The sequence below is a fragment of the Aphelocoma coerulescens genome, chromosome 5, assembly GCF_041296385.1.
Source record: "Aphelocoma coerulescens isolate FSJ_1873_10779 chromosome 5, UR_Acoe_1.0, whole genome shotgun sequence".
NCBI classification, from domain to species: domain Eukaryota; kingdom Metazoa; phylum Chordata; class Aves; order Passeriformes; family Corvidae; genus Aphelocoma; species Aphelocoma coerulescens.
In genome coordinates this window covers 12316707-12460885 of record NC_091019.1, presented here as the reverse complement: position 1 = coordinate 12460885, position 144179 = coordinate 12316707, and the positions used below count along the sequence as shown (strand labels likewise).

Genomic DNA, 144179 nt, shown 5'->3' with positions numbered 1-144179 from the left:
AGATAAAAAAATGTTCAAGATCTCCCGGTTCCAATACTTTTCTGTTTTGTTGTTCAAGGATCCCTTTTACTTCTAGATACATTTTTTTCTGTGGCTCAGAGAGCCCCATTTCCCACGATTCTTCCATAGTCCAGATATGGAATAGCGAAACAAAACCAAGAAGAGGAATCCAAAGTTTCCAGGGTTTACTCACACAAAGTCGCTTAGGGATCGGGGATCGTTCCGCCCGCATTCTCCACCATTATGTTGCAGTGGGGATACTGCAACACGCCTATATCAAACCAGGAGTCCCGTGGAAAAGAAACAAATATACGGACGGATTCTTGCTAGATGTTTCAGAGATGTTTATTTCCCCAGCCGCATGGCCGGGCTCTGCCGAGAGACTCTGCCACAGTCACAGGAGCCGAGCTGCTTTGCCCGTGCCGGGGAACACAAACCAACCAATGGGGAACGAGGCTGACCAGGGGCAGGGAAACCCCGTGCCTCCCTCAGGGCTCCCGGGGCGGGGGGAGGAGACCCCAACAAATAAGTTTCACTTAAGCCATATGACTTCGGTGTATTTAACAAGAGCCACGTGACTTTAGTGCTGGTTGAATTCAGTGCCCTTTGGTAGTAGCCAAGAATTCTTTGGGAAGTGTTGTGTCAGGTAAGCACTGTTATTATCTAGTCAAAGTGCAGCACAATTTAGAGGTTCCAATTAAGAAGGAATGAAAGGACAATGAAATAGCACTCGGGATTTTCAGTTAATACTACATGTTAAATACCACAGGGGGAAATTTAAAGCTGCTTGCTGGAGGCACTTGAAAGGGCCATAGAGATTGGCACTGCAGATGCCATACAGTCAGCAGTGCAAGCAAATAGGAGATGGTAAGGTGCGGTCTAGAATGTTAAAGAAAATAATCCACAGTACAAGAGAGGGAACAATGGAACACCAGCATAACAAGATGAAAAATATTTTCAAAGATACATATGTTGCAAGCCAGTATTTGTTGAGACTAGAAGGAAGATGACTGGAGCTGTCAAGACATGAAATGATAAGGGCCTGAGTGAGAGTTCTGGTCATGTGAAGGGAAAACAAAGGCTGAATCAGACTGAGATTGAGCAGGAAGGAGCAAATGTACCATGTTAGCAACAGCAGAAAGAGAAAGAAAAATTAAAAGGCAGTGAAGTCTAGTGTGGGATAACGTGTATGGATATGTATGTACTGCCCTGATACCGTGGCATTTGAGGTAACAACATTTTAGATCGAGTTCTCATTGGACTGGTAGTTTCAGCTTCCTAACCAGATACCCTTGGCAAAGCCAGGCTGAGAAGACAAATGAGGTGCTGGAAGGAGGCTGTGCAGCTGGTGCTGCAGGCACAAGATATCTCCTCAAGTGTTGTGAGTTGGGTTATTTTTTCTTCAGCAAATAATTTCATATTTTATGCAACTAAACAAAATTTAATACTTTTATTTAAAAAATATTAGTAGAAGACAATTAGCCTGCATTTAATTTTCTGACTAGAAAGCTGTGTGCAGTTCAAAATAGTACTTTAGTTCTTGACCCACTCTTTAAGATTCAGTGTTATCCCACTGATCAACTGTTTCATAACAATATGTTAAAACTTGGAGGAATGAAAACCTTATTGTTAAAAAACACTCACTCCAAAGGCTGTCTGGTCATTAAAGACTATCCTTCTGAAAGGAGAGGTCTTTGGCATTTTTCATTAAAAAAACCCCAAACATAAAATCAGTTCAGGGTTATCTGTAAATTCTGACTGGGGCTGAATGCATTAGGATCAACTTTTCCCCAGAGGCTCCTGCATCAAGAAATGTGAAGGTACATCCATGTTTTCTTTGCATCTTTACTGATGATGACCCTAAACTCAAGTTTTGAGATGACTTTCAGATGTAACATCTTTACAGAATCTGTGCAAGGATTATATTGACTAATGTGACAACGTGCTGGTCTTTGAAAGATTGGTGGGATAACTCTGGCAACCAGGAAGCTTGTTGTTAATGAGAAATTAGAGGTTGTGAAATTTTAAAAGGGATGGTGAGCCCCAAACTGTTATTCATCAGCTACACCAGCTGGACAGGCAGTGGTGAGATAAATTTTTTAAGCAAAAAGCAAGCTGCAGCACATTCTGAGTCAAGAATTCATGGAGCAGTTGCACAATTCAGTTATACAGTATACAGTCAAGAGAAAATAAAAACAGAAGAAAGAAATATATAAATCCACCCCAGCAGAAACTGACTGGCTCTTTAATTGTGTTATGTTTAAATGTTTTCTTCCTGAAATTAATAGCTTCATGCTCTCCACTTGTAAAAATATAATGCATAAAAGTGAAAGGAAAAGGGCATGTCTTAAACTAGCCAGGATTATTCTACACAAATGTAACTAATCAAAAAAAAAATCTGAGCGTTGTTCATTGATCAAAATTTTGAACAAAAATAAAATGAAAATTTCAACCTCCCAAACACTATGACAGTGGGAATTTAGAAGTCACAGCATAAAGTAGAGCTAGTGGCAGTAGCTGCCACCACTAAGAAACTTCGGTGTTTTCCTAGCGGGCTAAGCTATTTTTTTTCATTATGAAACACAATAGAATTGACATCATGTTGAACACACAGAACCCCCAGCACTTTCATCGAATCACTGACGGACAGGCTTCCAAGGACTGCAACATTTTCCAGCAGCCTCCTCTTACTGACAGAACAAGTGTGTAAACCGAGGAGCGGGTCTGATACAATTCAGATACACTGTATGAGAACAGGCATTTAATTTAATCTGCAGACAATTGCTGGCAAAGCTGCTTTTGTGCGTTGGGTTTAATTCCTGGGCTGTGAAGTCATGAAATGGTGCTCAGCAGAGCAGAAAGGTGAACACCATCCTGTTAAGTGAAAGCAAAGAGGCCATTTTACGGATGGCTCCATAAGCTGGCTAAAGCAGCGCCTGTGTCCCGAACAAAGGACACTGATTCCCAGCCACATTCCCTCCCAAACAACCCCAATCTCCAGCTGAAAAGTAACTTCACACAAACAATGGTTAAGCCTCTGACTTGTGGCTTGAAGCAATTTCTTTGTCAGACTTTGTCTGTGGACATAATTAGTTGTTTGCCAGGGAATTTCTTGGCACAGCCCATAGCCTAACCCTTTTAAAACCAGAATGGATTTCTACTCATTGGGAAAGGGGGTCCAAAATATTTTATTGTCAGAAGCCATTAATTTAAGGATATAATTAATTGGAGAGAAAGTGCTCCTTGAAGGTACCGGGAACCAACTGGATATGTGCCATTTCTGGGATGCTCACCAAGGGTTTCTATAAAAACAGAAAGAGGAAGTAGAAATGTTAGCTATTTACTTGTACATTACACACCATTTATCAAGGTTGCTCTAAGCCCTAGATTTGCATAATGATGTGTGGCACTGGGCCATGCCTGCTACCTGTCACCTTGGTGACTTTCCTTAGCTTGCAGAAACAGGAAAAGGGGCCCCTTGATTGCAGCGAGTATGTCTGGATCTGAAGCACACGTCGAGCAGCTCTTTTTTATTTTGGGCTTGTGCAGGTATAACCTGAGAACGTGGCAAAACATATGGCAGAAATATCAGGGACATTTGTGGCTGAAATTTGGAGCAGGGCAGAGGGGAGTTTTGGAGTTTTGCCCCAGGGGATGCTGCTGCCGTCCCTGTGCTGGTCTCAGGGGCAGGATGCAGACCTGGGCTGCTGTCAGGGCTGTGACTGTTCACCTGCCGGCACAAACTTCCCAGAGCAGTCACCTGAAAAGCCACCGGTTCTTGTGGAATAAGAGCGCACCACAAACTCCAGACTAGCAGCAGAGCCTGCGCTTGTCTTCAGGATCTCGTCCTTGGCAATCACACCTGCAAACGACTGTGAAACTGAAGATACTGCCCAGGTGGTCTGCTGGGTTAATGGACACAGAATCCCAGAATCCCAGAATCCCAGAATCACAGAATGCATTGGGTTGGAAGAGACATTGAAGGGCCCATGGGCACGGACACTTCCCACCATCCCAGGTTGCTCCAAGCCCCATCCAACTGGCCTTGAACACTTCCAGGGATGGAGCATCCACAGCATCTCTGGAGAAACTCTTCCAGGGCCTCACCACTCTCACAGGGAAGAATTTCTTCCTAATATCTCATCTGAATCTACTCTCTTTCAGTTTAAAGCCATTCCCCCATGTCCTGTCACCACAGTTCCTGATACCTATGTGTGGTGCCAGCTATACCCATTGACACTATATTAGTAGCTGATAAATATATTCAAATGAAGAGGGAAAAAAATTGAAAATACAGAAAATAATAAAACCAGGAACATAAGTTATGAACAGATTTCAAGCATAAGACATAGAGATAATTATTATGGCAAAACATAAATAATTTTATTATGACTCATATTTTTAACTTTCTGTAAAAAAAAAAAAGCTGGAGAATTACCCTTTTAGCTAAATGTTTTAAAATAATTCCATATAATTATTTTTCAGTAAATGTTACTAATCAGGAATGTGTGTGCCAATATTCAAGGTCTGCATCTGGCAGTAAAATCAGATGTAAAGGTTGAGTACAAAACTCCTGATTTCACAAATCCAGTGAAGAAGTTGCTTTCTGCATTTCTCAAGTAAAATCAAAAAAATTGTACATGCAAGCATAGAGCCTTCAACATAACACAGTTTCATACAGAATGCTTACATTCACTAAGCATTAAAAGCAATTTAATACTTCCCTCCAATCACTAGACCAGATAGAACTGAACATTCCCAAAGAGTTAAAGAAATATCACGTTATTCTGATTATGACAGATACAATTTTTAAAGATCAAATATAAAAATTACAATGTAAATCATACTTAATCAACTTTTAAAATAAAAATCATCAAAAAGCAAAAGCAAGGTCATTAATTTTGAAATCATATTTGAATAAGTAAAACCAGAGACAAGGCAACATCTTCAGCAGTTTGGAATCCAGCATCCATAAAATACACAATCCATACTTACAGCAATGATTACATTTGGCTTTTATTAAAGTAAGTAATACTTGGTATAAAAATGCTAGAGAATCCAGATGAAAAATTTATTATAAAAAATTAATGGAATTATTTAGGTTTGTAAAAGCATCAAACTCAGAAAAGCTATTTACTGTTCATAGCATAAATGTTTTATATATTATGTAGTGCACATACTATATAACTGAGTTTCAGTTTTTTATTTTATTCATAGCCTTTAAAAATATGCTTAAACATTACAGTAAATATGAACTGTATGATTCATTGAGAATCCTCTAAATAACTAAAAAATATTGCATAACTATTTCTAAGATTTGGCCATCCCCAATCAGATGACAACACAATTTGGTTCTATCATTTTACCCTTAGTTTGAATGCCTGTACTTTCAAAGACAAAGAATTGACTCAAGGAAGTTACCCCAAAATACAGAGAAGAACAACTTGAAGGCAGTTATATGAAACTATTAATTCTTCAAATACTGGTACATAGGATTTTCAGAACAAATTGAGTGACTTGGAGCAAAAATCTCCACAATTACCAAGGTAAGTTAGATTTGAAAGGTAGAAACTTTCTACACGATTTCATACGACTCCACAATACTATTTCATGCAGCTTAGATGGGAAGTTAAATTCTAACCTTCTGTCTCTGTGTAAAATATAAAGATCACATTTTATTCCAGTTTATCAGTCTGAAAATGGACTCTACCATCGAGACAGTGAAGCTGGAAAAGTTTCTAAGTGCTACCACTTTTCCCCAGTAAAGACAGTGTAAAATTATTCAGTATTCAGCAGTGGAGAAATTAATGTACAATGCTCCAGTACCAATTCCAGATAGATTTCAGCATTCCTACTCAGTGCTTGAGTACAAAAGTAGCTCCCCAGTATTCAGGCAGGCAGAGGCCAAAATAAGACATACTGCTGGTAAACAGCTAGCAAAAATATTAATCACAGAAACAACAAGATTAAAACCAAAAAGATTTAGCATCTGTCTGTTGCTGACAAAAAGAACAACAGCTCATGGCTTTTAAAAATTGAAAGCAACATTTCATTTACAAGTACTAACATAGAGCTCTAAATTGAGCACATTAACCAGATTGCAAAGTGCTAACTTACTTCTCCAGTGAATAAACAATGGAGTTAGTCAAGCTGCCAATCCTTTTCCCTAAAACAGGAATATCATATATGAGGCACCACACTCCTTGCAAGCTTTCATTTCTCTCCTGCCAGGTTCATTTTGTCATTATCTATTGTGTTAACTGGCTTCATGCAGTGTCCTGGATGGAGCAGCAGCAGAAGAGAGAATGTCAAAGTAGAATTGACCAACCTAAGTTTCCAACAAACAACAGAAAGTGCAGCTTAACAGAATTGGTCCATTTTAGGTTCACATCTCATCCCATCCATAAGCTCCAGCCCAGCAGAAACTGGTGGATCTGCCCCAAAATGGACAAACACTGCAGAGCAGAGGAGTGTGAACACACAAACAATGAGAGAGGGGGAGTCAACAAGACTGGAGAAAGTGGAAACAAAGGCTAAGTGAAGAAGGAAACAGAATGATCTACCTTCCTCTACCACTGCAGACCAACAGAATTCTCCATTCACCCACTCCATGCAAATTAACCTGGGAACTCCAAAAACCTTTTTTTTTTATTTTTTTTTTTTTTATTTTTTTTTTTTTTTTTTTGTAGCTGGTAAGGCATTGCCAATTGGGTACAATAATTTCCTTTTGTTTCATAACAAACATCACACTATCAGCACCCTTCAAAAGCTTTATATTTTTACCTTAACTTCCATGAAACCAGAGCTGTCCTAAACCAGCAAACCTCTAAGCAGCTTACCCCTCAAAAATGAATGCATGAATACTGTCTCAAGCAGGAAACAATGCCAGCTTGGAAATCAGAACACCTGATCTCCACTGGAGAGATGGTGTGGATGAGTATAAATTGTGAGAGGTGATACTTCAGCAGGCAGAATTACAGATAGTCATGAGCAAATGATGACAGAAGGTGCAGCACCCAAGGGTTTTCGAGCTCCTTTAAACTCTTAGAAAATTTTCATCCTTGCAACTCTTAATGAATTGGGAACTGAACGGGGCATCTTGCCTTTGAAAATGCAAGGCTAAGAACTGTCCACAAAATTAAGATAAAAATAATTTCCCACTTCATGTCAAAAATGTAGCGCTTCAAGAAGCAACATATCAAGTTACACATAATCCACAGCTTCAGAAATCTAACTCAAGTAAAACTCAGTAAGCCAAAAAAAGGAAGCTCTTAAAGGAAAGTTTTCTAGATACAGTAGATAATGGATTCTTTGTTTAGCTACAGAATAATACAGAAATTTCCTAGAACTCCAGGGGAACAAACTATTGTTTTTAGAAGTAGCAGAAATATGTAAGTAGAATTCTGATCTGTCTTAAACATGCTAGAAGTTCATAAACAGGGAGATGCAAACATTGATCTCTAGCAGGAGTACATCTGTTTTCAAGATTCAAGAATAAAAGGTCCTATTACAGAAGTACTCTTTTCCTCCCAAAGAAGAAAATAATTCATATTTTCCTGTGACAACAGACAACACCAGCTACTGTCTATTGTCCACTTATTTGAATCAGTTCTTGAGAGTCCCTGATGGAAATTCAGGAAGAAAAATCCACTCTAAATATAACCTGCATTAGGTTTGCAGCAGTATTGAATGTGGTCCCTGTATTTGAGAATAAACCCTGCAGTTTCCATTCAGTCAAGAAGCCTTTCCAGGCTATTTTGCAGAAGTGACTGAAAATTGGCAAGGGAATTGATAGTGACTAGTAATGAAGTTTTTACCCTAGTGGAGAGACCAGAGAGTTTTATAATTCATTGGAGTACAAATCTTGAGAATTGTGAAAGAAACAAGGTCTCAGCAAGTTAATTTCTCTAAACTTTATTAGTTTATATGGCAATTTACCTGACAAAGGAGAACATGAGAAGAAATGCTTGAGGCAGTTCATATGATTGTAAAATTCAAAATAGGTAATATAAAATATTCCAGATTACAGGCAAAAGTAAATTGAATAAACCTACCATAATTCTTCATAGCTTCAAACATTATTCATTCATTAACCATTTATATTAGAAGAGCATTTTGAATTAGAAGTCATGAACAAAAGGATTTACATAGGGATATCTTTACTTGTATATTACTAACATTATATTCAGACTGAAGGAAACTAAAAAGCCAAGAGAAACTTGTATCTTTTGGTTTTTTTCACTAAGAAAAGTGAAGCAGTATGTAGAAGATAAGGCTCTAAAACATTAATCAGATTCAATTCTCAAAATAATATTTTCAGGGAATTACTGCCTTGGCTTCATCAGTTGATCCAAATCATCCAGCAAGTTCATACTGACAAGTAAAGCTTGTGTTTATTTCCATTTCAAACAGCTAAAAATTAGCTCAAGATGCTATATTTATCTGGATCCTTACATACAGATTTTAGTACAGGGCTATTTTGGCCTTCAGAACACAACTCCCTGTTGTAAATGTTAAACAGGAAGTTGGAAGTTTCGTCAGATGAAATTGCCAAAGAACAGAGTTAATATTAGAAGCACTTTTAAACTCTAGTTTGATGCTTTTGTTAAAGTGAGTTAAGTGAAAATGAATGTGGGCATAGGAATAGTCAGGTTTGGGTTGCCAAGTTCTCATGCTGAGAACCAGGGGAGGATGTCCTTTCAAAATATTTGGCTTCCAGACACAGAAACATAAATTGCATCAATTTACACTCAGTGCAGGTTTTCAAGATTTGTCTCTCACACAATAACGCTGTTGGAATGAGCAGCTGGATCCTGAGGCATGGCTCTATAGGAAAATGGGCATTCTGTGCCTGCAATATATGAAAGATCCAGATTGTTTCACATCAGACAGGTGCTGGGCTTGTGTCTCACAGCCACAGATGTTCTGTAATGGGGTTGGTATAGAAATACTGTACAACTATATGAGTTAGTCACATGAACTTCAACACCAGAGGTCACATAACTCATAAAAAGTCAATTTCTATTAGAAGGATGTAAGTCACAATGCCTCCAATATTTTTATAGGTGGGAATTATGGCACTTGTCTAACTCCAAATTAATAGATGATATCTAGTAAAACAGCAAGGCAGTCAGAATTGCTCATACAGATGACATAATACCAGTCCAATAAGCCCAGATGAGAGGATCTGAACTGACAACACTTTGGGGACAGAGATTCTGGGAGATCAAACTATCTTCCAGCTTGATGCAGAGACAGCTGTTGGGCTGAGACAGCCCCATATGATCTGCAAAGTGTGTTTCATATCAGAGATTGCATTCCTGATCCACAGTTTTACACAAAACCCCCAATCCTCTCTAGTTCAACAGAAGTCAATATTGATCATAGTTCCTAAAACAGCACTTCTGCAATAATATTGGTATTTTTTGCCTGCAAAGGACTATTTTGCTTTTACTGTGAGTGATTTAAATATCCCCCAAACCCTTCTGCCTACTTACCTTCAGACTACCATGACACCATTTTAGCCATTTAATTTTGATGATATATTGAGCCAACTATACTTTATAGCTCTCAAGAACTTGCTTAAGCACACTCCTGTGATTTTTTAAATAAACAAAAAAAGGCTCAATCCCAATACTTGTAGATTCATTGTAAAATAAAGTTTATTACACCTACTTACCATTAGCATGAGTAATTTTATTACAGCATAAATATTAGGATTCTTTGATTATATTTTTCTATCTAATTCCCAGAGGAAAAAAAAACCAGTTGAGCTTTTGCTAGAAGGACCCTACAATAATAAGGCAAAAACTGTACCAAAACAAACAGTGAAGGTCACTGTCAACTCATTTGTCCTTCGCCCACTCATTCTTCTCTTTCCCAAGTCCTGCTCTGGGACTGTCACCACTTCTCTTTACTCAAGCTGCAAACCACTGGGGAAGAAGCTTGGCTTTTGTTCTGAAAAAACCTCACTTTATCAACAGCCCAGTTTACCCAAAGTACCTTGATGGATTTAAATCACTCTGAGTGAGTGGCCTTTAAATCAGGTTCTCTACAGAAAATAAAAATAAATGTCACATTCCACTCCATGCAGGTTTTCAAGAGAAACACTGATTTTAATCTGGTTTACAGCTCATGTGGCTAATATCTTACAATATATATTGAAAACAGGCACTTTGGTTTAGAACCTTTTATTCTAAACCTGAAGAAAGGAAAAAATAACACCTTGCAAAATAATTAAATGAGAAACCGGACTATAGTTAGAAAAAAAAGAGAAGGGGGGGAAGCAAAATAAACTAGATTTACAGTAACCCTCAATAGTGAAAATGGTAACTCTGTTGCAAGTGGACACTGAATAATCCAGTTAAACACTGGGCCTCCCCTCACAGTGCTATTAAAACCCAGAAATGTTTTCTTTCAGAAGAGTTTCCTGGTAGCAGAGCAGCAACGAAACACTTACGCAGAAAATACATAATTTCTGAATATCCGAGGAACTGATTTTAGGTGAACATTAAATGACAGCTGCCAGCAAACCTTTTCATAGAGGAGTTTTCCACTTTCCACACAGAGCTCAGAGCCCGGGTAAGTGACTACACCTGTGTAGTTCTGCCCTCTCCTGGTGCATCCAACACATGCAGGAGACACTGCAAACACACCGAACAAATAAATTCTTGTGCAGCAACAACAAAGCTGCCAGACTGACCACAGCCTAATTTGCTGGAGGTTACATGCTCTGCACTGTCTTACAATCACTTCTCTGGGTTCTGATCTGTGTTAAGTGTTTATGGATAAAAAAGGATCTTTTCAAACACAAGATAAATTTAATCATATATTTACACAATAAAATGCAATTCTGTTTTTGCTATTTCTTTATTTGTAGAAAGATCTTAAATAATGCTTTATTTTATAATTGCTAAATATTTTTATCTTACTCTAAGTTTCTCTGTGTAAACTCAATAAATACTTCAACAATGAGAGAGTTTTGAGAGATAACCACATGCTCAGATATCTGAGTGGCAACTCCTGGTTAGGTGAGTTAAAAATCTGAAGTTCCATTTCATTTTATATTTTCTTTTATCCCAGCACTATGATACCACTTTCCCATGTCCTTTCCTTTAACATACTTCTTGTACATATTTGACAAATGCCAGGCTTGCTACCCAAAAGTGCAAACAGATAAATAAACATATAAAATGTTCCTCATGAGTCAAAAAACCTTAACAAAATTTGATAAAACCCTCCCTCGTGGCTTCTGTGATAGCCTTTCCACCTTCATCACCAGAACCAGAGTGCATGGAAAAGGAAGAATTGCAAATTGTTTTGCACAACTGGGTCCTGGGAAGCTCAGAATCTGCTTTAGCAAACAAGGTGAAACTCTTGGATAAGCACTGCTAAGATGCAACCTGCTTTAAGTGTTTTTAGGACATGAACAATGATAATGGAAACTTGTAAAAATATTGCAGAATAACAAGAAAGCTCCTACTTTTTAATTTTTTTTTTCTATAAGGAAAAGAATTCCTTATTTTCTGCTCCTGCTCCCCTGAAAGCAACACAACAAAGGGATCATCCTTGGGCCTTGGCCTCTCACAATGATCCGAGGGTTGCAGCTGAGTTTAGAACCTTAACAAGACTTTATGATAAAATAAACATCTGACACCCCCCCCACCCCCCAAAGTTTGCTTTCCAAACAGTAACAGCTGGACTAGTGAAGACAGATGTTCTTGTAGGCACCAAAGAACAAATTTCTTCCAGTTTGTAATGAAGGTACTCTAGTAAAAGGCTTATAAACAACTAAACAGCTGTTCATAGAGGGACTTACCCCAAAGTGTTGGTGGAATTAGAAACTCCAAGACTGAAGAACCCAGGAAAGGATCAGCTCTAATCTCCCATCCCTAATAGGAGTATCTTTGTTTTTCTATAAGGCAGTTTTTGTCTCATCCTTGGCAGAAAATTTTTCTAGAAAATGATTTTTGTCATATAGAGAGGTCAAAGATCTTTTCCAGGCAAATAGCAAAACTATTGCTCTGAGAGGAAAATGTATATTTATACAGAGTTCCACAAGTTCTACTGCAGTCAATGATAGTTTTAGAAGCACTGATGTAACAATATGTTATAAAATAGTAGAACCAAATATTAGGATATTCTAGTTTCCTGATAGTAAGTTTATAATGAATTCATTTCCCATTGAAATTCCAAAGGAGTGATTTTCTTACTCTGGAGACAGAAGAATTGGTTTGACATATAATTTGAATTTATCATGCCAATTTCCAGGATTCCAGAACGATTTCCCACTAATTATGCACCTACCAAATATTTTCCTTTTCTAACTTTGTTACCTTGGCAATTACTGCCTGGAACATTCTGAGTATCCTGCACTGTTGTTCCTACAGACACACTCACAAAGAGTTTGAACCAAACTGCTCTGTTCCAATAAAAACACAGTCACAGAAAAAGTGAGAAAACATTCTCGTCTCTTTGTAACTGCACTACCAGGAGAAAACTTAGTGATGAAGGGAGCTTAAAACATGTAACCCTTACTTGAAAAAGGCCCAAACATTCATTGGGAGCAAGCAAGGTCATACATTCACAGTTCTAAGAACTTCAAACCTGGCAGAGAGAAAATCCCGAGAGCTGAGAGATGCCATTTCTTGGCACCTGATTCACCTGGGAAAGTCACAGCTGGGTCTGAAATGGGCTGTCAAAATTCTCATCAGCAAACCCAGTTCTTTGTGCTGTCCTGCTCCTTTCTGGATGTTTGGTGGCACTCATGGCATCCTGCCACAGCCTTGTCAGGCAGGCTCAGATCCACAAACCCTGCTCCCTGGGCTCACAGCTGGCCTGACTGTCAGATTGGAAGCATGATGTTGGTGTTTGCTCTGCAAACACGTGTATGAAATGGCCATTGGCACCTGAAACACCCCAGCCATGCACACTTGCCTCACAATCTGACACCTGAAACACCCCAGCCATGCACACTTGCCTCACAATCTGACACCTGAAGACTACAACAGTTAGGTACCAATGGGGAGAAGCCAGCTCCATCACCACTCCAGAGGTTTTTTTATTCCATTTCTCTTGTTCATACCATGGACTGGGACTATGTTTCTGCTTGCAAGTGTTTAGATACATTGTATAATAAAACATTTAGCATCTCTCATGCATTATGTCTGAATATAACCAGTGTGCCCAGGCACTCCACTGGGATTCTAAACAGTCATTAACATAATTCATTTTGAGCATGAAGACTGTTGTGTTTTGCTATTAGCTGTCTTTCAGGTGAATATCTAGAATATGATAGGTGCTTTCTGGTCCATTTCCCACATTAATATACTTTCCCCTATGGCTGTATTATTCAAAAAACTTGTTGTTTGACAGTATTACTTGCTACTTCACCATAAAATCAGCTTATGCCTCTACTGGCTTGGAGACTCAGCAAATGTAATACCTCCAGCTAAAAAGAAAACTGCCAGAAAGAAAGGAAAAGGAGGCATTTTCTCCTCTACAATTAGGCAGATTCTGGTGCTTTTGCTGTATGCACTGAAGCAGTAACACTGTATAGGTGGTAACAGATTCTCAGTCTCCTTCCCTGGCAGAGCTTTTTTTCACCCTTTCTGCAGGTCCAGCCAATGCTTCTATCACTGTACAAAACCTTTTCAGCAGACAAGATAGTCTCTTCCTATTAGACACTTTTCTCCAGCTTTCATTTATCACTCCCTCTCACTTCTCTGTCCTCAGCAAGAGCTCACTACCTGTTCTGTCCAGGGAAGATCCAGAAACCTCTCTTTGATTCAGAGTGCTTCATCACAGGATCCTGTAATGAGTCACAGCTACCTAAGTCTATTCTACAAAAAAAACCTGCTACTGCTCCAGTCTGAGAAAGCCTCTCAGAAAAAACACTGTTCCTTCCAGCAGCCTTCTCCTATTAAAGTTCTCTAATATCTCTTATCCACTCACAGAAGATGCAACTCTCTGCACTTAATTCATGGGGAAGAATCTAGGCTTTGACAAGAGGTGAGATCTGAAAGTCAGAAGGGACTTTCTTTCAGTCTCTTTTTAGAAAGAAATACAGCAATTTGAGATCTGAAATCCTGATGTGGATGTGTCTACACCTGTGCTCTTCAGCAAGTTAATGTTCTTTTTACCTCCATTTGTTCTATCTCTGACAATAAGCAATAGTGCACATAGTAATGCACTGTTGATTATTTAATCACAGGATAGTGCTGAACCTGCACTGTTTGCTCTAAATCCACTGCCTACAAAACCGATTGTAAATCTCAATCAAAATTAAAAGGGAAAGAAAAACGATCCTTCAGGTTTTTGGGTAAAAGTTCATCTTTACAAAAAGTGTGACGTAGCCATAATTGTGGCAAAAAACTCCAACACTTCTTGAGTGAGTGAAAATTAGAAGTTTGAGTTCAAATGCTTTAAACAATCTTTTCACATCTATAGTCTAGTTTGTTCATTTTATGCTTCTTATAACAAAAAAAGAGAGACATAATCACTTTACCTTTGGGGGTTAACAGAACCCTTGTGACTACTTGTAACCATGGAAATATGAAGAGCTACTCAGAGCCCAACATCAAACTAACAGAGGTGCCAGGAGACAGAAAATAGATATATGATGAATTTGCTTCATATGAAAACCCATTGAATCTGTACCAAGTGCATTAACAACATAAAAAACCAAAGTCACAAAGCCTTTTAATTGCTTAAAAGTGCATGGCATTTACCATGGCTTCCCACAGAAAATAAAGGGAAATGCCTTTAAAGGCTTGTTTTTAAAGCACTGAGTGCATCAGAACCAGTTTAAAAGCAGAGACAAATAGGAGGTAAAAATGGTTACTACGTGAATAGGAAGAGTAACAATATGCATTTGAAGACTAAAAAAGGCCCCTTTGAAGAAGAAGGGTTTTCATGGACTAGGATTGTAGTTATGGAGATTATGCAACCAATGGCCAGTGACATCTGAGTTAGTCTGCACCAAGCACCATTAGGAATGTTTTCTCATCCTCTGCTGGCAGCCCTGAGTTTAACAGACACAGAAATACCTAAGACAAGCAAACACTCGTGTGATGATTTGTTGACATATCTGCCTTATAATAATAAGGCATGTGCACATTTAGCTGCCTTTCCTGTGACAGTCCAAGCCACAAAACACTGTTTAACCAACCTCAACTTCAATCCTCAAACACCATCATCCTCAAAAAGAGATACCTCTGGAAAAAAAGGAAAACACATGCATTCCTTGCTCTGCTAAGAAAGAAATGACCAACAACAGAAGAAAAACCTTTGAAATAATACATCTCAGCAAATTATATCTACTTGGAAGATAAAATAATGAATATAATAGAAAAAATCCTACAATGTATGTGCACACCATACATTACACAGGTGCAGGACGACTCAAAAGAGGCAAAATGTGCCAGCACAATCTAACTGATGCTCTCTCACTCTTGTACCTTTGGTACCATCAGACAAACTGTGTGACCACCTTCTTTTCTTTAGCCCACTGCTAACTACAGAATCAGAACTGTCTTCCAGGACTAATTGCAGGTCAAGAGTGAGACCTTCTGGGCCTATGTTAGCTGAAGGAAATACACATTTACTGCCTCTCACAGGTATGATTTGCTGGTTCATCATGCCACCATCTATTTTCCCCGTTTGCCAGAATTGTTTTTCAGGTCTTCATTAAATTTTAAGCTCAGGGTCAGGTTAATGCCATGAAAAATGAAGATACCATCTGGACAACATTTTCTTGCAATTTCTCATCTTATTTTTACTTCCAGTTTCAGGGCTACCTTGCATACCTTTGCAGGTATGCTGAGTTAGGGTACATTCATTACACAAACCCACAGATTATTACAAAATCCAAATGGATTCCATAGGGTTGCATGAGGCATACAAAATGCATTTCTAGTGTGCCAAGACAATCTTGGCTTCCCTTCTTATTTACAATAAGTGTACGATTTCTCTTTTTAGTCATATTTGGGGATTTAATACTCATGAGAAATACCAAATGCAAGAGGTAGAAATGTCTGAATACAGGCCAAGTAATAGAAGTCTGAGGTTTTTATTAGTGGCAAAATCTTCATATAGACCAATTAATATAATTATTGATTAACTTACATTATTGTGGCATTTGAGCCTTTTACCCTCTGAACCTCAAGCTAGTACCTAAAATCACAAACAAAAAGATAACATGAAAAAAGAATTAGGTGTACCACAACAGAACACCAGCAAAAAAGAGCAATGATTTTCATTTTTATCTTGTATTTCAGTGGAGAATCTTGAAAGACTTAAAAAATATTTAAAAGAATGCTTTGAAACTTTATGCTGTTTTATGCCATCAACATAATTAAGTATGACAACAGCATAAGGATTATGGAAGCAAACCTAAGGAAATTCAAAATAATTGGCTACCCCAAGCTGCTACTTCCACCTTGGAATCTGAATTAATTAAAAGATCAAGTGTAAAACAACAGTAGGAAACCACATACCTAAAAGGACTACCCTCCTAAGAAGGCAGGAAAGACTTTTAGCATAGATTTTCTTTCCATAGAAGGAAGGGAGTTGTAGGTATCCCACCAAGGCTGGGCTCTCTGGCATAGGAGCCTGCAGGAGGAGTATGTGAGGAAGCACTGACCAGGATTTTATTTTGTTGGGTGTTGCTGGTTTGTCTGTCATTAAGACTCCCCTGTAATCTCATGCATCGCTTCTTGATCTGTGTTGCAAACACTGGTTCACAGACACCTGAAGATGACACAAAGCTTATAAATAGGCAACTTCCTGGAAGCACATTCAAGGAAGCAAAGAAATGGACAGGGAAATAAACACGGCAAGGGCACACACAGAGTATCTTAAATTTCATTAGCATTATGTGAAAATCATTGAAGTAACACTGGACAAGAAGTGCAAGTGCCCACTGGCATTTTTTATTAAAAAACTGCATTGCTTTGGTGGTTAAAATGTGTTGATTAACATGTCCTAAAGAAATATGTAGCACTCAGAGCAAGCCATAACCATCTGCTTAGATTGTACCACCTGCCCTGCCCTGGGCTCCTGGGGCAGCCTTATGGCCCCTCATTTATCTGGCAACAATCAACGTTTTAGTCATGCTCCCTCCTCTCCCTCTGACTCCATGGTCAAGCTGCTGTATCACACTTTGAAGAAACACCAGCAGGACTGACTCAAGAACAGTATGGCTGTTATCCAGACTAGTCCTTCTATGCCCTTCTTGTCTCCAAACACATGTTCACAGTGAGTGGATAGGTCAGCATTATGTTTAAGATAAACAGTGTAACAGGTCACTTTGATGATCATCTTTTTGCTCATCACACTGAGAACTACTGGGGCTTTTTTCAGAAGAAAAAAGCAAAACTAATTGCTCACCAAGCATAGAATAATAAATTATATGATTGTATGATTATATGAGTCTAAATCATTCTATAAAGGCCCTAATTTTCATATGTGGTCACATATGGAAATACAAACATCACATTGATATCAAAGAAGTGCAATATACAAGAACAGGTAAAATTTATGCCACTCCCAGTGACATGCACATAATTAATAAGCAGATACATGAAGTCATGGAGTGGGTGTGGAGAGGGTGGGGCCTGTATCAGATGTAGGAGGGAGCCTTGTGGCTTTGCTTCAAGTTCAAACTGTTCGGGCAACTGCAGGAGAAAAGAGTGGTGGATACAAGTACAGCAAGAAAGTGGAGCTGAAGGACTGTGAGTCACATGGTGCAGAACCTCCTGGCCACCAGTCATGGGGAACAAGTGGAGGGTAAAGTCCCCTTGTTTTCCTTTGTTAAATCCCTCCCTTCAAACCCAAGGGATTGTAGCAGCAGTCTGGGTGAGAATACATTTAGTATGACATTGCTGCTTAAGATTCCAACAAGCAAGGCCAGCTAAACACACGAAACACAGTGGATGCCAGGTCACTCACGTGGGAAATAAAATGTGCAAAGAAAAGTAGCTTTCCACCTTTCCTAGGCAGGTTTTGCCGCTGAGAAAAGAGTCAAATTACCCTTACAGCACCTGGGCTCATCAGTGGGACATCCTGACACCTCCCAGCTTCAGTTTCCAGTTCACATCCCCCAAAGCACAGCTCCTGAGCATGCAGGTCCTGCAACTACATCAGGGCCCAAGGACTGGTGAGGCCAAAGGAGGGTCTAAAAATGTGGGATTCAGGGAAAACATTGCAAGGGAGCTCCACTGCACACTGTGCTCGAGGGCCCAATGCATGCCATCCCTCAACAGTGCCTTATTTTGTCATCAGTCTTTTTCCTAAGCATCTCCAGGAACGGGTAACTTTAGCTTCTGTCAGGACTATTTTGTCATTTGTTTAGAGCTGAGTGGGATTTAAAATCCACAAAGATGGAAAAGACTTTTCTTTTTGCATGAACAAACAGGTGAAGTCCTAGGACTTTATGGCAAGAAGCAAACTACTTGATAATTGCTGGATTTTGGAATTAGTTTGCAACTTGGTGTCCATTTCATCCTTCCACGACGTAAACATTTCCAAGTGAAACTAAATCATGCAAGTAGCTCATCTTTGTATAAAATTATTAATACATACCATCTTTTCTATTATTTGTGCTAGTTGCTGGAATTTACCCTGAACATATGTTACTATGGATTCCTTTTGATTGCCTTTTGCAGTCACTGAAACGGCACATCCATTTTATGACATATGCTGTATATACATTTTTTGATCACATCACCACAAACCATCACTTTAATGCTGTTGATACATTGACCATTTTTTAACATGAACTAGACAGAAAATCTACAAGGGGAATGACAAGACACTGAGATGGCATATGAGTGACTGAGCACAAATATGAGAATAGGTTTTTCAGGATTATGTTAAGTATCCTTTAGATTGTAAAGATGTCAGCTAACGTAAAACTCTAATGTACCAGCTGCTGTCCAAATAGATCACAAAATGAAAGTCCTCATGCTGAGCAGGGCTTAAAATAGAGCAGCTGATGAGTAAGACACTCTCTCTTATATAAACTTCACATTTCATGCACTAAGACATTTCATTGTCAGATATCTGTGGGGTTGCTATTTTCCATGAGAAATCTGCAGCAGAACAAAAGCATCAAACAGTTTCACTTCCCAGGCTCTAAGATTGTTATTTTCATGCCACACAGAAACTCCCTTCTAGTCTGCTTTGTGATTCATGTGTTTGGCTGAATAACTTTCCTGGAACTCAGAACAAGAGGGAAACCTTCCCTAAGTACTTCCTGTCTTTCTAGATGTACTAATAACATGACGGAGTCCTCCCACCTTTCCCATTTACAACACTCCAGGCACACCTACTGGTTGATATACTCATAAGCCTCAGAATTAGTCTGCTTTTGCTCTGGTTTTTAAATAGCAGCTTTTTCTCTAGCAACAAAACTGTTTTTTTGTCTAACATTAGTATGTACCAAAGCAGTATTAATAGACTGCTTAATTAATAGACAACGGAGATGTTGTAGCTTAGCATACAACATGAAGGATGCATTGCTCTTTCCCTTTTTCCTGTCTGCAGCCACTCACAGCTTTGAAAGCATCTTAATCTTAAAACCCTGCCCAGAAAGATGTAATGTTGAGGGGAAGAACAACCTATGTCATGTGTTTAACCCTGAGAGCTTGCAGGCCTCACTCCAGAGGCCTAATGGAACAAGTATGAAACCAATGCTGAATTTTGACTGTGTAAGAATTAAGTCAAAACTCCAGAATAAGGTCTAGTATATTTACAAGATGAAACACCAAAAAAAATAGAGTCTCTGCCCCACTGTCCTGTTAAAGCCTGTCAAACTGGAAATCCTTCCTCCCACCATGGATTGTTAAACTCCTACTAGAGTTATCAGCACTAACTAAAAAGAGAATCAAGCCCCCAACTTTTATAGATTGCAAAACTTCTTTTCAAATTATGTGTCTGAAGAATCCTGATTTCCTTGTATTTGGAAAGCAAGTAAAATATTTTGTGTAATTGATATGAAAAACCAACTGCAGGTGCTGAGTGACTCCCCAAACTCTTTAGAAGGGCTGCCATGAGTTGCTCCAGTTCTTACTGTGGCTTTGCATCTGACTTAATATGTGGGTGTAATCCTGACCAACTCATTAATCTCCAGGCCTGTTTTTCCAAACTGCAAAAGGGAGGATATTACACTTATTTAATTAATGCAGTCTGTGGCTGTTCATTAGTTAAAAAAACCCACTATTTAAATGACATTTACAATTCCAGCTATACTTTTCTGTTCAACTGTTTCTGCTTCTCATTTACCCTTTTGAACAAGCAAATCAAGGCTGGTTGAAATTCATTCTCTGTTCATTTCAGTCCCAAAAGGAGAAGTTTTGGTGCTTAATGGGATATAGAAAATTGTAAGACCTCTACCAAGAAAAGGCAGCAAAACTCCACCCTGAATCTTAGTGTCCTCAGTAAATCTTGAAGAAATACTGTCAGCAATTTCAAGAGTGTCTTTGGCCCAATTCTCTTCTAACAAAACAGCTTCTAGAAGTCTTTATTATTTTTTGTGGAGGGAGGCAAGAATCTCACACTAGCTAACTCTAGGTTTACACATGATGTGTAAAAAAAAGTAAGTACTAAATAAAGTGTTGACTCAAAATTACTCCAAGAATGAATACTGATTTCTTATAAAAAAAAGGATAAATAAAACTCTAGGAAACATTTTAATAAAATCCTAGGAAAAAAGAAAAAAAGAAATGCTGTTATTTGACAAGGCTGTAGCCTTTTAGAATTTTCAGCTTAAAATATTTTACTCACTAAAATTTTCTTAACATATTTATAGTATACCATGTCTCCTCCAAGTTCAGACTTCCAGTCTCTGAAATACAAGCTCAATTCCACATATTTTAATGAAGTAAAAGCTCTGATGTGCTTTAACCTTCATTAAGGTCAAATTCAAATAAAAGATAGAAATTCTTTGTCCTAAACCTTCTGTAAAGATTGAAAATATATTGCAAAAAAGTATTTAGAATTCCTTAATTCCCTGGCTTTAGCCTGATTTTCCTCCTCAGATTCTTCTTCCTGTTCCTATTAAGCTGCCAGACAGTGGATTGCCAACTCTTGGGAGTTCCTATTGAGTCTCAAAAAAAAAAAAAAATCAATTGGTGTTCTCAGAGACCACAGTGTTGAAATCAATGGATTGTATAAGAATCTTCTATTTTTGCCTGAAACAAGCTTTTAGCCCTTGAAATTATGATAAAGGCTGGGAGGAAGAAGAATGGGTTTAAAAAAGCTCAGAAAGAAGAAGGCACATGAAAAAGTCAACATTTCTTGCTTTATATTTATGGGTTTTGATGCTCAAATCTGGAAACATCGTGGTAGGAGGTGCAGCCTTTAAAGCAGTAAGTGTTTATACAACCAAAACCAGAAAAACCTAATATTTCCCTGGCTTAGGTGTTGTAATAACTCAAGAATTTGACGAACTGGGAAAAGAATGAGTCTGCAATAGCTTATTATGATAAAACCTTCATTTTGAAGAGGTCTGAGCCAGCCACACATGAGTTGTGACAGACTACAGTAAACAGGTCACCACTGTGAGATTTTTTCCATCAGAAAAAATCTATCAGAATCTAAGCCATAGGCTGCTGTTTCTTCTGCCCTCATAACTGGGTTGAACCAAGGCACCAACTCTGTGTAACAGGGTCAGAAATATGGCTCAGTAATCTCTGGAGCTTTTAGTGTATAGACAGAACAAGAAACCCAGACAGTCAAATTATTAAATCTCGATAATTTTCTGTGAGCTTTGACTTCTCCTGCTGTAGGTTAGATCATAGCTTGTATGTCTACAGACAAATGGAGGAAGAGATTGCATAAAAGGGTAAGATGTTAATTAATATTGCATGGCTGAAAACCTATAAACAAACAGCAGCTGTTTAAAATGCTCTAAAGCAGTTGGATCCACAGCTAGGTGCTAAAACAGATATCACATCTTGGGCATATTTTGGAAGACATTAAAAAATAAATGCATAAAATTCTATCTCCAAACTATTGCATAAAAATTCACCCTCCAAAGACTCAAGAAATCTGGGTCCTCTGTATCTCTATCTGGGGTCATGAATCATGTTTCAGAGAAAACACAACTAAAAAATCAAAGGACTAATTTGGCTGGTTACTTCTGAACATCTGTGGGTGTTCCAGAGATGTCTCAAGTCTGCTTGAAGGCAACCCCTGCCCAAAAAAACCAAACAAAAAAAACCCACTATCAGTTTTTGGGTTATCAGTTGAGAAACGAGATTCCTTTCTTCTGCATGGAAAGAGTTGTCTAGATTTAAAAACTTGCAGATTCTAAAGTGAAACCACTGCCATGGCCTTATCACACCTTAGGGAGGCTGCATTTAATGGAGGTCATATTGGCCACCCTTCTTGACACAAAGTCCAAACTCTAAGACCAGGGAAGTTTTTACTGTAGCATTCAAATGTGAATACAGAAAAGAAAATCAGCTGGAACATGGGCTACTTGTTCCAATATTCTATTAATAAAACACAATTTTCAGTACAAATGCCACATAGCACACCCTCTTCCTGTTTTTAAATTGTAACTCTAAGCCAAGAATGAGTCTAAATTTCAGTGTTTAAACATGGTGTAACCATTAACATATTAACATAGCTGAGGAGGCAAAAAAATTCTGCTTAAGATCTAGTTTACTACATTCTTATAAAGAAAAAGCTTAAATTCTGAAAATTAATCAGGTGGGAGTTGTCTGGATGAGGAAATGCTTTTACTTTTTATCAGACACACCAGTGCACAGTGCCCTGAGCCAAGCACACAACTGAGCTGCTCTGCCCAGCAGTTCCCATGATTTGTGGGGTGCTCTGCTTCAAGGGCTCCCTCAAGTACCCTGCAAGGAGAAAATGATCTACCTCTGGTCAAGCCTCACCTCTCCTGTTTGCCTTCTGTCTGTAGAAGTGCGTAGCAGAAGGGTGGTGTAAACTTTTTGGGCGTCAGGAGCTGAACTCAGGCCTTGTCAAATTTAAAATTGTCATTTCTTAGCTCTTCACCTTTAAAATTTTAAGGTGTAAGATCTCTGACTCACCTACAGATAGAAATTCCCTGCACTGACCTGACAATCTATTTCAAGGGAAGTCACAGAATAGGACTGATATATATCATCATATGGTGAAATCTGGAATTTGATTAACCAGATGCTGTTATTTTCTTTAATATCTCATGAATAGAAACTATGGTATAAAAACAATTCAAAACAATCGTTCACTGGGAAATCTGACATACGGCCTGCTAAGCTGCTCTCCTACAGAAATAGCTAAAGATCATTACTCTTGGCATCATTCCCTACAACAGGCACTGCGCTCATTAAAACAGACAGGATGTGATTGAGTCCATAAGGAAGATTATTTCTACAGATGGGTAGAAACAATGAGCAAAACTACAAAGACTTCGTTGAAAGAAGTAGTCAAGGAGACTTCTCCACCTCCAGAACTTCTGTGCACTAAAGCAAATCAAAGCAGCACCATTTTGCTGGAAATAAAAGGACGCATTTTCTCCTCTTCCTTCATGGTATACATTTCCATTCTGCTAATGCAGGGTACTTCATTTAACTTGTTCTGCTGGAGGCTTTCTCCCGACTAGGAATATCCTGATGTGAGCAGAGTTTGTATCCAGCAGGGGCCACTTGTTGCCTGTGTTTAGTCCCCATTCAATTAGGTGGAAACGAGCTGTTAATGCTGTCCCGGGCTGAGCCCACGTCCTGCAATAGTGGATTGGGATAACCACAACCACGCCGTGACGCAATCCAGCTGCAATCCACATTTCCCTGGTGATGTTACACTAGGAAACGTAAACCAAACCTCTGGCATGTGGCATCACGGGACAGGAAATGTTAAGACAATTAGGATGTGGCAATGATAATCTGATGCAGCTATCACGCAATCACGATTAGCAAATGTTTGCATTTGAAAGGAGCTACGCTGTGATTATGTTCTTGCAACACATCCCCTTTACACTGCTGTGTGGATTGTCTAAATTTAGACTAGAAAATGGTGCAGTAGACGGCTTTACCACATTCCATCGCTGGCCTTTTGCAGATGCTGAACACAACTGCTGCCGTGAGCAGCTCCGGCATCGTGTGACCGCGCTGGGAGGCGATGGAGCATCAGCGACAGAGACGCTAAGCCAGCATCGCACACGTCCCTCCGAGACAAGCTGGAGGCCGAGGGCTCAGAGATGCGGTGTGTGACACAACACAGACTCCGTGACAGGCTACTGTGACCCACGCACACACCTGGCGGGGTGACGTGGGGCTGCCACGGGGCTCCAGAGCACCGGGAACCTGCGGATGGATGCAGCCGAGGCGGCGGTGCGCTGAAGGACACGATGGCGACCCTCTGGCAGGGTGGGTCGAGGGCAAAGCGCCCATGCGCTGAGGCCCACAGAAGGTGACCCTAAAGGTGGATGGGTCGTCACACCACGACACCGGTTCCGTGAGGCACAGGGGGGGGTTTCCAGGGCCAGGCCGAGGCCTCGCCGCCGGGGGAAGGAAGGAGAGAAGGCCCAGGCACAGCGGCCACGCTGGGGCAGCGCCGCCATGACCTTCGCACCTCGGCGCGTGACGTCACGGCCGCGGCTGACGTCACAGGGCAGTGACGCAGCGGCACGGGCGAGCCCCAGAGGCGGGGCGGGGAGCGGGCGGGAGCCGCGGGCGGCACCGCTCGGGAAGAAGCGTGGGCGAGGCAAAGCCCTCCCCGCCACCCCGGGCACACTCGCCACGAACCCTCGCCGACCCCGCCGCCATCACCACATCCGGGTCCCCGCGGCACCTCCCCGCCGTCCCTCAGCCCCGCCCCTGACCGGGGGGCGGGACCGAGGCCCGCAGCCGCGCTTCCGATTGGCCGACGCCGCGGGGCCGCCCGGGGATTTGCCGGCGCTCGGGAGGGCGGGCGCTGCCCGCTCGCCGGCCGCCCATTGGGCGAGGCCGCCGCGGAGCCGCTCTCCCGTTGGCGGGCGGGCGCGTCCGGTGCGGGGCCGGGGGAGGGTGCCATTGGCTGGAAAGTAGGTTAGTGGTGCGCCGTCGGGTGGCAAGCCAGGCGGAAAGTAGGTCAGGGACGGGGGCTGCCTGCGCCGGGCGTGCGGCGCTGCCGGGGGGCCGCGACCCCCGCCCGCCCTCCCTTCGGCCGGGCGCGGCGCGGCGAGGGGCGCGCGGAGCCGCGGTGAGCGCGAGGGGCGGCGGGCGGGGGGCGCCGAGGGGCGGGGGGGGGGCCGGGGAGGGAGCGCGGCCCCGGCGGAGCCGCCGCCCCCGGGGGCCGCGGGAGCCCCGGGAGAGGCCGGGGGGCGGCGGGGCGGCCCGGGCCGGGAGATGGCGGCGGTGGGACCCCCCGGCGGCGGTGCCGGGCTGTGTGCTCCGGGAGCCGGCACCGCGGCGGGGGCCCCGTTACGGAGCGGCCCCGGGGCGGGCTGGCCCGGCCGTGGGGCAGCTCCGTGGGGCACGGGGCTGACAGACGGGCCCGGAGCCGGACCCCGCGGGCAGAGCCGGGCCGGGGTCCCGCGAAGGGCATGGGCGGCCCCGGGGCTCCGGGGGGGCGTGCCGGGCTGTGCCCCCTCCCCGGTGTGAGTCTCCCCAAGGGACGAGGAGGCTCGGGTGGGTCTCACAGAGGGTCGGTGCCCCTTCCCCCGCCACGGGAGCGGCCCTGTCCGAGCGGGTCCCCGGGATCTCCGCCGGTCACTCCAGGATCGGGGAGGCCCCGTGTGGAAGCCCAGAAGGATGGCGGTACTTGGGAATTCCCTGTTTGTGTCGCACGGCGGCCTGTCCCACCTGCGGGCAGGTGCCAGCCCCACGGCCGGGGGCTCCTCGCGTCCGCCCGGAGCATCCCGGGCACCCGCCGGGGCTTTTTCCGTGGGGATCCCCCTCGTCCCGAGCAGCTTTCCCGGTGCCCTGTCGGACACCTGTGTGCGCCTTTCCTGTCGCAAGGAGAGGAAGCTTTCCCTTCAGCAGTGAACGTAACACACCGGGAGCACGAAGGTGGCTTCCCAAGATCAGGATTTTGCGCTTGGGGAGGCAAGGGAATCACTTTGCATTTTTAATTGCTGAGGTTTCTGTTACTCCAATGCCTCGATTATAACAGTTTTGGGAAGATTTTCGTACTTGAAAAATAACGGTGAAGAACAAGTGGGTGTGTTTTCTTGCCTTGGAAGCAAATATGCCTACTGGAATTTTAAAGTATTTCCTTAGTATGTGAGGTAGAAAGGGTCAGCTGCAGAGCGTGATCGTCTGCTTGAATAATTTTGAATCGAATCTCTTTTCAAAATTCAATCTCTTAAGTAGATTTTTTTTTTTAAATTCTGGAACTTCAACATTCAAAATACTAGATTTCTTTTTTTAACATGCTCGTATTAAAAGTACCTGTCCTGCCTGTTTATCTTTTCTTTTATCAAAAGGACTTTTAAAATGTGAATGACTGATAATACACCGGCTGCAGCTAAGTCTGTAAGGGAGAAAAGAAAGGATGTTTGTTCCAATTAAGTATTAATTCTGGCTAACTGTCTCTGTAAATGGTCTTGCAGAAGGCTGAGGTTAAACTCTGCCCTCTTCAGAAGGTATGTTTTGTATCCTCCAGGAATATGCAAATGTAAATAGCTCTTTGAAACATCAGGAACTACAGACCTCTCTCTGGTTACTCTAAACCACAGCTGCTTATTAAGGGAAAGGCTTTACTCCTCCTGACTTCTGTGGGTTTGTGCTTCTCGTGACCATTCTTGGGTTTTTATGCCTGCTTGTAGAAATTGAGTATGTAAAATACTCTACAGCCACAGCATTTCACTAGGGTTTTATGCTGTTTTATCCCATATTCTCTTCCATGCTGTGCATTTGCATTGTCTGCTTGGATGCCAGCTGTGGTGTGTGGGCCTGTGTAGGCTCAAGCTCTGTAAAAGAAGTTCCTTGGGAGAGTAGACAAGAGAGAAGCACCACAGAGAATGTGAGGAAAGCTGTTTGGTTTGGGTGTCAGGAAGCTTGGGTGGCTGGAGCTGGGATTCCACAGAGCCAGAGCTGGAATTAGGGCCTGCTGCCATGTCACTGTCACCACGTGCTCCCAAGAGACCTGCTGTGTTTGGGGACCCTTGCTAGGGATGTATTAGGAAGGTGATGTTTGTAGGGGGACTTCATGGGAGATTTGTTTTTTTTCCTTTAAATACCTGCTCTCAAGGATTCTTTTGGGAAACCAGGAATACGAACAGAGAGCATTGATTGGATTTATTTGGTGGAGCTTAAAGTTGCACACAGTTCTTTGATGCAGTGCAAGACTGATGGCAAAGCTGAGACCTGTGAGAGCTGCAGCCTGTGAGCTGCAGGTGAGGAAGGCAGGTTTTTCCAAGGGAATTGATATCAAGCACGCTGGAAATACCAGGAGGTACACAGGTTAATTTGTTTACAGGAGTACAGAATCACGCTCAAATACAGTATTTTAGGCTGTTTTCAGCATGGGGCCCATTGCCTGTGTTGTTACACTTTGACAGGAGCTACAGGAATCCTGAAGGAATCCATTATTGTTAAGTAAAACAAAGTAAATTTGCTGCATCCTGTAGTGACTTTGTTTCAGTTCTGTAACCTGCATGCTTCTCATTTTTAACCTTTATCATCACTTTTGTCCATAGTTCTCTTTCTAAGAAAGGGCAGAAAAGTAGTAAAAAGCAGCTGCCTGTATTCCCAAGTGTTAGGAAGTTCTCTGGAGTTAGTTGTCTTCAACAAAAGCTGTATAAAGGCATATCATGCACAAATGACTGCAAAGAGAAGCCCAGAATAAATACATATTGTTAATCTTGTGTAGCCTTTTGGTTCTCACAAAGTTTGCAGAATGCAATATTTAAGCTTTCTCTGTTTACTTTGATACATTAAACATGTTTTGAAACTTTAATTTTTGGCTGTCATCATATTTTGAGAGCTTCAGCCTGCAATAATTGATTTTGATAAATGCAGTAGCTGACTGGATGATGCTGACTGGAACTCAGTTACCAACTTTTGAAATTTGGTTATTGAAAGTTCTGCTTGATCAACCCACAGAAATTACAGTTTATGTTTTGGAGGTGCTTGAAGATGCAAATGAGGTGGTTTATGGCATTTTCAAACCTGGTGAAAGAGCTTTTAGTCTGGGTCTTTCAGTCTCTTTAAGAGTGGCTGTAGATGGAATTTAGGTGGTAAATTGATAATGGATGAAGCAAAGGTGTGCTCTGCCTGTGGGGTGTGTGTGTATATCTATATGTATGTGCTGGTCTTGCATTGCAGTAGGAAATACGTTCCAGGTTTAGTCAGATCAAATCCCAACTGATGCTCAGGTGTTACACAGTTGGAACTCAAGACATTGAAGGAGAAAAATTTTGCACTTAAAAAATCAGGCTTTTCTTTCTAGGAGTTGGTGTATTGAGTTATTCAGAAAGCCTGTTTAAGTTTTGAGGATTTTTTTGTGTGAGGAAGAAATCTCAGTTGTGATTATCCATTTGGTTTTACCTGTGTTTAATCACTTTGAACATTGTCAGATAACCTGTGATGTCTATTTAATTGAGCTGCACATTGAATAGGGTGGATATTGAGGTAACTCACTGCCATTAACTGCACATTGCACCTGCCTTTTTTACCTCAATTTGTTGGAAAAATGCAGTAAGGCTACTTATCCAAGGCCCAGGCTTCATCTCCTTGGAAACCTGATCTTTCACCAGATGTTGAGAAATGTAATTTCTTTTTTAATCCATTCCACAGAAGAACACAGATCAAAACAGCATCTTCAGGCTTTGTTAGTCTAGAATATTCATCAACTAAAAAAATAGTCTGACATTTCAGTCTTTGCCCCAAAGAAGATTGATAGTTTCTGTTGTGTTCGGTATTATTTCAAATTTATTTTAGCTGATGCTTAAGTTCCTGGTTTATAGTTTAATTCAATTCAGGAACTGGCTGATAATAGGTTCTTCATGTGTAAGGTACAGGATTGTTTGAGGACCCAGCTCCTTCCATGCCTGCAAGGATTCATCTTTCTTTTCTCTGTTCAGGTCACGCTTTCTCCTTTGCAGCTGCAAAAAGATATTTCTTAGGCAGCACATTGAGAATTTGTAACCTTTTCAGTCTGCTGCCATTTGAGAAGCTGTTATTCAATGTCTGCTGTGTCAGATGCACTTCTGGGTCAGCTGCTGATGTGAGAACAGCTTGTGACCCCACGATGAAGCTGTGCTGGAGTTTAGTAGGTTGGTCTTGAGTAGGAATGGTGGCAGTAGGCTACTTAGAGAGCAGGAGATCTCCTTGGCAGGAGTTGAGAGGGGAGAACTAACAAGCCATTTTTCTTGGGGCCCAAGGTGTTGACGTTCTCTGCTGACTTTCAAGAGGCTTGTTCATGAGTCCAAGCAGCTGAGGCAGATGGTTATAGTTTTTGGGGTTGTTTTGGCAGGGTTTTCCTTGCAGATGTTGGTGGGCTCTGTTTTCCAGAGGTACAAAGCAGTTTAGGGGCACCTGGGAAGGGCAGCAAACACATTGCTAAATCCTTAACAGTTCCTCCCTGTGTGGCTGGGATGGAAATCCATCTTCCCATGGGCAGTTGCTGTAGCTCCGGGAAGGATGTTTGGTGATTCCTAGGCAGCATCTTTTGGCACCATGTCTCTGAAATCACCTTCTTAGGAAGGCACTTTATAGTAATTCTTAGGTGCTCATGAAGTTGCAGCCTTTTGCCTTAATTCCTTTCTGTGTCAGCTAAAAATAAGTTAATTGAATCCATGTCTTTTTAAAAGATTGGATGTATTCTTGATACAGGACTACTCAGAAAACTGAAGTTTTTATAATCCATTTGGGATTGATGTAGGTTTTGAAGGGTGAACGGAATAAGACTACCAGAGAACTCAGAAATTACTATTATTCTTGATCTCAAGTTAGTTTTATGATGAAAACTTCCCTAAAGTGCCTTTTCCTTTTATAATTTGCCTAACCAAAAAGAAAAAAATCAGAAAGACTGGTAGATATTGCTAAATAGTGCTGTACTGCAGAATATTTGTCACGTGAAGTGAGAAGGAAAAGTTACTTCCCAGAAAAAACAGGAGAAAATAAACCTAATAAACTTTGATTTTAACTTTTCTCCTTTTTTTTTTTTGTAAGAATATTTTTTTCTGTCTTTAAAGCAGTTAGTTTTATAGTTTCCTTGAACTGGTTTGGTTGGGTTTGCTTTTCCTTAACTTGTTCTGAATGGATTTCTTTGTTGTCTGTGGATTTTTCTTGGAGTGTTATGAAATTTAGGACTTCTGTTCCAATTTGAAGCAAAATGATCTATTAAAATATCAAAACTTTTATCCTTTATGTTGTGTATATGCATTACAGTCATTAAGAGTGGCAGCAAGTTGGCTTTGGTTTGAGTTCTACTGATATTTTTATCTTTCACTCAAGGACCTCTGATAATTGTATTTTCAATCTCCTTGAGTTTTGGGCCTTCTGCTGTACTTTGGCTACTGGCTTATTAGTTTTCATATAACCTTGTAAAATAATATTTATTTTGCCCATAGGTTTGAATGGCCTGCTCATTTTTCGGGGATAGAATCTGTGGTCCAGAATAGATTGCAAAAAAATCAGATGTTTGTTTTGGAGGTTTGTTTTTTTAACCTTGTCTTGACCATGTTGAGGTTCTAGAATTGTTGACTAAGAAACAGGATGTCTTTTTATTCCTGTGTTGCCTTTCCCAATGTGCTTTGTTGCCAAGGCATTTCATGTAATCTTGCCATTTGCATTTGCAAATTGGTTTGTTAGTGACGAAATTAATTCAATAGGTTGATGGAAAAAAGTCAGTATCAATGCTGTGCCCTCAACATACTTAAGAATATTTTTGTGTTATACTCAGGATGTGGCCCAAATTAATAAATCCAGAAATTTACTTATGTGGTCTTAGAGGGCTCTGATACCTGGAATTGCTTTTTTTTCCTTATCAATCTGATAAAACCCCAGAATATTAGGCAAATTTTGCTGCCCTAGAATAACATTTTACTGTGGCTTTAATCTATACCCAGTTTACTATGGCTTGGAAGTTTCTATTACAAATAGTGTTGTTTTCTTCCTATTTGTAGAGTTTCTTCTTTTTTTTCTTACTTTAAAATATATTTTTGCTGCAATGACCAAACCAGCCTCTGAACGTTGTAGTTTATTTTAGAAACCTGTCAAGTCAGGTTCAGTGACTTCTTAGAGGGACTTGTCATATAAAAACATTAGAATTGCCGTAAGTGTGCTGTAATTAAAGAACAATCTGTTCAAAATGTTGTCAAATGCTTGCTATGCAGTTTGGGTCCAAATTCTAGAAGTACTAGAAGTAATCATATTTTGGAAATACAAGGCCAGCGATTGGATATTCCTATTTTAAATAGAAAGACAGATATAAGAATTGATGCTAGTTTGGATTTGTGTTGGGATTTTCTGTTTCACTTCTGTTAGAAATTTTAGGCCTTTTATATAAATACATTTTTCTCTATCTGAGACATGTGCAACTTGGTCAGCTTGTCTGGCCAGGAAATAATCTGAAGAAGGATGGGTATTTCCCTATTAGAGCATTTTAAAATCTAGTTCAGTCTGTTTAAGATATCCCAGCTGGCAATAACGAGATCTCAATTACTGTACTTGGCATTATTTGTTGGATGAGGTAATTCCTGTCCTCATTTATCTGACTTGACTATGAGACTCTTCCATAGCAAATGCCTGCTTTATTTTCTTAGCTGGAGTGGCTCTTTATTTGGCTTACTCTAATGCTTTTGTCATTATCAAGAATCAGATGATGAGGGGAAAAAAAAACCAACAGAGGAGAAGGTGACTGCAGTCAGCTGTTGGAGAAACTGTTTGTATATTCCTATTTCTGGTGGAGATTATCAACTCGCCATCTTAGAGCAAATTTTAACAGTTGGGTACAGCTGATGCCATTGTGCAAGTTTTCTGACTGTGTCCTTTCTCTGTGTGTTCCTCACAAGAATTCTGGCCTGACTGATGGATTTTTGCAGATTTTCAAAGAACATGTGGGAAATTCCAGTGTTCAGGGCAGGATCATCAGGACTCTGCTCGGCTACTTTGACAGGACAAAATCCTATGGCCAAAAAGAATTACCTGGTTTCAGTGCCCAGCAGTATGGTTTATAATGACACATGAATCCTTTGCATCATCCATGGGCAGCTGGTTGAGTTGGGACAACAGTTTTGATGATCATTTGAACTGGGTTGCCATGGACAATGTAGCCTCCACCAATGCTCCAACTCCTTCCTGGCTAAGAATTTCCATCCGTGTATCCAGTTCCTCTGCTCCATGGTGGCATTTGTGTTCAGGCAAAGATCCAGGCCTGGGGAATCTGCTGGGTCTCAATGCTAAGTACTTGCTCCAGAAGAGTGTTTTAAGATTACTGATCCCATACAACTTGTGGCTTCGTAAACATTTCTGCTTTTGTAGGTTAGGAAACAGCACAGCTCACGAACTGAGTAGTGCTGAAGGAGAGGTGGGAGAGGCAGAAGTGTGAAGAGTGCTGTTTTAAATGTGTTACACTGCAACCTTCATGTGGAAGAAGAGGCTTTGTGACAGAATATTTTTAGATTAAACTGTGTTGGGTCATTTCTTTCATAAATCTACATAAAAATTTGTTGAAAAAATCTGGCTTAGACACTGAAACGCAGAAGCCAGAAAAATAAGCAACTTTTTACTCTCATCTCTGAAGCTATACAGTGGAGCTTTTCAGTATTTATTGTGCCATTTTTAAAAAATTCTCTTTTCTAACAAGGAATAGTAACTCAGGCAGACCTCTGACTCTTTTCCCTTTCCCCTCACTGGCCCATGTGCCTCTGGGTTTCCAGATGAACAAATATAGAAGTGTTTCAGATACTCAAATCTCTCAGGAGCTCATTCACCACCATCACCTGACAGAGTTTGCCAGAGCTGAACGCTTATGTGTCCAACTTGTTGTCAAACTGATAATTTATGTAAAATTGGCGGAGACCCAGCAATGTCTCCAGTTAAACTTGCCAGGAAGTCTGGAGGAAATAGAATATAGGAAGGAGACTGGGTGGAAGAAGATTTTTTTTTTTTAATTCCCAAGATAATACGTGGTTTGAACTTCACTAATTGTTCACACCTCTGCTGCCTTTGAGGAGGGGACATGTCTGTTAAAAAAAAAAAAAACAAGAAAAAAAAACCAAAAAAAAAAAAAGAAAATCTTGAATTGCTGCTTAAGAATGATTCCCAAACTTGGCATAGATCCCATCTTGCTGCCAGTTCATTTAAATATTCTGTTTTCTAGAAGCAAAGCTCTCTAAAATCTATCCAGGCTTCCATTTAGAGAAATATTGGCACCATAGTTTGTTCTTGATGTTCCTATCAAATAGCTATTCAAGAGAATTGTTCTTGTGTTCAGTGGCATGAAAAACTTTGTAAGACTAATGCACCCTTATTATTTACTAAAAATGTTCAACTTTATGGGGAATATAAATGGAATGTAAGACAAAGTTTAACTCAGCAGATAACAGGTGAATCAATGCCTTCTGCTTAAAGTGAATTGGCTTATTTTTTTCCTAGAGCATATGAACACTAATAAGGACCAAATAGTTGCACATCTTGGGTAGAAGCAGAACAAAAAAAACAAACAAACCCTCTTCCATGTAACAAAACAGTGAGCAAAAAGTACCTATTGGTATCTCATCAGAGAGCCAGGTAGTGCTGTAGCGTATTGATGATCATTATTCAACATTTTATGATTTTTAAAGTTCCTTTAAGTGCTTGAATTAGTGTTGGGGAGTTATGGGTGCTTTTTAGACAAAATGAGCATTCCTTTTAGAACAGGATTTGCTCAGGCAAGTGCCTAAGCCTCCATGGATTCATTCATGGTGTGCTGTAACACTTGTGTAATCTACTTTCTTTGGCACACGTTTCAGATGCATGCTTCTTATTTTTTAAAACAAATATTTGGTCACTCATCCGATTCATCCTCTAGTTTTAGGATATTTCTGTGGTTTGCTAGTTTCCTGTAGCCCCAAACATACTGGAATGATGGTGTCCCTTGACAAGGCTGGAAAAGTACTGGTTTCTGTTATTTGTCAATGAAACCTGTTTTTCCATTTTTCTGTTGGATTTTGTGTGGCGACTTTGGAAAGCCTGGTAGCTGGTGTCTTAGCTGGCCTCTGACTTTATTTACAGACACCCACACTCAAGAATTCACCCTTAGAATTGCCTGTGTGTAGCTTTCTGTCCTTTAGTCTCAGTTCTGTGAGTGCTTTGTTTGCTCTTCTGTCCGTGTGTGTTGTGTGGCAGTGACGATGTTTTGGAGCGATGCTGTGTTGGCAACCAGGTCACAGAATAATATTGGTGCAAGTTCTCAGGCTTGCCTGGAGGAGTGGCTGGCAAGTGGATTTCAAAGACTTTCAGGAAGCAGAAAAAGAAACTCCCCTGCCCTTCAAACACCTGGAAGAGTCTTGATGCACTAGCTTAAAGGAGAAATGTTAGGGATAAGTACAGCTAACTTTGATTGCCCTTTCTAGCAAACCTCATTGCACGCTGTAGTGAAGGATTACAGTTTTTCACCTCCAAATAGAACCCAGCACATCCCCTTTAACTCCTCCCTATGACGGAATTTGACTGAGTCTTTGTTTGGCAGCAGCGAGTGAGGTTCTCTTCAATCATGGAGTTCTGTATTTTCCACACATCCTTCCAGAAGTGTACTCATCACAATGATTTCCACATGTGAGCTTGTCCTTGTTTTCCACCCTTCAAAGGGCTGGTCACTCAGTTCCTGGTGGCTCCCTGTGTTGTTGTGTTCTGCTTTTACCTTCATAGTTTTCACATTCCCACTGCTCAGCTGTAGGCATCAGTCGTCTCAGTGCAGTAAGATTTGATGGTTTCATGTCCCATCCCCACACAGAGCAATGTTTCTCAAACCTAACCTGAGTAACATTCATCCAGGAGTAACATTCATCCAGGTGCTGTCTTGGCTGTGCTCCTGTGGTTTGGAGATGGATTTCACTTGGATGTTGATAAAACAGCCTTCTAGAAAAGGAGCAAATTTATCCAAAGCAGCAGCTCACAAACAAAATAAATAGATTTCAGATTGTTTCTTAAATGCTTCTATTACTCTGGAGGCTTTGTAGGGTTACTTTGCTGTAATCTCACTGTAGGAGTTTACCTGTGTGCTCCCACATTCAGGTGTGTGTTGGCAAGGGAAGTTATATGGACACTCACTGGTGAGCTGATCATCTCTCCCCTCCATTTCACCTGCCTGACTTCCTGAACCACCTTACTGTGATCTACTCAGACTTGGAGTTTTTTAAAAAATTACTTCTTTACAGGATTAGTTTTAATCTATTTTGGATCTTTGAACAGTTCACTGTGGGGTTAGGTAAGCACCAGTGCTGTATGGAAGGACCCAGCTGAATGCTGAAGCCAGGAGGTTAAAAACTCTTGCAGTTACAAAGGGTTAAAAGGTTAGATTTTCAGCTTCTCAACTAATGAAATAGTGTGAATTCTGTCACCTGCATCTCCCAAGGAGGAGTCTGTGCTGCACGGTAAAAATCCACCTAGCCCTGTGTTAAATAAACTATCAAACTGATTCATAGTTACTGTGTGTGAGCTGAGCAAGGATTAGTCAGTAGCATTGGTTCTGGCAATTTCCACTTGGCTTGCTTGAGAAATACATGTGCCCTTTCTAACTAGCAGCCGAGAGTCCTGTTTCTGTATGTCACACTTCCAAGAGGAAGTGACTGAGGGTGGAAGGACTTTATTGACTGGCAGTTCCCAGGGCAGCGTTAGAGAGGTGCACAAAAGAATCTGTGCCTTGGTAAACAAGGATATCAAGCTGAACTCAAAGGTAGGTTGATCTATGGAGGATGTTAAATATGTCATAATTTTAATGCTTTCTCGGACTTGATAAAGTGTGAGTAGAAAACTGAAAAGAGTTCAAGGAATGAACTGGTTTGCAAACATAAATTTACAGTGTCAGATGAAAGGAACACAACTAAACTTACTTAAAGGAGGAAAAAGCAATTCACTGGATTAGTCCTTCAGTTAATGAGCTGATAATGTTATCTGGTAGGAGAAAATGAAATGAGGTTTAATAGCATATAGGTGACTTAGTGAACTTCAGGCTAGAAAAGTTGGAAGTTAGGAACAAGAAGAACTAAGCTTTGGAACAGAAAAGGTGGGAGGCAAGTAATGGATTCTTACAACACATTGGTTCTTGCAGGATATCTTTGTAAAGTAAACTTTGGCCTGAGTTACAGCATATCAGTGTGTCCTATAAAATAGTAGATGAGGTTGCCTCCTGTTGCAGCAGAGGAGAGCAGAACACATGATTGTACAAGGGAACAGATATGAATGAAGCTGGTATCAGTGTTAAGATAAAACTTGCCTGCTTATCTGTATGATACTCTGTGTTTGAGTAGAAGGAAGTGAAAGGACATACAGCTTTTACCAGGCTGAGAAGGAGAGGGATGGCCAGAGAGACTTGGAGCAGAGAGGAGGGAATTACAGAGACTTGCAGCAAAACAACTTAAGGTTAAAAATACTGCAGGGGGTTCTCATGTTGTTATTCTCTAAAGCATAGATAAAATGTAATATCCACGAGTTTTGGTCAGCAAAACTAAAAAGTGAAGCAAACGTCACTTTTGATGTGTAATCTTAATAATTAAAGGGAGAAAAATATAACACTTCTTTATTTTGAAATAAGAATATGAAGTTTTAATACCTGTGATTAGGTGAAAATTTTGAGCACTGATACTTGAGGGAGAGAAGAGTGGGAGAGAAACCTGGGGAGCTATACTCATATTTAGGAAAACAAAGATGGAGTGATTTAACATGAATATAATGAAAGTGCCTTTACATTTGTCAGTTAAGTTACTCACAGTAAATATTTTGTGTTTAGTCAGTTACTTCAGAATTTATAGAATATAAATGTAAGCTTGTACCTTTAGGGACAACAAGTAAGCTCAATGCATGTGGAAGAGGAGACAGAGCCTTTGAAGACAGCTGAAGGGACTTTAGCAGATATCTTTAAAAAGCATTGCAGTTGAGCCTCAGATGAGTGACTGAAGAAAACACACGTACAGAAAGGGAATGCATTTCTCTGTTAAAGTCAGGGCACAATAGTGCATGAGACTGAAGTGAACACTGCAGAAAAATAAGACTCTGAAAAAAGCCAGAACTCTTTCTATCTATTGTTTAGTACATGATCCTCTGAAATATGTGATTCTTTTCTGTTCTAAGCATGTTTGTCTGGTTGCGTTTTCCCCCTTGTGTAATCAAAGCTCAAAGGTTGGACTTGATGATCTTGGAGGCCTTTTCCAACCTTAATGATTCTATGATGAGTAACAGTTTGCCTGCTTTAGTGGCTCCTTTTGGCCTCTTTTAAAAAGTGAATTGAGAGCTCTACTTAATGATAGGAAAGATCTGATACTGTAGGAAAGACTTGAGGTGAGTGGGGAAGTGTGTATGGACTGAAGTGCTTGGCAAGGTGAGGCTCGGGACTGCCATTCTGAGTGTTTGTTTAGGGTGGTTTCTGCCTGCTGACTTTTACGTGGCTCCTTGCTCAGTGCAGTTGTTTCTGGGTGCTGCAGAGAAGTTCAGCTGTTCAAACTGGGTATGAAATTCCACTTACGAAAGCAGACACTGAGCATATAAACCTGGCTTCCTGTATTAGACTGTTTTTTTCTGATAAGCTAAGCTTTTGCAAACTGCTTTACTAAACTCGTAATGTGTATTGATTCAGTTCAAATGTTCCACCTGGTGCCGAGTGATGGTGTGGTGGTAATTGTGAGTGAGTTAACTTAAAACAAAGTTGACCGGGAAAGGTTTTTTGAGGATGTTGTATATTTCACAATTTCCCTATGAGTATTCCATGTACTTGTAAATAGAAGCTTCTCTGAATACTTAGACATGGAGATAATGTCCTTTTGCTGATACCAAAAGAAGGCAAGAGAGACCATTGTGTGCCATAATGAAGACCCAGTTCCTGTAGAGTCCTGTCTCCTGCAGGGCTGTGAGTTGCTCCTGATGAAGAGTAGGATGAGGGCCCACAGTTATTTTCAGCTCAGGGACTTCACAGGCCACATGTGATGGTAACCCTCAGCAGAATTCCTTTCCAGGAACTGGTCCTACCTCTCTGTGCAAACCACATGAGCTTCTAGCCCTCCTGTTATCTGGCAGAGAGCTTCCACAGCCTTCCACCTTGTGTGAAGAACTGTGTTGTTTTTGGCCTTTCAGCCAAGCTTTGTTTGATGTCCCCATGACATTTGATGATTTTGTAGACCTTGGTCCTGCCAGTTTTCTAAGATGAAGAGGACCAGTTTATTTCATTGTTCCTTAAGCAGAACTCATTGCCTCTCTTGTTCTACTGAGTGAAAGTAGAAAGTTCTCTATTTTCTAATAAATTTAATTGCTGTGGACTTGTTGGATGATATCCAAGCCATCCTCTGTTCAGGAGCTGTAAATAATTATGAGCATTTGTAAGTGTTAACTAAGGGACTGCATTATTAATATTTGGCACAAGTCTGCTACTTGCAGAAATAAAATCATCTAAACCTACTTAAGCTTTTTTGAGGAGGAATGTGAACTGTCTAGTGATCCTTCCTAGGTCCACTGGGATCAGACTGTGTAGGTCGTGGAATGTTGTCTTTTGGAATAAAACAATGGGTTGGAAAAACTTCTGGTTGCAACTGTTAGTCAGATGTCCCTTTGCTCTGTGTTGCATCCGTTCTTGATTAGGAGAGGAAAGGAGGGTGTTGCGTGGATGGATCTTTGAGTCAAAGACAAGAAATCATTAAAAAATCAAGCACGCAGCCTTCAGTTTTATGAAGAGTCCTTTTTTGGGGTGGGTGGCTGTGGTTTGTTGTGTTGGGTTTTTTTCTGAACAGGCTTTCTTCCTCAGTTGCCCATGTTTGGTCTTGGCAGGATTTTTTTATCTCATTTTTTTTTGTATGTGTTTGTATTACACACTGTTCTTCCCCACTTGCATTTCCATTATTTTTAATTTTTGTAATGGTTGAGATGTCTACATAGCATAAGGATTTCATTAAGTGAACTGCTGGTGTTCCCTGATCGTTCCTCTGCCTTTATAAAGGCTGTCATGATTTGGGAACATGAGTCTTTGTTCCAAATACAGCAGCAATTTTCAAATGTCTTCGATTTCAGTTGTAATGTAAAAGTATGCATTCAAACTTGACTGATGATTTAAATTAGAAATCATAGATTTAAAAGCCTGTCTGGAAAATGCAGGTCTGAGGCTTCTATCCAGCTGTATCTCTGGCTGCTGAGTGTCACAGGTTTGGCAGTTTGGTGGTTCTCAGCATCAGCATGAATGTACAGAGGCACAAAAAAGGATTCTGTTGTATCAGCCATTTCTCTAAAGGGCTGTCCTGTTGCTGAAGGCCTTTCTCAAGAAAATAAAGCTCATGCTCCCACTGCAGCAGTGACTGCAGAGTGGATAGAAATACTCCTCTACAGTGCCTGTATATTTATAATTTGTCATTCACAAAAGAGCAAGGAAAATGTCACAGTGCAGATGTGAATCAGTAGAAAGGTTTCAGCACACCTTGTCTTGCTCAAACCAAGGAGTTATTTACGTGTTGAAAACAAGTCCTGTGGGAGTGCTGTAAATATCTTGAAAGTGCAGAAAGGCCATAACAGGGATATTTTAACCACTTACTGTAGTTGAATGGGACATTTCTTCCTTTCCCCTTTTCTGACACCTCTCCTCCCCTTGCTTTGAGCTGCTTCTGGTTATCATCTGACCTTTCAGCAAGACAGCTGAGATTTCTAACTCCCCAGAAGACTGTGCTTTCCCTTTAAGTTGTTATTCAGTCTGATGAATTCAACACACTCCACAGGCTCTGGGGACTTTATAAAAGTCTCTGCTGGAGTACTGGAAGGGAAATCTGGGGGAAGAGTGACAGGAGAATAAAAAGGAAGTAAAGCCATCCCTTTGGCACTAAGATGTTCTATCAGCTGTTCTGTGAAACTTTGCTGTGAGGTTTTCATCAGTATGTCATGCTTATCCTGAACTAGACAAATACAGCTTTCTCCAAGCCATACTCTGATATTTTTCCCTAAACTGTCACTTAATTTGCTCCATCAAGCCTTGCTTTGAATGCTATAATTCAAAAACAAAGCCTCAAAACCAAAGCTGTTCAAAATGCTGGTGTTAGCGATGTGCACACTGTAGGGTGTTTGAGACTCACCTTGAACATGTGTCACATTGCACAGAAATTCTAGTTTATCCAAGGAAGAGAGAAGGAAGCATAAAAAGTAGCTAGTGCTGTAGTAGAAGCCAAGAGCATTCACTTAAGTGTTCAGTATATGGTACAATGAGACATCTAACTTTACTTTTAATGTCCTGCTAAAGGACTTCTTTGGGTTGTCATTGTGGTTTCACTGTCCCTCAGAACTGGAGGACGCTGTGCTGCCCTCCTGCCTTGTTCTGTCGCAGTCCTTAGCACTGCTTTGGCTGGACAGGGAGTTGTCAGCTACAGCAATTCTGCTCCTAATGTGCTGTGTCAATATTAGTGCTGGCCCGGGGGGCCTTGGGAGCTTGCCCTACTTCTCAGTGTTCTCTGTGGCTGTGCTTCCAACTGCTTTATGTGGCTCTCTCCGAAGGGCAGAGTGTGGGATAATGCCCCAGTGTGAGCTGTCGTAGCTCGGAGAGACTGCCTTTCTCAGCCTTAGCAGCAAATGCCTCCTTTAAAAACCTGGATTTCAGGAATAGGTGGTGTTGTTACCTTTGAAGCATTGACTGAGGCTGCAAATGACATGTGTATCTTTTTTTTATGTTTGTTTCTTTATGTGTTTTCCATAAAACAATTTAGCAAGTGCTAAATTGTTGCAGTGTCAGGGTTTCACTAGTTTGATTTGGATTTAATGGGCAAATAGTGTTACTTCAGGAAAGGAACCTGCTGGAGCTTATTTATGTCAGTGTTTATTGTTGCTCCACCAACAGAGGGACTCCAGGGTGCACAGGGAGGTAGCTGCAGCTATTTATCAGGTCCATGTGTGGGAAGAGATTTTCTTACAACTGGAAACTTGTCAATAATTTTAAGTTGTAAATTTTTGTTTCCACACAAACTTCATTCATGTATACAGTAGCTATACCATCATTGTATGTTCTCTGGAAATTTTTTTTAGCAGATTCCTGCTTGTATGCTTAACAAAAAGCTGTGATGCCCTCCTATCCAAAAACCGCTGGTATTGCAGGAGAACAAAAATTAAGTTGAGCCTCTAAGATAGTCTGAAGGAAGAAATATGTATGTTCATATGGATGTGATGCATTTGTGTTTGACAGCTGATTTTGTGTGAAGTCAAGAAGAGATTTTAAGAAAGCAGTGGGGGAAAATGAACCTGTTGAGGATATGTGAGGTAGAGGAAATGGTAGAGAGGCAGTCAGAGTGAGGAGTACCCCAGCTTGGTTCCAGGCAGGGTGAGAGTTTCTTCCTTTTCCCAGGGCTTACTTTAGGATGGAAGGGAAAGTGACAGCCTGTTGGCTTTGCTTTGTCAGGCTGGCAGAGTGCTGAGAGCAGGGATGGCTTCTTCCAGCCAGGGAGGAAATCCAGCAGGACCAGAGGGAAAATGCAAAAACTGGAAATGAAAGTATCAGCTATAAATAGAGCCACCTGTCTTTGCTCCTTCTTGTGATATTTTTGCTCTCTTGTTCCAATGCTTTGTTCCCTGAAGATATAAAGTATTTAGCTGTAGTTTGGCAATAGATCTCTGAATGAAAGGTCTCGCACATGCCAAATGTGTTTGGGTTTGTCGTAGTAATAATGTGACTGGAAAACAGAATCAGCTCTGTGCAATATCTCTAAAAGTATTTGGACCAGGTGATTCAACTCAAAAGAAAATACAGGAAACTAGGATTTTCACCTTAATAGATGCACTTCAGAGGCTGAAAGAAGTATGTAGTGGTTCAGTCTATTCAGCTGAAAAATGGTTAACTTTCCATAATGCATGAACTTTAAAAGTCAAGTGAGAAAATATTACTTGGGTAGTAGTCTTATGCCATGGCTTGAATGTATTGTCTGGTTTGGATGCCTACAATGCTGCAGTAAGAGGAGGGAAGAAAATCAGAACCTGACAAAAGCCCAGAAGGATTTGGTGGCTGGAAGCTGGAGTAACTAATGGAGTACTAAGGTAGTGCTGTGCCAGTGAGAAGAGTGAATTAAGTTAAAGTTTGTGCTCACTTGAAATGTTAGTCAGGTGATCCTATGACAAGAGGTATTAAAGTACAAGCAGTAGTTCTGAGCTTGAGGAAGAAGCCCTGGAAGGGGTTCCATGGTGTGCCAAGTCACTCATCAGACAGGGTGGATATTAGAGTGGGAGCTGACACAGCTTCTACTTTTGACATAAATGAGGAAGTGTTTTGCTAGGCTGCTGTTTCGTTTAAAAGACACATTTGTTAGAACTTCCGTGAGGATTTTGCCTTCCTGCCACTGAAAGACAACTTTTGAGATTATGAACTACAAGAAGAATATTTGCTGCGTTCCAGGAGCTTCATTGAGCTGCAGTAAGGAAATTAAAGTTGCCCAGATCATATCATAGTCATAATAATACTTACTGTGTACAGCTGGGCTTTATTCATCATCTCTAGATTAGAAGATGTGCATTTAACAATATGAAACTTATTTGTTCTGTTTGGCTAATTGAAGTCTTTAAGACCTGTATCTGAAACATCTGTCTACTGTAAACTGGTGCTCATATTTAGGAGCTGGATGAAATCTTGAAACAAGAAGCGGCATCTTTTGGACTGCAAGTGCAAAAAGGAGGCATTCCCAGCTGTGAGTTACAGAGGCACTGATTGCAAATTCCCCATTTGTATAACATGGGGAGTGAGTTAAGTAGCTTACCTACTTGTTATCTTGTGTGCTTTTCCTGCTCCAGAAATGTCAGTCCAGGTTGTGTACAGTCCTCTTACAGACTAATTTCTAATCTTCTAAAAATTTTGTCTTTGAAGTTGACTCTACAGAGCATCTTACGTTGTTGACAGATCAGAAGTAATGTGTACAACTTGGGAGACTTCACAGAACCACTGCCTCCTCAGTTGAGAAGGTTTTTGTTGTTTTGTGGGTTTGGGTGTGTATTTCTGATCAAAGCATGCTGGAAGTACATAAGCTATTAAAGAAATCAACTTCAATTAGGTTTTTCCTTGAAGCCCATTAATGTTGGATAATTGATTTACCCACATGGTAGGATGGATTTTCCTGTCTTTCACAGACCCTGCTCTGCCCCCCACCCCCTCCAAATCCCTTGGCTGGCTTAGGGTTGGTGGGCAAGGATTGCACTCAGTGTTTGTGAAGCAGTATGTCCCTCACACATTGGAGGCTGGACCAGGCTTGGAAACTCAGGACTTCAGCTAAGTTTATATTGCAGTAATTGAGGGAGTAGATTTCTTCTGTTGTGTCTGGGTTTGTTTCTTTTAACTCTGTCATTACTAAAAGAGCAATTGATGTTGATGTCAAATGAGTAGATTGAAATAACTGGCCCAAAGGACTTAGTTGTCTATTAATTTTAAGTCTTCTTATCCTCCCCAGTCTTGAAAATACACCTTGTTTCTTCTCACACATATGCAAAATCTTCTGAAGGATTGGAATAAATGGATATTAAATATCACATCCTAGCATAAGTTTTGTGGACTTACTTTTCCAACACTTAACACTAATGGACCTTATTTTTAATGCTATTTCGTTCTGTATTTTATATTACAGAAATTCTGGGGTGCTGTGCTGAGCAACATTTCTGAAGCATTGTTTTAAATTAGGTTGGCTTGGGTTTCTTTGGTTTAAATAATGAAAACATTTCTGACATTGAGCTCACTCATTTTTCTACAAGCAGCTGGATTTCTCAGGACGGCTGATTTTTATTCCATTTTACGGAATAATGGCAGTATCCATTTCCAGTGAAATCAATCTGAATGTCTTTGATCAGCAGGATCTGTTGAAATCCAAAGACATCCAAAGGCATGAAGGAGTGTGCTGATTGAGAGTGGATGTTTCATTTACAGTTAGACCTGGGTATAATTCTTAGTGTTACTTTTCTTATTCTTTGTAGGAGATCCTTACAGATGTTGTGTGGCAGCTACACTTTTTTGGTAAAACCCTCCTTAATGTATTCATGTTGACATTTGAGATGAAATATGAACAGGTGTTCCTAGAATATCTGTGGTGATCTCAATGTGTCTATAGAATGTCATAAGGCACCCAGTAAAACACAGAGTTTGTAGAGCTCTGAGGCAGAAGTCGATGGTTCCTGCTCTAAGTGGAGACAGCTGAAGTGCTGGTTCAGTCTCATTCTGTGTGCTGGGGCTGGGTTTAGGAATTACTGCAGCACTGAGAGCTATACCCAGTATCTGGTGATGTGAGGACTTGTTGGTTGCAGTAGCCTGTAGAGGCTACAGTTTGTTTCATGTGTAGAGGTTTCATAAACCCCTTGAAATGTGGCCTTCCAAGAAAGGCAGGTCCCTTTCTGTTTTCCCTGTGGAAGCAGTTTCTTGAAACCTGAGGAGTGCATGTGCTGGCAGATTGATTATCGAAGCAGGCCAAATTCCTTTGGTAGCAGCAGCATGTTAGTACTGATTTCCAAGAGTGTGCATCACCACCTTTTCACAAGGGCTTGATTTGTTCCCTTGTGATGTTTCCTTTTGATGGCTGCCCAGAATGAAATATGCAAACAGGCCATAAGCTCACTTCAAAGAATAAGAGCTCAAAGAGTCTAATCTTGGCTGACGAGAAGCTTATACTAGATCAAGCTTTCAGTAATGGTTGCAAACCAGCAAGCTTTGTTGAAACACTCTTGCAGCTGGGATCCAGTGGGTAGGCAGGGAGGCAGGAACTCTTGAGATGTGAGGGGAAATGGAATCTCCTGTGGCTGAGGGTCAGCTGGATAATCAGGATGCTGGTTCTGATGATGTCTCCAGTGGCTGTTCTGTAGAATTGTAAGCTAGACCTTGAGCTCTCCTATCACTACAGGTATATCCCAGTCCCCTGCTAAGGAGGGAAATACTTAACCTGTAGCACAGCTGGTCTGAACAGGTTTGATTCCTGGATGTGCCATGGGTTGGCTTTGGTTTTGATCCATTTTTCCTTTTCTACTGTGAAGGTGATCCATACTTCTATCCATAAGGCCTTCCTGTGTGACTACACACCCTTGAAACACATATTTATCTGCTTCACTGAGAGAAGAGCACGAGCTAGGATTTTTGGAGGTTGTTTAATTCTGTTGGGCTCTCTTTCCAGAGTTAGCCTGTTTTCCTTTCCTTCCATGCTGTCTGAATCTTTATACTTAGAGCTGCAGTCAAATCCAAACCTGGAAGGAGTGTCTGAGATACCACATGAGTCTGCAACCAAGCAGGGGGTTCTCTACAGACCAGAGAAAAGGGTCACCAAGAACCTTATGAAGAACCCTAGGAAGTTAGCAAAGGGAAATGCCAAGTCCTACACCTGGAGAGGAAAAGCCCCATGTCTGAGTACAGATTAGGGACTGAGCAGCTGGAAAACAGCCTGGCAGAAAAGATAATTGATGGTTCATGAGCCAGCAGTGGTGCCCTTGCAGCAAAGACGGCCAAGAGCCTCCTGGATTGCGTTAGGAGTTGTGCTGCCAGCAGGCTGAGGGAAGTGATCCTTCCCATTTATTGAGCACTGCTGAGACACTTCTGTGTTCTGGGTCTAGTTTTGAGCTCCTCCGTGCAAGAGAACGTTATTTTAGTTACCACTGACTCTTTGAGGCAACAGAGAAGTCCTTTGTTAAAGTAGCTGGAATTAAAGACTGTAGGTGCTTTCCCTCATCAACAAGGAGAGATAGGAACCAACACCTCTCTTGATCTCAGTGTTGTGTGAACAAGATAAAATGCATTGTTCTGTGTCTCCATCACCACTATGAGAGTCTGCAAAGCTGTGAGGTGATGCCATGATCTGACCTGTTCTGCTCTCAGAGGCTCTACTGATGAACAGATGGTTTTGGTGTGGGAGTGTATGGAGTTTTTCTTCTGTTTATTGGAGACTTTTTTCCCTACATGTCAAAATTGTTTATCTTGTAGCTTTGTGGCTGGTTAAAATCCATGGGCTGCTTCCCTCCAGCCTGCTCCTTTTTCCTTAGGAAAGATGGGGAGCAGCTGTTGGAAGAGGGGGTCTCTTGGGCAGCTGAGGGCTGTGCCTTTGCCTTCCACAGAGCAGAGCATCCCTGTGCCCTGTTGTGAGGGGCTGGAGGAGCTGCAGGAGGCTGGAGCAGCTCTGGGTGTGTAGTCAGGGTCAAAACATGAACCAGTGATGTCATGAGGAGTTCCAAAACTCAGATGAGAATCATAGGCTGCCAGGGGCTGGTGGACATGCTGAGGACTCGGTGGTAAGAGGGTGACCTCAACAAACAAACCAGGGTAAAAATCCCTTCTTTGCACCAGAGAGTGTGGTGAGATGAATCTGCATGTGAGCGAAAGCCACACAGCTTTTTGTCTTCTGGGAGATTAGAGTACTTGCAAATAGTGTTAGGGAGCCATTAAAACCAAACAGTATCAATATATTGGGAAGGTATGAAGTATTCTGACAGCTGCTCCTTAAGTACTGAGGGCAAAGGAAACTACCCTGCTTTAGTTCAAAGATCTTCCTGCGATTCCTATGGAGTATTCCATAATAAAGGTTCTGATGTAGGAACTGCTTGTTACTTGCAGCACTGTGCCCATGGATGCTGGTCTGCATGTTGAAATCATCCCAGGGACACTTGGAGTCCTCGTGCTGCTGAGCTGAGCTCTCCCCATGACCAAGTGCATGTGCATCAGGAGCCTCCAGCAGCAGCACACTGCTGCTAGGGAAGATAAAGAACCTCTTTTTCTGTTTTGTACCAGTTTGTACTGTGACACTTAACTCCAGCAATGGAATACTGCTGCGAAGGGAAGTAGATGATTTCCTTTTTGGAGCTGTTTTTGGTTCAGTCATTACCCATAGGGACAATGAGTATCTTTTCAATGGCTTCTTCAGGAAACCACACCACAGTTTTCCTCTGTCATTGCGAAACTGCTTTTGAGATACGAGACACTCGTGATTCATAAAGTTATGAATTGCATTTCTTTCAGAATAAATCCATGTGTGCATTGGACATCGCTGCCTCTTGCCTGGGGGTAGCCAGAACTGATGGGGTTTGTGTAAAGAGGTCCTGACTCCCGGGTGGGTGCTTGGCTCATGGAGCTGACCTACTTTAGCTGTGACCTTGATTTGCTCAGAGGTGTTTGTGTACTCGTGATCAGCTTTGCTGCATGATTAAGCTGGTCACGTGTCATCTCACTTTTTTTTAAGGGATAAACAATAAGATTTCTTTTTACTGTCTCATTAGCCTTGTTTCAGGAGATCAGAGGAAGATGGAATGCAAGGAGGGGGAATCCTGAAGGAAGTAGTCCTGAACAGGCTGTAAAGACAAACTGTCATGGATACAGTGACAAAATATCATTTGATTCTCCTCTGCAGGAGAATCCTATCAGGAAGTAGACTCCATGGCATTTTTTTCAAGTAGGTCCTTAGAGTACTTTGGCAACAGGTTTGGCATCATAAATGGAAGATTTGAACTTTGCTTATTATATACATGGGTAACTTTTGTGTTCCTTTTCAGTGAGAATTTTTTTTAGGCACTGAACATCCAGCAGATGGAGGCTTAAAAGACAGTAAAATATTCAATTTCCCAGAATTTTAAGAAAACCTTGTGAAAAAAACATTTCTCTGAACTGTTCACTATTTAGTGGGGCATGCTGATTTTTGTTCTGATCATTGAGTTGACATTTTCTTAACTTTAAAACTCATTTCAAGAGACATGCATGGTTCTTAACTCCTGTAATGTTAAAATGTAGGACTGTGATTGTTAGAACTGGATGAGCATTTGGGACATGGTAGAGAAAGGGCTGACTGGAAAAGAAATTGAGAATAATGCTCTTATGTGTTTTTTTCTGCTTAAATGGTCAAGACACTTAAAATAGCTGCTTTGAAACTATCAAATATAGGCAGGTATAAAATGGCACAGCTGAATGGATACTTGATTTCAGTAGTTTTTTTTCTATAAAACTGATATGAAATTTTTGCTTGAGATGAGCAACAATATGTTTTTTGCATTACTGAACAGTGACTTGTGCAGTGTTCTGATTCTGAAGCTAAAATGTTGACTATTGCAGGCATTCTTAAAGGGAAAGGACAGTGGTAAACTTACAAACCCTTTTTCTTCCACCCCCTGTTTTCTTTATTCATTCCAGCTCATCTCAGCCTTCTGTCTGAGGTCATCATAGATGGTCAATGAAATTATCTAATGCAGTAAAATATGAGTTCAGCAAGCACCCTCACATAGAGACATGTTCAGAAACACACTAAGTTTAGCTATAACTAATTTCTGCACATCCAGTGGGACTGAAGATAATGGGCTTGGGTCTGAACCAAGCACGGAGAAATGGCCAGTGACTGGTTTGACTGGTAAATTGAGATGCAGTAGTCTCATACACCACAGTAACACAATCGAGTCTGTAGCTGTTGGACTGCTTGGGGTAAGAGAGACAAAGCAGACAACTGGGAAAAGGCTGGCATAGGGAGACAGTAGGGCCTGACCTACAAAGAGCTATGGGTGTGAATGAAACCCTTGCAAAACAAATGTGGTTGTGGATTCAATGGCATTTCATAATTTGACTTAAATTTGTACTGATTTAGCTTTGGTCAGTTTTTGTGCCAGCTGGCTTCTTAATGTGCCTGTACCAGTATGTCACACATTCTCAAAAATGGAAAAGGGGTCAGGTTATTTGGGAAAGGACCACAGAGAAGCTGGGTAAGATGGGCAATGAGCCCTCAGCAAAAGTTTGGATGCTCTGCTTCAGGAGCAGCACTGATCCACTGTTCTGAAGTTGGTGGTACTGAGGCAATGACTTGCCTGACCTTACACTGCAGAGCTGCAATCCTGACTGTTATTACCATAACAGGACCAGAAAATTAGATAATTTAAGCATGTAAAATTCTGAATTTGCTATTCTGGCAGAGCTGAAGAAAATGATAACAAATAACTTTGGATTTTTTTTGTCTAATAACTCAAAACATGTCTACATATGTGCTTCAGCAGAATTGGTTACAGTATGATCATGTTGACAGGATATTGGTTGTTTTAGTTGTAAACTTCTGAGTGTCACGGGAGCTGCTTGTTCTGTGTACTTGGGAAGCTCTGCTGTCACAGGTTAGAAGGGCAGTCAGGACATTCACAGGTGCATCAACCAGAAAATTGCATCCAATAGAATTTGGAAGTTTTCTTGCAGGAGGAAAATGTAGAATGGTTTCTAAATCTTCCATAGTAAGTTTTGCTGAAAAAATTGTTTTGTGACAGCAGTGTGGAAGCAAAGGGCATCTGCATGTTTATAGTATGGTTGGGAGACACATTTGAGGGTGTGAGTTGTAGTATGGGGATGTGGATTTTATATCAAACTTGAAGCTTGCAGAATAAAACCCATGTTTAACCCCTGTCCTTCAAAGATGCCAACTGCTGTTACAGTGGGAAACAGAACAGTAAGCCAAGCCCAAACTTATGACCATCCTTAGAGGAAAGCAGTCAGGAGTGAAGGGTAAGTCTGTCTTTTGCACTGTGACAGCAATTTCACTCATTCTGGCAGCATCTGACAGCAAATGGCTCATGATTGTCATTGTGTGATCATTATGAGCAGAGGGGCTTATGTATAAGACCAGAGAATGGTAAAAAGGGCCCATAAGGAAGTGGTGGCAAAGAGATTCCTTCTGCCCAAACCTGGGTCCACTGGAGATGCACATCCCAACATCTAACTCTTTTGATGGATGGGTAGCTTCTACACTTTGTAAGAAATGAAATTTGATCCCTGAGTTGGAAACATCTATTGCTTTTGTAAACTGTGTCTAAAACAATTGGTTTTGAGGTGTTTTTTAACAAAACCTGCTGGTTTTCCTCCCATCCAGGTTTTTGAAAGTATTTGACCAACAGAACATGAGGCATGGAAGAGTTCTAAGATTATCAGCTGCTTTGGGCTGAGCATCATCATCTTTGCCCAAGTGGATTTAAGCTTCCAAGACAGGCCTTCAGGTAAAACCTCTTCTCTTTCACAGTTGATGCTACTTAGCAGTGAACTTTTCACAGGGTTTCTTCCAACAATGTAATTATCTGCAGTCTAGAGAATTAAAAAGTGTATGTTTTGGCTGAAAAAGCCAATTAGATTCATTTGTACCTTTAACCTTCTTAGACCATCATTGGGTTATTAGGTTTTTATTTGTGGGATCTGCTGTGGTGGAGGTATTTATTTCTATGGAAATCATCTTAATTCTGTTCCATGAAATTCAGTGGAATCAGAACTTTTAAAGTTTATGAACTGTTCTGATATGATCTTCAAATTCAGAGGCACACTAAAGCAAGTGTTCCCTCTCAGAAATATTTCTGTTAGGTAGAAGCAATTGGCTGGCCAGGCAACATAAGAATAAACCTGGTTCAGTTCAAGATCATGCTGACAAATCTTTAAAAGCAATTGTGCTACATAATGTGTTTTGAGAGTGGTCATGGTTTGTGTGCAATACTCAGTGCAGCAGTAACTGGAAAAGGAGAAATTACCTGGTTTTTTTACAGCAAGAGGAAATAATAGAAACTGATTGTTGCCGTTTTTTAATAATGCTAAGTTCAAGATAACTTTTTTGGTTAAAAATATGTGTCTGCTTATATTAATGCAGTGGTTTTTTGGTTGGCGGGTTGTTTTTTCTTTCTTCCCTAATCTCAGACAGTCCAATGGCAGACCAAAGGATGGACATATCTTCTACAATTAGTGACTTTATGTCACCAGACCCTGCTGACTTGATCTCCAGTTCCCTTAGCACTTCAGGAATGGACTGTAATAGGAAAAGAAAGGGAAGCTCAACTGATTATCAGTAAGTTGGATTTCTCTTGATTTAGCACTGCTAAAAGGAGGTGGTAACACAACAATACAGTGGGGAAGACTATAGAAATATTTATAGCAATTTTTAAATAACCTCTTCTTTACAACCTGCTTTAAAGGTTTTAATAAAGAAGAAAGCTACTCTGCACTAAGAGGCAAGTTCATTATTTAATAATAAAAATAAAGCTTTCATCTCAGTGCAGCTAGAATTGAGGGCTATCACTTGGGGTAAGGTTGAGGAGAAAAACTTCTGGCTGATGGAGAAGTGGAATTAGAACTGATGAATTGTACAGTGTGAAGGTTGGTTATATTGACCATTTACATAGGAAATACAGTGACTAACAGAGGGAGAAGATAATAAATTTATTGAAAAAGGGAAGCAAAACTAGGAATAGTTCCTTTTCTTCACCTATTTTTTGCTTATTTAGTCACTTCCTATCAATGTGCTGCCAACCTTTGCCTGATGAAGCTGTTTTGGGCTCTCATTTGAATATGAATCTGAATAGTCTCTGGTTTGAGTTATTAGAGCTGCCTTTCTTTTAATCAACTGGTTTAATCTTGTGTTGGTTCTCAGCTGTAGAAAGAGGTCCCACCAACTCTGCTTTAGAACAGTGAAGGGCACAGCAGAGTTTGCCAAACTCCCAGACCTGTAATGTCTCCTTCACTGGGCACACCAAGAGCAACACCAAGAGCAACCTACTTACTGCAAGTCCCTGTGCAAGCCTCCTCTGCATTGTAACTTTACAAAGTGTGGCTGCAGGGGAGCTTGTGAGTGGCGACATCCATTATTCATCCAGCCACCGAGTCCACTTTTATGTAACTTAGCACAGATTTTATTGCTGGGGGCCTTTGGATTGTTGGCAGCTCTTTCTAAGAGGAGGGGCAGAATTTTTAATCCATGCTGAGCATGATAATTAAGAATTAGATTCTTTTTAGGAGAACTTCTGCACAAAACTTTAAATTCTTCTCTGAACTGCCTTTAGTCTCCCTGAAAAGCACGTGTGTCCCTCTAGTTGAATTGACTACTACAAAATTGAGTGAACAGCCTCAATCTTACCAACTTCCTCTTCTCTAGAAAGGATTTCTCCATCTTTATTCCTCTGGGTAGGAAGCATTACTCAAGTCCTCTTTTCCAAAAGACAGCTTACTCTTGTAAGTTATAATTCTGCCCTTTAGGTTCTGTGTGCATTTTTTAAAAATGTGTGAAAACGCTGTTTCCTTGAATCCTTAGTGAAATAAGTTTACAACAGCTGTAGTCATACTGCAGTTCATGTTGTGTTGCAAAGTAAATGGTGACTAGTAAGTGTTCCTCTTTGAAAGTAGAACTTAAGGTAGACTGCCTTGATCCCTCCTTATATCTATGTATATATGGGGAAATGGTCAGAAATGCTACTGTTCCAACTTCTGCTTCCTGTTCATGATTTCATTACGTAAGTTATCCAAGTGTCCAGTTTGGTGCTTCACATACCAGTAAAGCCAGGGAGTAAGGGAGGCAGAACCAGTGTTTTAGGGGAGTTCTTTGTTCACCTCTTGAGTACAAGCAGGAGGAGTCATCAGCTGCGCTTTCAGCTCTCCACAACAACTTTTTCGTTCTTTCTCCTGCAACTCCTCCAGGAAAATTCCTGCCCAGCCTATTGCTGTCACTTCAGCAAGGGCTGGTCAAATGCTGTAATCCAAGACGTCATGCACAGGACTATGAACAGTAAATTTTTTTTCTTGGGAGTAATGTTTCCAATTGAAATGTTACATGATGAGAAAACAAACTACCCTGATGCATTTGTAACTTACCTTTTACCTCTTTTAGATTTTGCTTTCTGGAGGTGTTTAACAACAAACATACTAGAGCTAAAGGTGCTGTCACAAGTGCTGTTTAATTGTGAGCATCAGGAGTCAGTGGCTAAGACAGTAACTCAGCTGTGCAGATTGGGAGATGAAGAAAACATTTAGCATTATTATTATTGTTGTTATTGTTATTATTATTATTATTTAAAAACTGATCACAAAGATAATTTATCTAAGAGTGCAGTGAATAATACCTGAAAGACTACCATGGTTATTTTTAAGAAGGCTTGTGTCCATTGTTGAACAGGAATAACTAATATGTTAATGAGATGAGAAGACTTTTTCATAAGGCTTTTATAAAACACAGCCTCTTATCATGGTAAAGCTCAGTGGTATTTCAGGTCACTTTACAGTCTTGAAGTGATGCCAGGAGTTAGTTTGCATGTAGAAATTCTGTTTAATTTCCTTATGGTATGATAAAGTCTGCATAAAGTTCAGCCTGGGACTTTAGACTAAAGCCAAGTGTGCATCTGTCCTGCTGGGCAAGAATCGAAAACTGAGAAGCTTAGGGTACTTTATTTTTATTTTTTATTTCTGGCCTTAGAGTCCTCTGAAATCCCATTTATCTAACCACAAGGACAACATGCATAAAGCACAGATCTTTCCTTTCTGAAGATGAAACAATATCTCAGTAAATTGCATAACATAATTCAAGTTAGTTATTTTATTAGTTTTTCACGTTAAGTGTAATGAACTATGCTCTCTTTCCTTAAAAAGCAGAATTATTCTTTCAGAAAGTAGATTAATTTGAACAAGCTTGTTTCTTTAGAAAATGCTCACTGCTATTGTCCTGTTTTCATTGTGCTTTTTCATTTCAAATAGAATAGGAACTAGCTTGAGAATTTCAGCAGAAAATGTAAGATATTATTCTTATTTCCTATATATGGTGTATTTTATTTTTCTTTTTTTTCAGACTCGATGGCTTTCCTTTTGAGTAAGTATAAATATTTTAGTAATTAGTTTCTCTTGAAAAAGATGCCCAGTGGTTTTTTTTCCCTGCCTTTTGCTTCCATGTACCTAAAATTTACAGGTAGAAATTAAACTAGAATGAGCAGGCCTAAGAAGGTCCATTTAAGCACAGTTGTATAGATTTACATAAATCAAAACATTGTCTTCCTAATTATTTTGTCTAAAGAATGAAGTGTGGTCATAGGCATTTAGCTCTTTTTAGCAAGTACAGCTGTGAAAACTTTTGTTCTCCTCTCCTGCTTAGTTGTGCACATATGGCTGCAATATTAAATGTATTAAGGGGGATTATTTCTATTCGTCATGCCTCCCTTCTTACTTTTTTTCCTTCATGCTGAAACAAAAGCTACCCACGTATCTACACTGAGAGTTGTACTAATTTCCAATGTGCCTGGTTAGTTTCATACAGACTTCCCTTCTCTCCATGCATTTGGCCATCTCCAGTGGTGTGTTAGTTTAGGTTATTACCATCTTCTACCCCAAAACCAACTACCATAAGGCAAACTGAGCTATAGAACATACAGGCATCTGCACAAAGTTGGGTTTCCCCCCCTTCTAGTTAACTGAAAAACACTTTTGTAACAGATGATATCTTTGAACTGCAGCATGTTTTACTGTCAAACACATCAAACTGTGCCATTTAGTGAGTTCTGAAGGAGACACAACTAATTTAAGAAAATGTTTTAATGTTACAGAAACCACACAGCTTCCTTAGTCCTTCCAGTTTCTTGTTTTTATACTCCTATTTTTGTATTTATGATTTAGAGGTGGCAGGAATACTTCATTCTGGTTTTATGGTAGTTGGATAACAGTTCTGCCAGTCCTGCTGAATTTGTGATGTGTTGCTTTGTTCTGTTTCTGCAGGGAAGGTATGGATACAGATAAAGATGACCAACATGGAAGGTACTGTTGATACAGTAGCTGAAATCTCAGTTCCACAGTTCTGACACAGGATCCTGACTGTGGATGCCTGTTCTCAGTGTCACTGTGGTCCCAAATTATTGCTTTGCTGGGATGAAGGCATAAGATTGTTTAAACAACATGAAACAGACAAGCTAAAAAACCCCACAGTCTGAGGTGCAATATTATAAATATTGATCTTTCCTGTAGAAAGGTTAAATAAACATTCAAATTCTAAAAAAACTGATCTTAATGAGGATCACTAGGATGTGAGATGCAGTGAAAGAATTGGGTTGGGTGCTTTCAACACTAACTTTGTGATGTCATTTCTCAACAGATTGGAATATGCAGACCAACAAGGCAGGATAAAAAATGCAAGGTATTGCTCTAAACAAATATATTTAAAAGAATTATCTCTTGCTTTTTGCCATGTATGAATTATTTGTTTATGTTTCTTCTGAAAATGTCTCTTTCCAGCATTGATCTTCGCTTATTTTTCCATATTTTTCACATTTTTAATTAGGTTTGCATAGAGTTTTGTGAAAACACTAATTTGGTGGGTAACTTGGTTTTAGTCACTTCATTGATGTTGAAATTGAAGCCAGATATATTTCTGGTAATGTTACATTCTTCATCTTTCTTCTTTCAGACTCAATAGTGGGTTGTGGAAGTGTTAACAGTGAATCTTAATATGGGAAGATATAAAGCTGTGCTGTGTGGCCAACACTGGGTGTGGTTTTCTGCTAAACCAGAACCTTGTGCTGCAACCTTTCCTGTTGCTTAGAACTGTTCTTTACCCAGATAATTAACATCAAATGTCTGAAGAATGTCTGCTGTCCTTTTCACAAGGACAAGAGGGTAGCTTACTTACCCTGAGGAGGTTACTTTTGGGCATTGTTTGATGTGCCTCATGCTCTGCTGCTTGGTGTTTGTCCTTGTGTGTGCAGGGAGGCTCACAGTCAGATCGAGAAGAGGCGGAGGGATAAGATGAACAGCTTCATCGACGAGCTGGCCTCGCTGGTGCCGACGTGCAACGCCATGTCCCGCAAGCTGGACAAGCTCACCGTGCTCAGGATGGCTGTCCAGCATATGAAAACACTTCGTGGTGAGTTGCCTGCAGCTGCAGGGCCATTCCAAATGGCATTTCCCCTAAGCCACGCTTTTTCTCTCCTTTTTTTGCCAAAAAGGAGTAAGTTAATTCATTTTGGGAGGGCTCCTCCCCTTTTCTTAGCGTCTAATGCTCAATGTTCATTCATGGCTTACTAGTTCATGGTCCAGTAAATACCCTGATCTCACTGGGGCAACTTGGGGATGAGAAGATAATAATTTTCCATCATCTGACTTATTGATCAGTACTGCTGCATTCCACAGCACCAAGGTGATGCCTTTTCCTGGTCTTAAAATCAAGAGTCACACACGGTTAGAAGGGGAAAAGGGATTTTACCTTGGTGTTTATTTTAAGGATCCTTAGGTGCACACGTCCTGGTCATATGCATCGAGATGCACCCTGCCGAGTCTATGTATGTGTCCCTCCCCTCCCCAACATTGGGTATAACATTATAGGTGTTACTAATTAGCATATCTATCAAAGATTCCCCAATGAGAGGCTCAAGTGAGCCCCCCTCCCCAAGGAACCTTCCCCTGGATGGTTCTATCTTGCTTTACAGAATGTGTTCTGGAGAGTTCCTTGGGCTCTGGGGCACACTGATCCCTAGCTACGAAGCTTCTAAAATGTTTAGTCTCTTAGCTTAACAAACAAGTCCAAGAATGTAGGCAAAAAGCACTAGGAATACAGAAGTTGTAAAAAGGTATAACAGGGGTATAAAAGAAAAGGCAAAAATCTTCATGGCATCAAAGGCAGCTGGGGCAGGTGGGGAAAGGGAACAAAGGGCTTAAGGGCAGTGCACGGTTGATGCTGGTGCAGTACTGAGCAGTGCTCTAAGCAGGCAATGTCCCACGTTGTTGGATAGAAAGGTTAGATTTTAAGTATAATATTCCTACAGGACTTCTAAGTTTTTGTGTTTGTACCTTTAGCTCTGTGTGAAAGAATGCAGAATATTTTGAAAACTCAGCTTTGGTCTTTTTGACCAGTTTCTGTTGCAAGCACTTGGGGGGAAACATATAGGTTTGGAAGAGTTGAGGTTGTTAAAAATTGCTGTGTGTTCCTAAGGCTTCACATAGCAGTGAATCAGGGCTTGGGTGCAAGTGGTGCTGGTGCTAAAAGCTTAAGCCTTCAAGAAATGCACTACTGAGAAAAAAAAAGGGATGCAGCTAATTGTAAAAAAGATCCTGGTGATTGTTCTCATTTGTAGGAGAGCTGGTGCCTTCAGTCATATTTAACCTCGTGGTTTTGAAAGGCTTGACTTTCCTGCCACTGTCATTTGATGAGGTTAATACTTCATAACACTTCAGTGGTTACTAATTTGACTCTCTTCTGCCTTTATGAAGGGAATAGAATGAGAAGAATTACTCCTTAAGAAGTAGCTGCCTCTTTTGTTGCCAATTTTGGGGTTTTGGCATTGTAAGATGATGTCATTGTAATGCTGGGTTTTGTCTTTGGCTTGGAATGAGAGAACTGATACGTAAATTCCTAAGTGATCATTTGTTTACATGAGCTTGTCATGGTTTACTGAGTTATAAGGAGAAGAAATAGTTGGAATGTTTTTACTTTTTAATCTCTTATTTTTGTAATTTCTAATTCTGAGACTAGACCATAAATCAAGGACAGCCTTTGGTTCCAAAATATATCAATTTATATCTCTGAGGCATTTAATTTGAATTTGTACCTAGTGCAGTACATGTTTCTTAGCAAAAAAAGCTTCATCCTTTTATAAGTTAGTACCAACAGAGCTCATGTTGATAGTAAAACAAAACCAAAAAAGTAACTTTCATTTTAAAGAGCACTGAACAACAGTCTAAGAAGGAGCCAAAAGAAACTTGCTCATTTAAGTGTGTAATGTTGGTGATCTGTGAATTGTTTGTTTGTTTGTTTTCTTTAGGTGCTACAAACCCATATACAGAAGCAAACTACAAGCCTGCTTTTCTATCAGATGATGAATTAAAACATCTTATTCTCAGGGTATGTTCCAACTTTTAATTAAGAGATATTAATATCTATGACTATAACTCTCCCAAAGCACACCAGTATTTTTCTGCCATGTATCTCAGCTTAAAAATGTTTTGATTATGGAGAAAAACAAAGAAATCTGCAGACTGCTTCATAGAGTCAGTGAGTTTAATGATGACTAGCATTTCTTAATTCAAGCAGAAAGATTGAAGAGGGGGGATCTGAGGAAACCCATATTTAGATGGTAACTGTCAGTATCTTCAGTCATTACATGAATGAACCAAAATTACATGAATTGTTTCCTTGCAGACTTGCTGCCCTGGGTTACCTTGCCATGATTTTCAGTGTGCAGTGATGCAATGAACACCTTTTTTTTTTTTTTTTTTGAGGTCACTGATGTAACATGACTTAGTATGTTTGGCTGCCTGCTGTTACACTGCTTTTATAGTGTGGAGAGCTTATCTCATTAGTCAGTAGTTAGGCTCTTCAGTGGCTTGTGTAATTGTTGAAGCACTGCAGTGTCCAGATGCAGCATATGCAGAATTTAATTTCTGCAGCATTGTGACTTTGAGGATACGTAATTGGGGCCTATTCCTGCATGCTTGTGTGTGACTGAAAGACTGTACTTTGGAAATATGAATTAGTTGCCTCCAGGCACAGAAATAAATATCCATGTTATGTTTGGTTTCTAAAAGAGGAGCTTTTTTAAATAGTTAAAATAACATTTTAATTTGAAGGCATTATTAAACATAATCATAATATTATTGGACAAGACATGGGTTCTTTCTTCTCCTAAGAGTTATTTTACATTCTGGGCACAATGCCCAGAATGATGCCAAAAATGTTTGCAGATGCAGAAAAACCCCTTCATTGTAATTTCACATTTTGCCTGTTGACTCAGTTATCTCTAAATGTTAAGACAGCTCTCCTAGTGTAGAAATTCTGTACTGCTGTACATGAAGTGTTTTTAAAGGTTATAGCGATACAATGAGGATGTATAACTTAGGATTTGACTTTTTCCCCCCCTTAATTAGGCAGCAGATGGATTTCTTTTTGTTGTGGGCTGTGACAGAGGAAAGATACTGTTTGTTTCAGAATCTGTCTTCAAGATCCTCAACTACAGTCAGGTATTCTTTTCCATTTTAAGTATGTTAGATCTTAAAAGATTGGAGAGCTTTTTGATGGCTATGCCTTTATCTGGGGGTAGGTATGAGAACAGCCTGTCTTGAAAGCTGAGAGGTGTTGCAAGGAGAAAGCTCTTCTCTGCCTTGTCATTAGAGAAGATTGTTTCTGGTTTCCATTCAAAGCAAAGAGGTGAAAAGGAACTAAATTTAATTCACTGATTGATGCATTCTGCTCAGGGATTTACCCTCAGGATTGCAAAAGCATTACCTAATTGGGAATGGAAGCAAATATTGAAACATCAGTCTGGGGTTCTTCCAGAAGCTTCACATGGATTTTTCAACTTAGTTTTCTTTCTGTCTGTTCTGGTTTTGCTTGCATGCTTACTGATGGAAACTGGAAAGCAGTTATACCAAAGCCAGGTTTTTAATATATGATCAACATAAGGCTTAACTTGGACCATATATTGTGCAAATAATCTTCATTCTTTCTGTCATCTGCACTCTTCATCAAGTTTAAAACTTGTATTAGTTTCAAAAGTTTTCCTAAGCCAGCCTTTAGTTAGGTATATACTAAATGCCTATTCATATGTAAATAATGAAAGAGAACATTTGCAATTATGATTTTTTTTCATTTAAATGTGTGGTAGAAGAAGTGAGACTGAGGAGAAACCAGAATATTTGTTCTGTGGGGAATTGAGCATGCCAGTTCTGCAAAACTCTTACTGAAAATGATGACAGAAATTACTGTGTAATGTAGTCATAACTTCCAATACACAGAGAAAACCTTCCATCAAATCACAGGTCAGAAGGGACCCTTTAAAGGTCATGCAGTCCAGAACCTCTGCAATGAGGCTGGATCTGGATGTTTGATATTCCTTGGTTACACCTCTATGTAAAAGGATTGTTCATACTGGATGCTAAAATGAAGAAAATATACTGAGCCATTATTTTACTTTTTGACTGAATGTTCAATCTCTACAGAATGATTTGATTGGTCAAAGTTTGTTTGATTATCTCCATCCTAAAGACATTGCCAAAGTGAAGGAGCAGCTCTCTTCTTCTGACACCGCGCCACGAGAAAGACTCATAGATGCAAAAAGTGAGTGTTACCACCTTTGGGAAAAGTGTTACCTAGCCAGAGTCACTGCTGCTGGGGCTTTGCCTCCTGTCAGAAGTGGGGTTGAGGGGGGATGCTGGATTGTCCCATGCCAAGGAAGTTTTAGCTTAAAGACAGGAAGAAACAACAAAAGAAAAAAAAAAAAGTGAAACAGGTACCTGGAAGTTGTTGGGTTTGGCATGCACTGTGGCACAGATGCATTACTGGAACTGGCTTCAGCTGGGAGATACCCTCTCTTTTCCAGGCATCAAAGCTTTAACCTCTTCCATTAGAACATATGAAGCATTTGTTCTAATCCATCATTCTAAATGGTCAGAATACACTCAGTATTATCTTGGTAGTCCTTAGCTGTCACCCAAGATAGAGGATTCATTTTATTTATCTATTTATTTATTGCTTTCTGCCACTTCCATCAATGACCCAGCCTTTCTCTTAGAAGGTTTTTAACCTTGGAATCATTTGCTGCTATGTCTCTTAGCTCTGTTGCACTCTGGTATTTTGAAGTAGTTCTGTATCTCTGCTGTTCTTGAGGTGAGTGGGTGTTTAATTCCCTCTCATAACAGGAGTCTGCATTGCTTAAGTGGAAGGTGGTATCTTACAACTGCAGATTTCCAGGTCATTAAGTCCCATGCTTGTCAGGAGCAGAAATCTCCTGGATCTCAACTCACAGAAGCCACCAGCTCAACTTCAGAAACTCAAGTTGAGAGAGATCATTCAAGGGCAGGGAGCCTGGAGGCTTCAGCAGAATCAGCTGAAGTTTTTTCTGGCTCCTGTTTTCATCGGTTGTCAAGCATGAATATCTAGTGCTGCCTCCTGGGTTTTTTTTTGTATGCCTCTGACAAAGTTAGGGCAAAAATAAATACTATGAATTACAGTCTTCCCATCTGCTATGATAGACGGATTGGTAGAATTTCAAGAACTCATCCTGGTGAAGAGTACGAGGATGTATGCACGTATTTATTTCTGTGTTGGCATGAGTAACCCAGCACAGCTTGTACTCTCACCACGGTGCAGCAGTTTGGAGGGCATGTGGTACAGGGCAGCCTGACCTCCTGGAGATCACCTCACTCCAGTGGAATTGAGGGAGGCACACTTTCCACTAAAATACTGGAATTGCTGTCTTCCTCCTTATGTTAAAAGCCCACAAGGCCTGAGGAGTTTTTGTTCATGTTGACAGCTGTTTGATTTTGCATATCCCCGTGCAGAAATGGTTGGAGTGGATGGCAGGCTGGGGAAAAGTTGCTGTGTGATTTAAATCCTCCATCAGCCCTTGGAGCACTGGCCTTGCTGATACCTGTGCTCCTGATGCCTGCCATGGAAGCATCTCTTCCCAGAGCCCTGGTGGTACCAGCACTCTGCTCTTGGCTCTGAGTGATATGTTTTGGTTGTTTTCCCACAGAAAAGAATCTCCTGTGAGAATATGATAAAGGTCAGGATTTATTGTTAGGGGATGTCCATGTGCACTTATTTCTGCAAGGCAAGGGAGACTTCTTAGACATAACTGGAGGTCTTGGGGATCTGCAGTCCCTGTGTAGCTCCCAGCTACCTTTTTTCCTCCTTCTATCCCTGAAGTGTCATTGGGGCTCTTCTGCTCTGTATGCATATGTGTTTTCTGAGTGGGTGCTGAGATAGAAAAGTGCCAGTCTGAAGGGTCAGGAGCCTCCTGAGTGACTGTGTATGAAATTCTGCTTTGGCTATGGAGAAATAATCTTTCTATTTTTAATCAGCTCAGAGAAATTACAGTGTTCATTACAGGACTTGTGTGGATTTGTCCAATCTCTTGCTAATCATTGGACTCAGAGCCCTGTGTTCTCGAACTCGCCTCAGTGTTTTCACAGCAGAAGGTGGAGTCAGAACTTGCAGTGTTGGTATGGTCAGCTGGGTGCTGCACAGTCACATACATAAAAACCTCAGAAACAGGACTTCTGTGCAAGACCCAGTGAGGCTGAAGCATTGTAGGGTGGGGTTTGTGGGGTAGCCACGTGTGTGGCTCACTCTGCACCTGACAGACTCTCCCCCACTCCCCGTGTTTGCGCAGCCGGACTCCCGGTAAAGACGGACATAACGCCCGGGCCCTCGCGGCTCTGCTCCGGAGCACGGCGCTCCTTCTTCTGCAGGATGAAGTGCAACAGACCCTCTGTCAAAGTAGAAGACAAGGATTTCCCTTCTACCTGCTCAAAGAAGAAAGGTAACCATTATGCTTTTATTACCAAGGCTGTCGGGATTTTTTTCATACGATCTCTCATTTGCAGTGGTTAAATTTTTTACATTTATCGATGTTTCTTATTAAGATTCTGAACTATGTCTAGGTCTGTTATTTCTTCAAACTCCCCCTCACTCCCCTCGAGTATCTCTTACCCACCTGCATTAGTATTTATGCCAAATTCTCCACTCCTCTCTTGAAACTTTTTCAGGCAGTTTGTGCCAACAGTTCTGGGGTGGTTATTGCATCATCTTCAGACATTGGTCAGATCACATTTGGTCTTGACCACTTGGCCAATGTCTCCAGTAAAGGGGAGCTGTTCCTTGTCCTCTGCTTCTGTTTGCCCAGTGATGTTTGGGTGGGTATCCACCTCAAAAAAAAGTGTATTCTAAGTTCATCTGTGGGTTTGCTACATTCTGAGGACTGGAAACCTGGCATTTCTACGCCTGGAATATTTGGTCATAGCATTAGCAGTGTTGATAATATTTTTCCCTCTGCAGGATATTAGTCTAGGCATGTTGGAATATATATTTAGCCCAAATGTGAAGGTTTCTGCTTTGAGTACTGTTAATGATAGATTTGGTGTTTGTTAGTTAAAGTGAAAATTTGGTGTATTCTCTGGCTGTGGCAGCTGCCCCAACTCCCTGTGAGGTTCAGACACAGCTTCAGCCTTGGATCCTGCTTTTGTGCTCATTGCTGAGGAAGCCAGTTTGTATAGTTTGGCATAAGCCTTTTACTCTACCTCCCTGTGAAAGTCATCTTCCTTGGAGTTTTCAGGCCTGCTCAGTGCTGAGGAATAGGAATTCTCCTTTTGGATACTGACTTTTACTGGCCATTGCAAATGTTCATCAGGCCTATCTACAGCTGTCCCCTGTACACCCCAAACAGTGTATGTTCTGCCAAACATGTTCCTGGGTTTTGTAGGAGCCCCAGGTTAAGTTGAAAGAGGCGTCGTATTTATTAATCTAATTTCTTCATACATTCCTTTGGATTGTTTGCGTCCTTTGCTGAAATAATAAAATGTGATGCAATTTCTGCTCAAAATTACCAAAAGCAACCTTGGTCTGAGCTATGTGATATTTCAGCATAAACAGGGGTTTTGCCAAGATAAATTGTTTATTGGATTATCTCAGATTAGCTGCATTACAGCAGGAGTGCTGAAAAATCCCTTAGAATCACAGAATCCTTAAGTTGGAAAAGATTTCCAAGATCATTGAGTCCTAGCCTTTGACCAAACATCACCTTGTCAGCCAGACCATGGCACTGAGTGCTGTGTCACTTCTTGAACGCCTCCAGGGATGGGGACTCCATCACCTCCCTGGGCAGCCCCTTCCATGCCTGACAGTCTTTTCAGTGAGGAAATTCTTCCTGAATCCTGACCTGAACCTCCCCTGTCGCAGCTTCAGGCTGTATCCCCTTGTCCTGTTTCTTGTTTCCTGGGAGAAGAGGCTGATCCCCACCTGGCTCCCCCCTCCTTTCTGGCAGTCCTAGGGAGTGATAAGGTCATCCCTGAGCCTCCTTTTCTCCAGGCTAAACACCCCCAGCCCCTCCTTAGTGAAGAGTATCCCGAATTTCCTGCATAAGGGAGGAGATGCATTATTAGCAGAACTGAGTTGAAGTTCTCCAAAGCTGCATCCATGACCTAACTGCTTTCTTGGGTTTTGTTGGTTTGTTTTTTGGGTTCTTTTTTTGTTTTCTTTTTACAGCAGACCGCAAAAGCTTTTGCACTATTCATAGCACAGGCTATTTAAAAAGCTGGCCTCCAACAAAGATGGGCCTAGATGAAGATAACGAGCCAGATAACGAGGGTTGTAATTTAAGCTGCCTTGTTGCCATTGGAAGGCTCCATCCCCACGTGGTCCCACAGCCGGTGAACGGCGAGATCCGGGTGAAGCCCACGGAGTACGTGTCCCGGCACGCCATCGACGGGAAATTCGTCTTTGTAGATCAGAGGTGAGAATTCCTGCAACAACTTCCACTCTCCAGCACTGCCTCACGGACAGCTTTCCTTGCAGCAGTGTAAATACCATGGGGAAAATAAATTGCTGCACTTTTTAGCTTTTTACTGCGAGCTGGGTTGGGTTTTGAGGTGGAGCTCAAAGCTGTTACTATGCATATTTTCAGTATGACTGATTAAAGTTTTGAAAAATCCCCCAAACTTCCAAAAATATGAGAGAATAATGCCAGGATCATTTCTGCCAGTTCATTAAGGGGGTTATGTACATGTGAAATCTACAGAAGAAAATGTTTTGAAACTGGACCCTAATTGCTACCTGTGTTACTGGAACCCTTTTGCAAACACCACACAGTTAAGTGGCTGCAGAGGCTGGGTTAGGCTTTGCTAGCATGCACACTTACATAACTGTTCACTGGGGCACATTCTGCTGGGTTAATCCTTCTCTATGGGATCTTTTGTGTCTGTTAAGGAAAGCTTTTCATAAGGTTATCTCTTGGAAACGGTTTGAGAACTTGTGCCAGTGTGGTATCTGCTTTCAAATATCAATTTATTATCTAAAGGGCTAATTCTTTCCTTTTCCAAAAGAAATTACTTGAATTTGCTTAAGTAGCAGGCACATATGACCTGAATCTTCCCTGAAAATTACTGGATCATGGAGGGAAAAGTAGGAGGTTGAAGGATGTTAATGGAGAGGTTATGCTGGGTTGGTTGGAGAGGGGTTGCTTGGTTCCCTTCCTTGTCAAGAGGGATTGAGACTGCCCAGGTGAGGCTGTTCCAGTTTCCCTGTGGCTTTGGCTCAGCTGCTAGAAAAGCCCAAACCCCAAACTCTGACAGAATCTGCCTGCTGGAATTGCTTTCAGAGGAGACTCAGCTGATCTTTAATGCCCTTTGAGAGGAAGTAGAGGATAGTCATGGGATGAAGTGCAGTAAGGAGACTGGGGGTTTTTTATGTTACCTGTCTGGTTTGGAGTGGTTTGGCTGTGACTTTTGGTTAGGTTGTTTGGGTGTTTTTGGTTTTAATTTGATAGAAAACTCTCGTGCTTGGAGCTCGTGCTCGCTCTGGGAGCTGTGGGAGCATTCATAGCTTTCTGTTGCTCAGAAAATGCCATTCTGTCTTGTTTATAAGCAAGTTTTATTTTCAAAAGATCAGACATATTCCCCTGATGAGTAGTTTTGAGGCATTTCTAAAATAATGAGACTCAGAAAATGTTGACCCATTGGATTTAAACACATATGCTTTTATTTAATTGTTTTCCAGCTGTTGTTTGCAGTCCTTGGAATGTGTTTGCTACTTCAAAGGGCTCTTTGAAGGGGAATTTATTTAGAAGAAAGCCTGATCTCTAGGCCTGAAGTTGACATCCACTGATCCTTGCTTCTACTGGAGAATATTTAGGCACCTGTAAAAGTTGGAAGCAATTTCTTTCCAAGTCAGGTTTTTTTGTTAATATAGACTTGCACTGTTCCTTTAGCATTTGTCCAAGGAGCTCAGGCAAGAAACTCTTCTTAAACTCCCTGTGACCCTTTGTGTCCTTATGGATTGGATGGTCCCTGGAGAAGCTCTGCTGTGTGTCAGGTACCAATTAGCTGGGCTGCCACAGCCAGGGAACTGCTTAACAATTCACTGTTGGAACGCTACACTGAGCAGGGTTTTAAAGAGAATGTCTCTCCTCTTCTTTATTCAGTACTTCTAATTGGTCTGCATGGTGAATTTGAGAGTAAAATTAAGTTTCTTATCTATGCAGATGACATCAGACACAGCTTCAGAATTCAGAGCTGCCTTGTTTTGTCGGAGAAGTGAGCTGAGGAAAAGAGGAAATACAGGATGAAATTCCAGAAGGACACAAATAATTTCCTTCCTTGCATAATAGGGTCAGATATTGGATTCACCAAGTCCATTGCCATCTGTCACTTGGTGCAGATTCTCCTTTCCACAGCACCTGTACATCCTGCTGTGAAAAGAAAAGGGTTGACAAATCACCTGTTGATGCTCATGCTGGTTGTTCCCCATCTCTGTCAGGTGTCCCACCACAGCAGTGCTGCTAAAAGCCTTGGTTGCTAAAGTTCTTGGAAAAATACTGGAATAAGGTTGACTTGGTTGCTAGCTCTTCCATTTTAAAGATAGACTTTGTTTTGCTGCTTTGTGGTTCTCTTAGAGATTGCTTTGATGAGTTTTCTTGGGGTTTAAGTGTCCTGGGATAAGGCTCACCAGACAAAAGTCAGTTTAAATTCTTGGTTCCTTCACCAGGACTGAGGTGTTTGATCTCCCTGTCAAGGAGGACTTGAGGTGTAAAGCACCCGATTGGTGCTGAATTCTCTTGGTGTGTTTGGGAACATAAAAAAGTGCCCCACATTTAAATACTATGGATTTTGTGCTTCAGCTTTTTCCCTTCTGTTTTTATTCATAATTATTAATATGTACTAATTTCTACATTTTATAATATTTAATTTGGGCATTTTTGAGATTGAAGAAGAGGTGTTGACCTACCCAGGTTTGTTCCTAATTGCCCTTCATGTTTAATTTGCATTGGAATAGTCTGGAATTGTGAAACTTATTTCAGTTTCTTCAAGGAACTGTCACTTCTCCCTCAGTAATTTTCCTCTAAGAAACATACAAAATCCAAGTTGAGTTTGGTGTGGTGTTGTTTTGTCCCACTCTTGAGTTCTCCAAACCTTTGATGTCTGTTTTGCAGTGGCATTTTATGCAGAAAGCTTGGTGTTATCTTGTGGCTGCTACAGGGCAGCTTTTTTCAGGCTTAAATTCCCAAAATTACAGTGTATCTTCAAAGCTATTTAGAAACTCTTACATCCCCTCTGGTGGTGGTAGGTCAAATGTAATACCTGAGGGCTCTGGGTCTTAAGTACTTTTTTAATTACCTGAGAATTAAAAATAGTATTCTTAAGGAATTACTTTTACCTTCTAAGCTGAAAATTCCTTTCTGCATTACTTAAGCCTTACCCAGCCTCGGTGTGAGATTTAGGAATCTCTGACTAATGCTTCAACTTGAAAAGACTTTTTTTGTTTTCTTTATTTTCTTCCTCTCCCTCCCTTCCCCAGGGCAACAGCCATCCTGGCATACTTACCCCAGGAACTTCTAGGTACTTCATGTTATGAATATTTTCATCAAGATGATATAGCACATCTTGCAGAATGTCACAGACAAGGTACAATTGCTAATAATTCAGGAAAGAAATTTTGTTCAAAATATTGGGGACAGTTATTGTGTATTAAGGAAACCCAACAGACTTGAAAAGATTTGGGTATTGCTGTTTGCAAGTGCTTTAGTGGAGAACATTGTTCTGTATGTGCCAAACACTGTGATTATCTTAGACTTGCATGGATTTGTAGGGAATATTTGAGGTTCAGGATAGGTGAGGGGGATGAGGGAGGAACAGCATTTTTTTGAGGGGTGAGGGGAGGAATTAACTGGGTTTTCACTGACAAGGGCTCTATTTATGTTGTTGTGGTGCCTGTTTGACACAAATCACTTGCTTTCTGCCTGTCTTCAGTTTTGCAGACAAGAGAAAAAATTACAACTAACTGCTACAAGTTTAAAATAAAAGATGGCTCTTTTATTACGTTGCGGAGTCGCTGGTTCAGTTTCATGAACCCTTGGACCAAAGAAGTAGAATACATTGTCTCCACAAACACAGTCGTTTCGTAAGTGCTTTTCCCTCAGCAGGTGCCTGGAAATGCCCATTGTTCTGCCCTTTTCTCGTGTGAGATTTGACCTAAATATGTGCACACCTTCTGTATGACAATAGGTGTCTCCTCCAGATAACACCCTGGGGAGAGGGGGTTGGGTTTAACAGCTGCAGTAATTTCATTTCTGGTTGTTAAAGCCTGCAGAAAATAGAGATATTTCCTTTCTTTGGGAAAACCTGGGATTCGGTCTTTGCAGGGTCTTACAGGACATGCATTTCTTTGCTTTGGCAGGTACTTCTTCCCCCCCTTTTCCTTTCTCTTGAGGTGACTTCTCTCAGCAGCATAACTGCTGCAGAGGAATTCTCTGATGAGAGAAGCTGTTGGGGTCCTGCACTGCACGCTGAGGTGTGTGAATGAACAGGGTGGTTCATTTCTGTTGTTTATCCAGCCCTGGTGTCAGGCACAGAGGTGACACTGACTCACAGGCTACTGAAACCCTGAAGCATTCCATACTGAAGCTCTGGCTTGCATGACTTGGGTTTTAGTCACTGATAGGGCTTTCTCTCACTGATTCATCTAATCCTTGACCTCCACAGCACCACGGTCCTGGACAGCGGGGACGCAGCCTTTCCCCAGCTGGCGGCGTCCCCACACAGCATGGACAGCGTGCTCCAGGCTGGAGAAGGTAATTCCTGTGCTCTGGGAATTATTGGCTGTCGTGCCTTGGGAGCAGCTCATCCTGCCTGCCCAGATTTGCTGCACTTCTGCACTGAGATGTGTTAATATGCTAAGGAAAATAAGGTTTAGTTTTGGGACTGAGCCGCAGCTGCTGAGGGTTGCTGTTGTTAAATATGCATTTCCAAAAGCAGGCAATTATCCACTCTGGATAAGCAGTGCTGTGGCCTTTCCTGCCCTCTCAGTGTGGTCTTTTCTCTGCTGTGGAGTATATTGGGCTCCTCCCTGACAACCTCCCAAGTGCTGTGCAAATGTGAATCACACTACAGCAACAGCTCCTGACTGTTCAGCGCTCACTTTTCCCTCCACTTTTCAATTCCTGCAGTTACCTGCCAGGAGCTTTATTTGCAGTCATCAGGAACCTTGGGCTTTTCCCATATTGAATGGAATATGCACTGGCAAGTTCTTCACACAAAGCAGAGAACAAACATGTTTGGAAAAGAGCCTGTTTGGGCACAGAGAAAAGCAGGTCTGATAAGGCCATTCTGTACCAGCTCTGGACAAGAGGTAGCACCAGATGCTTGGTTTTGAAAGAGGACAGCAGCCAGCTTCTGAAGGAGTTGGGATCTGTTCTGTCCCTACTGGCACTGAGAGACATCTGAGACCCAGCACAGCTCAGGGCAAGCCAGAGCTTTTCATACATTTGAAGGCACTCACCAGTTGGTGGAAGGGTAAATAAATCCAGTTCAGAAGGTCCTGCAGCTGCTCAAAGCCTCAACACAGATGCTCTGTGGAGAAGCTTTGCAAACTTTTATCTGACCTTAAGACAATCTACTCATTTCAGGTGGCCCCAAAAGGACCCATCCTACTGTGCCTGGAATTCCAGGTGGAACAAGAGCTGGGGCAGGTAAAATAGGGAGGATGATTGCTGAAGAAATCATGGAGATTCACAGGTGAGAGAAAATGGTGTGAATTTAAGTTATTTTATTATTGTTCTTTAAGAGGAGTTAGACTTCCTTAATTTCCTCTTAAAGAACAACTTATTCAAGATGAATAAGGAGTGATCCAGCTGTATTTCACAGACAGCTACAGATTCCTGTTTGGCATCCCTGAGGCAGTCAACCCCCACAATGAAAGCATGAAGTTACAGCCGTCCAGCTTTCTCTTGCAAAAGGCTGATACTGGAAGTCTTTTGCAGGGTGATGATGATGATGATGATGACCTGTTTACCAGAAACAGGAGTTAAAAAGAGCAGCTAACTAGAAACAAATCCATTCCAGACTGTTCTTTTCCCAGTGACTTGAGGCTGTGAGTGGCACAACCTTCAAATGCCAAAGCTATTGACTGTGTGCCAAAACAGCAATGTTTGTTTTCGTGCAGTCCATTCACTCCGATGCTTTTGCAGTTGTTAGATGTGCATGATGAGCTTGTGCACTTCCCCTGCAGCTCTTGGAGCAAGGACACCATGCTGGGGACTTCCCATGGTACTCAGGATGTGGGCCTGGGTCAAACACAGGGTCTCTAAGGGACTGTGGGGATCCACAGCTGCTTCTTGTATTCTCACCTGTGTGAGCAGCTGCTTTCAGTGGGTACCACTTAATTTCTGTTGGCTAAAAATCCCTGTTCTTCATGGATTTCCTTTTGGGAACTGTGTTCCCTTTCCTATAAAAGTGGTCTCACCCAGCAGATGTTTAGTGGTAGCAATTTAACCAGACTGAGCTGCAGTCCAGGAGCACATTCAGTCTGTTTCCACAGTTCTGTTCTGCTGCAGGCAGGAGACTCCTTCCCATCCTCGCTTCAGGCAACAGCAGACCTATCCCTGAGACTTTGTTCCTTGCTGTAGGAAGAGGAAAAAGGGGAAAGAGGAAAAGAAAAAACCCGAGGCTGAGCCAATACTTTGAAGCTTAACCATCCCTTTCAGTAGCTGTAAAACACTTAATTAGCCAAGTGAGTGTAGTAGTGCAGTTACCACCCATGCTTGCATTTCAGTTCCGACCCTGGGTTAGTTCCAGTCCTTTTTCAGCAGCTGTTACTATTTTCCAAAGCTGCCTTCTGTTCAGCTTTCCCAGGGGAACTCTGCCAAGGAGAAGATTCCCATTTCCATTGCTTTTCTCTGTAACTACCCCTCCTCCCTTTGGGCTAGAGATTTGTTGGTTCTACAGTCAATACATTATTCATTATTAAAGATGTTTGATCAAGCTGTGGAAAATGGAAATGAACAATGTGGCTTTAAGCAGTTAAAAACAATCCAGTGTCCAGAGTACTTCTGTAGGAGTAGCTCACTGAAGGAGTCTGGGTTATGTGACTGAGGCAGCTGGAATTCTTAGCTGATGGACATTGAAGTAAAATACACAAAAATGAGGCTTTCCTTAGCAGGCAGGACCTTTTCCTCTGACTCAGTGAAGGCTGTCCAGGAGTAAAAACAGGGAGGAGGTAAAGCATGCAGACCAAGCAGGCTGGATTTACACACACTGCTGCTCCTGCTGGTTTGAGGAACACTGGAAAAGGGAGGAAATTACAAAAATGAAGCTCATGCTTTCAGCACCTTGTGGCATCTGATACTGAAGTCAGCATTTGAAACTCCGAGTCTCTGAGTTGCTTGTAAATCCATGCCCGGTTTTATCCATGTGTTAGGATAAGAGGATCATCACCTTCCAGCTGTGGCTCAAGTCCCCTGAACATCACCAGCACCCCCCCGCCCGACACATCCTCGCCGGGAGGGAAGAAGGTAAGAATAGCTTCCCCCACAGTCCAGGGCCAGCCATGGCAAGGGGTGTGGGATTTGCTTGTGGGAGCAACTCCTGGCTGCTGGGCTGGAAAGGCCTGACCCAGCCAAAGTGCTGCAGTGGTCACAACCCCTGTACAGCACTGCCTGAAGGGCAGGGAGCAGCAGTTCCCAAACACCAGCAGCATTTGAAATCCACCTGCCCTTTAGGTTGTATTTTTCCAGCAGAGCTGCAAGGAGCAGCTCTCTCTCCACCCTCCAAAAACTCTCTAACACCCCGTGCTGGTGAACGCTGGAAGTGCTGGCACGGGAGCGCTGGCTGTGCCTGAGTGGATCCCACCAGTTGTGCGGCAGGGCTGCTGTAGCACATACCAGGACAATTCGGAGCTTTCCTGGCACTGAGAGGGTGTTTCTAAGCCAACTCTGTGCACCTGCCCCGCTCTAAGATGGCTTGAGAAGCACTCAGGTGCCATTACCAGCACTGAGCCACCTGCACACTTGTCCTGGCTGCTTCCAGCAATCTCTAAATGCTTATGGAAGTTTTATCCGAAGCAAGACGAACACTTATCCAGATCCTTATGCACTGCTTCAGACTTACTTAACCTTTTTACTCAGAAATTATGATGACTACACATAAGAACTGCTTGTACTGGAGCAGACAGTAAATATTTCTGTCTATTTCCAGCTCTCTTTGTTCTTGAAATAAAACTTCAAGTTGGAACAGTTACAATTCTAGTAATAAGTTATTCTTGCTGCTTCTGCCCTGCAGTATTCAACATGTACACACAGAATAGGGGCTGCTGGCATGGCATAAAGGAAAAAACAGGTGGAGGATTGGGTGTTTTCAGCACCCCCTTGATATTTCTCTTTGTTTAGAAGAGTGTTTGTTATAGACCACAGGGTTTTTTTAGGAAGTCCATCTACCCTATATAAAAAATCCCAGTATAGGACAGTTTAAGACTCCATGCACCATTTCATGCTGCTTTATAGCTTCTGTTTTGTCTTTCAAGATCTTGAATGGTGGCACTCCAGACATTTCTTCAGCTGGGCTGCTGTCTGGGCAAATCCAGGATAATTCTGGGTACCCATATTCCGACAACTCCTCTATCCTGGGTAAGTGAAGTCCCACACGAACATCCTCAATGCTGCTGAACACACGTGGACACTGTAACAAGGTGGTTTTAGCTGTAACTTGCAGGCTCCAGCTGGGGCACAAAGCCCACAGCCAGCCACCCACTCTGTGTGCCCCAAGAGGCACCTGCAGCCTGTTTTGTAAACTTACCTTGTACTACTGGCAAGTTTCTTAGGTAGAGCTTGGAAGCCTCTTGGCTCTTGCTGAGTCAGTGTGGGTTAGCTCAGCTCCCTGCCTGCTGCCTCCCAGCTGTTGATGTGGGGCTGGGTTTGAAGTCTGGCTCTCAGCTTGTCCCTGAGGTGGGGTGGTCATTGCTGCGGTCCCCCAGTGCCCCTCCTCTGACACCCAGCTGCCAGGGGCGGCCCTGGCACTGCAGCCTGGGCCTGGAACCCCTCGCTCTTCCCCAAATGAGCCATCCCACGGGGAGGCAGGGAGGGGAGCAGCCGGCTCACGCTGTGCTCCCTTGCAGGGGAGAACTCCCACATCGGCATCGACATGATCGACACGGAGCAGGGCTCGAGCAGCCCCAGCAATGACGAGGCGGCCATGGCGGTCATCATGAGCCTGCTGGAGGCCGACGCGGGGCTCGGCGGCCCCGTGGACTTCAGCGACCTGCCCTGGCCCTTGTAAATGCAGCACCCAGCACCCACTATCAAAGTGCATTTACTGGTGGAGCTCTGCAGCCTGTGAAACCTGTGAGACTGAGAGGCTTTTATGTAGGAATTCCATAAAAGCTCTGTCAGAATGCAACTCATCCTACCATGTGTAACTTCAGACAAAGTGGAATAACCTGCTACAGTGTTCTGTGTTGATTTGGTTAGCTGTGTATAGCTTGCAACACTTGTATATTTTGGATTCTGTTGTTTGAAATTTTTTTTAAATCACTGTGCAACTCACTGGCATCAGTGGTAGCTTTTATATGCAAATGACCATTTCAGATGTATGGTGTGTTTTTACACTGCAAAACAGTCCCCATGTGGATATTTCTTATACTAATTGTACCATAAAGCTGTTTATTCTTTCTTGTAAGAATCCTTTACTATAAATATTGTTAAAGTGTAATGTATTAGACAGTTAAATATTTTTAAAATAAATGTTTCCCTTGTTCTACGATGGAGCATTTACTTTGATAAATAAATTTGATAAAACCCTGCTGAAGGTGCATGCTGGAAGCACTTGGTATTTATCATTTCTTTAGCCTTGGGGGGAAAAGGGAGGAAAACCAGTGCCTTACCTACACTTACACCACTTTGTCATGACAATAAATTCCCAGGAAAGCTATTATTACTTAACCCTGGATCTAGGTGTATCCTGAGAAAAGCACAAGAGGTGGGTGGGTTGAAATAGGCTGATTATCTTTAAGAAATACTTGTTTTTCACTTAATGTTAACCATCCTTCCCCTGAGAAAAGAAAAGCAACTACTTGCAAAATTCGTAATTCACAGATAATTCAAGCCCATTAAAATAATGGAAACTTTATTTGCATGAAAAACTTGTTTACAATCATTAATAAATGAAGAATGATCCATTTGCATTTTCCTATTCCATGACACTTATGAAAAATGTATTAAATAAATATTTGTGAACAGCTTAAGGTAAGGCAAAATTTAAGATAAAGCCCCTATCCGTTGTTCACAATTTTTGAACATGGCTCACGCTGCAAACAAGTGAAAAAATTCACTAAAGAACTTGAACAAGATGTTACATGGGTCATTGAATCACGTCCTCAATCCAAAAACCCAAGAGTAAGTAGTTTTGTGCTCAACCATATACAATAACTTTAAAAGGGTCAATCTATTCAGAGCAAAACTATGTACAGTTAATACCTTTGATAGAAGCACTTTGTTAGTATTGTGCAATACATTTATAAAAAATGGCTTCAAATTCCATTTCTCAACCATTTGTAAAGTGCTACTATCAATTCCCACTCTGCTTCCTAACCCCGTGTCACAACAGCGTTCCCAGCCCGCCCTGGCACGCAGGGGCCGCAGAGGGGGGCCAGGCCAGCTCACAAGTCGCCCACGTCACAAACCTACTGGTAAACACAGACACGTACGGCACTGAGCCCAGTGCTGGATCTGTACTCCTCCCAGAGCAGCCAGGCAGCCCTGGGGCCATGCCGAGGGCCCCACTGCCGTATCCTAAACACCGGTACACAATGGAAAACACCAGCATTGCAGTGTGGTATGAGCTGAGTACAGTCACTGTAGGGAGCATGCTTGTGGGGGGCATCGGGATCAGAGCGGGGGGTTCTGGCCCTCGGCCTCCAGCTCGCTGTTACTGGGGGCAGGGTGCATGGGCAGGATGTCCAGCTCGTCCACCTGCGGCGTGGGGTGCATCACCACCAGCTGGTCCTGCGGGATGTCTGCTGCTGCCGCCGCCAAGTTGGTGATGGATTTACTCTTCACACACTGGAAGTCAACGTGCCGGCTCTTCCCTTCCTCCTTCTCCCACGACATACGGATGAACGGCCTCTGCACGTAGTTGTAAATCACCTCCGGCCGCCCACCCGGCCGCTTCTTCACCTTCTCCTTGTACGTGGGGTAACCTGGCAAAGGCAGGGAGCACAGCACCATCAGCACTGCTGGGACACAGCACAGCACAGCAGCGCTGCTGGGACACACAGCACAGCAGCAGCACTGCTGCTGGGACACACAGCACCATCAGCACTGCTGGGACACACAGCACAGCAGCAGCACTGCTGGGACACACAGCACAGCAGCAGCACTGCTGGGACACACAGCACAGCACAGCAGCACTGCTGGGACACACAGCACAGCACAGCAGCGCTGCTGGGACACACAGCACAGCAGCAGCACTGCTGGGACACACAGCACAGCAGCAGCACTGCTGGGACACACAGCACAGCACAGCAGCACTGCTGGGACACACAGCACAGCAGCAGCAGCACTGCTGGGACACACAGCACAGCACCAGCAGCGCTGCTGGGACACACAGCACAGCACAGCAGCGCTGCTGGGACACACAGCACAGCAGCAGCAGCACTGCTGGGACACACAGCACAGCACAGCAGTGCTGCTGGGACACACAGCACAGCAGCAGCACTGCTGGGACACACAGCACAGCACAGCAGCACTGCTGGGACACACAGCACAGCACAGCAGCGCTGCTGGGACACACAGCACAGCACAGCAGCGCTGCTGGGACACACAGCACAGCAGCAGCACTGCTGGGACACACAGCACAGCACCATCAGCACTGCTGGGACACACAGCACAGCACCAGCAGCGCTGCTGGGACACACAGCACAGCAGCAGCACTGCTGGGACACACAGCACAGCACCAGCAGCGCTGCTGGGACACACAGCACAGCAGCAGCACTGCTGGGACACACAGCACAGCACCATCAGCGCTGCTGGGACACACAGCACAGCACAGCAGCGCTGCTGGGACACACAGCACAGCAGCAGCACTGCTGGGACACACAGCACAGCAGCAGCACTGCTGGGACACACAGCACAGCACAGCAGCACTGCTGGGACACACAGCACAGCAGCAGCAGCACTGCTGGGACACACAGCACAGCACCAGCAGCGCTGCTGGGACACACAGCACAGCACAGCAGCGCTGCTGGGACACACAGCACAGCAGCAGCAGCACTGCTGGGACACACAGCACAGCACAGCAGTGCTGCTGGGACACACAGCACAGCAGCAGCACTGCTGGGACACACAGCACAGCACAGCAGCACTGCTGGGACACACAGCACAGCACAGCAGCGCTGCTGGGACACACAGCACAGCACAGCAGCGCTGCTGGGACACACAGCACAGCAGCAGCACTGCTGGGACACACAGCACAGCACCATCAGCACTGCTGGGACACACAGCACAGCACCAGCAGCGCTGCTGGGACACACAGCACAGCAGCAGCACTGCTGGGACACACAGCACAGCACCAGCAGCGCTGCTGGGACACACAGCACAGCAGCAGCACTGCTGGGACACACAGCACAGCACCATCAGCGCTGCTGGGACACACAGCACAGCAGCGCTGCTGGGACACACAGCACAGCACAGCAGCACTGCTGGGACACACAGCACAGCACCAGCAGCACTGCTGGGACACACAGCACAGCACCAGCAGCGCTGCCAGTTCAGATGGTTATGATGGTTATCCTGTGTTTGAGCCAACTCCTCCCTGTGCCCCAACAACAATGTGCATTTCGCACATTATACAGGGCACCAGCACTGCAGTTTGATGCCACGGTTGTTCCTTGCCCAAACCAAGAAACGCCAGCAGAAATAATCCAGTATAAGCCAGCATTACAGGCAGGGCCAGTTCTTGTTTAGCTAAAAGGCTCCCAACCTTATTCAACTGAAATTAGTTATTTTAGAGCTCACCAGTTAAAAGCATTTGCTTTTTCTTGGCAAATTACAAACGTAACTATGACAACTTGGTGAGTGAATGATAGAAATCCTGCTAATTATAAAGGCTGGATTCTAAAATATAATCAGAAGAAAAATGCAATGCAAAGAAACCCAGTTCTTAGACTCACAATAAAAATCAGACTACTCAGTGAGATTTTAGAGACCAGCCTCCTAACTGGAGGATAACAAGATGCTTATTTCACAGATCAGGATTTCTTTGCACTTTACTGATCCACTGGAGAGTTTTGTATTTCCCGAAAGAAAATGTTTGCCTGCCACTTAACATGACATTTTTCATTTCACACCCTGAAAAGGACACCAACCCAAGAACACAATGTCCAAAGCTATACAAATGTTACTTTAAACAAAGCACAGAGAAGATTTTGTGTGGAAACTAAAGAGCAAAAGGTATGAGGTGCAAGTCATGAAGTCAGCAGAAACCACCTAAGTTGTCTGCACAGAGCCCAGCAGCCAGACACAGCTTGGACACCAGTCTGGAGCCTGTTGCTTGCTGGGTACCATTCCCCCTCTGTTGCCCATTCTGTCACCCAGCCTCAGTAGGCAAGACAACACCAACCCCTTTCTTTTCCAGCTACAGAGAAAACCATAAAGCAGAGAAGTGCAGCAGACCCTGAAGCCCTGAGAGCACAAGCAATGCTTCCCTTACCTTCGATGCCCAGGCGGATCTTCTTGAGCCCCCTTTCCTTCAGAACCGATTTGGCCACGTCTCTATTTTCAATGTATTTGAAGAATCTATACAACTTCGTGCTGTAAATAACTAAAAATACATTTTAATGAGAAAAAACACCCCATATATTCAAATAGTAACCTTCTAGCCTTAAAACACATAAGTTTATCTTTTCCACTGTTTTGCTTTACTCCAGTACTTCTATTTCAGAAGAGGGGGAGACTCAAGCACTTGAGAAAACAGCTGGAGACACTGGGGAATGGGTTGGTTGCATGTCTTGCAGGGAAGGACAGTCCATTTACAGGTGCTTAAACTCCTCATACTCACAACTGTACTACTCCAAAAATAACAACACTTGTTTCCTTCCCAAAAAAACCTTCTAGTTGTTCTCCCACAGTAAGCATGACTCTTACCCATTTTTTTCCTCAAGCTCTTTCTGAAGTATTTTCTTCCCCCTCACTAGCTGACAATACCTTAATAATAAAAATTAGCTTTTCCTTTTAATTAGATTTGAACATAACAAGCAACATATGCTTCTGTGAAACAAAGTATTAAGCAGAACTACCCAAACGAAGAGGTTTTTATTATGTGAGGCAGCAGGGATATTGTAAAGACTTTACTAATGGTGCTTCTGTACAACAACTTTAAATCAGCACTTTCACTGCTACCTCTACCATGGTGTGGCTTGCTGGGAACAATGAGGATAAACTTACTTTGTGAATATTCCTCTCCCATTTGTGGGGGATACTCTTCATCCCAGTCAACAACATCATCATCTGTCAGCACAACGATGTGGCACTCCCTCTCCCCACTTTGGGCACTGGCTACCATTAGCGGGAGGATCATTTCTTCCAGGTAAAACTCAAATTGCTTGCGAGCACCATCATTTGACAATTCATGCATGAGAGCACCTAGAAGAAAATTTTAAGCATAGGCACATTTGAGAGCTTGGTAAAGAGATGAAGGCTGCAATAAGAAACAGAAGATCTGTTTATCTTGTAGTATTACTGCAGACAGGTATAAAGACACTTAGTCTATGAGCTTATGTAAGTTCAGACCTTATTTGAATATTTACCAGAAGCTGAAACTAACAGGCCCATCTTGCAGATATTAACATGGTGTTGGGCAGACAGAGGAGTGACTTTGAGACCCCCTTTATGTTTTACTACTGGTAAACACTTGGTAATTGTGCAAGACTGCTCTCGGTTTTCCTAAAAGAAACATTATTTAAGCCAGTTGCTGGAAGAGCAGAGCACACAGCCCATGTTTCATAAGCAGTAGCTTAAAACCAAAGCTTCTCAAAGCCCTCACGGCAGGAGCTGCTAAATCCCTCTAAGGACGGAGAGCTCTGGGCGTGTGGCAGGGTGGGTGGCCCTGCTGGGGAAGGCACAGGTGTCCTGCACAGCATTCCCAGGGCTGCCCCTGCACTGCACACAGAGGGAGAGCACAGGGACCAGAGGCACAGGCAAGACTTGGGCTGTGCTCAGGGATGAAGGAGCTGGAGAGAACGGCACATGCTGGGAACCCTGGAGCACCCCACTCCACCAGCAAAGCTGTGCTACCTCCACCAGGGAGACAGCCTCATCCCCCTAAGCAAGAAAAAAAATGTACCACTGAATGTTACTGTATCTGTACTGCTCATGCAATCATAGAGTGAAGTACTCCCCAGGGTGACCACAGCAGAGAATCAGATACTGAAATATCAGACATTATTTTTCAAAGAACATAAATCCATTGCTTTTAGGGCTTTATTACATGAGAGACAAAAAGGGATGGATTTCATTCATGTAGTGCCAGCCATCTTCTTTATCTCTATTAAGGATATGATTTACAATTAACACATACACTTAAATCAATTTGTATAATTCAAATTATTTTAATAAACTCTGTACTTACTCAGATCTCTGCATTTTATAGTACTATACTCAAAGGAGATACAGAGATAGTCACATGCTTCTCTCAATTCAGGAATAGATATCCCATCAGGACAGCGTATCACCCCGGTCTTGTAGTAATCCTGCAGGAATGCACCAAGAAAAAAACACAATGCACAACCCTCGCCAACAGAAACATTTCAGCATTTTATTTATGATACTTTCTCCACAAAGAAAGCCCCCAAAATGTAAGACAGCAACAAATGTTAAACTTTGTGATCTTCCTGTCCTCAAATTTATCATTTTCAGAGCTGCATTCAGAGCAGTGAGTTCTGGTTAAAACTGTTACTTAAGTGACAACTATTAATACTGATAATTTTGCTGTCTTTTATCTATACTTCACTGAGCTCTTCCCATTCCAAGTCTACTGACAAAGCACTACAGCAGCTCTACTTCCTTGTGTGGATATGAAATACATAAGGGGCCATTTCCATCTCAGACTGAAGTTTGCTTTACTCCTGTTAGCTGCAGGAAATTAACTTCCAGCACTCTGTGTCACCTAATTTCAGCTCTAGAAGGGCAGAATATACCTGAATTTGGTGAACTAAATGCATAGGAAAAGGTAAACTAATGTCTGTCAGGAAGTAATCTTTGGTTTCCTTCATGTGTGCTTTCTCTCTCCCCGACTGTTACATGCTCATGTCTAGGAAAAGGGGGTTCCCTGTCAAGCATTTTCCCCCCCCCCTCTACTAAACAAAAGAGCAGTATCTATGCCATCCACAAAATCTAGATATGCAAGTTAGGTTAAACCAGGAAGTTCTACTTCTTAATAGTGCTTGTCCTAATAGTGATTGCCCCTAAAAACTCACCAGAATAGCACGAAACACAGTGGAACCAATTCCTTCAGCAACTTCATACTCTCCTTTTTCATTGGGACGAGTAAAGTTGTGTTCTCTGCCTGATCCAAACATCCTGCTCAAGAATCAAAGTAATTTGGGTTAGAATTCCTTACTATGGTTTTCTTGTTTGTAAATAAAAAAAATAAAATGCAAAAAAATTGTACAGAAACTGCAGGGAAAAAGCAGTGCCTTCTGTTCAGTTGGGTTTAGGTTTTTCACTTAATGATCTGACATGTCTTTTCTGACCACTCTTTGGGACAAGAAATAATACTCAGGAAAAGGCAGTCTAACAGGATAGAGGCTTAAGGCAAATAATACATTCTTACTATAGTTACTTTTACCTCCCAAGCTGTTCCTGCTTAGTGTCCTGCAGACTGACATTGAGGGAAAGTGGGTTTATAAATAACCTACGTGTTAGAGTGGTATTTCTGTATCCTTATTAACCTACTTTTCAATTAGCAGAAGATAAAATAAGCTTGTTCCTTGAACCCATCCCAAAGGGAGAAAAACTCCCATCACACACACACAAAAAATCCAGTGCATTAGGCAGCACCACATACTCCAAGGCTGGAGTATGGAGGGCATGGAAAAGGAAACTATTTCATTGCTTTATTTCAGCTGATACACTTCCAGTCTGTCTGGATATTTACATGTGTGCATGTATCATATAATATACAAGCACTTTTAATCAATTATTTAATTCTATTGAGTCTTCCATTTATTTCTTTTGACAGTTTAGACAGAGAAGCAATTTTTGCCTTCTCTGTGACTCACCCAACTTTTCTCAAAACAGGGATCCAAGGTACTATTTATCCCACACTGTGGTGACTTAAACAGAGCAGAAATTGTTTAAATACATTTATTACCTCTACCATGGCAAAGAGATTTATATATATGTATTTTAAGTATGATTATATCCTTGTGTGCTGAGAAACAACCATATTTTAATGAAAAAGCCAAGTCCAAAGTGACACAGACAAACCTTCATTTCTTTTCTTTCCTGATGCAAGATTTGAAGTGGTGCCCTCTGCATTTGGACAAGGCAAAACCAACCAGAATTTGAGCAGGTCAAGTATTGAATCTTTTCCCACCAAGCAAACACGTTAAATATGTCGCTCATTACAGTTGCTACAGAAAACATTACACACATATTTTGGACTTGCAGTCAAGTGTTGGATCATTTTGAGCATTCAGTGTCTCTGCTGAGTGGCTCTGTTACACTGATTATTTGATATTTCAGAAGATAAATGGGCTGAGCTTGAAGGTTGTCTGGATAGGCCCACTAAGCAAAATAAATTCCTTCAAGGTTTTCCTCCTTGCTGTTTTGAAAGAGACTGTCTACACTCACTATGTCACTTTGTTTTATGAAGCAAGAGGAAGAATGAGGCAGACTGAACACAAAGACAATGCCCAGGAAGACAGAAAGAAATGGGAACATCATGAAATGTTAATTTATTAGCTGTCATCTCTAGATAATAGACATCTCTTGGCCTCCCTGCCAAAACCAGAGGAGAACTTGCATGTGATTTTTACTTAAAGACATTTGCAAACTGTTAATATTAAACTAGCAAGATCGGCTGCAGCAATACAAGTCCAACAGCTATTTAAACAGTGTAAATACCCACAAAGTATTTATGCCTCTCTGTAACAGTTGGGGACTAAGGAAAAAAAACAAACCCAAAAAAGATACAAACCTGCCCAACATTGTATTAGGTTGTGCAGTGAAGATGGAAGGATCTACAACAAATCTGGTGTTGTCCACAATGAGCGTCACTCGTTCAGAAGTTCTGACATTCCGAGCTCCCTCTTTGCCATTTTCATACACAAACACCATTTCCCCACCAGCCTTGCAGCTGCCATCTGAGCTTGACTGGCTGCTGTTCCTGCTGCTGGTGCCCATGCTGACAACAGAACCATTTGGGGATGTCTTCTGGGGCCGGGGGCTGCTGGGCCGAGATGAACTGTGATCCTTCTCTCGATCTTTAGTGGCCACGAGGCGGAAGGAGAAAAAACAGGAAATTAGAGATTTACACGAGTCCTATGCAGTTGGTGTCTTTCCAGGCACAAAACACATCAATTTGAGAAGTTAAGTAGAAATTATTTTGGTTAAACCTATTCTGGTTAAAGAAACCTTCAAAAATAACTGCCCATTTATGAGATTCTGAAGTTTGTGTCACATAGACATCAAAGCCACCTCACCTTCCCCAAAAGTCTTTACAAAGAAAATTTACTATTCTAGTACTGAAAAAGGAACTCTACACAATACAGAAGCTCTTGCATCACAGTTGGTGCTATAGCTCAAAGAAATAAACCATGTTTTGTCATTTACACAAAATCCCTTTTTCCTCTATTTCCAAATATCTAGACCCTACCCAGTAAAGGGAAGTGTTTACTCCATTATCTTAGCAAAATCAGATTGTTCTTGTGCTTTGAACTAAATAAGAGCATCATGTAGGAATACACACTGCAGACTGAAGAAGAAGTTACAGCCTATCAAAGAAGGGTATCCCCAGCCCAGGGCACACGTAAGAAATGGTATGTTGTGTCATCAACAAATAACACTTTTTATTGTATTCCTTTAACAAAATAGTACTCAAGTTTAGAGAATTTTAATCCTGAAATGGCAGAGATCTGCACACACCGGAATGATACTGTCTTGTTGGCGAAGTGACATTCCTGATGCAGGGAGTGAGCTGAGATTCTGCTCTTTCATGGGATGAGTCACGAGATCGGTCACTTGATCTGCGCCTGTCCCTGGATCTCTCGTGTCCACCACTTGCACCATGGAGGCTCATTTTGGTGTAGTCTATTCCTTTAGCAACACGGGATGAGGTGCTGAAAACAGAAATAAGTGAAATGCTCAGCATTTCAAAATCTCAGGGACATTACACATCTAAATTTTCAAGGCATTCACACACTGTGGACATGTTTCCAAGATTAGGATTATCCAGCTCAATTTTCTTTGTTGTAGTCATGTTTATTTTTACAAACAGGAACAATTACTTGGAACATTAAGTAGACAGCAGGAACTACCTGTTTGCTGCTGTGTGATCTACAGAGACAGCACCTGATCAGCTGAGCCTGCATGTGAACCTGCATTCACACAAATCTCTTCCAGAATGGGTGAGTCAAACAAATGAGCATTTTATTTTGATTCTTACTGTTAAATTAGATTTTCTAATCAAACAATGAAATTAGAAGTTGGGCATCATTTTTTTCCAATGAAACCTATTTTGGTGAGCCCTTCTCAGACCACAGGCTGACTTCACACTTTTCCAGCAACTTGCCCTTTGCAAAGGTAGTCAGCCATAAACTAGGGGATCAAGACACACCAGTCAAGAGTTTATTTCTGCACATTCTGTTTTAAATTTTCACTTGTTCTTAAAAAGAACAATAATAAACCACCACAATCCAGGCAGCAAACATGAACTATACTATCAAAGCCACAGCCCACCAGACTGTCAGTAACAAGTAGCATATTTGCTCCAAACCAGCAAACTTTAATATAATAGTTTAAGATGTTTCAGACTGTGATTAAGTTACATTACTCAATTAAAGATATCAATTACATTTTGAAATTATTAACCCAACCAACAAAACTAGTCAGTTTTGAGATCCACCACTCTCAGAAACTATCTAAAATTTAAATACCAACTTGCAACAGCTATTGCTGAATTTACCAAAAATCCTTATATCTTCTATTTATACTCTTTAAAAGAGAAAAATTTATGTCTGGACAGCACAGACATGTCTGTGTCCTTGCACCCCACCAGAATTCCTAAAGCAGTTCTTTTGCTATTTAACTTTCAAGTGTGGGCATGACAACACTCCTTATTTATGGGTTTAATTGAAGAAATTCCCAAAGCCTCAGGTAGTGGATAACCCAGACACACATCTGCACAGCTACAAGGTCTGACAGACAAAGCAGAGTCAGAATTTCCCAGAGGAACCTCAGTGCCCCACTTGCTTGCAGCCTGCAAATCCCATAACTCCTACCAAGAGACCTGAAATAATGACTGCAGGAATGCTGTAGCAGAACACAGAGAGCTAAGAATGATGACCTAGCTAAGACAAGCACAACAAATACAAAAGCATTCACTGGACAAGCAGATTGAGCAGCGTCCTCTTTTTAGGTTGCTTAGAAGTAACAACACCAACAAAAAAATAAGGCTGTTCCATTAGCATGAGATGTTGCAGTTTCAGGTTTCAGTGACTGATAAGAAGAGGAGCTTAGAGAACAAAAAGGCTGTGATAAATGAGCGTTTAGGACAATGCAAGGAATCAGAAATGTACCTTTCCCTAAGGCACACAAGCGTCTCCCCACCCTGCCCGAATGAGGGCAGGATCTCCTGTCGACAAAGCACAAGTTTGGTGCAGAGGGAATCTACTGCAATCCTGTTTCCTGCCAAGCTTAAAATATGCTGCAGTAAGAAATGCATCTTTGGGATGTGGAGTCATCCAAAGGTCTATTGAATAAGTGAAAAGAACTGCAAGCCTTGCTTCTGGTTGAAAACGCTCAGATTTACAGTCCAAGAATAATGATCCAAGCACTTCCATTAAAAGGAAATTTCCTGAGGACTTCCAGGGCAATTCTGAAGGTATTAATATTTATAACATTTCAGCGTGGCTAACATATCTCCTTACTTGTTTTACCTCTCTATTAGAGAAAGGTAAATTCTTTATTTTTAAAGTGAAATGTGCAAAAGTTTGCAAGAGTGACATCTGAAAACCTCCTTTTCAAAAACATCAACAATTTAGGAAAACGTTTGCACCTTTCCTTTGAGACAGACATATACATACATAATTTAACCATTTTAATAGATATAAAATATGCCCATAAATTATCAGAAATATGGAAGAAATATGGATTACAGTCTCAAACTCAAGACCAAAGTCTAACTCCAGTTTAAATGTGACAATATCCATTGCGACTACAGCTAAACTTCAAAAAAAAGGTCAATTTTTTTTTTAAAGAACCTCTGTATCTCATCTGGGCTTTTATATCTGCATGCTATGGTATCATCAAGAATGCCACAAAACGGGGTGTGTATGTGTGTACACCTACACAGCAGTCTGGTGACAAAACATCTCTGCAAATCCCAATAAAGCCTCATGTGATCAGGCCTCTGTTGAAGCACAGCTTTGATCCTAGACCTGATAACATTTCCAACCATGCTGTGAGAAAACAGAGTTTTGCAGGTGTCACATTTTATAGTATCAAAATGCATGACTCACTGTTTCTCAGTAACTAAAGAGCTCTATTTGCTTTAAATAAGGGAAACATGCTAGAAAATGAAACTGAGACACTGTAATGGGATGCAGGCTTATCACACTTTTTGGCAGAGCAAACATGAATTCCCCTTTAACAGAGAAGGCAATTAAAACGTGATTCTTAATCCAGAAAACCATCTAAAGCCACATTACCCTCCAAGCAGTGATTCAGAGTTCCCAGTGAAGCAGGGCAAGCCCTAGTTAATAATCCCTTCCTAGGAGCTGATAAAAACAGGTGCTACGGGAAGCAACACTGACTCAGCTGGCACCACACTTCCTCCTGAGCCATGCCCAAAGGAAAGACCATGTCAGGCACGGCTGGACCTCCCAGAGTGGGAACTGAGGCTACTTCTGCTTTTGGTGCCAGCAGCCAGCAAGCCTGGAGGAGAGGGGCAGTGTTCAGGGATTATCTATCCTGCTCCTGCTGCCAGCTACGGCCATCCCTGCGGAGCCTGGGCCATCAATTCAGCTCAGCACACCACACCAGAGAGGCAGAGGCTGCCAGCTGGAGGAGGACACGATTCTTGAATAGTAAATCAAATAGTTCTGAAACAGACAGATTAGTAAATAATTTCAAAGGGCTGTTCAAATTGCAGCTGGCCCCAGCACTCCTTTGCTTGCTTCTATGTTGTACTTTCCTCCTCTAATGCACAGATTAATGCTAACTGTGAGACTGACACATCATCTATTAGCCACAAAATGCAAGCCAAAATTGCAAGATTCTCGAGAATTCAAGCAGTTTGGCTTGAGAAAGCACTTGGCTGAATCATGAATCTTTGTTCATCTTAGTAACAGCCATCTAAAATGTCAATCTTAAATCTCATCACTGTTGAGTCATCACAGTTCACAAAAAATATTTCTTTGATCTGTTGGATATATAGCCAACAAACTTGAAGTTCCATGTGTTCAACAGCATGAGCACTCAGATCAATGCTACCCCTTAATACCACTTAGCTCTGCAATGAACAAGAAAACTAATATGAGTTTAAATCTGAACAAAGGGAACAAACAGAGGCAGAGCTTAGCACATCAAAATAGATAGGCACTGGCTTTACCCTGTGATACCTGACTGGGAAAGTTGTGTCACTCATCTTCTCTACCATTACTCTGAAAAAGGAGATACATCTGTGGCCAGTACATATGAAAGAAGACCTGTGACTTCTATTTTCCTGTAAACAGGCTTCAGGAGAAGTTGCAAGTGTTCAAAGAAAAAGGAAGACATCAGAACTACCAAGTAATTTTGATTTCTTTCATAGAAGGATGTGTTGGTCACATCCCCTTTTTCCTGCTAACAAAGCCAGTGGGGCCAGGAGGTTGTTTCTGCAGGGAATGCACAAACCCTTCACTGCACACCAGCAATGTGAAGGACTAAGTACAAGCCTGGCCCCAGCAATGAAGGCAAGACAAACTGGCATTCACTGGGGAGTTCCACAGCTGTGTTGTTATAGCTTCCTACCAATCTACACCAGTGGATATGGGACTGACCAAAGCAGAGCTGCCCCATTTGAAGAACAGGCAAACAGGAACTCTTCTGGTGCACAGAAGCACCACGCAGACCAGACACCACCAGGACTTCTCAACAGCAGTGAGATGCTGAGAGTTCCAAGTGCCAGGAAGCCATGGCTGCCACACTGCATTTACCTGTAATCTCAGCCCACAGCACCCAGTGGAGCCGGCACAGAGCCTTAGTTCAAGCCTCCAAGAAAGAGATCTGAAGCTACAATGACCATCTCACCCTGAAAAGAAGTGTTTGCAAAGTCAGCTTTCAACTGATTCCCCAGCTGATGACCACCAGCTGCGCTCTGGGCTGTGGAAGCCATAAGACAGCACCAACCCATAAGCAGAATTTTCTCCTGCGTGCCTACTGACACCTTGCCTTTCATTTAAAAGCATAAGAAAGGAAAGAACAAAGAAAACACCATTTTAAACCCTCATTCCTTCACTCACTAAAGCTGGAAAAAAGCCCCATATATGTAAGAACACCCAGTACCCAAAAGTTTATAAAAGGGAAGAAAATCTTGCTTTATCAAATATTTTCCTACAGGGAAAAAAAGAAACAAACAAACAAAAAAACCCAAATAAACAAACCCAAACTAAAACAACCAAACAACTTCATGAATATCCATGTATTTTGGCAATATTCACAAATTCAATACACATTTTTCCCTGGCTCCAAAGGAACATTGGAACATGTGCACTACACCCATTCAAGAACTTTAAGTCAATGACATAAATTATGTTCCCCCTCAGACAGGGATCAAGGAAGCTCTGCCTTTGTAAGGGAATAAAGCATTTTCTTTAAAAGCAGCTGCCTCATGAAGAAAACCAAATAAGCTCAAGGTTTTATTTAAGCAAATCTATTTAATATATGTGAAGGAGAAAAAAGAAGTACCATCAAAATGGCAACTTGTCATACTGGTAATGCTTCCTATTTTTGTAGTAAAGGAAGAGCTGTTTTTAAAAAATGTAAATGCTCTTCAATTTAATGATGCTTTGGAATAATCTGTAGAAGGAGAGCTTCAGTTTGTCTTTATACATAACAACAGATTGCTTTGAATAGATTACTAATTATTAAAAGAAGTCATTAGACCGAATTAATTCTACTGCCAAAACAATTAGCATGTATTCCAACATAAAAACTCCAGTGCATCCTACTTAATGCTGCCAATAAACATACTTGTTTCATAAAACCAGCTCTTGTCTACACAGAATTATGGTGCTTAACCAATATGCTTATTACTCTCAAACCCAACCTGAGACCTTAGATAAATAAAAAGGACATAGCAGTGGAATATTAACCACGATTTTTACCCCTTTTTTCCCCTATGTTCTAAACCTTATATTAACTCTCCTTAAAATATAAACTTAGATCCATCCTTTGCTAGGATGATTGCCATAATCAACACTTGTAGAATCAGGCTATAGAGCTTTATCTACACACTAAGTTACAGCTGCCTTGCTCCGAGGCTTTAGAAAAAATCCCTTCTGCTCATCCTGCCAGGACTTACACAACGACAGCGCTTATTCCCCTCTTCCTCCCCCTCAAGCTTGTTCTTTGTCAGCAGACATTTCAATTGACCTGTGCACACAAAGGACAGTACTTTTCCTTTTCCTCATTCTTCTCCTGAATACTGCCCACACATTATTCCTGTTACCAAATACGCACCTTCCTCTTGTGTCTATCAGGGAGGAAACACAGAAGCATGGGAACAATTTCGGAATCAGAGCACAAAGGAGTTCTGTTCCTTCCAATAAGGCAGCTTTGAAAGCCAGATCAGCATCCTTTGGCATTACTTGTTAAGTTCAGCATATTAGATCTTTCCATCATTTCTTCAATAGTTCGCTGCACCATCAGCGAGCCTTACTTTTTCCTCCATCATCTTCCCCTCCAGGACAAGCGACTGTAGCTCTCCAGTCCATTAAGCGCTGAGAGCGGCGAGCCCCTCTGGATAGGAAGAGGATTCGGTTTCTCGCCGTGCCTGACTCAGCCATGCGTGGTGCACCGCTGACGTGTGACCCCGCAGCTCCGCGGGCCGGCCCCGCCGGCCGCAGCCATTGGGCCCCGCGGCTGACGGGCAGGGGAGGGCAGGGCCGGGCGGCGGAGCTATTTCGGTCCCGCCGGCCGCCGGGCTCCGGCACACGCGCACCGCCGACAAAAGGCGACCGCAACTTTCCCTGGCACAGCTCTCGCGTGTGCAATCATCAGCCCAGACAGGCAGAGCCACGAGAGTTTCAGGGGACGGGGCATTTGTTCCTGTAAAGTCTGCCTGGATTAATATTTCAAATAAATTCACCTTTCACTGACTTCATAAGCAGGTACAGCAAGAGACTTCTGAGAACGAGACAGCACAACCTCCATTTTTTAATCTACAAGCATCCCTTTTCCAGCAAGTCTAAGCTAGGAAAAATGTACTATTCTTTGTGACAACTTAAACATCATTAGTATTTAATTATACTAATCAGTACATTTACCGATCACAAATCACTGTGCACTTGCACAGCAATAGGTCATCAAATGCTTGACAAGTCGAGCCCACCAAGCACAAAAATCAACAAAGCAAATTAATACACAAGTCGGTAAAATTTTCCAAAGATTTTTTGGCAGGAGGATAACCAGGCACTATGAGACAGCTTTATCTAAATGATTCTTTTTAGAATGTCTGCAGGCTGTTTTAAGGAGTCACAATACACTGGAGGAATAGTTTAAAAAAAAAAGTCCTACAATAAATAACAATCAAGATGTCGTAGGGTGGAAATTAAAACATGATGCAAGCTGAAGAAATGAGGAGGATTGTTCAGCAAATGACTGCTGTAATAAAGAGGGAAGTCAAGAGGAAAAACAAGAGACTCGTGATCAGAAAGGCAGGAGAACATCGGCATTCCAGGCTGAAGAGTCAGCTCTTTACACATGGAAGGAAGATTTCTGCTCATACAATTTCAGTTACCCAAACCAGAGAAACTTCTCCTGGTTTTAGGGTCTTGTGATGGTTCACACAAGCACCCTCCCCATGCCCCAGGCAAAGAATAACCATCAGCCTTGTAAGCCTTTTCTTCCCTTCAAAATAAGCCAAGGAAGACATGGCTATAATAAGCTGCATGAGAAGCATGCTGGAAAAACCTCTCTCAGGCATTTTTTGCCTCTAATAGAACAGTCCCCCAGCAGCAAGGAACAGTGCACTGGTTCCCTATATGGGGTCTCTTCTCCACAGCAGAATTAGGATGTGTTTTCTTCTTTACTCCTAGGTCAGGTAGAAAGAACGTGCCATGGATAGATTATCTCCCAACTCCCACAAAACTCCCACAAAACCACCCCTCAGGACAGGACATGCACCCATCAAAATCTTACAGAGACACAGTCCAGAGGCCACGCTTAACTTGGGGCTCCATGTAAGGAAGCCCTCAGAAAGAATTCTCACTGCTGAATTTGGGGACTGCTACAGGATCTTCCTTCAGCTTGAAGCAGAAACTCTGTCAACACTTTCCACCCTCCAAATCCTTTAATATTCAACATAATTCTGGTCTCCAGTGGGTTCTCTCAACCATGAGTAATGTACTTCTTAGTAATTCAGTTCCATTTCAGGAAAAGATCTCACGAGTGTTCAGTTGCCAAAGGGATTTCTTAAAGCAGCAAGGACTTAACCTTTAGGAGGGAACACATTCACACTTTATGACTTCTGCCAAGCTACCCAAACAAAAGACCTTCATAAAAGAATGCTGGTTGCCCTTATTTATATACCAATTTCTGCTCCATTTTCAACATGGATGTTAAGTAAAAATCAAACTTCAAGAAACTCAGAAGCATATTATCCTCCTTGGAACTGGAAAGTACCTCCATTTATTAAAAATCAGCATCAGAAGTTCAAATTCGAAATAACTAGGTCCAAACACTGAAACAGTATGTAGCCATTACAGTTTCTATTCTCAGAGATTAAAGGTACAAACAATGAAGAGTTGTCCATAAAAAATTCTGGTTCTGAGCATAATCACCCCTAAAGTGCTGTGTTCTAATTACATGTGCCAAAGTCTACCACAAATAATATCTGGTAATATTTGGGAAAGGCAATCTGGGTGCTGAAGAAGTTCAGGAGGATTTAGTGTGTGCTTTTGCTCTGGAAGTTGCTACGTTTCCCTTCTCAGCAGAGTCAATAAGCTGTCACTTCAGAATAATGACAAAGGATGTCAAAAAGGAAATAAAAACCCCACTCCCCACAACTCTAAGATCACTCACTATACCTTGGGTACCCTACAAAAGATTAATAGACTGGTGGTTTTGAAAGTTACCACCAAGTGCAGCCCATTATTCTAGATTCCAAGAACAGCTCTTCCCAGCCCATCTCAGTTTCTCCTGACAGCTTTCCATCCTGGTGCCAACAAAGCCTGGATGAGGAGATTTTGATCTGCTAGTCCCAGGCTGCAATTAAGAGCAGGCATGTTAGCAGTGAACTTAAAGCAGGTGATGCACAGTATAACCCAAGCCCGTGGCAAAAGCAGGCCTCATTATTTTCATGCCATACCTTGTGTAGGCCTGCCCCATGCTGCAGAATGTTCAACTGCAGAAATCCAATTTATAGGAAGAAAAATAAAACCTGTCCCACAGTGGAAAACAGATTATACATTCTGATATCATTCCACAGATGAGAAAGGGACTCTTCTGGGGATGCTTCATGCACTTTACAAATTCTGAGAAAAGTGGCACCCATGAATGCATCCTCCCAGCATGCAAGAATAATATTGGGGGGAAAAAATCCCAGCATTTAGCATCTGCACAATAACTTCTCATTTATGGACAAGATTTAAAAAGCAATTGAAGGTTTTCAAAGATTCAAGAGTCATGGCAACAGAGTCAAAGCAGAGTCACATTTTGTTCATAAATGCAGTAGTGCAGGCAAGACTTTGGATCTAATAATATCTAAACAGAATGAACAAATAAGAAACTGTCAAAAGGGACTAACGCAGAAGCAGATTTATAAAATTAACTCCAGGGCATATCTTAAGGAAGAGGCAAATTTAAGCCAAAGGTTTTTCAGCACAACTCTAGTAAAAGCACTCAGTGCAAGAGAATTAGTATTAAAGTCTTACAACAACAACAAAAACTCCAACACTATAGAGAAATTACATGTGGGAAGCTAATAACTGATGGAAAATTGAATAAAAAGTACAGAACAACAAGACCTAATAATGAAAATATGAATTCAGAGACCATTTACTTGAACCTTCACCACTGTTAAGTCAACATATGGTTCCTGAACACTTTCTTCCATCTTACTCAGGTACTTAAATAAAAAGCGTCTTCAAAAATTTTCTGCAATAGCTTAGACAAACAAGACTGTTTGTATGATTACTTAGTCATCTTTTAAACCATACAAACCCATCCTGACAGGCTCTGCAGATTTATACCAGGGATCATATGCATTATATTTTTAGTCCTTATTTTCTGCATCTCTCCCTTCTGAGTTTTCCATTCCATCACCCATCTCAGAACAAGTAAGAAACAGGAGGAGAGAAAACAACAGTACAACTTGGAAGGTTTCAAAAACTGGACTCTCACCAAACTAGACAGAACAGGATTTAATGCTGACCTCTGTAAGGATTCAATACATTCCCCTTTGGTGTTCTGCCTCATGTCCTCGGCCCCAAACAGACCCGTGGCTTTCCTTGCTGCCACACAAGCCCTACACACAGGGTTGCTCACAGCCCTAGATTATGTTTTCTACGAGTCAAGAAAATTATCTAAGCTATTTTAAGAATGTTAAGGCTGGAGGATTAAACACTTCAAAGCACCAAGAAGTGACAAGCTAAGCATCTATCTCCTGTATTACTCCCTTGCTGAGATTATTTATTACAAAGCTCTTATTTCACCATTACGTTTTCCAAACCAGAAGTATTTTCTTCTTTATGATAACAAGGTGTATTTTGAGTAAGACAAACAAGACTGGAGTACTCAAACATTTTAACCTAACAGTTCTAGTTATATTATAACAACTTATGCTTCCAAATGCATTTTTCCCCTCACACTGTATTTTTCACATAGACTTTCACTTGTCTGGAGGAAAAAGTGTCAAGTAAGTCAGAAACTATAGTAATATGTCTACATTCAGACACACAAAATCCATTCTTTTGTTCATGCTTTTGAATAAAGTACACCATTTTCCAATAATTAGATTCTCTGAAGTAATCAAGTATCTCAAAGGATTAAGGTAACAAAATATTTATCCTTAATTTATCCCTTATTCTATTACAACATCAGACTATTATTTAGGTTCTCATTCTCAAAGATTTCCAAAATCACTTTATTTGGGGGGAAAAAAAATTTAAATGATCAGATGTTAGCTTGAGTACTATATCCCTAGCATACACATTAAGTTTTCATAAAAATGCTGTTCAGCATTGGAAACAAATCGTCTTTTGTCAGAAATATGTCCAACAGCTGCAATTATCTTTGAGGCATAGATTTCCTACCTTTTGGTGAGTGACCCTTGAATTCAGGTTGCATGAAATGATCAACAGCAGCTTTTCTGAAAGGCACAGGCCATGGATGTCCTTGAGTTAACTCCTATCTGCATCAAATAATCTTTGCAGAAAGCAGCACAGCTTTTTACTGAAACACTTCCACATAATCCACCCCAGATCACACATGGTCAGACGTGTCCTGTTCCTCTGGGCTGGATTTACCCAGCTGCAGCTTCCAGCTACCACACTTTATTACAAACTTGCCCGCTGACTACAGCTCATCACCATAATTTTTGTGACTGATCAATAAGTCATTGTTCAACCTTTGGGTTTTCCCTGTCTCAGAAGATATTTAGTGACTTTTGTATCTTCAGGGAAGATGTTGATTAGAGGCAATTCTGAACTGCTGACACCAGACTTCCAGTAACTCCACCACCCACCCAAGAGCCATTTTGACCACATGATGTTGCTGGAGACTTGCGTTCCCCGCTCTCCCCGCTGTGTCAGTGCCCCTTTTGGTGCAATGTCCTTGACAGGTGACAAACACGGCGTCCTTGGCTCGCTGCTGTTAAACACTGTGCTCTGTCACACCGAGAGCACCCGGGTATTTGCACGTGTCAGACCACTCAGATTGCAGCTGTTAACGAGCCCTTTTCAGGTCCTAGCAGCCCCACCACGGGTCGTCTGTTCCAGTATCAGTGTGGGGTTTTATTCCAGATCCCCCATCATGGGAGGCAGCACGGGATCAGAGATGAACCACCTGGACTGGGCTCAGCAGGGAATCGTCAGGGGGCACTGCCCAGCCCTCACTCCCACACAATGCCTTGTCCTACCAACACTGGTCACTGCCAAGGCTGTGCCACACTGGGATCCTAAAAACGGAGCAGGATCAGCCGCCCCCCAGACACCACCACCTTAATAAAAACATCAGCTGTACAAAGCTACACCCCACAAACCTACCCTGACCAGTAGCACCAGCTGCCCTCTTCGGGTCTGTGTTAACCACTCCATTATTCACAGCACAGGCCTCTAATTACATGGGTCTCCTCGAGAACCTTTTAATTACTGGTGCATTCTTCCTCCCAGCCCTCTTGGATTTCTCACAGTTATTCAAGAATTAATGGCAGATAATAACCCACAATATTAATTACCTACAGAATACTTTGGACAACACTTGAGTCCAGTTTATCTGCATCAATACAATTAAAAAGTGAAACAAGTTACTGGTATTGAATATGCTCCTTAGCTTTTTTCCTACCATCTTGCCAGTAGGAAAGCTTGAATAACTAACAATTTTAGCTCGTTAACAGAGATGTTTCAGTTATATTTAGCACTTCTAAAAGGGCAAAGTACTTGAAAGATACACACTTATTTGGATGCTTAAATATCTTTCCAGCAATATGCTTCTTCACATACATTTGCAAGGTGACTAACTGCTTTACTTAGCTCATTTCTGAACACTGTATGCTGGAAAAACACTAATTAATTTCATCACTTTGTCAAATCAAAAAGCATTTAAAAAAACATTGTTACTGTGAGGGATGCAGGCAAAAGCAAGATATGACACACAGCTTTACAAAAAGTGCTTCAGAGAGTGATACTTGCAGCAAGCAACTATTAGCTCTCACCATGGACAAGCTGCACATAACTCCTAGCAAGCACCCCCAAAAAATTCATGTATTTAGTCACTCAACTGGTGTCTTGATATGCACACAAGGCATTCAGGTTCTTTTTTTTTAAAAAAAAGGACTAAAATGCAACCCATGGCAAAACAAATCTAACCACAGATTAGGGAAGCTGACAAATCAGGTCAGAAAACACCTTTTAAAATAATTAAGAATTCCTTGTAAGAAGAATTAAAACGTTTATGACAGGACTTGCCACAACCAGATACAGTAGCCTTTAGGATGGACTTTCAGTGTAGTTTTTGAGATGCAACAGATGGGACACAGCACCTACCTTGAGTGTTTACAAAGTTTACGAGGTCTATTATGCAATTTCCGATCCCAATTCTCTGGATCACTGGAGTTACTGTCATAAGGATGAGGCCGTCCTGCCATTCCACTGCCAGCTTCCTCACACTACTGCTCTGAAAAGCACACATGCAGCACTCACAACCTACATTAAGAGAGCAGTGTTTACCTTTGAGTAATGCCACACAGGAAAAAAAGTCAGACATGCAGAATTTAGTGTTGTTAGGTTTTGATTTTTTAAATGCAGATTACAGAAAAATAGGATACACTGAAGCAGAAATTGCATGACAATAATATTTTATACATTCTGCTGATACCTGCACTAGAAAGAGTATTTTGTTATAAGAAATATGGTTCTATAAATGCTGGCAGGCAACTTCAATTTTGCAACAATTAAATTCACTGTGTCCAAACAGAAAAGTCACTGGTTACAAAACACAAGACAAACACATCATGATTTTCTTTCAAATGTATAAAGTGAATTCAAAGGAAGATCCCAAGTGTAGAACAGAGACCAACAGTTTTACAATTTGAATGGCTGACCAAGAGGAAAACAGAATTAACAGTTATATCTGAGTCCTCACTCCAAAACAGAATCAACAGCAATCCTTTGAAACACTCAGTGTGGTCCAGTTTCACTGACTTTTGCAGAAAAGTCACCAAAACTTAATAAAAATAGATATGATAACTACCCTTGCTTAAGTGGGGTCTGACATTATGTCCAACTCCCTTTAAAATTCTCTCATAGATGAAACCACCCTGTGACTGTCAGCAAAGACAGCCAATCTCAACAGACTGGTGTTCAATCATACCTCTAAGTGACACTTGTGGCAACAGAGTTGGATAATTCAGAACAGCCTGGTTACAAAAACGATAAAGTAGCCACAAGTGAGCAGCTGATGATTGCACAGCATCTGGAAAAAAAATTGAATTACAGATAGATAAACCTTCCAAGTAATGGGAAGTCTATTATGCTTCTTTAAAATTTTAAGCTACATATTGTAGAAATATTGTATCTTTACCTCACCCCACCCTTAATATACTTGCATTATATTCAATGAAACTTATCCTATGTGGAAGTGAGTCCCAAAGCAATTGAGACCTCTTTAAAACAAAGTTATTTCTTAAATAAACATGGAGAATGGAATAGCTCTCCTGGCAAATTTAGATTCTCCTAGCTAAATTTAGACCCCAATGTTTTTATTATAGGGGAAGAAAAGAACAAGCTTCCTAAAAATGTTGGTTGCATCGGAGTTTTGCCTTCATGTTCAGTTCTACCCAAGAAAACAGGTTTAATACAAAGTATACAGTCTCTACCACAGGGTTGGGTCTTTTTCCTGTTACAGTTTCTATAATTAAATGCACTTTGATTGGAAGACTCCTATGGTCAGGCGTCCATATAGAGTCAGGAAAAAGCATTTTATTTAAAATTACAGGAAATACTCAACTTTCTCATGCAAGAAAAAAAAAAAAAAAAGAAAAAAGCTCCAATAAGCATTTCATTGTGTATTACCTGGAAATTCAGGTTAGCAAAGCACAGTCAGTATATGAGGGTATTACACAGAGAAGGTTATAGGATCTACACACATTTATCAGGAGAAACCTCCAACCTATGTCAGAACAGAAAAAGTATTATTAAGGAGACAAGGGGAAGGAAGGCTGGTTTATAAATCCAGTCAGGAGTTACTTCAGGAGCAGTCGTTCCCAACTGAGGTGCAATACCATCTACACAAACAATACAAGAATAAAGACACTTTGTATCTTGAGTTGAAACAAATTGTGTTCATTAGATTGAGTGTGTTCAGCAGAGTACACAGAAAGCCTCGCTACTCATGGCAACAAGACCGTGTGGAACAGAGAGCCAGGAGCAGCAATGTCCCAGGGACACCACAGCTCCCACTGTGCCATCACACCCAGCTCCAACCTCTGCTGGGCCCTGCTTCCATGCCAGGCTTTGCCAAAGCACCACAGCAACTCAGGGCTCATGGAGCACCACACGTTTCTTCACAAGCTTTTGTTTCTTTCCACAAAGCCTATCTCCCCTTTAAAACCGTCTAAGAGCTTTAGAAACACCTCACCCTCTCAGGTACACACCAAAGCAGATGCCTTAGGAGAAACAGGCACCCAGTACCCAGCTCTGATTCTTTGCATAGAGGCCAATATTTGAATTTAGCTTTTGTATTCAAAAGATGCTCAAAAGCAGCTGTTTTTATGAGAACTGCTGCTGAAAGGCCAATTTAAAGCCACTTCCTTAAATTGTCTCACACTCTCTGCCTTCTCCCCATCTTTCTTATAATGAACATTCAACAGGAGAGTGCAGGCCCACACACACTCCAAAGAAAAAGCCTGTTCAAAGTAGGATCAGCTCCTCAGTGTGCTTTGCTATGCTGCTCCTTGCTTAAGCCACTACAAACAATAGGTGACACAGAAGGACAGAAACAAACAAATGGAACTGCTTCCCATGAACAACAGCATTCCCTTTTCCCAGCTTACAGCACACGAGGAACCCCAGCAGTGTCACTGATGAGGTGCCAGGCTGGCACCCAACTCAGAATCAGAGAACAGCTATGAAAAGAAGGGAAACAATCCCAAGTGTCCAAAGCTACATCTTGTGAAACTTCTTATTTAGTTCCAAACATGCCACACTATGAACAGTCTTCCCTCCATCCTCCACTCCGCAGGATCTCAACAATTAACACTTCTCTAAAAAACAATTTGCTGTAACACAGCCAATTTTTTCTCCTTGACCACTGCTGATAGTGCTTTTGTGCAGATTATAAACAAATGTATTTGTCAACTTTATTTTGAGTTTTAAAAAACCTTTAAGACTATAAATAAGGAACTCTTTTGTTTTTCTCTGTTGAAAATAATTTCTTTTTTCAATTAGAAAATGCTGCATAAATTCTGTGGAGTAACTAACCAGTCATCCTGATTAATTTTTAAACACTTCTGCAAACCCATTTTTTCCTGCGGTAGAAAAGAATGTTTTAGCTGTGGTTTGTTTCTTGGGGTTTTTTTTTGCATGGATTCACACTGCAGGCAATAAACAAAGCATGCCTTGAGGAACATTCTGACCTTGTGTACAAGAAAACCAACCAAAAAAGCCCTGCAAGAGCACCTGGCCCCAAATATTATTCAATGCCTTCCACGAAAACAAGGAACCACATCTGAAATGTCTGTGAAGGCAAAAAGGCACCGGGATCACATGAAATAAAGAATCAAATCCAAATGCCCTCAGCAGATCACACAACATTGGTGTGTTGGCCAAAGTGGTTGACATTCTAATTAGCTAATTACAATTCTCCAGGTGTAAAGAATGATTTCATACCCTTCTGCAGAAAGCAAATACTCCAGAGAATCATCACGGGGAATAATAGGAAATCAGGAAGCTGACTTTAATTTCAAAGCTTTCAGCACAGACAGCTAGAACACTTAAGATTTGCTAACATCAACTTGAAGCCAGAATCATTACTAATTTATGAACATTGTAGGCTACTGAAATACAAGGGAATTGTAAAGACCCAGTTTGAGAAGCTAAAAGTCGATGTGGTAGAGCCACCCCAAACATTGCAAAATGCAGTAATTAATGTGTTTACAGCACTACTTGAAGAGCTCATGAAAGGATGTACCATACATCAACTTGTGATAGATGTTGAACAGATCATTTTAAATAATACTTAAAGCACATTCAGTTCTGTGCCATGACAAAATAGAATGCACAAAGGTTGCACAGCAGATCAAACAAGAGTCAGACAACATCAGGTGCTGGACAGGAGTGGACATGCACTTTTGTGAGATGCAGGACTTGCATTTTTCAAGGTACTGCAGGCTAGCAGGGGGTGGAGAATGCTCTCTGGAAATCTTTCAGGAAAGAAGTAAAGCTAATCAAAACCAACATCAATGCCTTTCCAGCCAGCCAGTCACACTGTAATTGCTGAGAATACCTGTAAGCTGCAAAACTCCGGAGTCTTACTAAAAAGATGATTACAACACCCTGAAATTCTGAGGCAGAGGGCCAAGATGTCTTCTGGCCACCAGCTCATCAGGTAGAACAAAGATCTGATGGCTGTCAGTACTGAGGACAACAATCAAATAACTAACACGTAATACTTCAGGTATCTCCTCAGCTCTGAGCTTCGGTCAGAAGCATTTCCAAAAGTAGGACAGGTTTCAGAAGTTCCTCTGCTCTAACCTGCTCCCTCAGCAAAGTGCACAGGAAAGGTGAACCAGGATAATCAGGAAGCTCCAACAGACAAGTCGCCGGCAAGGGCAAAACTTGGCATCAGTTGTGACAAAGAACCTCCAAGACTCAGATTAAATATTTAGACTTTCTGTAAGGGGTGACAGTCTGCTGTTCACTGCCTCTAGTCATCAAAGCACAAAAGCAGCAACAACAAAAAGGAACTTCCAAGTCAGATTTACTGGGAATGCAAGCACGGTGACATTACATCCTAATTAAGAAATACAGTTCAAAGGACACATGCTCATAATGCAAACACCACATACCATGGAAATCCATACCTGTCAAGTGAGTTCCTTGCAAACTAGTGCAAACATCAGTCACAATTCAGCCACATAAAATAGCTTTATAAATTATCATCACTGAAATGTTATCAAACTGACGCTGATTAAAGCACAGCTAAGAGACATCCTTTGCAATACAGGCTCAACATTAACATAGCAGGTCAGGATTGAAGCTCCTCTAAATGAGCAAGTGGGAAAAAGAAAGAATGAAAAAAAACCTGAGCAGTCACAGGAAGCTGCTGATAGTCCTATCTATAGCAGCATAAACAACAGATACCCAGGAACTATCCTGCAAGCTTTAACTTTGTAATTCCTAAAGGGAACACGATGATAAAACAGCTGTCTGACACTGGAAGCCTAAAAAGCAAGAGGCAGATGACTCCCAGCTCCCCCTCTCCATTAGGACTCATGGTGTGAAACCTGCCCAGCTCCACCTGTAAAACACTCAGTGAATGGAGCAACTTCTCCCCACAAAAGCAGAATCGTGGCTAGCAGTGCAGGAAAAAGGAGCAGAACCCAACTCCTTGCCACTACTACTGGCCCCATCCCTTGAGGCCTCCAACACACAGGGAGCAGATGGACACAGAGCTTCATCGCAGGCACCAGGGATGAGATGAAGGGCACCAGAGCAGCAACCACATTTCTTGAAGTAACAAGCAAGGCCTGTACCCATGGCTCTACCCAGCAGTGACAACACATCTCAGTGAGCAAGAAAATTCACACACAGATTTTCGCACCTGAAATGAATTCTAAATTAGCTTCTGCTTTAATACATATTTTAAGAGATCCATACTTTCATGGATAAGCAACAGCACCAGGCCAAGATTTAAGCAACATTGCTAAAGGAAAGCTGTGCTGAAAGGAACTGGCAGGCAATGAGGTTCTGATTTTTGTGTATGAATACAGGACAAAGCAGCCCCAGCCTGAAGCACACAAGCTGCAAAAACACACAGTTTATAACAAAGTGACAGAAAACCCAACAGTGATGACATCTGTTACTAATTTAACACACAATGTCATCCACACATCAGCTGTTCACCATTTTCAAATGCAATTGTGCCTAGAAGGAAAAGTGGGCTTCAGGAAGGAATTTCATGTGGGATATGAAAGCTGCTTCAGCCTGTAGTCTTTCTTAACCCCCGGGTTCCCTGGCACTAACACACAAACGTGCTGAAAACACTTCCAACAGCAGCCTCACACAACACCATCTCCACGAGGGCAACGATGAGCACAGGCAGGATGCATGATGAGTTTTGGAGACAGGAATGGTACAAAGCGAGGGGTCATACTCAAAGGCTTTTGGCAATCTGCATCTTAATAGGAAAAGAAAATCTCTGTCATGTTTTGCAAGAGACCCAGTCCAAGACACATTGACAGACTTGCCAAACATGGTGGAGCAGTCTTCCTTAGCTACAGGGCAATAGATAAAAAAAGGGGGAAAAAAAATCAGCCAGTTCCTTTTGACTGTACTTGTGTTCAAGCTACAGGAATTCCAGGTAACCGACACCAGATGATGCAGAGACATATTTTATAGCTCAGAAAAAAGATAACAAGTGTGAACCATCAGGTTATGAACTCTGAACAGTGTGAGATTGGTAATTGGAATTGTTTCTCTGGGACACCTAATTCAATAGCAAACCTAGGAGGGAAAGAGAGCATCTTTCAGGGAAAGGATCAACAAAGCTGAAGCAACAACAGAGCTAAGTACTCTTTAAATGAATCACTGAAGGTGATTCATGAAGAATATAGGCAAACAAAAGTAAGGAGAACAGTGTCAACAGTCAAAAGGCTACTGAGAAGTCAGATTTTAAGCACGTATTCGAATTTGTAAGAGGCAGCCAACAATAAAGACCAAAATGATAAAGGGCTCAACCACTCCTTTGGACAAAGCCAGACAAGTGACAGGAACAAACCTGGAAGAGGTCTATGATGGAGCTGCATCCAAATTCTGAAAGAAAAGGGTTCTATAGTGACACGCTGGACGGGACCAGAGATAAAGAGGAAAAAAATGCACACACAATACCTACAGACAAAAGTGAACTTAAAAAAACTAATGACAAGCAACCACAACACGTAATTGTACTATGACAGAGTTATCATACAAACAGCTGATATTTTCTGCAAATAAAATACGGTTACATAGAAACAAATTATAAAGATACTGAACTCATTATGAAATCGTTTGAGTGCGTAAACGACTGCTTAGGAATTACACGACGGCTGTCAAGCAGACCTGAGCAACACCACTGTCTCTGTACAGGCCTCACAGCGACCGCAGGTCGATGAAAACCAGGAATTTTTTAAGTCGTGCCCAGCCTGCTCGTGGCACCTCCCGTCCCGGAGCTGTCGGGGCAGGGCGGCAGTTGCAGGTGAATCTGTCTGCGGGGCTTTGGGGCTGAGGAAGCTGCAGCACGCGGCCGCCGGCAGCAGACGGGGAGCTCCCGGAGCCTCCCCCCCAGGAGACATTCCCAACCCACCTGGACGCGCTCCGGTGCCACCTGCTCCGCGTAACCCCGCCGCCGCGAGGGGGTCGGACTGGGGGATCTCCGGAGATCCCTTCCGATCCTAAAGGCCCTGTAGCAGGGGCACCGGCCCGGCCGGCCGAAGCCCCGAGCCGCCGGGCCGAAGGGTGCCGAAGGCCGCGAGCCGCCGCGGCCGCCCCCGGCCGCCCTCACTCACCGGCTCAGCCGCCGCCGCCTCCCGCCGCCGCTCCGCCAGGCCCGGCGCCCGCCGCCAGCTCTCGCGAGAGCCGCCCCCGCGCAGCAGAGGAGGCGGTGGCACAGCCCGGGTCTCGCGAGACTCGCGGGGCGGGGCGGGGCGCGCGCGGGACGCCGTTGCCAGGGAGCGCCCGGGGGCTCCCTGAGGGGCGCGGCCGCCGCGGGGAGGGGGGGGGGGGGAAACTGCAGCCTGTGAGTAAAAGCCCAACGGAAAAACACCACAGCGAATTAAATAAGTTAACAAAAGAGAAATCACAACAAGTCACATAGAAACAAGATAAATCCCCCGCACAACCCCCCGCCGAGGGTGGGGGCGGCCAGGCTGAGAGGCCGGGGAGGTGCTGGAGAGCGAGCGCCGCCCGACGGCCATGGGGAATGGCGGGGCTGGGGAGCCGGGATAGCCCTGCGCAGTCGGGATCCCCCCTGTGGAGCCGGGATCCCCTCCGTGGAGCCGAGATTTCCCCCGTGGAGACGGACTCTGCCCGGTGGAGACGGGCTCTGCCCTGTGGAGCTGGGCTCTGCCCTGTAGAGTCGGGATCTCTGCTCAGGAGCCGGGCTCTGCCCTGTAGAGCCGGCATTTCCCCCCAGGAGCCGGGTTCTGCCCTGTGGAGTCGGGATCTCCCCTCAGGAGCCGGGCTCTCCCTGGAAAGCCGGGATCTCCCCTCAGGAGCCAGGCTCTCCCTGAAAAGCTGGGGTCTCCCCTCAGGAGCCGGCATCTCCCCTGAAGAGCAGCATTGAGGGGGTGATAGCGGGCCAGCTGCCACATAATACAGTTTATCTAGGTGAGCTGACGTCTCCGACATCTCAACATTCATCCTAGAACTGATTCTGATTTAAATTACAACTCCGTGTTTGTACAGCCCTGTAGGTTATATAGAGTCTGTGTAATCCGCTGTCTGTTTAGGAATACAATTCGCGGACGTGCCTCTCATTCCATAATACCCCAGCAGAACTATCCTGTCCCGCAGTTTAGGTACCCACAGGGAGCTGAAGTGCCACAGGTGGCACTAAACCCTTCCCACTCCTCTTGGGTCAGAGGAGGGAGAATAAACCCATACTGAGCCGCAGATACTCGGACCTAAAGAAAACATTTGTCCTTTTCCTAAAATATTCTGTGATGCATCATTATTAAATACAAGCAGGGCTTGACGTCCATATCAGGAGAAAGAACTCCTTACGCACACTGGGGACAAGAGGGGAAGAGGGGGCAAAAGAGCGAGGACTTGTGCCTTTGCTATGCCCAAATGCCCCATAAAGGATGGCAGCTTTGCTACAATAGGCAGCAAACCATGAACCTGTTAAATTAATTCTCTCTTCCATCATTTAACAATGGCCAGAGAGATAAACCACACAGTTCTAGAAACCCAGCAGCAGAATGAGGGGCAAGCAGCTCGCACAAAAGCTGTCAGAATGTGCTAACAAGGCGAGGAGTCAGATGCCACACGTTCAGTGGTGAACTGAGCAACACGAAACAGGAGCATTTACAGCGGCGAAGTCAGGAGTGGCTTAGAAAGCCAATCAGTCAAATAGCCAGCAGTAGGATTTACCTATAGATCTCACAACTTCTCTTGTTTCTGTTTGACTTCTTGTGGTTTTGGCTTTGATAAATTTTCATGAGCTTGTTGTTTTTTTTTTTCTTTTTTTTCGTATGCTGCTGTTTGGCTTCCCCTGAGGATCAATACTGATATTGGTATTTTTGTTTCAATGAGTCACCAGTGAGAGACATGATTAATCTTCTTTTCACTGAGAATTGTATAAAAACCATGTGGGTGCAGTCAATATACGTCTGCACAGGATAGGTCTTGAAGGACAGAGGTCCAGGTAAAAAAGCCTTTTTTCAGATTCTAAAAGCAAGGTGATCCTTTGCCTCTGCTTGCCCCTAGTGAGGCCACATCTGGAGTGATCATTTGACATACCTTTATCATGCCTCTTTTTCTTCTTTTTTGACTCCTGTTGTTACAATTTATTATGATGATTGATTATATATAAGTATTTCAGTAGCCCTATAATTTCTCACCATCCTCTTTCTGGTGCCCTCAATCTGTGAAAGAGAGATGACCAAAATTGCACACTTGTCCAGGTGGAGATGAATCTTTGCATTTCTTTGTATTAAAATGTTTTTGATAACATCCTCTGCCCCACACTGAGCCTTTTGCTGTTTTAACTGCTGCTACACTGATCAGAGGTTTAAGCTGAAACGCCGTAACAAATCTACTTTCTAGATAATTAGTAAGTAATTATATTCAAAATACATCTTATTTTCATCGGGCGTTACCTAGCGCTAATTAATCTGCCACTGTGCTGTCTTTAGTCCTGAAAAGTCATACTGTAAGTGTACAGAAAGTTTAAATATTTGTGTAATCATAATTCATCTACTGGATAGCTGGAGATTAGGAGGAATAAGTTGTTTGGAGAATAGAATTTTTTTGTTTAGATCAAAATGAAACAGGTTATGATTCTGGCACTTGAAGATTATATAGTTTTTGCATGTGTCATTATTGTAAGGAGACATAAATAGCTTTGTGCTATTGGTAAATTGTTTAACCACCAATATGATTTTCTGTGCAGGAAGAATGAAAGGAAAAATAAAAATTGCTCTCATCATTACTTTTGTGCTTATTTTGCTGCCATAAAAGTAAATGGCTTAATAGTATTACCCCAAATGTGAAATTATATCTAAACAGTCACAGGTCAGTCCATTCTTATGCTTTAAAATAATGTCCAAGAGCGTTTGGTCCACTTTATTTGGTAATATATAAGTGAGACATAGGTACAAAAATGCAATTTTATTTATTGAAGTTTGGCACAGATGTCTGATTAAGGAATAAATAGAAAGTGCACCCTAAGGCCTTGATCATACAACCAGACAAGTGGCATGGATCCCTTGTGCCATCTGCTCCCAGCATCAGGGCCTTTGCATTGCTAAAAGGATGGCTAAGAGGATGGGCTACAGTTCACTAGTTACAGACACATCTCTAGCCTTCAGCAGACTGCATTTATATTTGTAGTGAGTTAGGAGGGGTTTATGAGGCTCCCCAAGGCGTGCCAGACATCAAACAAACAAATAAGAGCCAGCATGGGAACATCCATGCAGCCACTTTGGCTTAGAGCAGCAATTCTTCTGGGTTTGAGCTCTGGCAGTGGCACATTTGGAGGCACCCACCTCCAGTATTCCTGCTGGGAAAACCTTATTCATGAGAAATGACTGAGGCTCCTGAGCACATGTGTGCATGTACCATGCAAAATAATTTTGTATGTGGCACTTTTTAAAATTATTGTCATCATTGATTTTTTTCCTATACAATTCTTTCTGAGTCTTGCTTGGAGTTTGAATGTATTAGAGCTAATGCTTCCTCTCCCAGGCTGATTTCTGCATGTTAATGGTTCTCATTCTGGAGATCTGGAAAACTGAGATCCCAATTCTACAATAAATTGCATATGGAAATGAGTAATTTTATTTATGAGAGCCACTGGTCTCACAAAAAAAATTACTTACACATGAGGCCCAACACAACATACAGAAATTCAGGGATAGATAGTTTACAGAAAAAGTGAGGAACAAAAAATACATATCACAAGATTTTTGCTTCAATTGTAATTGTCTGGTGTAGAATCATTTCCCAGTTCTATAGTTAGGGCCATGCTTACATAAGTGCTACCATCTCTGCCCCCACTGTTTCTGCAGTTAATTACAGGGTTTCATCTTTTGGAGGAGAGGAAGGTAATCAAACCTTCCATTCATTTCTGTATTTTGCAAAATTCTTCAGATTTTTAAAAAATTTTATCCCTTTGTACTTTAATCTTAAGATTTGCCTTCCTATCGTATTTCTTTTATGTTTGCACTCTTTAATCCTAAATTATTATCATGCAGCTTTTGCTATGTAATTAATGTTCATCTGATTTTAGGTCTTCTGCAGATAGAGGTGGGTTTAAGATTACATATTTCCATTAGTACAAAGTTAAACAAAGTTTAACCCTAGGGCCTGTTGTGGAGACAGACTCCCCTGCATTTATTCCTTGCTGGTTAACAATACAAGCAGGCCCAGTGATTACATACAAATGTTGCCCACATAAGAGCTGTAGAACTGGTCTTAAATGGTTTTCCAGTTTTCTTACTGGTTCGGGTTTCTTTTTCCTTTTATGCTGGCAATTTATAAGATACATCAGCCAAAATATACCCATCAATTGTCCTAGACTGTAAATACACTTTATTATTTGGTTGTGAAATGTCTCACTCAGGTGGGCTACAACCTTGAACAGAGCCTTTAATCCTTACTGCAGCTTGAATAAATATTAATGAAATGCCCTACTTGATCAATGCTATGCAGACATGTGCTCACATGGACAGACATGCTCTGGCTTTTCTCATTATGGCTTTGTTTTAAAGAGGACATCCATGTAAGCCTTGTCCAGATCCATGGATTTCTTCTGCATTGCTGCCCGCAAATGCTCCGGCAGCAGCCTCCGGCCCAGGACAACGTCATCCTTGCTCCGAGGCCTCTGGGTCCGAGCGTCCTCCAGGGCACTGTGCACATCCTGCAGCTTCATCTGCAGCCAGTCCTGTCTCTCCACGGTGTGTCGATGCTCGCCAAGGTTATGCATTAACTGCATCTCACTCACTGACCTTTTCCTGCAGCAAGGGAAAGCAAAGAAAGAGGCCCATGGTGGCCCTTCTTGGATTCCAGAACTTGGCTCAAAGGGCCAGGTTTGGGAACTTTTGTGAGGTATCACAATACAGAGCTGTAGAACCTGCCTGGCTGATTTGTGAGGGATTGAATGACATCTGGAGAAGAGACGGAGGGTGGGTGGTGATTTGTTATTGGTAATGGATATATCAGTGAGAAGACATCAAAAGTGGGAAGTAGTTCAGTTTTGTGACAATATTATTTGACCCTATAATTTAGTTCAGCTATTATAGAGGAGCTTAGGGCTTATACAATATTAGGTAAGTGATCAATAAAACTATGGCATTTATTTAGAGGCAGTTTTCTGTGAACGCTAGAGCTAAGGAAGCATGATTCCCTGTGGGTTTATGTCTCATCTGGTTGATGTTAGTGTCTAAGTGTGAGTTCCAGCTAGATTCTGGCACAGTACAAAAGATGCTCACATGTATAGATCCCCAAGAAATGTAGCATGCCCAATTTGAGGAGATTTATACCATTTTTCTCCCTCTACTCAGCTGCCTATCTTCAAAAAATATGTGAGAACTCAGAGTGTCTGAGATCTTTATAGCTGTTTCTAGAGGACAGAGTTTGGCCAGCTTGGCCAAGGGGTTCAAAAGCAGGGACAGAACTCACACGCATACACAGACAAACCACCACGTTCTCAAGAGCAGCAAAAGCCATCCAGTGTGTAATAATGTACTTACAGCATTGGTCTTCCATCAGAGGTTGTAAAAAAGCATATGGCACATAAAAGGATGGCAGCCCGGGCCAGGTGTCTTATGGAAGTCATTTTGTCTACAAAGGTAGAAATGAATATGTGTAAAGTCTGTAATTCAAGTTGTTTCTGTTCATTCCAAAGAAATTTTAATTAGGGAAAAAGTTGAAAAACATCCGAGAAGAGTTTTTTTGAAAATGTTTTTTTCAAATGGGTTAGAGCAAGGAACGCAAAGGACGAATTTACTTCTGATACTAATTTTGTGAGCAACTTATTGCTGTTTCGTGGGCAACTCCACGAATTTTGGTCAGCCTTAGCAGCCATCAATCATCATCATCATCATCATCGTCATCGTCATCTCAGCATCATCATCATCATTTCATCATCATCATCGTCATCGTCATCTCAGCATCATCATCATCATTTCATCATCATCATCATCATCTAAGTACTTATCTCTTGCATAATTGGGTGAAAAGCACCATGTTCTTCCAATATTATTATTATTATTGTCATTATCATCATCATTATGACTTTGTAGCCTTCAAGTCCAACGAAATACTTGTCTGCAGCTATTCAAATGAAAAGTTTTATTGTTTTCTCTATTTCTTTCACATATTCTTTAGAATAAAGAGGCTGACACTTTTCCTGACAATTTTGCATAGAGGCATAACTCTATTGAGTTATGCCAGTTCCTGTTGAGTTACAGAACAGAAACCAGAAATAAGCTCCTCATTTTTCCAGGGATAATCCTGCATTTTCTGTATGAATTCCTCTCTGATTTTTACATCACCATCAGAACTGCCATTTGGAATATATTTAGAAAGTATTTACCACTGATGATGCTAGAACAGGCAGAAACGACACAGTTCCAATATCAGTTTCTACTTTGGATTTTCTGTATTGGCAGTCAGAAAAGGCATCTTTTTGTTACCACTTAAGAAATTGGATACAGAGTAACTGAAACCTAAGAGATACAAAACTCCACAATGCCATTTTTTGAGATAGTTTCTGCAGCTTTACTCTAGGTCAGAAAAGCATTTATAACATGGTCTCTTTCAAGACAGTATCAATGAGGTCCTAGCAGTCCATCTAACCAAGTATTACAAATTCAGGGCTTGAATTCACTTCTAGATATTTCTTGTTCACTGTCTGACTTTTTCATTTCGCAAATTTAGTTCAGATAACATAGAAGGTTGATCTTACTAATATTTACTTGTTTTTTAAGATAGTCTGAAAAGACACTAACACAAAAATGGGTAAAGAATCAATGATAAAATATTCTAATAAGTCTTTCAGAGAGCTTGGAAAAAAGTAGAGTGTACTTACCAGATAGAATGTTGAAGAGATTTCTGGCTTGGGTATGTCAGCAGATGACTGTCTCTTGATGTCAAGTATATTTAAAGACCACTGAATTGGTTTAGTGGACCCCTTAAATGTAACTTTAAAATAGAGCTTCTAAGTAACTTGGAAGCCCTTTTATTGTCTCAGTTGATGTCACTGTCACACACACCCTCCTGACCCTCATGTACCCACCCTCAGATGCTTTTGTTGATTTGACATTTCATTTACAGGGTAAAGAGGCCTCAACAGAAAGTCCTGGGAAGCTGTGAGGAAGTTTGACTTATAAATTCAGAATTGTGCCCAAGATAACATGAGCTCTGGAGCTATTGGAAGGATTTGCAAAGAAAATTTGAGTTGTTAAAAGCACGCAGGTAAAACTTAAATGAGTCAGTAAGGTTAGTGATCTACATGTGCAAGATTAAAACAAAATATTTTTGCAAAATATTGGAAAGATAACATCTATAATACTTGTGGGAAATAAGAATAGTCTCTTCAGGTCAGACACAAGGTTTCTTTCTGAAAGAATAGGAAAGGAGCAGAAGCCCCAGGAATGATAGAGGATCATGTTTTAAATGAGAAGCTGGTGCCACTGAAAAGTTGTTGAAATGGTGTTAGACCCTCACTGCTCTGTTCTACCTATACCTGTGAATAGCCCTGAATGTCCCAAATGTGCTAACTAGAATGAAGGCATTTGAAGCAGCTGAGATATAAATTAGTACTTCATAAATTTTGGGAAAGAAATATAGAATTCTGCCTGCTTTCTAAGAAGTGAAATGTGTAAATCAGCAATACTTTCTCATATGCACGAATAATGATTATTTTTGCTGCAAGATGTTTTTCCTGTGTTAGATGCTTCTTCTGACTTCCAGTGTACTTCTCTGGAAGAAAACCCAAGTAAATAATCCACAAACAAAAACCAGTTTGCATCTGCACATTTTAACCCAGAATTTGTAAGATATTATTGCTTTTACAATGAATGCTTTTTGCTTATGTTATATTCCTGTTGTATTTCATGAAGAGTTATGAAATTACATGGGGAAAGGGAGGGAAGGACCAGAAATTCCAAAAAGTTCTAGAGATCTCATGGTTCCCTCAGTCTATAAGGGAGTAAACTGAGAAGTAATGAAGCAATTTATTGAACAAGTTCAGGAAAAGAGAGTAAAGATAGCTTTCAGCATTATATTGTCAGCTGTCAATATCCTTCCCCCTAAATGCAGCATACAGGGGTTCATGGGAATATGTTTTATTAGGAGATTTGTATCTCCTGTAAACACCAGGATATTAACCTGAAGGCTAAAACATGGCTAAACTATTATTAAAGGATATTCCTAGGTATAATGTGACTAAAAATGTACAGTGGGATGGCATAACAGGCGAGGATTTTTAAGTCTACACGCAGTTGGTAATGAAAAGCTCCCTTTTTTTTAGATTTTACTGTAACAGATGTAAAACCTTTAATGAAAGTCTCAAGGTGATTTTTTTACAGAGGCCTGGCATTCATATGGAGCCTTTAGCATGTGACAGCAAAGGCTGAAGTAAAGGACAAGTGTTAGAAAATCTAGTGTCATTTTTATTCAAAGGTAATGATGGGTTGTACCTAAAATTTCAAGCAGAGATGAAAAAGATGCAGTTTATTTCAGGAGAGTGAAGATACCAAAAAAAAAAAAAAAATTCAATATTTGCCCATTATTAGTAAACAAAAAGAGCCTGCGATGGTAATTTTGCATGGCAGCTCAAAATTGGCATCGTTTTATATGCAGAAAAAATAACTTTCTTGATTTGGATTATTCTCCCTGAAGTCCAAAAATTATGTTATTTGAAAATACAGCTGCTAATAACTTATCCAATGTCATCCATATTTGCTAAACTTGTCATATCAAACGTGGGAATGACAGATAATGGACCAAGTGAATGTAGCTTTTTTACCACATACTGTAATTGTTTACACTTTTGTTTGGACACAGTGTATCTAGTGTTTAATGAGGAGCTGAAAACAGTATTGAGCTCTTTTAATGTTTCAGTCAGATGATGATTCATGTTCAGATTCAAAATTTTCCCTGTCTTAATCATATTTTTAAAAAGTCAGATCTCTTTTGGGCACTGCTTAACTGATCCCAGGAAATCAGGGCTAACATCTGCTGAACTGCTGTTCAGTAAGAGGCTTAAGACTACCCAAATTTATAGATACTACCACAAAAAAGAAACAACAGAAAGAAAAATTAAATATTATCTTCTCAATTAAAAGGCATTTCATGATCCTTTGTATGTATAAGATTGTGCACATAAATACAAAGGAAAAGTATGAGTGACAAAACCTGCAGTTTCTTAGGAATTTTTCTTGCCTACAAATGAGACCTGACCTACAGAAGACAATTTTTGCTCCTCTTGGAATAACAGGAGGAGGAATAACACCGTGGATTCTGAGTTTTCATATTCTGAAAGCAGCAGGCTAAGAATGAGCCAATGCAGGAATCAGTGGGTACAAGTGAACAGAGCAGTCAGGGATGTATAAACCATTAAACGTTTCAGGTACCTGCCAGACAAAGGCAACTGATTCAGAAATTGATTACAAAGTCTTGATGTAGATGTTGCAGCAGCAATACTGACATTTCTTTTCCTTTGGAAGATGACAAAGGGAGAGTGGGCAACTTTTTACAAGACTTAGGCTGAAATACAATTATATTTAGAAAATTTTAGTTCAAATGTTTGTCTATTTCTTCATGTACATCAGCAAACTTTCCAGGCTAGATCTAATCTTGAATCAAGTGTTCTCTTCTACCTTCATCAAAACCTACAGAATGCTATATGGAAATGAGACAATGTAATGATATCACCTCAAAAGTTTGTTACTGTAAAGGCTTCTCTATGCCAGGAGGCATTACAGACACCAGGCAAGGGCATGGCACTTCTGAAGATGACAGAGAGGGCTGAAAAACTGAAGGTGCTGGAACCACAGTGTGGGAGGGAAGAGCTGACCACAGCCTTTTCCTCTGACAAGAGTTTTTCTTGATCAGCCAGAACCCTACCCTTCCCTGACCTTTCCTTATAGATTGTACAGATACCTGAACCATTTGGGCATGAAGAAATCTGTGTTGCTTTGTTTGCAGGTGGTGTGCCACTGACGTGGAATTTGTGCCATTGGATGTAATCAGACTCCATGGTTGAAAACAAGGGGAAAGCAATTAGACAGATTTTACAGCCAGGTAGGTGAACAACGACCATATTGCGAAAATTCTGAATTCTTTTAAAACTTTTTTTGCATATTCTATTAATTTTGTCAAAGGGAAAATATTAACTGCATCTTGAAATTAAACACATCCTGAGGTACTGGAATATGGTTAGAGGACACAAAACTTTCTAGAATTGTACTGTTTAGTGACTAAAACATTTTTTTCACAAATTAATTGTGTAATCTGGTGTATTATTATTCCTACAAAATTCTTCATCCCCTAGATTTAAGGCTTCAGTGTTGCAGTCAGATTACTGCTGTGCTATTTCCAAAAGCAGGCTTTTTCCACATTGCTTGCTCCAGAGGGTAGCTCCAGATAAAATGCTTTCTAACTGCAGCTATGGCTTAAAGACTATTAGTAGGTCATTGAGCAAGGGAGAAAAGTAATTGATGACACACTGGATGATTGGTGAGGCAACTTTCTAAATGTGTCCAAGGAATGTTTCTGTCTTGACACAATGAAGAGCCAAAGTGACAGTCAGTAAACTCTTTAGAACTTCATTTGATTGACAAGATTTGTGGCTTTTCAAATACCACAGCAGCATGTTTGGTAATTTATGTAAGCAATGTTGGGTATCTTCAGGCGGGTTTTGGGTTAATGCTGCCAGATGAAGCTTCAACCACATGACAGTTTCCAGTTAGAGAAAAAACAGCACAAGGATTTCTCAAAAGATCACCTATCACAGTTCTAGTTTGTGTCCAATCTGCTTCATACAGTGGGGTCTAAGCCATTTATTTTCAATTGGAAATAATTGCTTACCAGTATAATTTTTCTCCAGTTACATAAAATCTTTCATTTGAGAATCACAGTATTTCTGAATCTCCCTGGGGTTTTTTCTGAGGAAAATATATACTGATGATGCTTGTTTCTAGGCTATGGACATTCAGACAAAGATGGATTAAATGCAAACATCACTGAGAAAAATATCAGAGAGAGAACAGAAGATGATAGATTTTAGTCCCAGTCACCTGACTTTAAGTTCACTTGTTTACCTGGGGAGATGGGCTGAATGTTGTCATGATAATTGTGATCCTGATTATTTCTAGGGCTAAATAATTAAATGGAACATATGCAATTAATGGACACCTCCTTTTGCTTTCAGTGTGACTCAGCCATGATATCTAACAGAGCTGTCCAGTTTATCTTAGAATTTCCCTATTGACCTATCATGGGCATGCCAGGCTTTGATGCTGTGATCAGGAATGCACAAGTGCTTGCTCTCTGCATGCCACCCCATAGGATGGCTGCCTAGAATTTCACATAGCATTACATGGCTGTTTTGAAGACCACATGGAGGCTCCTGCTTACCTCATCTCTCTTTCATGAGAAGAATCTGAAGCTTGGTGGAACAGCCCAGAGCAGCCTGGAGGAATGTTTAAATGGCTGTCAAGGGAAGTCATGAAGCAGAACTACCTCTGAATCTCTACATATTTCACTGGTCAGTAATCAAAATGCTGTTGTGCATCCTGAACAAGAAGAAAAGCCATGGTTAGTTTCAACAAATACATATTGGCTCATTTTTAAAGTTCTGTTAGTGAATTGTACACTGAATATGTAAGTATTTATAGAAATGTGAGTGAAAGTCTAGGTTTTGATTTGGATTTTAAAGCTCTGCTAAGTTATTTTACAGTCAACAATTAATAAATATTAGCCCTCATGACACTGAAACATTATGCTGTCAATGTTCTGCTGAACTCAATGCTATAATGAACAATATAGTACGTTATGTCCTTTTCAAGTAGATAGGAAGCTGGTACAGTACTCAAAACTGCTGTTGGATCATCAGATTTTAGGGATAATACCAAATTGGATTATGCATATGCATACTCACACACATATATAGTCATATATAGGCCAGAATATTTATAGGCCCTTGCTGGCTCTGAGTGTTTTGTGCAAGCCTGAGTTCCCTTTCACTGCCATACAGGGCACTTGGAGCTCTAATGAGGGCTCAGGCTCTTTTGTACCATCCCTGAAAGCACCATGATATCCCTGACAAGCCACACAAGGACATCAGTTTTTAGAGCACAAGTAATCCCAGAGGGAAATGCATCCAATATTGAAACAGGGATCCCATTACTTGGCCAGTCTCAAGAACTTCTCTCAAGGCTTCAGGATTCAGGAACCTTCTCTTCAGTAAATATCTGCACACACAGGCACATACATGCACACTCTATAAAATCAACAGTGTAAAAGCATTTAGGACATCTATTAGATAAGGTTTGAATAGTTCAATATTAGGAGCAGCAGATACCTGAAAGTGTCAGGTTTGACCTAACAAAACCATTGTAAGAATGAATGTGCCAGCTCTGCATAAAAGAAACACGAAGACTCAGGATGATACAGGATAAAACAAGGAAGGTCTGCAGGTTTCATGCAGGTAGCCACGTATTTTTCTATCCTTTCTCCTGACAAGACATTTCAAGTTCATATTCCCATATATTTTGCAGCCACTGCAGATGAGCAGATAGCATCCAAGTAAGCAATCTGGAGCCTGATGAAATCTCATGGGAATGACGAGTACAATTTGCAAAAGAAGGATGGCATTTCATACCTTTCCTGCAATCCAGTGACTATTCTGAAAAAATCTTAGTCCACATTCAGCTGAAAAACTCATAAACACACAGAACTGGCAAAAATGATTGTTTTGTTTGGGTTTTGAAAGAAAATATTGTGCTATGTGCTGTGTAAACATGCAAGAAATGCAGACCCTCTAATAATGGTGATACTAAGAAGGAAAATACGTTGTATTTAATACAAAGCTTTCATTATTTGGGCAAATAATTTGCATTACAGCAAATAAAATGCTTTGTGTTATATATTAAAGACCTTGTCCCAGAAATAACCCCCTTGAAATGAAAACTTCTAGCTAAATAATTATCAAAGATTAACTCCATAGATATATATTTTGAGCTGAAGCTTCTTCAAGATAATCTCTTAATGTATTTTTACATGTATTTATGCTATTTTCTAGAGGGATAACACTTTCTGTATTTTCCCTGCTTTATCTAATACAGCCTTTTCACTAAACTATTAGCTGGACTATTGATATTTGTCAAAATCAAATTCTTGAACTAATAATTTTCTTCATTTTAAATCCATACATATTATTTGCATTATATGTACATTTTTTTAAAATCTTCCTGTGTTGATCAGAAATTTTCTCAAAACCAATTTTTTTCCTAGCATCTCCTGACATACCAGTGCTAACATGAAAATCTAATAGTAATTCTCACAATCTAATTCACCAAGAAGTATATAGCACTTTATATGAATGCTATACAGAGCATGTATCTCAATTCAAAATTTTTCATCTTTAACTGTTTTTTTCTCTGCTTAGCCTCCACTGAAATCTGTCAGTGGGTTATATCTCCTTCCATATGACATTCAGGCTCTTCATCCTAGTTTTCTATGCTTTTTATAAAAGGCCCAGATCACCACTTGCACATTTTTATTTTAATGCCTGCAGTTTAGACTAGGATATGAACAAGTCAGAATTGCTTAACTTGTAGTGGGCATGAATGACAATATAGAATGACAAGTAATTAAGGACCTAACCCTGTATTTCTGCCCTCGTTTTCTGTTATTCTTTTTTTACATTGTGATCTCCCTGTCTCATGGGATAGGCTAGTGAGGGTAAGAATTAACCAATTCTGCCCAAGCAATCACTTCATTTTCTATGGTTCGTAGTCCTTATTAAAATGGTCAACACTATAGAATCCAGTCCTTAAATTAATTTTTTCTGGGTAACCCTATCTTAGTAACAGGCTTTTCACCATTAGTCAGATAACTTCCCACCTATTGTCTCCTCTGCCCTCCTCTTACTGCCCACTACCAAAACAAATGGCTGGTTGTCAACATTTAAGAAAAGATAACAATTACTTTATATGCACAAATATTTATACCTAAGAAGCAGAATCCATAAGAAGCAGTCCAAGCCTATACAATGCTTCTATAAACTGTTCCTTCTCTTCCTGTAAGCTGTACAATTTTGTACCACTTCAAGATTGAAAACTCTGAGTACAGACTGTAGTTTTTCATTAATTCTGCACAATCATCATCCTGTAGCAGTAACAATGGGCTTCATACTTTTACAGTGATCCTACAAATGCATCTTAGAAACAGAGAATCATGTGAAGGAAGAATCCTAAGCCGGCTTCCCTAGAAGCCTTGTGAAATTACAGAGCAGAATAATTAAGGCAATTGCTTCATTAGTTTTCCCAAGATAAGTGCCTCTTCTCCTCTCTCATCCATCAGGAAACCTAAAAGGAATCTCTGTGTCTGTCTGTAATACAAATGACCCAAAAGCCAAAGGCATGGTCAGAAGCTGATAGGAAATAGGGCATACTAATATGCCAACAGATGCTGAGGTGGGAATGCATCCTAGACCCTTAAATCTCTTTGTATCTGAGAGATCCATAGATATTTGTGATGTATAAATTCACCAAGGGCCACAGAGAAGGTGGCTTGAGCTGAATGTTATTCTGTGCTGGCATCTGTGCTGTAACTGTAGGAACAGACTCTATAAATATCCCAACCCAGTTACCTTTTTCAGAACTTCGGGGATGGCTAATCCCCAAAATAGACGAATTACATAACTCTGTTCTCTAAACATCCTCATTCACGCTGCAAATTGGGTTCTTTGCACACCACTTTAAAATTAGTGCATCCCTCTGGTTTACACTCTGTGCTTGCTGGAGCAGCTGTTGGGTTGACACCAACTCAAAGGAGCAGCGCTAATTCTCAGCATCTGAGGATTTGGACTTTGGTTGCAGATATTTATGAAACAACATTTAAATAGAAGAGCAGATGTGAAATATCAGACTATAACACTGATTCTAAAGTAAAACTGGGTAGGGTCAAAAGGCATGTTTTTGATTCAGTAGGCTGGATGCCCATCGCTGAGTTGTATGAGCAGGAGCAAATATTCAAACAGAATGGTGCACATTTGCAAGGCTGGCCTTGAACTTAAGGTTGCACGAGAAGCCAGGGAAGCGTTTCTTCCTCTGGAAACCGTTAGTATTTAAGAAGCATCCTATACTTAAAAGGACAGATTTCATTCTGGAGCTCTGAAATCTGTCCTTAAAGAGCCCCTATACACAGATTTGGACCTAGAGTATGCTGGGTGAAAAGGCTGCTCTTGGATCAAATTCCAACAAGTCTAAAAACTCTTAGGGCCTCCTATAGTGAAGCTGTGTATTGGAAGTACTCGCAAAGAGAATACCCCAGGAGTCCTTAATGCTTGCAGATGTATGTTCAGTTTCTGCCTCCCCAAGCTGAGCAATCACTTGTGTCACTGCTACAGTGGCCCAGCAGCCTGATAATGTAAAGAGTGGACACTGCACTGGAATGGACAGATCTGTAGATATGCTCAAATATGACCTCATCACATCCAGGATATACTTAGAGAACAGTATCCTTCTGGAAAGAGTGCCCTGTGGCTGTGTTATCACTAATGCCACGACAGGTATCTTGCTTGTGGTAATTCTCATCAAACAAAACCAGGAAAAACGATGTCCACAAATCTCAAAGATGAAATCTACCTGCAGAAATAGGAAATATTGCCCAAGGGTCCCTGTGAGTGGAGATACCTTTCCATGACATCGTGGTTGCGGAGACCAAAAGCTGACCTGGTTTGGTGTGAGAAGTCCTGCATTCCAGGAGCAGGGCAGGCCACGGGGCTGCCAGTCTATTGCTGCTCTATTATGTAATGTGTACAAGCTTTTGGCACTAGTGATCTGACACCTGCAAGAGGCACAGATTTCCCACTCTACCAGGGCTGCAACCTCATCTTGTCTTCCCTGCATTGATTGTCACAGAGGAATTATACAAAATCTTTCAGACTAGATTTTTAAGCTTCTTGGGTGTTACTAGGTTTTCACTTTCTGTGTGTCCGTGTCTTTTGCTCTCCAGACACACTTATCTTCTTTCCATCAGCCTTCACTGTTTTATCCATCTCTGTTGAGGTTCTCTCTGGGATTTTTATTCCTAATTTATAATCAGCCCTATGGCACACTACACTTCACATTTCTGAAGAAATATGAATATATGTTGTTCTGCTTAATTTATAACTCTGTACTTTTAAAGCGTGATGTAAAAGCTCTTTGCAAAACTACGAACACTGATTGGAATGATTGTCATTTTTTGGATTTCTGGAGAGCCTTACACTGACAGCTGTTATTTCTGGTGCCAATCCCACCTCCATGTAATAAAACACTTCTCTGTATTATCTCACTGCACAAGTATGATAAATACTTTGCCCCAGGCATTTACTTACATCCTAGTCCTTCTGTGATGGTGAAACAGGTGTTAGCTCAGCTTCTGTGCCTGCATTGTAAATAGCATTAGACTAACTAGGTGATGATATCACATCAATATTTTGCATTTCCAAAGAAATATTTCACATTTTTATTTGAGTACAGATCATGAAAAAATGTAAAGGGTGTTTCAAATTTCTGTGTTCCAAAGAGGCTACAGTCCATGTAACATCTTTAAAAGAAGAGGCTTTCAACTATCTCATGTTTCAGAGAAACACTTAAATACTCCGATGTCCTTTAGCATAACTTCCTGCTCAAAGCAGGGTCAACAATTGATTCAGACCCAGGATGCTTTATCCAGTTGGATCTTGAAAATCTGCAAAGACAAAAATCCTGGAAGCTCTCTGGGCAACCAGTTTAATTACCTTTGAGGGAAAACATTTTCTTCCTTAGTCAGAATCTCCCATATTTCAAGCAGCAGTGCTCTCTCTTGCCTGTCCTTGCCCAGCCATTACTATTGCAAGGAGAATACTCTTTAAGAGTCCAGCACAAGCTGTGACTGTACAGGAACAGCACTGAGAATGTATGACCTGTATTTTCTGGGCTCAACCTTCTCTAAGCAAAGGGAAAAAACGTGAAAGACATGCAAACAACTCAGATCACAGTTTTCACCGTGTCTCTGAAGCAATTGGCTTTTTCTATAAAGGATTCTAGGCTGAGGTAGTTACATAGCAGCTTTCTATGAAAAATAAAAAGGGGGGAAATAAAGCAAATATGTTTAAAGATATATATATAGAGAGGTTGATGGAAAATAATAAAGTTTTAGCTGCACAAAGGAAACTGAACTAGGCATTTCAAATGCCACTAAATTACAAACCAAGTGATACCGTAACTAGGGAAAGAAACAAATTATGTAAGGTAGGTAGAGGATCTTCAGTATTTAGTTTTATTTGCACTAAGAAAAACATTGAATAGAAATAGCCTGTGTTCCAGGGGACAGTGAGCAGGTTGTATCACTCTTCGAAAAAGACTCTTGGGGCGATCTGGCGTATTATACAATACTAAGATTTATTTAGGTTCATTGGTTTCCTTAATAATTAAAATGGAAACCACTGCAAGGATAGCCAACATAAACAAAGAAGTTCCTGCCTCACTCATCTCTCAGAATTATTTGAACGTGCTAAAAAGTAGTAGATAGAGGAGATGGATCTTTGGTATGACCTGATTTAGAAATTTCTGTATTCCTAAGAATATCACATGTCAAGAGGTATCATCCACCAGCGGATGAGTTTCCCACAAGGATTTTGTCCCCTCACTTTCCGTTTTCATCAGAAAAGGAATCCAGTCACTGAAAAAGTATTTATGTGAGAGTATTTATGTAAAGAACACTTGTGCATTTAAATAGTTTTTTCATCAATGTGTTTTACCTCATTTAGAATTTTTATCATACATTATTTTGGCTGCAAGTTGGCTTTGGCAAGTTCCATAGAAAATTATTGTAGCTCAAGGAGTTTCAGCAAGCACTGGCAAAACACTTGAATACAAAAGCTTTTGAAAATCTGGTGCATTTGCAGCATCCCCACAACAAGTGTTCCATTATAATTAAAATCATTCCATTAATCATGAATATTTGCAGTCAAGGGCAGATCTGCTGAGATGGAGGTATCACAAAGGTCATTTTTTGCCTAACATGCATTTTCCTTGCCTCATCTTATCATTACATCTGTACATCTAATTGATTTCTCCAGATATCTCTCTCAGAGCCAGAAAAACAAAGCACAAGTACAAAAGATTATGCGGGAGGACGTGTCATTTGAATTTATCACACCAACTCATGCAACAAGGAGAAGCAGCACTTCATAATACTTCTCTGTTTGCTCAGTGTATGCACACAGTGCATGATATGTTGAATAATTAAGTTTGCTGACCCAAAACAGCTGTGGCAACACTTCAAGAGTTCAGTGGCTGTAGCTTCCTTCAGCGTGAATTCAAATTTTCCTCAGTGGTCCTTGAAACCAGACTGCCAGGATGTTGGTTTTTTTTATTGGTGCATCTTCAAAAGCACAGAACCTCGTGTAAGGTTCCTCTGAGAGCACTGCTCCCACAGTCCTAATGTTGTTCCTGGGAAATGTTCTCTGTGTCAGTGATCTCAGAAGGAGAATCTGGCTTACAGATCAAACTCCCCAGCTCCCAGCTTTCTGTTTTGAGAGGCAAGCAGGCATTCCCTAGTAAAGACAGTTCTTTAAACACTGTAGAGGCAGGGATGCACTGCAGGAAGCTCAATGTCAGCAAAGGAAGTTTTTTATTAAATCCTGATGTCTGATGTCAGTGTATTGACGTTATCAAGGGACTCACATTTTGTTCAAAACCGTGCAAGTTTAAATTTTAAAAAAGGTCTATACTTTGTGTCCCTGCAGAGCTGGTGACATTTTAGGGAGTGTGTGGGTTTCTAAGAGACTTCCTCTAACTCTTGTAGGGGTAAGGTCTGGAACTTAGGGTTTTACTGATGTTTGGCCTGGGACCCTTCTTTTCTATGGTTTTCTTTTGATGACATCCACAGTGAAACATACAAGAGTCCCATGTACTACCAGCAAGAACAGGGGTAATGAGAAAGAATGGTAAGAATCTTGGGGGGAAATTGCTTATCATCTTTACGTGGATATTCTTCAGTTCTTGAATATATTAGGAAGATATTTTTCTATTACTGCTGCCCTCTCCTGGGCACGGGGGACCAGCAGGTACACAGTGAATGGGTTGCTTCTGCTAGTGAAACCAGAAATACTGGATTCCTTATTCATGTCATTGAGAAACAGGTCTCTGACATTTGTGAGAAGAAAACATATAGCCAAAACCCCTATTCCTAAGAAAAAACTATCTGAACAATGTGCTATTCAAATAATACATAATATAGAATTATAGAATCATAGTATGGATTGGGTTGGAAGGGGCTTTTAAAGGTCCCTAATCCAAGAGCTGACCCATGGAGAGTGACACTTTCCACTAGACCAGGTTGCTCAATGCCCCATGCAACCTGGCACTGAACACTTTCAGGGATGTGGCAGCACCAGCTTCTCTGGGCAACCTGTGCCAGAGCCTCACCACCCTCACAGTAAGGAATTTCTTCCTAACATCCAATCTAAACCTGCCCTTTTTCAGTTTGAAGCCATTCCCCCTTGTCCTGTAAATAGTCTCTCTCCATCCTTCTTGCAGGCTCCCTTCAGGTACTGGCAGTCTGCAATGAGGTCACCCCAAAGCCTTCTCTTCTCCGGGATGAACAACCCCAATTCTCTCAGCCTTTCCTCATAGGTGAGATTCTCCATCTCTCTGATCATCTTGGTGGCCTGATCTGGACTGGCTCCAACAGCTCCATGTCCTTCCAGTGCTGGGGACCCCTGGGCTGGATCCAGCACTGCAGGTGGGCTGTCACCAGAGAGGGATCACCTCACTCAGCCTGCTGCCCACACTGCTTTTGGTGCAGCCCAGGTGTGACAGATCCTTTCCTTAGTCACTGTGATAACAAAGAGAAGAGAGGCCAAGTTAACCCTGCAGTAATCCTGATGGAGTCAATGAACTGTGGTTGCACAAAGCTCAATCTGGCCTGTGATGTAGCTAATTTCTGTGTTCAGTTGAAGTGTTGACAGGTGAACTCCTACAGATTTAGAAACAATGCTTTAGGATGTTACCACCTTCCTGTTGACTTCTCCTCCCAGCTAGGTGTGACCACCACAAATACTGACCTGCATGAATTAGGCATATGAGCATTTCTAATCAGCTGCAGAGCAAAGACTGACAGATTCCTAGACAGAAAAAAAAAACAACAGAAACTGGGCCTATATGAAAAAAAATTTGTAAGTATTTGAGAGAAATCAGATGTAAGAAGGTGTAGTGATAGTGATTCACAGTATCTTACTTACACAATAGCACTTACATCAGTATTCTGATGCAGTTATAAAGTCTTAATCTCAGAAATCAGCTATCTCCAAAGATCTATTCAGTCTGAAAACAGACTGTGCTAAACTGTTCCTAATTCAGAACTGTCACATGGTTTTCATGAAAATAGAACTTTTAATACTTTTAAAGCATGGAATTAACAAGCTTTTGAAAATGTTTTTCCTCTACTTTCTTAGGACTTGAGCTATGTAATTTGATCAAATGTAGAAGACTTGAGAGCCACTGATCTATATTAGTTTTCCCACTTCCTTCTTAGTTTCTCCAGTATAAAAACCCACCTCCTAAAACCCAAGGCATGCAGAAACCAAATACCCTGACAATTTCTTGTTTTCCAATGAGAATAAAATTTTAGTTGCATATCTTTGTGCTGGTTTCAGCTAGGGTACAGTTAATTTTCTTCACAGTGGCTGGTTTGGGGCTGTGTTTTGGATTTGTGCTGAACACAGGGTTGATAACACAGAGGTGTTTCTATTATTGCTGAGCAGAGCTTGCACAGAGCCAAGGCCTTCTCTGCTTTTCATACAGCCCCACTGGTGAGGAGACTGGGGGTGCCTGGGAGGGTGGGAGGAGACACAGCCAGGACAGGTGACCCCAAATGACCAAAGGGAGATTCCAGACCATGGGACATCATGCTCAGTATATAAATCTGGGGAAGGAGGAAGGGGGGGACATTTGGAGTGATGGCATTTGTCTTCCCAAGTCACCATTACCCATGACAGGGCCCTGCTCTCCTGGAGAAGGCTGAATACCTGCCTGCCCTTTGGAAGCAGGGAATTAGTTCCTTGTTTTGCTTTGGTTGTGTGTGTGGCTTTTGCTTTCCCTGTTAAACTGCCTTTATCTCAAGGCACAAATTTTGTAGCTTTTACCCTTCCGATTTTTCCCCCTGATCCTGCTGGTGGGGGAGTGAGCAAGGGGCTGTGTGGGGCTGGGCTGCTGGCTGATGTTAAACCATGACAAACTTTTACATTGATCTCCCTGTGGAGATTCACATATATCCTCAAGGATATAATTTGATCTTTAGAATATCATAGAATGGTTTGGGTAGGAAGGGACCTTAAAGATCATCCTGTTCCATCCCCTCTGCTCTGGGCAGGGACACCTTCCACTATCCCAGGTTGCTCAGAGCCCCATCCAACCTGGCCTTGGACACTTCCAGGGATGGGGCACCCAGTTTCTCTGGGCAATCTGTGCCATGGCTTCACCACCCTCACAGTAAAGAATTCCTTTATAGTATCTAATCTAAACATACTCTCTTTACATTTGAAGCCATTCCCCCTTTTCAGTCACTACATGCTCTTGAAATAGTCCCTTCCCATCTGTCTTGCAGGCTCCCCTCAGGTACTGGAAGTCCTCAGTTTCTGTTATCTTCTGGTATCATTATACCTGAAATTATCCTTCAAACCTGGAATTATCCTTCAAGTAAATTTCAACTGCCATCCCAGAAAAGGCTTAAATCTCTTTCAACATTCAAAGGTAATTTTGTTTTCTGCTAGAATTAAAAGGAGTGGGCACAAGTGCTTTGTGTGACATTTTGTCAGGTGACATTTGTTCCTAGTACAGGAAGCTAAGTCCAGTTGAGCCACATGTTGAGCTAGATATTCAATCCTCTGCAGGTGCTGTGTGCAGGTCACACGATTTCCAGGCATAAAACCTAAAAGGAAAAGAAATCCATGACCACTTAGATCTTATCCTCCTTAGCAAACACTAAGGAAGCACTAGAAGTACGGAGTGTAAGAAGTATTTTAATAACAAAATTAAGACCTTATCAACCTTAGGATTATTACATTACTACAAAGTAATGGCAGAAAAGGAGATACTGACATCCCAGACAATGGAAGCAAGAGGCTCAATAATACATCCCCCTGGTTTAGAGGAATCCTTACAACCACTGAGAATCGCTGTGGTTTCAGTGGGAATACACTGAACTTATTAAGCAGACTGTAATGCCATAAAATGTCTATCTAAGGTGTATCTGCACAGGTAGGTGAAGCTGTAAAAGCAATTCAATCTTAATTATATAATCCAGCTACTTAATAAAACAAGCATGATGAAGCCCTGGTGGCATGAGCTTCACCATGGCCTGGGAGCCAAAAAACAAGTTCTCTGCAGGTGTTCTTATTGATGCTGGTATGGCTTGAGCCAATCATATATAGCTGGTGTGGATGGACTTAGCAAACTGAAATGACCCTTTCTCTGGGCTGGATAGGGGTAGGTAATTGGCTAATTGCAAATCTCAAACAGCATTGTAATTGTTTGAGAGTGATTGTTAATTTGGGAATATTTATTAGAAGTGTATTGAACATAACTCTGAAAGATCCTAGAATTCTGAAAGAAAACATAATTACCTAAGGGATTGGTATGTAGTTGAGCAAAATATGTATTTTTAAGTCACAACTATTTTATGATTTTTTTTTCAGGTTTTTTTTAGTGATATCTAAGCTTTATGCATTTCCTCCACACCTAAAGAAGAGCATCTTTATGAAAATATCCTAGGCCAGAAAACATCCTAGGTCTAGGATGCAGAACTGAACTCAAATGTGAAATTTCCATGACAGAGATGCAGTTATACTTTGTGATATTATACAGCCCACAGAAATTTAGGAATCCAGTCATCCTTCTGATGCACTCAGAAACCATATAGTCAGTATTATTGCCCCTGTCTAATTTGTCTTTTCATGACAGGTGTGCATGTTTGGAATTACTTCAAAATCTTATGGCTCTGACAGTGGTTAAGACAGCAGGCTCATCGCCTATCCATAAACCAGGAGTACATAGAGACCACTTTCCCCACACACTTACTGTATCATCTTGTGATTCTTTTCACAAGGTGCACATTACCCAAGATGTCTTGCAGTGAAAAATCAAAGTCCTCTAAGGAGTCATAAATATATCCAATTTCCCTAAATACAAAGTTCTGATCAGAGGGAGATTTGCTTTATTTCTAATTCATTGCCTTTTAAAGTAAGGCACTCTACGGTTTATGCGGGGTTACAGATGGCTTGCCTGTGCAAAAGAGCTGTCAAGCCACGTGATACCCAGCAATTCCAATAATCCTCTATCAAACGTTAACTACATGAAGCAAAACCTCGAAAATTATCAAAATGGAAACAAACGGTTTCACTGCATGTGAAATACAGAGAAGTCTGAGATTATTTGCTCAAAGCATTCTCACATTTAAAGCATTGATGCGATCGTGGGGGCTCTGAGCCTGCTACAGTTTATGTTACTTGCCTCTAGATGGTGCTCTCATGTTGAGATTAAACAGTTCCATTCTCTTTTTATAACAACTCTCATAATTAGTGAATAATAGCTAAATATTTCTCTCAAAGTCAAAATTGTCAACATTTTCAAAAGAGCAAGGAAAAAAACTTGCTAGAATGCATATGAGTATGCCATATGGTAGTTTCAGATAACTGGTGTCCCCCAGATGGCTTAAGGAAGGGATTTTAATTCTAGGAAAATCAGCATTGGAGCCACAAAATACTTAATAAAAAGGTGAAAATTCTAGACGATTTTAAAGCATGTAATGAGCAGTTTTCAAATAATACCTTTATTGTTAAATAACAACATTCCAAATGGGTGATCATCCAACATTATGAACTGGGAAATAAAGGCAAAGGGATTTAGCAGTGAAGCACAACATTTTATTCTAAGAACAAACTCCACTGCTCCCCATGTGGTTTGTGCATATTTCTACACAACATTCTCCTTCGCATGGCACAAGTATTATGCCAGAAAGTAGAGGGGATTCATGTGTCTCAGAGATTTCTGACCATGTCCATTGTCTTTGAGCAGGAGCCAAGTTTTTACATCGTTTATAAATTATGTGAATTCTTCTGGATTCTTTTCTGTTTTCAACAAGTAAGTCATCTTACTCTTGTACATTCCTTTCCAGGTGTCACTCATCAGTAAGAGGCTGTCTTGGTCCTGCCTTTTGCTTCCTAATTCCTCTGCCACATGCAGCTGTGCCACACACAGGAGCATTTTGCTTGACAATGAAACAAAAGAAAACTTTGGAGGCCAGAACTGTCCTGTTGATAAGTCTGAAATCTAAATTGACTCTTAGAGTATGAGTAGCTTTGCCTACCTTTTGTAGTTACTTAATATCCATCCAAAATTTTTTCTGTCCTCTCTGCCCTGTAGAGACAATTATGCAGGGGTCGTCTGGTTCCTTTCCTTGCAGGGTTCATCTGGTTCCTTTCATTCTAGGCTCACATTAGACTAAGCCCTGTTGTGACACGTCACTCTTTATTCCTTTGCTTCCTTGCCTTGAGTTTAAGCCTCTGTTCATACCAGCTGTTCCAGTTCTAGGTAAAATGGAACGCTCAATTGCTCATGATGAAGGTCAGGATGTACAATCCCTTGTGGCTGTCACTGTTCCCACACATAAAGAGTCTATTTGTTTTCAGGCAGCACAAGATCAGAGTTGTAAACTATACAAAGCTGTCATTTGGTGTGCTCTTTACCTTTAGCACACAAATGCATTGAACAAAAGCAACAGAGACTCCAGTCTGTGCTAACCCTGGCTAATAAAGAAAAGAAAGGTGAAGCTTGGAGATTGCAATGTGAGAGATTCCAGAAAAACTGTATGAAGTGTTGTTTCCTGACAGAAATCCAGGCTCAAGAGCTGCTCTTCTTACCTTGACACTGCTGGTGAATAAAGCTGTACAGAGAGAATGCTCAAGAATATTTGTTCCCTATGGATCTAGGATTGGTTTTTTTTTGCTGTGTGACCTGACATTAGGAGTAATTTAATTTCTGTTCACTCGGATCTGCTCCATTAGCCACTGTTCAAACCAATCACTTTTCAGAGAATCATAGAATCATCACAGTATGTCCTGAGTTGGATCAAGATCGTCAAATTCAGCCTCTGGACTTTTGCCCTAAATTTTTCTGCCTGCAATAACTCAAAGCACTAAATCACCTAAACATAGTAGAATTGTAAACGCATTCCCAGAAAAGTCCCAGACAAAGTTATGGTGCGAGAAAAACTGTGTTCTTCTTACAAACACAAAAGACATCTCCTTAAATCAACACACCAAATCTCTTTCATCTTTCAGAATTCCAACCCATCAGGAAATCAAGCACACAGAATTGTGAAAACCCATGCTCCAGTATTAATATTCAGTGGTGTCTTTGATGTTGGAACAGCTATTTTTAGAATATTTTTGGAATATTTTTAGAATTCTTTGTTTGAAAAGAAAAATCAAATAGAAAGTACAACTCCATTGAAATATTTCCACTCCTCACATAGCCTTATCTGTAGAATTACAGATGTAATTAAGAAGTGGCTGTATTTTTTCAGAAGTACTTTTTTAGAGAACTTTGTTAGGGATGAGGGGTACAGATCAGATTGTTTTTAACAGGAATGTCTTTAGCATGCAATGTATGGCAGTATCCTCCATATCAGTAATTGTATTAACCTTTCAGAAATACTTCAATAGCTTTCTCTGCATGAAAAAGTAAGATGGCAGACAACTTCTACAACTAAAATGCTGATGCCCCTTTCTCACTATGCTGCTTTCCAGACTTGCCTCTAAACTGCTCCTAAGACTGTTCTTCCAGAGTATCCACTGGCAGGACTGCTCCTGTGTTCCAGGCTGGAGTTTGTCCACTGTCATGGTTTCTTCTCTAAAGGTGGTTTCTGTTTCAGTAACCTGACAGTTTTCCCTGTTCTTGTGTCCTCCCTGCCCTCTGAGCTGCAGCAGGGACTCACGAAGACGTCATGCGGGTTAAATGGCAGTCACACACTTCTAATATAGCAAGTAGACATTGTGCAGAGGGAGAGAGTAGGGAGAAAGGGAGTAGAGGTGAGAGTGAAATGACAGAAGTCTGACTGTGCACTCACTCCAAACTGGCAGGTACAGAGCTGTAGTCCCCTTCCCCGGGGGGAAGCACACACGAAGCTCACACACAGAACCCACACGGACAGAGGCGGATTAATGACTTAGAGGTTGAAATTACGGCAAACACGGGGTCCGTGTGTCTCTGCCATACACGGACAGAAAGTGTTAATGAGCAAACCTCAGCTGGAGTTGCTCCTCCAGCTCCTTGCCTTGAGGGATCACATTGTGCAAAACCTACACCTTTCTCCAGGTCAGGGCACTGTGGTTCATGTTGCCAGGGGCAGTTTCTTGCTGTTAACTGCTGTTAGGCAAACGAGGTGGTTTGAAGGAAGTAGGAAAGAAGGAGCTGAGGCCTGTAAATCATGTTAAGAATTGTATGAACACACTTTATGATATGCATAGCCATTTTCTGAGTCAGCTTTGTGAATTGAAAAACATTTCTTTCCTCCTTTCTAAGAATGAGATTCATCATTTCCCTGAGAACCATAACCATAGTTTAACATGACTCATACAAATATTCATGTATCCATTTCACTGGATTCTGTTCTCTAGAATCAGTACATAGTACAGAGCACCATTTATTGTCATTAACATCGGGTTTTTCATCAGTAACAATCCCACATATATACTTTGCTCTGCTTGTGAGTAGCTCATCACGAATATGACATGATATTCCCTTATGTCGATGGCTCTATTAAATATACAACTTCTTGTCCATAATAAATTGGATGGAGCAAAATGAATGAAAGAAAACTGACATTCTAGCTACTTTGCTGCTCTCTGGACAAAACCTGCCCAGCACTCTCACTGTTTGCTGGGAGACAGTATATATTTTCAAAAAGAGCCACCTTTCAGACTGGGGCAAACAAAAAATACGTCTTGTGTGGCAGGACACACAAGGTCAGTTTTGATCTCACAGAGCAGAACCAACTCAGATGCCCCACTATCTCTACAAAAGAGACCTTAAACTACCAAAATTCTTGAAGAAGTATGATATACATATTTCTTTCTTCTACATGCATCTTCTCTCCAAGGCTGTAGGACTTCCAGCTGCAGCCTTTCCATGTTTTCAGCTTTTCAGGAGTCATGGCTACATTTGCTGAAGTCTTTAAATAAACCTAATGCTATAATATTTTTATATGTATGTAGGACAGAGTCAGATTCAGTTTGGCTTAGAAAGAAGAGCAGCAGCTGTGGGCTTAGCATCTGAATCTTATTCTTCCCAGGCTGCTTAGCCTTCAGCTGTTAAATTTTCCTGTACTTTGCCTTCCATCACCAGTAGTATTAACCTCAGGTTGCTGAGTCCAAGAAACCAAACACAGCAAGGATAAATACTTGCAAACTTATATGTGCCAGCCATTGGAATGAAGTACACTCTCCTCAACCTGTTGCCCTGTCTCAGCCTTGAGGAGTCCAGCCCATTCCTGCAATGTGTGCAAAACAGCACACCCTGAGAAGGAATTTCATGCTTTTTAATTTGTTTCCTAATGAGTATTAACTATTCACTATATCATGAGTAGAGATGGCAAGTGGGATTGTACATAAACACAAACACACACACACATCTGTGACTGTGGCCTTGTTTGTATCAGCCAGTGCCATGGCACAGCAGAAAGGGATCTGTGGAGGAAAACTCGATTCTGAGCCTGATTTAACTTTATGCGTCTTGGGAACCTAAAAGTCATGTGCTCTCATCCTTCAAGTTATGAAATTATGTCTGCAGCTCTTAATAAGAAAATGGGCTTTCAGAGATCAGAAAGCAAAGACCTGCGTTCTAGCACACTGTGAGCAAATCTTAGTGAGCAGTTGTGCAGTTGTGCAGCAAATGTGCAGTTGGCTTTTCCTGTTATCTTCAGTTCAGACTTTGGAACATGGCTTTGGATGTGGCATATAGGATCCTTTCTGACTCAGTTTTGATATTTATCTTTTTCTTCCTGGCAGAAGTAGTCAGCTTACTCTTATTTTCTAACATTTTAAGCCTGCCAGGAAAACAAGAATCTGAGTCCTCCCTAACATTGTCACTTCTTCCCTCACAGAAGGAATTAAACACAGAGGAAACATTCTGTGAACCAAAAACTTCCTTATCCTCATACAAGAACTTGAATATCTAAAAAACTAACAAGTTCCAGCAACTTTGTGGGCTCCCTTATTGGTTACAGCTTCCTGTATCAATTGCTCTCCCCAGGGCACTCTGTGGCAAAGTTACATTTGTACACTTTCCTTTTGTACCTGGCAACACAGAGAATTTCCCTTTGAGTTTTCCTCCTTACACTGAGAATCAGCTTCTCTATACTTCCCTCAGAGTGGACTGTGCTGATTCCATCACACAAGCATAAGCAAGAAAATACCTACAGACCCATGGCATTTTCCTAACTTTCCTTAATGAAAGTCTCCATGGATTTTACAAGAAAATTACGTCAGGTATTTAATTGAGCCTTTTTTCCTGTTGTTTGTTAAGAAAGAAATGTTTTCCTTCTAAAGAACTCCACTCAGCAGTGATGAATTTTCTTCTGTTTTATGAGGTATTTCTATCAACAAAATTACTGGTTTCACCCAAGATTATCTCTTAAATATTTACCAAAGTGTGCCAAGTAACAACTTTCTGAGAGACCTGTCACACTCAGAGAACAAGATTCTCTGTTTCAAGGCAGTAGTGCTTTATTTAACATCACCAGCCATCTGAAGTATTCCAACAATAATTTTATATTTTCAAATCAAATTATCATTATCACAATCAGTTTTAAACCACTGCATTTTTATTTCACTCAGGTGAGCTATCACTGCCAAGTTTTAAAAGAAGCCATCAGAGTAAATATGATCCAGATGTGAGTTTTCTAAACACAAGTTTTAACAAATGAGAAAATCAGTATAAATGCTTCTCTAATGTATTTTAAAACGTCTGTGGCAGCAAATGAATATTTTATTACTTGAAAGATAACTCTTCCGCATTCAGCTGGGATTATATAACTTTAAATTACGTCTGAGCACAAGTATTCCACCACTGCCTGGGCAGTAGAAAGAGGGGATAAAAAAGACAGACCCTGAACCCCAGAAGCACTGTATTGCCCGTCATGAGCAAACCACAATCAAAAAGGGTTCAGGAGCTGCAAATGGAGGGGGTTTATAAACAATACAGTATTCTGGAGAAAGCTCTGGAATAATCAGCCTCCAGTATGTAAGAATCTATGAAACTCAGACAGACACAGCTCTGAAATAACATAACATCCCAGAGACACTGAGGACAGCAGCTCAGGAAAGGACAGAGGATGCTGTGTGGTGAGATTATTCCAGAAACTGGAGTAAATGAAGTTGTGAGGGTTAGTCATTTGGGTAATCTGGTAAATTCTGCCAAGTGAGGCTGACTCAGAACTAAAGGATAAGGCTGCACTGATCAAACACAGCAGCCTGCAGTATAAAAGCTGTTGATGCACCAGGAACTAACCAAAAGGATTGTTACAGCCAGGCCCAGCAAAGCAGTCCTTCTAAAATGAACGCCCTGCGACAGGACAAACCCTGGCAGAACTCCAAAACCAAATGCAGTAGATGAAGAAATTTATGTGGCCCCAAACATAAATTATAAGCAAGATTAGCCTGCCCAAAAGTAGCATAAAAACAACAAGCAATAGCACCTTTGGCTGGATGGCAACACAGAGCACTCATGAGGAAATACTGTGATGGCTGGGATAAAGAGCAACTGCAAGTTGTCCCAATAGGAAATTAAAGAGCTCCATTGGAAAAGAAGATGGATAAAGCCCTATGTTGCATATGGTAGGTGAAAACCAAAATGAAAAAACCCTAACCAACACACAAACATCTTTCAGCCTGAAGAAGCTGAAGTCATCTAACAGAAACTCAAAGTCTTTTGCATTAGAGCAGGGTTAAAAATAAGTTCTATCATGAAAGATGGTCTCACATGTTTAAACGTGGGAAGAAGAATAAGCACAGGCTTTCTCTTTATATCTTTGTACAATCTTGGGTACATGAGACTGGAAATTGGCTTTCATAACTGTTCTGGAAAAAAAAATTTAAAAAGGACTTACACATAGGAACTCAGTGGGGAAAGCCATGGAGACTGTTTCAGAAGTCTTGAAGATGTGCACTGTGGTGAAGCTCAGAGTTCCTGCCCACTGACTGCACAGATAGAGAAGCTAATGAGTGCTGCAGTCTCAAATCTGTATTTGTGAGCCCAAAGGCATTCCCATCAATCTACACATGGATAGGAACACTGAGGATCAGTCAAACCTTCCAGCAGTTTAATCAGTGGGGAAAGCCTAGCACTGTTTCTTAGCTCCAGTGTGACTAAACTCGTTACCTGATCTTTTTCAAGATTCTGTCACATTGAAGAGAAAATGTGACCCTGTCCAGAGCACAGGCTTTTGGCAGTACAACTCTCGACTGTTTTTGCTGCAGCATTTACAATTAAAAGACAGAAAAAAGTAGTTTTTTCAGACTTCCAGAAAAAAGGTGCTCCTTTGACTGAGTTAAAAATTGTGAGGAGAGAGAATTAGGCCAGCATCCCTTAGAAAGTGGCTGCCTGTGTCTGCTGCAGAGTGCTGAGCTATCAGATAGCCCAGCCAGCTGCGTTAACCCCAGGACTGGAGTCGGTGTCCCTGCACCCTTGTGGCACTGCACTCAAACTAATTAGCTGGGAGATGAGCGATAGGGCTTTTCCAGCTTGCCAGGTGGTCTAGAACATACTACAGCTCAAGCTGGATGTCTCTGCTCTGCTCTCTCCTGGCATATGTCTGTCCCCCTGCTGGAGCCCGCCCGGGGGTCTCTGTGAGCTGCCTGCTGTGGGTGCAGCCAGGCCCGGAGCAGGCACCCCCAGTGACAGGGACAGCCTTGGAGAGGGGAAACGGCTCTAAGAGGGAGGGCAAGAACAACACAATGCTGCCTGGGCCTCAGACTGGAGGCACAGTTCCATTTAATGATATTCCTGAGGGGAGGAAGTGAACATTGCTCTGCCTGTGGCTCCCCACACATCTGGCTGATGATCTCCTAACTCTGACAAGCATTTGATCCTGGCAACAAGCCACCAGGCCAGTGCTGGTGCCATGCTTTGAGAACTATCTGCAACCTTATCTTCCCCCTGTCAGTGGTGTAACAGAGACATTTCATGCTATTCCATGAAACTTAACCAGAGATCACAAACCCTGAAGTGTCTTTACTGCCACTCTCATGATTTCTGCCTGGTGTCACCACTGACAGCCAGAGCTGTGTTGCTCTATCCTGACATAGTTTGTTTCTCTATTTTTCTGAGCTTTCTTGTTTTGTAATGCTCGGATTGAGTATTCAATATCTCTATAATTATTTTGTCCTAAATTAGTGCTGCACGCTCTTACCTGCATTGTAAAATAGAGCTTAGAAATTACAGAGCCCACAGTGGTGTGGTTGTAACATGAGTCTTTGCTCACAGAAGCTCATGAGAACTCACCACCCACACACCAAGTGTCCCGGTTTGAGACAAATTAAGGGAAACACTCTGGAAGGAACGTCTCCTCCAAAGAAAACAGGTTTCAGCCACCTCCCCCCCCCCCCCCCCCCCCCCCCCCCCAGGTTTGGGAAGAAATTCCTCGAGGAAAATGAAATTATTTATTTAACAAGCAGAGTGCACGCAGGCACGGAAAAAGAATAATGCTAAATAATAAAACCTCTCGCTGTGGAGAGAACCTGGTAAAATTCAAAGTCCTTTGTAGGCGTGGCTCTGCTCTCTGTCCGGAGCTGGGGCGCGGCTTGCGCCCCTCCGGGCCACGGTGAAGGGCCTCCCAGTGATGTTCTGGTGTTGCTGAACAGTCCAGAAGAGGAGAAGCCAAAGTCCCAGGAAAACCTTTCCTCAGCTAATGAATGAGAAGCTAGCTAAAAAGCAAGAGAATGCCACTCTCTTCCTGCTGCAGAAGCTGAGAGCTGAGCAGCAAGAGAACAAGTTATCTGTGTTTTTCAACACAGCACCAAAGGAATTCCACCACCTTCCCCCCTCCCTCTCGGGTCTGCCTTAAAAACACAGAAAGGCACAGGATTCATGTCTGGCATAGAGCAGCTGATAGGGGATACAGCATCCTAAAGTCACCCCAAGACACCAAGGCAAAGAACAAAACAAAACAAAACACTCAGGCACTGTGCTTACAGTGTGTCTAGTTAATTCCAAAACAACTACAGCTCCTTTATCATGCATTAACATTTACAGAAACAATAGATGGGATCAGTGTAAATCAGAGTAGCTGAAGGAGAGGGGTTTGCAGCCAAAGAAAACAAATTTTTTGAAGTTGGTCAAGCCTTGGAGTTGCCTCTGCTTTCAGTGGGGGGTCAGACCAGATGAGGTCCCTTCCAGCTAAGATTTTTCTGTGATTTTAAACGATTCCAAGAGATTGTAGCACCCAGTCTAGTAAGACAAAGAGAAGATAAGGGAATGAGGAAATGGGAATGGGACATGGAAGAAATCAAAGAAAAGAAAACCTTTAGCCTTTTAAAGACAATATGGAGACTTGATTTATTTCACATTCTATCTACCAAATGGACTGCTGCCCTTCAGTCAAAATTAGTGGATCCAAGTCCTACAGCTTTCATTTCCAGGAAACACCAAGAACTATGAAGATGTTTAGCTAATGGAAATAGTCAAGCTAAATGCAGATGATGTAATGTCAGGGAAACCAGGATTTGACAGAACAAACTCACAGTACAAAATAATATTTTATGCCATAATAGTTTTGGAAAAAAACTGTCTTGAGTTAAGCAGGAGTAAAGAAAAAGAATAAAAAATTAAATTCCAGTATGGCCAGGACTGGAGATCCTGACCCACTGTCAAATAAGAGCAGCTATTAAAGTGTCTCACAGAAATGCCCAGTTCGATTTCTTCTACTGCTGAGCCTCAAAGCTCACCATATCGATCTGAATAAGGTTTACAAAAGTGTTGACCTTCAGGCATCTGACTGCCCCAGCTCCTGATTGCAAACCCTGGCTCTCTAAGCAATGCATTCAATTTTAATCCCACTGGTTGGTCCTGCCAAGAACAGAGATAAATGTAATTGACACCCCAAAGAGCAGAAAGGTGCTTCTCTCCTTAGGAAAGTGGGATTGGTTTTCTCCCTTAGGGGAATCCTAGTTAGAAGGAGAGAAGTGTTTTCTAACCTGCATTCTGTCTCTCAGCCTTATCCCTGCTCTGAAGAATTTATTATATAGAGTGAAGTGGTGCAAGTAAGAGATTCCAGAAGATTGGCAGTCTGGGTGTATGGCAGCCTGCTGTCAAGGTCACTCTCATGGACAATGGGACAATGAATTAACACTAAAGCCACTCATCAGCCAGAATGAGGACTGAAATCAGGTCTGTCAACACCACTGGCGGTGCCTTCATCGCCAGATTACTGGATATTTAGTCTGCTCCAAAATGAGATCACAGCTCAGAGTTACTGCTGAGTCCTTCTGCTGGAATAAGGACTATTGCATTTAGGCTGATATTTTTTAGGTGAAGGATCTTTGGATGTTGGTATATGTCCATTGAATCCGTGCTTAAACAGTGAGCCTCGCACACTCAGGCTGCTGTAGACCACCTCTACATATTCTTCATAGGAAAACCAGGCATTTTTTCTAACTCCAACACACATGGAGTTTGCTGGGTTTGTTGTGCATTTGCAAGCCATAGCTACAGTGAAAGTACATTAGATTTAACCCTTCTGGGAAGTGCCATAGCTACTGTGTGTTGGTTACAGTGCTTGGGATTTCTGAATATCCTGCTGTCCACTTAGGACTGAATAGTGGGACCAGAAACACTCGACAAATGTCCAGTATGTCCTTAAATTCTGCCCCAAAAGGCTGTATCCTTGGGACCCTGAAGACCTGATTATTCTGCCTTAGTTGCCAAGTCCTGTTGAAGGTCACAGCAATACTGTAGTGATATTACAGCTGCAATCAAATCACAGACTGTAAATTCGAGTGTCTTAAAAAAATAATTTCAAGGCAGTGAGTGTTACAACAGAGCTTTTGGTAGAGTTTAAATTTACTGCGTGGCCAAGAATATTATTTTCTGTTCTAAAATGGATAATGCTAAGGTGAATTTAAGCAGGTCTCTAATAGTGGCTCAGCTGAGCGTAACCTATCTGAAAAAAAGCATCTTTCAGTGTTAGAATTCATTTTGTTCATTGCTTGATGAGATATTAATCTTAACAGGGATGTCTCGGCATCAGTGGCATCTTGCAACCATGTCCCTCCCATAAACAGATTACATTGCTCAACCTCTGTAAATCTGCTCAGTGATATTAGTGAAGACAATGACTGCCAAATGAGTGTGGCCAATAGCAGATGCTTAAGGAGGCAGAGTGCAAGAAACAAAGGCAGGGTGTTGCTTTCCTTGATGTTCAACTTCTGTCTTCCCGTGCTACTCACATGTCATCAGTGACTTTTCTGGAAACTGCAAATGGCACTAAGGTTGATGGCTCTAAATCAATGTCAAATATTTACTGGAACAGCAGCAGCATCTTAAACCATATGTGGCCCCTGCTCTGTACAACCAATAGCATAAAGTAAAATGCAGATGAAAGAATATGACACAGATGAGTTAATTGCAAGTACTAATCCTATTTGTGTGCCCTCACTATCTTGTTTTGCTCTTGGTGACTTGTGGGTCTCTTTAAGTAAGTTACTTAGATGAAGTTCCACAGTTTCTGAGCATGGTCTTTCTCCTACTGCTACCACTATTTTACTAATTTTAAACTTCAAACCATGTTCCTGGTCATATCACTCAGTAACTCACACAAAATTCTAGATAATAAATAAAGTAAATAAAGTAAAAAAATCTCAGAATGGATCCTGGGACTGTGTCTAAGAGCCAGAAGGTAAGCATACACCAGATGGATCCTTTCTTCTTTGTGCTGCAGATTTTTAGGGACAGTGGTGAAGCTCTGGCCAGAGATACTGGCAGAGTAACCCCTTCACAGGAGCAGTAGGAATCACTTCAGCACAACATTTACTTTATCAGGATGTAGTTTCCTAAGGTAGGATTTGCATTTTTGTATATTTCAATGTGTGTTACAACCTCGTATCTTCAGCAGGGATCTTGCTCTCCTTCCCCTGTTGAACCTATAATCTGCCATGAGTCTGAGGCTGTTTCTTATGGGCTGTTTGTGCTATGGCAGGCTGGAAACCTTGATAAAGAATAGCAAAACTTTGTTCAGTAGATAACTACATCATATGAGTGTTGACAGTGCAGCTGTGAGAGAGGACATGTATTTTCCTCATCCACTCAAAGATTTGCACTCGAAATAATGGAAAGCTTACATGATTCTCCATTTCCATGCCTGGTGGCTTTTCTAAACACCTTCTCCATCTCCACAGTCTGAAAACTCTAAGGCACATCACAGATTGATTCAAGAGTTAAGTGCACTTTTACAACTCCACTTGCTGTTGATGGCCAGTCTTCAGCTCTTCCTCCTCCATCTACACATCTCTTGTGTTTGATATCCTTCCCTGCCCTACTTTTGTTGCCTTTCCCCCTCTCTTTCTTTAATTACTTTTCTTTCTTGGCTCTTTATCTACTTGCTTTTGCCACATTGAGCTATCTTTCCAAGTTCAGAAAACACAGAAAAACCCAGATAACTCTGCAAGGGTTTGTCTTTAACTTTCTCCTCACCACAACCAGGACCAGCAGCTCCTTGTATCACCTGAGTAAAAACCAAAATAAGTGCAATATTTTTTGAAATTACTCTAAGGTGGAAAGCATGGGGCAATTAGCAACAGCAATTAGTTCAGGGCTGTGAAGAAGTAACGTTCCTGATCACAAAGGCACAGCTCTCTCAGCTATCCCAGCAGGCAGGGTTTGCACAGGCAGTAGCACTGCATGAGCAAATTGGTGGCCAGCCAATATACCTTGCATGCACTCAAAGGTCCCACCCAGTCTGTCCCCGGGGCCAATCAAACAAGCAGGAGGGGGTTTTTACCAAGTTTTCATTCAATACAGGCTACAAAAAATGAGGCATTCCAATTCTCTGCTCTCTTTCTCAGCCTTTGCTGGTGTCTCTTAGATTCTGGATTGCCCTGCTACAGGCATCCACAGCAGACACAGTCTTTTAGGTCGCTGGCATGAACTTATCACTGTGACATGGATCATCAGCTCCAGAGCTTGGCTTCACCCATCCCTCTCATGTGATACAAGCACACATAATTCTGTCCCAGTTCTTCCAGTACAGCAACCCATTCTTGAGAGCGTGGTCACTGTGGGGATGGAGACCCCAGGCAGCAGAACAGTGCCCTGTTCTTGCTTCTGCATCTTCCTTTGATAAAGAGGGGCCTTATCACAGATTGCTTCAGGCTTCTGATCTGCCCCTGTCATGCAAGTTGCAATGAATATAACGCAACATTATCAAAAGGATAAAAGGTAAAAACACTGACAACTTTTGAAACAGTGATTATGTCTGAGGAAGGGATTATTTCACAGGTGAAAGCATGAAATGGCTCCCTTTGAACAGAGCAAACATGAGAAATACATTAATAACTTTGAACCTACAAAATCAGAAAGCTCAAGAGAAATTCTTTGGAGAAAACATCATTGAGGCAGGATGTTCTGCTTATATTAAAGTATATTATTAAACTGTTTAATAGAACAGGAAAAATTGTGAAGCAATCAACATGAGCAACAAGAAACTTGTTAAGTTTACATAGTTATACAGAGGGAGAAATGATCACCCTTGTTTTTGTGAGCCAGATGTGATTGTGTGTCATCAGTGCTTGAGGACAAATTACTGAGTTTTTGCAAGAAAGGAGTAACTAAAACAGAAATAGAAGGGAGAACTGACCATGAATTCAAAGGTATTAAACCTTGGGGTGTATTATGTAGTTACTAAGCAAAAGAAAGAAGAAGCAGATTTCAATATTTTGATACAGGAAAACTAATAAATAGAATAAAGAGGCAAAGTGAAGCATGAAATGAGTTGACATAAAAGGAAATAGCTAATGTTGACATGTGGATACGTGGTAATGAAAATTCACTAATAAAGTTACGAAACATCATTAACACAAATAACTAATGACTACCAATCAGAACAAAAAGAGCCTACAGCCTAGACTGCTAGAAATGAGAAGAAATTTTATTTATATACAAATTTTTTGTGCTTGGGAACAAATAGCACCACTATATGCTAGAGCCTCAGTTTGACATGACAGAAGAGGAACCCAAAATATACTCTTCAAAATCACACTTTTTATGAACTGCTGACATGAGGTAGCTATGACAAAAATAAATATAAGCCCAAGTTGCCATCAAGAGATCTGTTGTCAGTAGAAGTATGAAAATATTTCTGCCATGTAAGATCTCAGTGAAATTTTACCTTGAATATTGTATAAAATTATGAATCTAATCTGAAAAACATGCAAAGATGGGCACTTGGAATGGATAAGAAAAGAATTCGTTACAGAAGAGAAAATTTGCAGATCATGGCTCTTCTAGCCCTGTAAAATGAAAGCTGAAATGGGATAAGATTGTGCTTTACAAATGTATTACTGCAGGAGTGGTTTGATGGCTAAAAAGGCAAGTGCTGGCAGAGAAAAAAAGGGGTATATTGGCAAATGCATTTAGACTGAAAATTGGAGGACAATTAAAAGAAGGTTAGAAGAAGCAAAGTACAGCTGTGTTAAAAATCACACATGGTCATTTTACAAAGGGACTTCTGTGACCCCGCACCTGGGACAGCTGAACACCATGAGCCCATTCAGCTCCCTTAATCCTCTGCTCCTCACAGAGCTACCTGTCTGATACTTTTTTTCAGTCAGTCTGCTGTTTCTAATTGAGCAACAACTTTCACATTCTCAGTATCTGGTTTCTTTCAAGAAGTCTATCCTGTACAAAAATTTGTTCTTTATAAACTGTTTTATTTTATCCATATGACCCAAACAGCCCCATTTTTAAAAGAAGTGATGAGCCAAGCCTCACATGATCAAGTTATAACTAAACTTCCGTCATTCTTCTAAAGGACCACTTCCCTCTGCAGCCATCCTCATGGATATCAGCCTTTCCTAGCAACTGTTCCTATCACCCACATGTTTATCAATATACTCAGTGTAGTGAAGTTTAATTAAGTGTATTGATATGCCAAAAGGAAATGAAAAAGAAAAGAGGAAATATCAAAGGTAAATATCATTAATATTAAGCTGACAGAGTTGGCACAGTGGCCAGTACAGTTAAGAAGTGTTTTAATTTTTTTTTCAAAATAAATAGTATGAAATGAAGTTTCATATTCAGATCTCATGGCAGGTATTTCTGCTGCTTCTAAGTGACATGGCAAAGATGCAAAAGTAGAAATAATGTTTATGTGTAGTCAAGCAGGCAAAGACAACAATCAGCCAACAGGAACCTTGTAAAGTTCAACAAAGGAATTGCCGAGCCCTGCACTGGGGAGGAGAAACCCAATGCACCAGTACAGAGTGGGGACGAAGTGGGTGGAAAGCAGCTTTGTGGGAAAGGCCCTGGGGATGCAGGTGATCAGCACACTGTGAGCTGTGTGTATAAATACCTGCTCAGGGGAAAGCAGAGACACACTTTCGTCAGCAGTGTCCAGTGATAGGATAGGAGGCTAAAAAGAGAAATATGGAATTTCCACTTAAACAAAAGAAAAAACCTTTTTTATTATTGTGAAGGAGGTCAAACACTGGCACAGGTTGCCCAGAATGGGTATAGAGTTTCTGTCCTTGGCTACTCAAAGCCCAGCTGGACACAGCCCTGAGGAACCTGCTCTAGGTGGCCCTGCTTTGAGCAGGGAGGGTGGACTAGACAATCTCCAGAGGCCCATTCCATTCTATGATTCAGTAATCTTTACTGAATATACATTGTAATCCTAACAGTTGCTCCCAAACCCCAAAGAATTAGCACATTATGATGGAAAACATAGAAAAGGTAGCAGAATGCATTCAATTGCAAACAATATATTTATTACCCATTCTGTTTGTACACTGACAGCTAACATGCAGTATATTCAGGACTGAATTCAAGACCCACTTCGATCACCAAATAAGTATCCTCAATCACTTAATTCATTAGTAAAAGACAAAAGAGGCACTTGACAAAAAACTGTATCGGCTCTTTGGAGAGTAAAATCACAAATTTCCTCTCATGAGGTGTTTGCTCTGTTTTGAATCCAAAGATACCTTTAAATGCACTAATCAGCTTTAATCCACAGCTAAAAATAAGTTCCTGGACTTTTCCTAAACTGGTTTAACTAGTTTTGGTCAGACCCTTATCTTTGAACCATAGTACCTCAAATTAGAAAACAAATAAGCTTTAACTGTGTTAGTTACTGCTCACATCGAGACAGGTTTTGAGCTTCTGTAGGACTGTTTCTTTCTCACTGCATCCTGTACAGCAGTAAGTTTGCAAATTCCAGCCCATATTACTGTGTCTGGAGTGCACTGTAGCTTGAGGACAAGAGCTGTTAATGGTCCTTACATCACAAATACATCCTTTATCAACACCTTCTTTCCATGTGGCTGTTAGCCCCTTCCAGTGTGAGCATAAATGAAATATTACAGGAGTCTAAGCTTGGTAAAAAGAATCTGCCTGTGCCCTTTATTCTGGGAGCACAGACAGTGACATTTCTCTTGACTACTCTTTGACTTAAATGGGTTGCATTTAGCAAGGAATTGAAGTAAGCATCCCTACAGCTTTCACAAGTAGCTGGACCGTGGTAAATACGTGCCTTGGTTTATAATAAAAAACCACTTCAGCATGTGTCCGCAGGTGACTGAAACAAAGAAACACAACTGTGGTTTGCATAAAACCAGTTCTATTTCTGAGGTATGTAGTGTATATATAGGTGCATAGTATATATATTTGTATAAAGTGATGAAGTTATACACAGAGAAACAAAGTTTCTACGTGAACACGGTGCTCCGGTAGCATGGCTGTAACTCCTACTGATACTCGATGGTTTGGGTCTGGCACTCGTCCTCTCACACCTCTGCCAGTGACACCTCTTTCAGCCTCCAAAGCGAGGAGATTGGGGAACCTTGTCCAGGCAGGGGATGTAAATTAAAGATTTCTATGAGCTGGTCAAGAAAATACACAAAATTGTTACAATTGTTGGCCTTGCTTAAAATTGGAGAGATGTAATGAAGCAATCTGGAAAGCTCTAAAAGGTTCCTGTGAATTAACTTCCTAGTATTGCTTAGAGAAGTGGATCAATTTAAAGATATGACACAAATCTCTTTTATTTTCCCCTGATAGTGAGCATTTAGGTTTGTTGCACTCTCATGGGTAACAAACCAAGATTTCGCCTTGCAAGCACTTGCAGTTATTTACCTACAGATTTCCATAACCTTGTGTCTCGCTATCTCTTTGTGTTGGGAAATAGAGTTTCAAATAGGGTTGGTTTTTGGTTTTTTTAAATAATTTATTCAGCGTTCCTGGACTAGGCCACATTGGTGTTGATATCTTCTCTTTCCTGTGATGAAAAATTCACAATGCTACCTTGAATAACCAGTTTGGTAGGTTCTTTGAGAAGTAACCATATGTTACTACATTAAAATGCAAATACATCATGACACTATGTCACTATGATGTTTTCCTGATGACAAATAATTTAGGAGAGATAAATTAATTGTGACTTTAAAAGAGTAATCTTGAAAAAAAATCTGATCATCATCTCACACAGTATTCCCACAATTTCTGAGGCTCCTGAGATCCTGAAAAAGTTGTACAGCATTGTGAGCTTCTGCTGTATCACTGTGACACCCTGCTTTGTCAAGACATTTTGTCCTAGTACAGTGTGAGACTGATCCAGGCAGATAAAAGCACATTGCAGCAGGCTGGATTTTAGAACTCACAGGACAGAGTTGTATCTTGCACTGATGATCAACACTAACTGATGGCAGTGTGCTTGGAATATGTTATTTATTTTATGCTCTGACAGCATCTGAAATTTTGTGATACTTTGCTGTGTTCTGATACCAATTGCTTTATTATTGCTGTTATTATTATTATTAACAACCATTTATACTGAGAGCACCAGTTAATCCACTGTCACTGCATTATAACTTATCATTAATGAATTGCAACAATCAGAGGATATGGTATTTATTAGAGACAAAGTTTAAACCCCCACCATTTTTTAGCTGTTTTCAAAAATGAGACTGGATAAATGACACTGTTGCTCCCACACTGACATATTGCTGGGATATTCCCTGTGACTTCCATTTGGTGTCACAGACACATTTTACTAAGCGACTTCTGAAAAATGCACCTAAATTTAACTGCTGCAGTAATCTGAGAAACTTTAATTTGCATATACCAACTAGAGATCTAAAAAAAATATATTTTCTTAAGAGATCACATGCGCTGACTGCAATTCTGTGTCTGTGCTGCAATGGACTCTTCTCTTCTTGGGAGTCTGAAATGGAAAAGCCTTACCCCACAGTCTGTAGGGCTGCCTACCACATATGAGGATTTCAACAGAACAAAAAAGGAACCCTTGGTGTGTAACAGGATACAATAAAATGTTAAAACATTTCAACAGGGCTGTGGGAGATTCAGGCTCAAATCTTTGTCCTGCCTGAGCTGGTTTTCCTATATGGCTGAATGATTGGGATGATGCCTCAGCTTCAGTGAGCAGGTGTTTTTCAAGGGATAGTCTGTGAAAAACTGTCCACTAAACAGTTATGATAAAGAGTTTACAGTTACGTGAT

At 41.4% G+C, this 144179-nt stretch overlaps 3 protein-coding genes across 14 annotated transcripts; 1 reads left to right on the top strand and 2 right to left on the bottom strand.

Annotated features, from left to right (window-relative positions):
* The first annotated feature begins 25020 nt into the window (after positions 1 to 25020).
* BMAL1 (basic helix-loop-helix ARNT like 1) lies at positions 25021 to 73400 on the top strand. 6 transcript variants are annotated; one of them, XM_069016588.1, is made up of 19 exons: positions 25021 to 25037; positions 49916 to 50039; positions 50722 to 50869; positions 53633 to 53653; positions 54550 to 54588; positions 54923 to 54964; positions 55533 to 55690; positions 57585 to 57664; positions 58687 to 58779; positions 59758 to 59875; positions 61932 to 62081; positions 63803 to 64049; positions 67109 to 67215; positions 67561 to 67711; positions 68293 to 68381; positions 69216 to 69324; positions 71006 to 71099; positions 72107 to 72209; positions 72698 to 73400. In XM_069016588.1, exons 3-19 carry the CDS (start codon positions 50730 to 50732, stop codon positions 72856 to 72858), a joined length of 1902 nt encoding a protein of 633 aa, XP_068872689.1. In that variant the 5' UTR covers positions 25021 to 25037; positions 49916 to 50039; positions 50722 to 50729; the 3' UTR covers positions 72859 to 73400. The 6 variants fall into 6 exon arrangements, with proteins under 6 accessions (XP_068872689.1, XP_068872688.1, XP_068872690.1 ...); XM_069016587.1 differs by lacking the exon at positions 25021 to 25037 and adding an exon at positions 25042 to 25075; XM_069016589.1 differs by lacking the exon at positions 25021 to 25037 and adding an exon at positions 25122 to 25191 and having other exon boundaries at positions 63806 to 64049.
* Positions 73401 to 73687: 287 nt separating this feature from the next.
* BTBD10 (BTB domain containing 10) lies at positions 73688 to 102539 on the bottom strand. Of its 7 annotated transcripts, none has more exons than XM_069016580.1 (10): positions 102478 to 102535; positions 96087 to 96188; positions 95261 to 95419; positions 82722 to 82915; positions 81775 to 82060; positions 80051 to 80153; positions 79204 to 79324; positions 78021 to 78218; positions 77287 to 77397; positions 73688 to 74776 (listed from the first exon to the last, which is right to left on the bottom strand). In XM_069016580.1, the coding sequence occupies exons 3-10, from the start codon at positions 95359 to 95361 to the stop codon at positions 74466 to 74468; spliced, it is 1425 nt and encodes a 474-aa protein (XP_068872681.1). In that variant the 5' UTR covers positions 95362 to 95419; positions 96087 to 96188; positions 102478 to 102535; the 3' UTR covers positions 73688 to 74465. The 7 variants fall into 7 exon arrangements, with proteins under 7 accessions (XP_068872681.1, XP_068872680.1, XP_068872683.1 ...); XM_069016579.1 differs by lacking the exon at positions 102478 to 102535 and adding an exon at positions 96788 to 96884; XM_069016582.1 differs by lacking the exons at positions 95261 to 95419; positions 96087 to 96188 and having other exon boundaries at positions 102478 to 102539.
* A 4344-nt stretch (positions 102540 to 106883) lies between these two features.
* On the bottom strand, positions 106884 to 109269 carry PTH (parathyroid hormone). The gene is made up of 3 exons (XM_069015902.1): positions 109224 to 109269; positions 107884 to 107974; positions 106884 to 107145 (listed from the first exon to the last, which is right to left on the bottom strand). Exons 2-3 carry the CDS (start codon positions 107967 to 107969, stop codon positions 106884 to 106886), a joined length of 348 nt encoding a protein of 115 aa, XP_068872003.1. The 5' UTR covers positions 107970 to 107974; positions 109224 to 109269.
* Between the last annotated feature and the right edge of the window lie 34910 nt (positions 109270 to 144179).

Coding starts and splice junctions, on each gene's coding strand:
- BMAL1 (XM_069016588.1), top strand. CDS start 50,730: ATGGCAGACCAAAGGATGGACATATCTTCTACAATTAGTGACTTTATG. Junction 54,589..54,922: donor AAAGATGACCAACATGGAAG/GTACTGTTGATA, acceptor ATTTCTCAACAG/ATTGGAATATGCAGACCAAC. Junction 59,876..61,931: donor AAGACTCATAGATGCAAAAA/GTGAGTGTTACC, acceptor GTGTTTGCGCAG/CCGGACTCCCGGTAAAGACG.
- BTBD10 (XM_069016578.1), bottom strand. CDS start 88,642: ATGCCAAAGGATGCTGATCTGGCTTTCAAAGCTGCCTTATTGGAAGGA. Junction 82,916..88,517: donor CTGATAGACACAAGAGGAAG/GTGCGTATTTGG, acceptor TTCTGTTTTCAG/CACCTCATCCCGTGTTGCTA. Junction 82,061..82,721: donor AACAAGACAGTATCATTCCG/GTGTGTGCAGAT, acceptor TGGCCACTAAAG/ATCGAGAGAAGGATCACAGT.
- PTH (XM_069015902.1), bottom strand. CDS start 107,969: ATGACTTCCATAAGACACCTGGCCCGGGCTGCCATCCTTTTATGTGCC. Junction 107,146..107,883: donor TCTGATGGAAGACCAATGCT/GTAAGTACATTA, acceptor CCCTTGCTGCAG/GAAAAGGTCAGTGAGTGAGA.